General features: G+C 39.2%; 2 protein-coding genes and 1 pseudogene across 3 annotated transcripts; 1 reads left to right on the top strand and 2 right to left on the bottom strand.

The window, feature by feature from the left end:
* Positions 1–3,038: 3,038 nt before the first annotated feature.
* Positions 3,039–44,508, bottom strand: HERC5 (HECT and RLD domain containing E3 ubiquitin protein ligase 5). Its single transcript, XM_081137810.1, has 23 exons — positions 44,172–44,508; positions 41,935–42,055; positions 41,186–41,262; positions 38,412–38,633; positions 37,109–37,200; positions 36,748–36,878; positions 34,338–34,483; positions 33,137–33,213; positions 32,312–32,415; positions 30,794–30,853; positions 29,124–29,217; positions 25,998–26,187; positions 23,897–24,045; positions 19,889–20,002; positions 18,835–18,945; positions 17,123–17,293; positions 14,516–14,659; positions 10,584–10,750; positions 7,140–7,206; positions 5,934–6,004; positions 4,278–4,461; positions 4,093–4,195; positions 3,039–3,315 (listed from the first exon to the last, which is right to left on the bottom strand). Exons 1-23 carry the CDS (start codon positions 44,437–44,439, stop codon positions 3,110–3,112), a joined length of 3,069 nt encoding a protein of 1,022 aa, XP_080993936.1. The 5' UTR covers positions 44,440–44,508; the 3' UTR covers positions 3,039–3,109.
* Positions 44,509–63,765: 19,257 nt separating this feature from the next.
* Positions 63,766–116,478, bottom strand: HERC6 (HECT and RLD domain containing E3 ubiquitin protein ligase family member 6). The gene is made up of 23 exons (XM_081161457.1): positions 116,175–116,478; positions 113,811–113,970; positions 112,205–112,281; positions 108,081–108,308; positions 106,426–106,520; positions 100,939–101,066; positions 99,815–99,951; positions 99,202–99,269; positions 95,564–95,685; positions 94,840–94,899; positions 93,884–93,977; positions 90,820–91,009; positions 87,817–87,971; positions 80,141–80,251; positions 79,705–79,812; positions 75,638–75,781; positions 73,647–73,790; positions 70,481–70,647; positions 69,052–69,118; positions 67,396–67,466; positions 65,883–66,066; positions 65,690–65,792; positions 63,766–64,754 (listed from the first exon to the last, which is right to left on the bottom strand). The coding sequence occupies exons 1-23, from the start codon at positions 116,365–116,367 to the stop codon at positions 64,531–64,533; spliced, it is 3,030 nt and encodes a 1,009-aa protein (XP_081017583.1). The 5' UTR covers positions 116,368–116,478; the 3' UTR covers positions 63,766–64,530.
* LOC308568479 (eukaryotic translation initiation factor 1 pseudogene) lies at positions 102,753–103,092 on the top strand (annotated as a pseudogene). The gene has a single exon. The product of its transcript is annotated as a eukaryotic translation initiation factor 1 pseudogene (transcript).
* Positions 116,479–117,781: the final 1,303 nt, after the last annotated feature.

Genomic DNA, 117,781 nt, shown 5'->3' with positions numbered 1-117,781 from the left:
TCCATTTCAGCTTTTGCAAGTTCAGCATTTTATCATTTTAGAGGAAACTGATAAGTATACCTATGGGGGAGTTCAGTATTAACTCCATCTTCTCACTAATAGAATTCATTTAGCAATCACTTATGTAGTACAAACTGTACACTAGGTAGTTTTAAGCATATTACACATACTCTTATAACCTAAGGGGTAAGGTAGGTAATACTAGCACCACTTTACAGATGAGGAAACTGAAGCACAAAGAGATTAAGTGATTTACCCAGGATAACAGCAATAATTGGACTGAAATTGAAACCATCTGGCAATATGGCTTCAGTCTAGCTTCTTAATCACTCAGTGTTTATTTTGAGCAAACTCATTCTTTATAAGAAAAACAATTAGGAAAAATTCTTGGATTCAAATTCTTATTCAAGGCTGATGCCCTTTTTATTGTTTTCCTAAAGCACGATCCTGTTTTACCTCTATTGTAGCCCTTAACTTTGTACTGTAATTACCTTTTTCTGTCTCCTGCCTAGACAGTAAATTCTTTAACATTTTTAATCTAATACTTAGCACAGAGCAGGCAATAAGCCTGAAACTTCCTGAAAGAGTGAACACATGTCTCTGAGAAGCCTTATAATTTTAGGCAAGTTACTTAACATCTCTGAACTTCATTTTTAAGGCTGGAAATCCTTCAGCTTCTTTTAAACAATTGTGAGGAACAAATTAAATCACACATGAAAGCACTTTGTAAAGAGCTAAGCAATATTGACTACTGGAATGGCAGCACAAGGAACTCTGCAGACCAGTTCCCCAGCGAAACAACCTAACTGGTGAAAATTATAAACAAAACCATGTAGTCTCTGGAAATTGTTCTAAGGGTACAGAGACAAATGAGGAAACATAAGAAAATCTAAAACGCAGTAAGTACATCAGAGTTTGTGGCATTGGAACCACCACTCACATCTCCATCTCTTCCTGGAGTGATTGACTAGCAAATCATCCTAGCTTCCAACCATGAGTGGGGACTCCACTTTACATAGCTCGTGCCACACATTAACCTCACCACCTCCATTTGTTACACTATAAACCCACTGTAAGAATTACTTTTTCACTGTGACTTCCCCATTCATCCTTCCCAATAATTAGCTAGCTTCAAAATGACAGGGGACCTCTTAAGATTATTTCTCTTAGTGTTTGTATCTGCCATCACTGACAGGGATCATCTTTAATCACCTCATAAATAATATCCTTTCTACCAGCTTTCTAAGTTATAATTTCCCACTCTGAAGGAGCAAAAAAGGACTTGTCATGACCTACTCTCTGTCTTCATTTTCTTCCAATCCTGCAAAGTGAGCTTGTAAAGAAGCCTCTCTGAACTTCAGACTGCATCTGTAAGATGAAAAGGATGGTAAATGCTATTGAATTGCTATCTTCTGAATGTGCCACTAGGTGGCACTTTGGGCTAACTGATGGAACCACTGACAGCTAAGCACTGAGGCCTCTCTACCTGCGAAATGCTGAACCAGGTAGCCATAGTCCACAATACCTTAATTCATTCTCATGGCATCTACTACATAGCCATGATAGCTGAAGTGAATCCCAAAGAACAACTAGGGATAAGTGGAATTGAAGACAGGAGGTGAAAGAGATGAGGGTGGGAAGAGAACAGGGTTCCAGACAGAAGAAAAAGCATGTGTGAAAACACAGGAGACTGGCCCATTCAGACAGTTACAAATGACTAGAGTGGAGTAGGCTATTGTATGCAGGGCAATGGTGGGAGGCGTGGCTGGAGCTTACAGGAAGGATTTGGGAGCTGGTCTTTATTGCCTAACTTTTCAAATCACTTAATTTGTGCAGCTGATAAACACTATGGCTCTTCTTTCCAGGAAAAAAAAGAAAAACCATATTGAGAATTACAGGGGGTTTGTATGTTATGGACTCCTGTGGTGGCAAGTGTTCACATTTGCTTCCCAGTACAGTAGCTACCATTCATGTAGTTATTGAACACTTGAAATGTGGCTAGTGTGACTGAGGAACTGAATTTTAAATTTTCCTTAATTTTAATTAAATAGCCACATACTGAATAGCATAGCTCTAAACTGTTTTTCCCACTACTGCCAACAAACCTTATCTATAGCAATGGTTCCCAATTGCACAGTGCACATATGGGAGATTTCCAGTCTCTCAGAACATTCTATTGGAGAGTGCTAGTCTAGATGCAAGACCAGTTGAGAGGTGATTGTTGCAGTGATGGGACAGGACATGATGAGAGCCAGGACATGACCTACAGCATTGACAGTGGGGTTAGAGAGAGCTTTAGAACAGAAATTGTCAGAACATGGCTGGTTGTTGAATGTTAGGGGATGAAGGAGGAGGAAGGGAAGATTGCAGGATTCTGCCTGGAGATATTAGTGGTACCACCCCAAACTACAGAATACAGGAAAAACTATTTTCTCCTTAAACATGTTGAGATTAAGGAGCCAAGGGGCCTGCCTGCAGGTAGTGACACAGACTACATAGAATGGCTGTGGTGCTGGAATATATCAACAGTTCCTGTAGGTCAGCGAGACAGATCTGAGTAGCATCAGCATGGAAGTAGTAACTGAAGCCATGAAGTTGGTAAGTATGTGGAGAGTGAGAAAACAGGACTGCACCAGCATTTTAGGTCAGGGGAGTGTAAGAAAAAGATGCAAAGGAGATGGGAAAGAAGCCCCCAAAAAGAAAGCCACAGTCTAGGGAGTTCATGGCAGTTTTGAGGAGAAAGTTAATGGCTGACATAATTTAAGACAGAAATGGGCAAGTGTCCACTGAAATTTGCAACAGGGAAATCATTTGTGACTTATTCTAGCAGTTTGAGTAGGCGAAGCACCACTTCAGCCCTGGACAGACTGTCCAGTTGTTTATGATAGAAAATAAACTTCTGTCTTATTTAACACACTATGTTTTGGGGTTGCCTTGTTTTAACAGCCTAATCTATATTATAACTCATAGATCTTACATGCAAAAACAGCGATTCCAAAATAAATAGGTAAACATTGAATAGTCAGCAAGACTTTTATGTTAATAAATTTTTTAGTTCATTTTATTTTTGAAATTATTTCAAAAAAGGAATGAAGAGTATGAGGTAGGGTCAGCCAAATCCTCTGCTGCTGTTGATGGCCACTTGAAGCGCTTCTTCCACTCTTTCCATTGTAGAATATTTAGGGAGGTAGAGGGTACGGAAACATGTAAGTGCTCTGATGGGATCTTTCTCATTCACATTTTCAGGGCAGCGAAATGTTATTTTCGTGCTCATTAAACCTTTTACTTGAATTCTGTCGGTTCCTGAAAGAAACACTAAAAAGCAGAATAAAATTGAGTGATCTACTTCACAAATCACCAACACGTATCGAGAGGAAATACTTTTATTCTAAACATTTATTGAGGGTCCACATGCAGAGTCCTACATTAGACTGCAGTGGGAACCACACAGAACTCAGTCTGACACACAGTCACCGCCCTCAAGCAGCTTACAGTCTGGTTCTGGTTAGGAGTACTAGATTATTGTGCAGAAAAAAACAAAAACAATAAATAAAAGGGTGTAAGGCAACCAAACAAGGTGCCATAGAAGCAAGTGCCGCTGAGTTTAAATGCTGTGGGGTTCAGAGCAGGGAGATAGAATCAGGCTGGGTGACTGGGGAGACTTCTGAGAGTTTGGAATTAAGCTGGATTAAGGAGGGAAAGGTTTAGAGAGGCGAAGGAGGTAGGTGAAGGTTCCAGGCGGGGCAAGGAGTTTGGGAGAAAGTCTGGAAGTGAAAGGGTGCAAGGAGCTACGGGACCTGGGTAATTCAATGATGACACAACTACAGAAAGAAGGCTCAATATTTAGCTCGGATGAAGAAAGGAAAAATTTAAAAGCAATAGGCAGTGTTGAAATCACAGGAAAAAACAACTCTATTAATTAACATTTATTTTTTTGATGTGACAACCTGACACAGAGGACATTCAACTGGGCCAGGAGTGACTCTTACACTAAGTATCACTTGTTACAAATGGTGCCTAAGACAAACAAGATTCTCTTATTCCATAAAAATAGACGTAAGATTATAGACCTACCCCTGATGTAATTCTTACCAAGGAATTTCTTCTTTTCCTCCAAAGTCAATTTGTGTAAAGCCTTCCAAAACATCACGATGGTGGGATGTGAACTGTCATATCCTTGTTCATAACATGCAGTCTATGAAAAATGCAAAGGAAAAAAAGTATTCAGGAAACAGAAAAGAAATTTAAATTCAAACTACTTGGCTTTTATGATGTACCTTTTCTAATGTTTCCCAGTCATCATCTGTATTTCCAATAATCACATCCTTTAGTTCTTCAGGATAGAAAATTGCAATAATTCCCTTGTCACACACTTTATAAAATCCTCTTTGAAATTCTTCATAAACTGCCTTTACAGAGATGTTGAAGATGTAATCGACATACTTAGAAACATAGTCTGTCCTTTAATGAAACAAAAAAATGATTTCAGCTTACTGCAATACCCTGAATAAAATGGGAGGGGGGAGAAGGAAGGGGCTAAAGATTAGAGCTGGAACACTTAACAACTGAGTGCTCATCACGCGCCACGGACTGCTACGGGCATTTTTCATATATTATCTAATTTAATCTTCATAATACTCTCTAAGGCAGATTTTTATGGCATTTTAGTGAAGAGGAAACAGACACAGTGAAGTCACATGATTGCTCAGGATCACAAAGTTAAGAGAACTGACACAGATTAGAATAGAAAAACTTTGGAAGAATTAAACCTTGATCTGCTAACAGCCATCTCTGAGAAATGGGCTTGCAAGATGGGGGAAATTTCCTATTTTATTTTAAACTTTTCTGTATTGTCTGAATTTGTCATAGGGAGTAATTAACATTATTTGTGGTTAACACAAATAAAGAAGGGATTTATACTTCTAGCTATGACAGAGTACCTTGTAGCAAATGCTCCCAATAAGAAGAACTAGAAAAAGGCAATATACAAACACATGCAGCTCCAGGCTTCCGAATCTGAGACAAGACTTCACACTCTGGACTAAGAGAGAAGGGAAGCTCAGAAGAACCCAGCATTTTACCTGCAGTTTTCCCCTTTGGGCACATTTGCCAATTCTTTCAGGGATAGGGGCTGTGCAAAAAGTGGTTAAGAGACAAGAGAACCTTACTATATCCATCAATAATAAAATGGATAAATGGGGGTATATTCATAAAATATACCATAAAGCTGGAAATGTTCTATTTCTTGATCTGTGCTCTTATCATTTGTGCACTTCTCTGTACGTTACACTTCAATACAATGCTCTTTAAAATAAAGATTAAAAATTAAAGAAAAATATTTGGTTTAGGCCAGAATGCTCACTAGGTAACTCTTAGCCACTCAGACCAGCTGTCAAGGGGACATTCTATAATCCCACACTCTATTCCTTTAAATTCCATAAGTTGCTGGGAAGTGAAGATACCAGAGTAACATCTAATATTAACAAATACTCTGTGCCTGCTATGGACCAGACACTAATGCAGACTAGCCGAGGTACTGGATGTATAGTGAGTGAGAAAGACGGAGTCCCTGCCATCATGAAGCTCATCAGAGTAGGGGAAACACTGATCAGGAAAGACGCAAATAGATCCTAAAAGCAGGTAAAGTGTGACATGGAAAGAAAAAGTAAAGCATGGTAAGGGGACAGAGAGGAAGGTTGGTGGCATCATTCTAGATAGGAGGATAAGGGAAGGCCTCTTTGAGAAAGTCATTTTCTTCCCTGGAATAGAAACTCCAGGAGACATACACACAACACACAGCAACTATCTACCTTATCAAAAAATTGGCAATGAAAAATTATAGTAACTAAATTATAGTAACTACAAGAAATTTTTAGAGCCTAGTGAAATATAGTGTATAAACAAAACAAATATTTCACTTTTTTTGTACCTACTTGTTAGTCTGGTTGACAATTATGTCACTTCCATTCGGAATTAAGTCTACATCGGTTTTGTCCCAATTCACCTGTAATCACAAATAAACTCAGCACCTCCAAAATACCCTGAACAGTCTATCATCAACAAATACACTTTGAACCATACCACTTTTCCTCAAGAATAGGTAGACATGTACATTTTTGTCACAAAAACTTGTAAGGAATGTACAAATAAAAATTACCACCTTATCATGCAGAATAAGAAATAAATTTAGCCCTAGCCGGTGTGGTTCAGTGGTTAGTGCCGGCCTGTGGACTGAAGGGTAGTGGGTTTGATTCTGGTCAAGGGCATGTACCTCAGTTGCAGGCTCGATCCCTGGCCCTGGTCGGGGAGCATGAGGAAGGCAACCAATCAATGTGTCTCTCTCACACTGATGTTTCTCTCTCTCCCCCTCCCTTACCATCCCTCTAAAAAAATCAATGGAAAAAATATTCTCAGGCGAGGATTAATAAAAAAATTAAAAAATAATAAAAAACTTAAAAAACCCTTGAATTATCTATTTTAACTGATCATACTGAAAATATTAATTGGAAAATGGCCATGTTTCAGTATTCACTTTGTATAGTGTAGACTTAGTGTGGTGGATTTGCAAAATTGGCCATAAATCCCTGCCTCCTGGTATTCCTGCCCCTTTGCACTGTGATTCCTCTCAAGGGGGTGGAGTCTGTTTCTTTAGCCCTTAAGTCTGGATGTGACCTTGTGAAGTACTCTGGCCAATGGTATCTGACAGAAGCGAAAGCATGGAAAGCTTGTGTGTTGGGGCTGGCCTTCTCTGTACTCTGAGACCATCCTATGAAGAAGCCTCAGCTAGCCTGCTGGATGATAAGAGACAGGCTGTCCCAGCTGACACCCCAAACACCAACCAGCCTGCCAACGACCAGGCATTTAGGTAAGGCCACTGTAGACCAACCAGCTCAGCCAAGCTGGCCTTGTCCAGAAACCACAAAATTGTGTTTGTTGTTTTCAGCTGCTAAGTTTAGGTGTTGTCTGTTACACAGTAAAATCTAACTGATACACCCAGCTCATGAAAAATGAGGGGAAAACCCTTTTGCACTAACTTAATTCAGTTTGTTTTTTTATTAAAGAGTGACATGTTTAGGTAAGTACGAAAAGGGTTAATAAGCTTAAATCTGATCTGTAATCTGTTTTTTACTGTTACTTACATTAAAATGGATATAAAATACTTCTTCAAAGTCAGCACTTTCATCATCCAGAAGTATCTGCAAATTCCTAAAGAACAAATAATTTTGTTTAAAAAAAAAAATCATCACCAGATACATCTTGTAAATGACTATTCTGAAGGTGGGAAGTCAGGTATGGTTCACAGCACCTGTTTCTCCGAGTGTTGACAGTCTAAATAGGGCCAAATCTCAACATCTCTAAGTGTGAGGTTAGAAGTTTATCTGTAATTCTCTAGGCTCCCCGCCTGATTCCCACTCTCCTTCTACCACCCTAACTTTCTTTACCTAGTGATTGCAGGTTTCTGTTTAGAAAAGGTTTGATAACATTATTTACTGACACTGAAACTCATTCTAATTGTTGTTACTTTTATTTCAGCTTTGGGACTCTACTTACAGAACAAATAATAGATCTCCTTTTAAATATCTGGTATCACTTAGGAAATCTGTGGAGTGGAAAGAAAGGTCACAGGACCTTCTCTGTGTCTGCTGTCCCAATATCATCAAGCTTCAGACAGACCTGAAATTTGACTACCTTAATTGTTTCCAGGCATCTTTGAGAACAGAGGTTAAATCAGAATGGGAGCAGCCAGTTATTTTGCATTTCTATCTTCTGTCATCCTATGGTACTTTATAAATACATTAAAAATAATGTCTCATATATTATTTACTCCTTACTTCTTTATTCATTTAACAAACATTTATTAAGCACTTAATATGGCAGGCATAGAGGATGTGAAGTTGAGACTAACTCCTTTCTTGCCAATAAACCGAGACCAGTAGGTGAGATATGCTGATGAAAGCCTCACCTACGGTAAGTACTGTGAGAAGCGAGCAGCCAGAAACTATGTAAACGGTACAAGGGTGACTTGGAAGAGCTTGGTTAACTTTCCAAAGGGAAACATGTCCCTGGAGAAAGTCTCCTTTGGGAGATGGTGGAAACAGTTGACACTTTTCCCTACCGGATTTTTTATTATGGTATTGTGATATAAAACAGACCATCTTTTCTTCGTGTTTTTTTGAGGGGGGAGGGAGAATAATGGGAACTTAGCTGACAAAACAGGATTCATCACAATATCTGGCTCATTACCTTCTCATTACATGTCCGTGTATGGCTTATTTATGCGTGGGGTTTATGAAGAATACCTGTGAACCTGCCTCCCAAAACAAGAACTAAAACACTGCTAATACCTTATACCTACCTATGAGATACCTTCTCTATCCCATTTTTCTACCACCTCCAGTATGTGTTACAAATATCTACCAGTTTGAAGAGTGTCTTTTCTCTTTCATTAACGTATCTCTTGATGAACAGAGAACTTCCTTAATATTACTGCAGTTACATTTACCAATCTTTCCTTCACTGTTGGTACTTTTTATGCCTTACTTAAGACATAAGAAGAAATCCCAAAGATGAGAAAGATCTTTGTCCATATTTTCATCATTTTACATTTAAGTCCTTCATCCATGAGGAGTTGACACAATGTATGTCAACATGTATGTCAATATGTATGACATAAGGTATCTGCTCTCATTTCCCCCCAGATGCATTCGTTGAATGGTACTCCTATTCCCACTGATCGAATATGCTACCTCTGACAAAGTTCCACGTGTGCATGGGCCAGTTTCTGGGTTCTCCTGTTCCAGTGGAAAACCTGCACCAATACCATACTGTCCTAATTAATGCGGCTTTCTAATTACTCTTGGTATCTGGTAGGCCAAGTTCCCCATCCTTATTCACCTTCTGAATTATTCCTGGCCCTTTTTCATCCATATAAATTTTAAAATCAGCTTGTCAAGTTTTATAGGAAGCCTGAAGGAATTAAAATTGGAGTTTTACTGAATGTAGAGATCATTGTTTCTCAAAGTGTTGGCCTGACCCACAACTTCTGGGAATCCCTAAGGACTTTACAGGGGGTCCATGAGGTCCAAACTATGTTCACAATAAAACTAAGATGTTACTTGTCTCTTTCACACTCTGTCATGAGTATAGAACAGTTTCCCAGAGGCTCTATTATACCTAATATTTGTGTATTCCTGAATTTAAAACATTTACCACTTTTAATTTCTAATATTGCAAATATTGGCCAATGTAGCCCCAATATAAATAAAAGCTCTTTGGGTCCTCAATAATTTTTGAGTCTTAAGAGCTAAAAGTTTGAGAAACACTAATACAGATTTAATGATCTCTACATTTACTAGACTGTAAATTGCCCATGACTGTATTAAGTTATTAAGCTTCTTAAGTCTTCTTAGGCAATAAGCATTGTTTAGGTAATTTTCAATGTTTTCAGTAAAAAATAAAAACAAATTTATCTTTCCTCCTTTCTAAATCTTTCACTTTCAGTATTTTTCTCCTCCTCTTATTAGTATAATTAATAGTTAGACTCTGGAGCCAGACTGTTTGTGTTCAAATAATGGTTATGTCACTTCGGGACCTGGGGCAGGTTACCTAACCTATCTGTGCCTTAGTTTCTTCATCTGTAAAATGGGGATAATATTAATAGAATCATACTACTGTTCTCATTAAAAAAAAAAGAAATCCCCACAGTCCATTGCATAAATATACGAAAAATATAGAATTCCCTTCTTGAAGAACATTTAGGTAATCCATATATTATGAACTACATAATACAGTGTACTTTGGTATACAGAAATCCTTGCATGGTTGTGTATTTCTGGGTGAAATGTCCAGAGGCAGAATTGCTGGATCAAAGCAGCAAACACATTTTTGATTCTGATAAGCGATGCCACACTGTTCTCTGAATAAGGAGTCAGCAATTTGCACATCCGCTAACAATACCTGAGATTGGAATGAATCTTTTTTACCAAACCCTTGCTAACACCTTATAGCATCACTATTTTCAACCACTGTTACTTTGAAGTGCATATTAGCCTCTCATTTTAATCTGCATTCCATGATCACTACTGAGATTGATCAAGTTTTTTATTTATGTATTATTTCTATTACTTCTTTTGTGGGTTGTCTTCTTGTATACTTTTGTCAGTTTTTCTTATGAATGTGTAGGAACACTCTATACAGCAGGGATAGTAACCCTTTCTATTATATGTTGCCAATATTTTTTGCAAGGTGGTGGGTTGTCTTTTAACTTAAATGTAAGTTTTCATTTTAAAGGCGGTAATATGAAACATTTAAAATAAACATCACTGTAACCTATGCTCTGTCCATGACTGTCTATGCAAATGAAGTTCAAAGATTAATGAAAGCACTGAAGACTAATATAAAAAAAATAAACTTCTTAATTTTAGAAAGTTAAATTATTAATCCAACAATTCTTACCAAAGTTAAAATGGTTTAAAGTACCCAGAATGTACTGTTGGATGTGAAAATATTACTGGTAGAGTATGTTTAAATATTTATCTAAATATATGTTAGGTAGGGCTTGAAAAGGAATTATGTTTACTTACTTTCCCAAAACAGGGCTGAGTTCTTTCAAGTCTTCCAATGATGGTGTTTGGTCCAAAAGTTTCTTAAACAGAGCCAGTGGGAAAGGGATATTTGCAACATTGCCGTTGAAAAGAGTAAGTCCACACAGAACCCCAAAGAAGAAATATCTCTTCTCTTCAAATTTAGGCTGAATAGAGAAAAAAACATCGTAACATATTATGAATTCTTGTCAATACAATGGCATATTTATATTAGGTAAAACTTTTTTCCCCTTTCACAAAATCAAATCAAAACCAAAAAGCTTGATTGTGATAAGCATATTCAGGGTTTATATTCAATCATTAAGTCAATTTACATCCCTGTAATAGTTTTGGTCACTACAAGCATTAACAGCATGGGGGTTGAGGGGATAGGACAGATGTTGTTTAGGGGGGAAAAGACTGCACCAAGTAATAAATAAGTCCTAGTAAATGCACAGTAGTGAATATATACAATATTGGGTTATAATAATCAAATGTGCTGAGACTAGATCTTAATTATTCCAACCACTAAAAAGAAATAATGCTTATGTGATGCAACAGAGGTGCTAATTATCGCCTCAATGGCAACCACATTATAATATATAAATATAAAATCAACACGTGCACCTTAAATTTACAGAATGTTATATGTCATTTATTTCCATAAAAAATACATACATAAAAGCATGAAAAGGAATAGATGCACATTGGGCTCAGTAACGCTTATAAACTAAAGTTTTCACAATTTCCTTTCCTTTTGTCTTCAAGTTCATCAGGAAAAATAGATCTGTGACAAAGAATGAGTGCCTGAGAAAGAGGGTTTCATTTTATCCATACATTCCATAAATGGTCAAAAACATATATTGCTTAATTTCTCCTGTGTGGATGTGAGAATACAGGGAAAGTGGACCCCGCTTTAGAAAAATAATCACCTTTTAATCAATTAATTAATTTTTATCCTCATCTGAGGATTCGTTTTTATTGATTTTAGAGAGAGAGGAAGGGAGAGAGAGATCTTGGTTGCCTCCCATATGCACCCTGACCGGAGATTGAACCTGCAACCTAGGTATGTGCCCTGAAAGGGGATTTGAACCTGCCACCTTTTAGCATACAGGATGAAACTCCAACCAACTGAACCACCTGGCCATGACGATAATCACCTTTTTCCAATTAAAATTTATCTCCACAATTTTTTAAAAAAATTTATCTTCATTGTTGAAACTATTACAGGTGTTCCATTTTCCCCCCCAATGGACCCCCTCCACCTTGCTCCCACCCCCTCCCCAGGCCTTCACCCCATTATTGTCTGTGTCCATGGGTTATGCATATATGCATATAACTTCTTTGGTTAATCTCTTCCCACCCTCCACCCCCCTTCCCTCTTTCCTCTGAAATATGATCGTCTGTTACATGTGTCAATGTCTCTGGATCTATTTAGTTCCTAATTTTCTTTTGTTCATTAGCTTCTTCTTAGAGAAGACCCTTCAACTTTTCCTGTAATGCTGATCTGGTGGTGGTGAACTCCTTTAGCTTGTGCTTATCTGTGAACCTCTTTATCTGACCTTCAGTTCTAAATGATAGCTTTGCTGGGTATGGGTAGAGCAACCTTGTAGTTCCTTGTTTTTCATCACTTTGAATATTTCTTGCCATTCCCTCTGGCCTGCAAGGTTTCTGTTGAGAAATCAGCTGACAGTCATATGGGTGCTCCCTTGTAGGTAACCAACTGCTTTTCTCTTGCTGCTTTTAAGATTCTCTCTTTGTCTTTAACCTTTGGCATTTTAATTATGATGTGTCTTGCTGTGAGCCTCTTTGGGTTCCTCTTGTTTGGGACCCTCTGTGCTTCTTGGACTTGTAAGTCTATTTCTTTCCCCAGGTAGAGTAAGTTTTCTGTCATTATTTTTTCAAATAGGTTTTCAATTCCTTGGTCTCTTTCTTCCCCTTCTGGCACCCCAATAATACAAATGTTGGGCCTCTTGAAGTTGTCCCAGAGACTCCTTCTACTATCTTCATATTTATGGATTCTTTTTGCTCTTCTGGTTGGGTGTTTTTTGTTTCTTCATGTTCCAAATTGCTGCTTTGATTCTCAGCGTCCTCTACTATTGATTCCCTGTAAATTATTCTTCATTTCAGTTCGTGTAGCCTTCATTTCAAATTGGTACTTTATTATGTCATTGATGGTCTCACTTGTTTTTGTAATACACTTACTAATATGGTTGAGCATCTTTATAAACAAAATTCTGAACTCTGTATCTGTTAGCTTGCTTGGTTCTATTTCATTTAGTTCCTCTTCTAGAGATTTCTTCTGTTCTTTCCTTTGTAACATGTTTCTTTGCCTCCACATTTTGGCTGCTTCCAGGCGTTTGTTTCTATGTATTAGGTAGAGCTGCTATGTCTCCTGGAATTTGTAGAGTGGCTTTGTGTAGGAGGTGTCCGGTAGGGTCCAGTGGCTCAGCCTCCCGTCACCTGAGCTGGGCCTTCTAGGTGCTCCCCTGTGTGGGCTGTGTGCACTGTCCTGTTGTAGTTGAGCCTTGGTTGCTGTTGGCGTCCTGGGAGGAATTGACCCCCAGGCCAATCAGCTGTGAGGACCAGCTGCAACCTCAGCCAAAGAGCTGCTGTGCTGGAGACACCCCTATGGAGCAGGATTTACTTCAGTGGGGCTTTGGTGTTCACCAAGTGCGCCCCTTGAGTGTGTCACTCATGGATGTGATAGGGTTGTAATCCAGCGTGGTGGAGTCTGACCACCAGGTGCACTGTCTCTGGGGCCTCCTGGGAGGTGCAAAGTCAGCCTCTGCCAGTGCCTTGCCCAGGGCCACCCAGCATGAGCTACACAGCAAACCGTAGTTGGCTGCTACTTGTGCTGGGTGTGGAGGTGTCCAGGAGAGGCCAAGCTATGAGCCAATGCAGCTGCCGCTAGTGCCAGGCCTGGGGCCGCTTATCAAGCCATATGGGGCCCGCTGCTGCTTGAGAGATTTTAGGAAAGTCCTAAGCATGAGGCTCGAGAGGCCAGTTGCACAGAAAAGCCCCTGGAAATGGCCTGGATAAGCTGCAGGTGGGGAGGGCGGGGCCTCCGGGAATCACGGGGCGGGGCCAAAGGTGCGAGTCAGGTGCTGGCGATTCAAGTATGGCGCCTGCCTGCCGGCTGTGTGGGGAGGATTCACCAAAAGAGCAATGGCCTCTGCCAGCTCCTCTGCCTGGAAGGAAGCTGCCCTCCAGCTCTTGCCCCATTTTAGGCAGGTTAGTTCCCCCCGAGTGTCCCGGGTCCTTTCAGGCTGCTGCCCGGCGCTGGGCTCAGAGGGAGCGTCCGAGTGAGTCCGTGCCGGGCCCTTTAGAGGAGCTGCTGGGGCTCCCGCAGCCTCCGCGACCCTCAGGGACAGTCCCCGCTGGTTTCACAGCCCGGAGTTGTGGGGACGTCTCTTCCCCGCCCTGGAACCCTGGGCTGGGGGCCTGATGTGGGGCTGGGACCCCTCGCTCCTCCGGGAAACCCCCACCGCCGAGATTCCTTCCTGGGTTTAATCCTCGGCACCGGGTGTGGGCCCGCGGCCCCATCTCCGGGATTCAGCCCCGATCCGCCCGCGTCTCTGCCCCTCCTACCTGTCTGGGTGCTTCTTCAGTTCCCTGGTTGTGGGGCTCTGTTCAGCCAGATTTCAGGAGGTTCTGAGCGATGGTGGTTCTGTATTTTAGTTGTAATTTTGATGTGGTTGCACAAAGTGGCAGGTATAGCTGTTACCTACACCGCCATCTTGTTTCCTCCAGCTTGTCCAATACTTACTCACTACTTACTCCATCCTTAACCTCATGGGGCTGATCTGTCTCCACAGTTATATCATTAATTCTTCTCCTAATATAAAACAGACTAGACAACCTAATTTTTTATGGTTATGTGACATACCTTTTCTAGCAGGAAATACCATAAGCAAAAAAAGAAGACTTACTCTAACAGGAAACCACATGTAGGTAGCCTCTTTAGGATACATGAACATCCCATATTCTGGCTGAGTCATCTCTTCAAACAGACAGTGGAAAAACTCTGCCCTGACTCCTCCAAAGTCATGTTCAATTTCTCCACTAAACGAAACCTGAGGAAACAGAGCAAATAATGGATCACTTTCAGGGCTGTGTATTGCTATGTATTAAATCTCGTTTAATAGTAAGAGCTAACATTATTGTACGCCCAAGTATTTGGCAGGCATTATGGTAAGCATCATACTCATATTATCTTATTTAAAATCCTATTAATTCTATGAGGCTTCAAGAATTTAAATTAATTTACCAAGGTTATAAAACAGATAAATGGTGCAGCCTAGGTTTAATGCTATGTCTTTGAAACCTCAGTCTAGTCTTTAACAATAAATTTACCTCAATTGACAACATGGTTACAGTTATAAGGTATGCTAAGTATAATAAAAATAAACATAAAGAAATAAAAAATACTAGGATTTTCAAAAAACTGGAAAGCCAGAGCACACACAAAGTTTTTATTAGCTTGGCTGTTTACTCCTTAAGGAGGAGGTACCAATCCCTCCCCAAGATGATTCTATCATAGCCCATCTTTGCTCCTTCAATTACTCGCTCCATTCCTGCCTTTCCTTCTTGGAATCCTTCACTTCAGTTTACAAATGTGTTAAGTTCTCCCTTATCCTTAAAGAAAAAAACACACTCATCAAGACCATGTTTCCAAAACAGATAATATTGGCTCCTCCTACTCTAGGTTGCCGAATTTCAGAGAACACTGTCACCAACTTCCAAACCCATTTCTCTACTTAAATGCTTTTCTCCAACAGGATCAATCACCTGGGACCCCCAATCCCAGGGACTTGTTCTGATGTATCACCTTGACTTTGCTAACTCACTTTACATTTCTGAGCTCCTCCTCTTTCTTCCCGCTCTTTCCTCCCTTGCTTTCTCTTATGCAGCAGTGTAGGTTTTATTTCTCTCTTCTTTTTCCTGCTGCTTTAATACCAGAAATTTCTTTCTCTCTGCTCTTTCCCCATATCCTAACTTTTCTCTTTAAAACTTCATTTATTACTTGCAGGTATGTAACCTTCATATCTATCCATATTCTCTCCTGATTAACACACACTCATTTCCAAAAGGACTGCTCAACATTTCCATCTGGATGTTCCACCAACACTCCCCAAAAGCTCCTTTTACTCATTTATTTGGATGAATTCCTTTACCATTTTACAGAAATGCAAGTTTCAAAGATCAGTATTTAAAATATTTACAAGACCAGGTGTTATACCTGCCCTTCCCTATCTGCAAGTTCCTTAATCTCACAAAGCCTCTGTTTTCCCACAGATTATTACAAAGATTAAATAACACATGTAAAATGTCCCACACAGTCTGGAAAATGGTAACTGCTCATCGAATGTTACCTAGAATTTAAAAATGGATGAGTGAAATATAAAAGCGGAACTAAAATAGCTGAGTAGACTGGCTGGCTGACAGGTTGGAATCACTGTGAGTTTCTTAGATTTTTAAAAATTATTTGTGTGGCCCGGCCAGGCATGGCTCAGCAGTTGAGCATTGACCTAGGATCCAGGCGATCGGGGTTCGATTCCTGGTCAGGGCACATGCCCGTGTTGCGGGCTCGATCCCCAGTAGGGGGCGTGCAGGAGGCAGCTGATCAACAACTCTTTCATCATTGATGTTTCTATCTCTCTCTCTCCCTCCCTCTCCCTTCCTCGCTCTGAAATCAATAAATATTAAAAACAAAAACAAAAACAAACCTCTAAAAAATATTACCAGACAAATCTTTGTTTTAAGTGGAAGATCTAGGACCTTGTGGTTGGGCCCAAATCCTGGCTCTGATACGTATCAGTTGTGTTACCCTTGAATAAGTTACCTAATAGTCCTGTACCTCAGTTTCCCCATCTGCAAAATGAATGAATAACAGAACCTTCCACATAGTGTTGTTGAAAGGGTTACACAAGTAAGTGTAAATCATTTACAACAGTTACTGGCACAAGGAAAACATTCACTAGATCTACTAGTCATTATTATTATTATTATTTTGTGTCAAATACACACTAGTAAGACAAATTATACGGTTACTAAACCAAAGGTCATTTATAAATGTTCAGAACATGGTAATATCTACAATTATACCCTCAAAAACGACACAGTCAATAAACAGAAAGTTCCCTCTTCCACAGAGGACTCTGGGTCCTGCATGAGAGCAGAAACAAACCCTCAATTCTCCTGTGTCAACACCATCTCACTGGAACCCTTCAAAGGTGGGGACTAGTCAGGCTAGGTCAGGCCTCAGGAGAGACTGGACCTCTTAGGGTTAGAACTAGACTTTCTACCTGACCAGATTGGGGGAGGACAACCATTCCTACTGCTCCTTAGCCCAAGTGTACTGATGAAGTGACTGCACCTATCACCTGAAATTCACAGGTAACTGGGGAATTAGAGGAACTCTAAAGCAGACCCCCTCAGTGGCAAAGGGAGATAATGTCCCCTCTGTAAAGACTAGTTGTTACACTATTTTATATTTTTCTTCTCTCAGCACCAAATTATTGAGAATTATACTTTACCGATAACTCCACCCTTAGATCTTCATTCTCAAATTGATTTAAATGCTTCAAAACATCCTCAATCAAGTGGCTCCTTCTGACCGTTAGATTAAAGGTGGACATCAACACTAAACTGGACTCTCGGTCTTCTACAATTCCAGTGAACTGCAAAAAAGCTCTGAGTTTTCTCCACTAGGAAAACAGAAATGTGTCACTTCATTTCACCATGTGCTCCAAGTAGAAATTTATAAAGTAGGATAAACTGGTTCAGTTTATTATAAATACACATCACAAACATTTATAAAAAGAGCCTTATATACACTACTGGAGGTAAGTTATGCCTTCAGTATTCACCCTCAGAGAGCAGAAGCAACATGGAACCTAAGAAACGGGAGCCAGCCTGGATGAGCAGGAAAATGACCAACAGCAGGCTCCACTGGACTGCTTCAATAAATACAATTATTAATACTTCAGTTACCAAAGCTAATTATAATCACAGGCTAAGAGAATGATTTAAACACTGAAGCAGTGCGCTGAAACATAATATTCTCATTTGAAAAACAAGTTCAGAAGTTTAGAAAAAAGCAGTCTGCAGGAAAAGTTCAGGTATGAGAGACCTCTCTAAAGATATCCTATTCTAGGAAGAGGACCCAGACGAGATTTTAAGTGATAGATAATCTAAGAAATTAAGGGGGGACACACACACACACACACACACACACACACACACACACACACACACAGATACAGAAAGAGATTGTCTACCTGAAACCAAAGAGCAATTTGGGATCATTAAAGTCTGTGGCTCTTAGCAAACAAAGAGAGAAATCAGTTCTATAAAATTATTATTGAAAGCTTGTTTTCAGGAGAAAACAAGAGATAAAGCAAAATAAAATTCTTTTATCTTTTAAATTTTAATTTTTCTTTGTTAAATATTTTATTAATGGTCATACTAGAACTCATAAATCAACTTCCTATTTCATTATGGTAACTGCATTTGTGACAGTATCTACTTGTATGACATATTTGAGTATTACTCATACATATATAGATGCATAGATGACAGTAAAAAATGATGATAAGACCTAACACCCTGGGCACTCACTTTGTGTGGGGCACTGTTCTAAAAGCTATACCTACAGTAACATTTAATCCTTACAAAAAGGTAATGAAGTACATTTCCCAAGGCATTTTGAACTGTCCAATTTTAACTTCAAAAGCACTTTGCTGGATATGTTGACAAACAGAACCAATTCAGCTGATGATAGCTGACTGAAAAGGGATACTTCTTACAAACCTTTATTATGGCACCACCACAGGCATTTATTTAGGTCTGAATTTTAAGAATCCTCGGTCACCTCTATCCCCACTGCTATGTTTTCTTCACTAGATTGGACCTCCTTAGATATAGTGCTAATTCCAGTCAAATCCAAGTCTGCTATGCCTCTTCGAGAGCCATTCAGAAGACTACAGTCATCAACCTCAAGGTCAAAGCTCTACAACTAGCCCAGCTGTCCAAGCTCCATCCTTTACTTCTAAGGCCTCAATATGTCTCAAGGCCAAGCCAACCCAAATTATGGCATTTTCTTGCCTTCTTCATTAGAGTATAAGTGAATGCCACGACCATTAGTTTCACAGTGGGTGGCTCCCCTATCACCCTCCAAATACTGTACACTTAAGAAGGCATTTACCACTTATTTTGTTAATAAAGACAAAGAAATGGACACACATACCTGTATTTTTAAAAGTGAGTCTGCATGTAGTAGTTCAATTTTTGACAGAATATTAAAGACAAATGGAAAACGACTAAATATGACAGGATACTGGATGTCTACTGCATTGGCCTAAAAATGGAAATGAGAATAATTCTGATAAATGAAAGAACAGAGATATCTTACATCTTACCTCATAGACTTAAACCCCTGATGGTTTAAGGTCTCAGTACTTATGGCCAAGACAATTCAAATTGCTAGTCAGTAGTACTTAGGTACATAAAATTCTAAGAAAATGTTTTACATGTACCAATGTAAGGTATTTAGACCTAGTATTTTCAGTGCTCATTGAATTTACCAATTAAATGTAAACTCTGGGCACTTTCCCAACGAGTATGTTCTACTGCAACCCACATTTCTGAAATGTAAATGAGTTCAGATGTATTTGGTAAATAGAGGAATGAAATAACACAGATAGCTGGTTAGCTCATATATTTCTGCCAGGCAAGGGTTGGTGAGCTAGAAGTAGAATTATAACCTTCAGAGAAAAGAAAAAACCCCTCAAGTCAGCTATTGAACTGGCAGCGAAAGCCCTTTAACTGTCTTTTAAGAAAATAGAAAAGGAGTTCTTACCCAAAGGGTACCTTCCCCAAAGTTGCAGCCCTATTCTGCGGGCTCCTGGTGAGTCACCCTGCCTCCTTTGCCCAACTTAAGCAGAGTTTCACTTCCATCTGCATTATCTCAGTACCACCAGTCCTCTAATTAGAGTGTGGATAGAGTTCTACCCTTCGGCTTTTGTGCATTTTTCATGTTTGCATGGCACTCTCCAGAAGATGCTTGTCTGGTAAATCCAAGCTATCTGCCAAGGTAGCAACAACTTTTCTGTTAGTGCTCTGGCTACAAAACTGCATAGGTTTTGAGGGATTGGTCTTGTTTTTCCCATAAGCCCTGCTATTTCTATTGGACAATTTTGCAGAGTGCAAGGATTTTGGAAATTCATGTAGAAAGTTATAGCATAAATGCCTATATTAACTCATTGATGATCAAATTCCCCTCTTAAACATGCCATACTTACTACGTTCATTTCCCAAGAGAACAGTCTATATGCATATCCAAAAAAGTGAAGGTAGTGTGTAAGTTCGTTTACTTGGAAAATATTTTCAGGCAGTTGACATTTAGTCTGGTTTACCTTAAATAAAACACAACCTATGAGAAAGTATCATATGTAAAGACAATTTTGCTTACTGGCTATTAGGTTCTCAGGATAAATGCAAATTAAACACCCTTAATGACCAGAATAAAGTTCTACCCAATTTCTCTACTGCCCAAACCCCACATTTTCCGGAACATAAAGAATGCCTAACATTTAGTAGTAGAAATTGATAATTAGGATGATAAACTTCTAGTTATTTTCAATTCACAAAAAAGTTTTTAAAGGACTTTTTAGTCCAAAGAAAAATACAGTGCAATATAAATCTGAAGTACTCCGGGGCCCAATATTGCATGTCATGTACTTCAGAGCTTAGCAATATACCATTTATAGATGTTCCCTCTGACGAGGCACATATAGAACATTTCCTCCTAAATTGTGGGAGAATTTTCAGCCTTCCATCCTGAGATGACCAGGGTTATTATGAAATACATATGAACACCATGGCACAGTGCTAATCATCAGTCAGTGAAGACACAGATAATGACACTAGGTGCTTTGGACCTCAGTGACCATCAGTATTTGACCTGAATGGGCATAGTTCTGGCCTCAATAACTAGTTCTGAAAAGGTCCTCTAAAAGCCCTCTTTGGCTATGCAAGCTAAGACCATTCTTCTGGAATATTCTTACAGACTCTGGCCCACACCCCAAATGATCCAGCCTCCCAGTACCACCACCCATAGCATGGTGAAGCTGTTTCACCCCTGTAACTATGGTCCTCTGGACCCTGCTGATCTCAGCCTTGCACTGTCAATAGCCTCATGATTGCACAGAAAATGCAAAAGAATCTACAAGCAAATTACTAGATATAATATAAGAATTTAGCAAATTTGCTGGCTATAAATTCAATATGCAAAAATCAATGCATTCCTACAAACCAACAAATAATATAATTTTAAGATAACCGTTTGTAAAATCCTAAGTATATCAACTATCTTGAAATAGACTTGACTAAACATATCCAAGACTTTCATAGTAAAATAACAAAATTTTACTGAAAGACTTTAATGACAAACTAATAAGTGAAAGAAAACAGACACCATGAAGAGTCACATAGTAAAGTTAATTCTCCCCAAATTGAAATATACAGACTCACTGCAACTCCAATCAAATTCGAAGTGAAATCTATGTGTGTGTGGAACCTAAGATGCCAATTCTAAAATTTGTATAGAAGAGCCAAGTGTCAAAAACAGCCAAGATAAACTTTAAGAACAAGGTAGAGGTGCTCTTCTTACCAGATATAAACAACAGAGCTACATAAAATGACCAACAGTACAAAAAAGAGCCCAGAAATGAATCCCACACATAGAAACATGTTTTAGCCCGGCCGGGCGTGGCTCAGCGGTTGAGTGTTGACCTAGGATCCAGGCTATCGGGGTTCGATTCCCTGTCAGGGCACATGCCCAGGTTGTGGGCTCGATCCCCGGTAGGAGGTGTGCAGGAGGCAGCCGATTGAAGACTCTCATCATTGATGTTTCTCTCTCCCTCTCTGAAATCAATAAAAACACATAAAAAGTTTAAAAAAATAAACTGCCAATTGGATTAAACACCAAACTGTGAAAGGCAAAGCTAAAATCAATACTCCCTTTAGACCTGGGCGAGAGTGGTCTCTGCTCTGGGCCCATGATTTAAAGGTCCTTGCTCTAGCCTTACTCCAGCCAACTACCCTCCCACAGGGGCAGTAAGGGGCCTGCAGGGCCAAGGGGACCTGTCTTTGGCAGCCCACACCTCCCCTTCGAGACTGAGCTCCAGCTACCCAGGAACTGTAAGTCTCTGCTCAAATGTCTCCAAGCCAGATTCCAGGACCTGCACAGGTCTCTTCCCCTTCTTGGTCCCTAAAGAGCGGACTGTGTCACAGGTGAGGATACACCTAGACTCCAGGACTACTAAGGAGCAGCTGTTGTGGAAGGTGGGGACGGAACACAGATATAAGAGCTAAGGTGTCCACCTATGGGCACATGGGTCAAAACAAAAATAGGAAAAGGCGGCAGAGGACTTGGGGACGCCTGTCTCAGCCTCCACCTTTACTGCAGAACTCTATAAGGAGACCAAGATTTCTAATCCAAGCCTAAATTGGGTATATTTTGTTTTAGAGTATATTTATTCAGCAGTTAGCTAGATTTCTAACCTTTTAAATATTAGATATGTGTTATATGTGCCTTTGTACTCTTCCTCTGGTCTGGCCATTAGAAAACTATCTGGGGCAGCTTTCAGGGCCAAATGAGGCCCCCTGTTTATTTTTCTAACATCCTGTTGGAACACAGCCAGGCCCCTTCGTTTTCATTCTAAGCGCAGCTTTCACGCTCCCACTGCAGACTGCAGACTGCAACAGCTGCAGCTGCCAGAGACCACACGCCTCACAAAGCCCAAAATATTTACTCTCTGGTCCTTTCCAAAAAGAAACCCTGTTGATCCCTGAGTTAGGTAATAATTTAAAACCTTGCAAGAGAAAAAGTTCAAAGAGAGACAAGGATAAATATTATAAAGAAATGAATCGACAAATTTATCTATATTAAAATTAAGAATGTGAGTTCATAAAAGAGCACCATGAAGTAAAAAGACAAGCTACGAACTAGGATATATCTGCAATACATATTACTGACAAAGGACTAGCTTACAAAATAGAGAACTTCTATAATCAATAAGGAAAAGTAAAACAAATAATTTGAGCAAAAGTCAAGAACTGATACTTTACAGAAAACAAATATTGCAATTATAAACATGAAAATGTACTCTAACGCATTAGAACCATGGGAATACAATTAAAATCATAATTTGGTATCATTTCAGGCTGAAACATTTTCCAAATTCCTGGAACAACAGGAATTCTCATTCTATCTCTCTTTTTAAAATTGATTTTACAGAGAGGGAGGAAGACAGAGAGAGAAAGAGAGAAACATTGATGTGAGAAATATCGATTGGTTGTCTCCTGCATGTGCCCCAACTGGGAATCGAACCAGCCACCTTCTGGTGTATAGGACAACGCCCCAATCTACTGAGCCACACTGGCCAGGGCCTCATTATCTCTTGAAAGGGATTTAAATTAGTCTAAGCACTTTGGAAGGCAGTTTGTAACTACCAATAGAGAAGAACACACACATATCCTACAACCTATCAATTTCAGAATTAGGTATAGAAACTAAAAAACCAACTCTTGATACATGAACACCAAGACATATGTACAGAAATGTTTATAGCAGCATGTTTTCTCATAGAGAACCCCTCCCTCCAAAAAAAGAACTGCAAACAGCACATATATCCATCAGTACTGCGTTGGATAATCATGGAAGAGTCATACAACGGACTGTGATATAGAAGTAAAAATGAATACAGCTGTATTAACGTGGACAAATGTGTAAAACATGTGTAAGGAGCATGTATTCCACTTACATAAATTCAAAAACCGCAAAATTAAACAGCATAATATATACAGGGGGTCCCAAAAAATGTATATGCTTTTTAATAAACACTGCCTTTATAATTCCTCAAAGCGTGTACACATTTTTTGGGACACCCTATATATACAGTAGATAATATATATGTATTCAATATATATATTCATAAAACAATAAAAAGAGTGAGGGGACAGTTAACCTAAAATCCAGGATCATGGCTATCTCCAGGAGGTGAGGGGATGCAATCTGAGAGAAAAATACACAGGCATTTCAAAAGTATTGGAAATGCTTCCTTTTCCAGCATGGGCAGTAGTTCCATCGAGGTCTGTTTTATTAGTTTTCTTCAAACTGTTCATAGATACTATATACACTCCTTCATATGCATGAATTAATTCACAAAAATAAAATTTAAGAAACAGCAATATAAACTTCATGTTTCAAGAGTCTGCTTAAGATTCGGGCCAGTTGAAACCCTTACCCTATGCAGCCTTTTCAACATTTCTAGGAGAGCTAGACAGTTACTCTTAGCACTTTCAGTCCAGCTATGCAGTTGAGCGATGATGGCTCTTTTAAACATCTGGACCAGTTCCATGAAAGCGGATTCCTGCAGAGATGCCCAATATTCCTCTGAGGGATACAAAGGTAAGAAATTGTTAACATGTAATTTCTCTTGGGTTCTTAAAGGTAAAAAGTTGTCCATATTTTCCAAAACTGATAGAATATTTTCTATATACCATAGTTACAAAAACACATTTGTCATACATTTTTCAGAAAATATGATTGCAATTAAAAGTTTAGAATTTAATGTCCTAAAAAAAATTCCTTGACAGTAACAGAACCTCAATCTTTACAATTAATCTGTGAAAAGGCAGGCACTAAATTAGTCACACTTTTATCCAGGTGAAAGCATACTGAAAAACTAGATTAAGGTCCGGCTGGGCGTGGCTCAGCAGTTGAGCATCGACCTAGGATCCAATAGATCGAGGTTTGATTCCCGGTCAGGGCACATGCCCGGGTTGTGGGCTCGATCCCAGTCTGGGGTGTGCAGGAGGCAGCCGATCAATGACTCTCTCATCATTGATATTTCTCTCTCTCTCTCTCTCTTTCTCCCTTCCTCTCTCTGAAATCAATAAAGATATATTTTTTTAAAAAAAGAGGATTACTAAGTCTTTAAAACAAAAAAACAAATTAGATTAAGAACTACTCATGATTGCATGACTCTTCTTTTTGTGCTCCCAGCATGAGTTTTTAACTCTTAAAAAACACCTTTCAGCATTATAAAAAACAAAAAACATTTTAAACTAGCATTTCATCACTTACAATGTTATCTAGATTTAATAAAATAAAAGAATAGACTTCTTTGGGCTGCATATGCTATTTACGTAAAGAAAGAAAAAAAATAAGAAGAAAAGAAATCTTATTATCTAATCAATCTCCTAGAACTAACTTCCAGTGTACTGGAGACACAGGGAAAGGAGGAAACAATCAGACAAATCTAGAGGTGGGACGTTCTCCAGAACAACTGACCTTGATTTAAAAAGAGGAGTCTGGCCTGGCCGGGAGTGGCTCAGTGACTGAACATCAACCTAGGATCCAGGCGATCAGGGTTCGATTCCCGGTCAGGGCACATGCCCGGGTTGCGGGCTCGATCCCCAGTCGGGGCTGTGCAGGAGGCAGCCGATCAATGACTCTCTCATCATTGATGTTTCTCTCTCTCCCTCTCCTTTCCTCTCTCTGAAATCAATAAAGATATATTAAAAAAAAAAAAAAAAGTCTGTACAATACCTTTTGCAAAAATTTGAATATGCCCTGGATATTAGGTAATATTACGGAATTATGGCTAATTTTATTAGGTATGATAATGTCATGATAATGTAGATTTCCATATTGTTATGCGATGCATGATTAAATTTATTATAGGTAAAATGTCATAATGTCTCCAACTTACTTTTAAATAATTCAGCAAAAATAAAATGTAATCTGTACTTAAAGAGAGAGGAAGCACATATGGCAACAGGTTAACTGTTGCTGACTCTCAGGTAGAGGGTATATAGGTAGGGTATTCACTGTACTATTCCTTCAACTTCTGTGTATGAAACTTTTCATAATAAAAAGTTGAGGACAGCTGGGCCGGCGTGGCTCAGCAGTTGAGCATGGACCTAGGATCCAGGAGATCAAGGTTTGATTCCAAGTTAGGGCACATGCCCAGGTTGTAGGCTCGATCCCCAGTAGGGGGTGTGCAGGAAGCAGCCGATCAATGACTCTCTCATCATTGATGTTTCTGTCTCTCTCTCCCCATCTCCCTTCCTATGAAATCAATTAAGATGTGTTAAAAAAAAAAAAAAAAAGGTTGGGGACAAAGGACCTCATGACCAAGCCATACATAGATCATTATAAGAAAAAGGTACTAGAACAATCTATTTTGGAAGAAAAGAGTAATTATTATAGCATCTTTAGAATACGCTAAGAATACAAGATAAAAAACATGAATGTGTTTCTAACTTTTGCCATAACTTTACTAGTCACATCTTTCCACTGAGAATGGTAAAGTATTTTCACATGTAAATCATCAATCTTACCCAGAGCCTCTGAAGATTTATCATTCATTTTACAAATAGCCTCTGCAAATGGAATCACCAGGTTCTGCCAGTTGTTAAAATCATGCATCATGGGACACTCTGGGAGAAGGAAGAATATTTCTAAAGCTTCTTGGTGGGGAGAAAGAAATGGAAGATTTTTGAGCAGATAATCCCTGAGACATGTGGTTATCTGTAGTAAAAGAGGATCAGGGAGAAGACAGTCAAAACACAGCAGGAACTGGGTGCAACTTATTGTAAATAAAATAAAGTATAGAACCTCAAGTTTCATTGCACCATGAAACTGGAATAATCATTTAGTCTTTCTAAAACCCATGTTCATACCCCATCTCACCTAGCCTCCCAATACCTGAGTATAGGTACGTGACAAGTATTGTCTCCATTCAGTTACTAGGGGTGCATGAAGGAGATGAAGAAGAAATCACATGTACAAGAGTTATCCTGGAGGAACAGCGGATTCAGAACTAACAGGCAGCACTCTCAATAATAAATACTACATTGCACCAGGTTCCACTATCACACTTCATTTTTTAAAAGAGGAAGAATGTGTTAGAACCCCAAAAAGCAAAACAGAAATAAAACCCAAAATAAACAAAAAGTAACAACTGCAACAACAAAAACCAACATGGTTTCCTATTATCTTCTCATAGGACTTCATCCCCCACCCTCTGCACCACAAACTCTAGTTTCTAGTCCTTCCAATCTCCTTAGTTTCCCCAATTCAGAATGCAAGCGTTCAGGGGAAAATTCAAATGCAATTCTGAATTTTTATTTGTCATGTGTGCTCAGATAATAAAAATAATTAGTTTAAAACCCCACTAAGACAATAAGCTAGTATTTATGGAATATTTGTCAGCTGCTAAATAATTCACGTGTATTAAACACGTCATTTAATTCTTATAGTTTTTCTATAACATAGATGATATTAACCCCCTTTTATAGATGACAAATCTGTACTTCAGAGAAATTAAGTTACTCAAGGTCACACAGCTAAGTGGGAATCTCTCCTGGATCTTTCAGCCTCCAAACTCCTAGTTCTTAATCATTAAATTATCAGACACTAGCTAAAAGGTAACTCTAAAATGTACACATTTTATAATTATCTTTTTTATATCAAAATATACTGGGCTCCTACGATGTGGTTGTGTTTGGAGTGACATATACCTGACAATTCTATTTAACGACGTGTCCACAGCACACATCCTTCCTATCTCTGTGCCCATCACCAGCCACAGCCCCAAACCTCCCAACCTACTCGGAATATTGCAGTGCTCTCATGCCAGTTACACTGTTTCCTGCACCTGACTTAGTGTACACTTTCCTCACTGCCAGAATGCCCTTCCCCATATAGGCACCTGGAAAACTTCTACATCCCCTGGGCACCTTGTTTTGAGTGCTCTAAGTAAAGGTGACTACCCACTGCCCTAGTAATGACTGAATTCATTCATCCAAAATATTTATTACACACCCACTATGTTCTAAGCTAGGCATCAGGGGAGACAGTGGCTGGAAAAACACACCTAGTCTTCCCATTAATAGCTCCATGAAGGTGTCTGTGTGCTGAACTAAGCCATGACCTAAGGGCAGGGAGCATATCTCTTTCATTGTTTATCAGGAGTCCTCATCACAACGCCCTGCACTTAGCAAATATTCAAATATTTGTTAAATGAATGAATGCCAAGTCTGTGAATCCCTATCACAGAAATCTCAGAACAGAAATATTACAGGTCTTCTGACCCAATTATCCTGTTTGAAATAATGGAAGATCGCTCTATGATTATGAAGTTGCACCTTATGATATTTTTCTGGCACAACTAAGGTATAATTAGCCTTGGTGATGAACTGATCCACCCTCTTTCCTTCACAGATGCAGAAATGGCATTTTTGGTGATCTTTCCATTATGTACTGCAGAGTCCTGATAAAGGTGCATAATTAGGGATCCATTTTACCTCAGATCCCTAAATGGGCCATGGCTGTCAAAGTGAACAGAACTGAACTGTCCATCTTCCACTGAGATGCAGAAATGTGCGTGAGAGAGAACCTGCAGCTGAGATACAGAATGCTGACTGCTGCAGACAGGACAGCAGAGCAGGCGAGGGAGCTGAGGGGAGGGAGAGAGAGGAGAGCAAGACTGGGAGGGAAAGAGAATGAGAGATACAGAAACAGAAGGAAAGAGAAAGGGGGGGAGGGGAGAGAAAGGGGGGAAGGTAGAGTGGGAAAGTAAGGGGGGAAGGGGAGGGGAAGGCAAAGAGAAAAGAAGTGAAGGAGAGACCCAGAAAGAAACACAGAGAGAAGAACACAGTACCACCCCTCGATCAACCAGCACAACAGAATAGGGAAATAAATTTAAAAATGCTGAATTAGCCCGGCCGGGCGTGGCTCAGCGGTTGAGCGTCGACCTAGGATCCAGGCGATCGGGGTTCGATTCCCGGTCAGGGCACATGCCCAGGCTGTCGGCTCGATCAATGACTCTCTCATCATTAATGTTTCTCTCTCTCTCCCTCTCCTTTCCTCTCTCTGAAATCAATAAAGATATATTTAAAAAACAAAAGACCCCCGCTGAATTAAGAACTGCTAAATTGAGAAAGGGAGTGTGTTTGCAACATCTGCAAGTGGGACACCTAAAGACAGTAATGACAGTGCTGAAACAAAGAAGCAACAATCTCAAAAAGAGCAAGAATATTCTAGAACCTTCAGAAAAGGAAGGGCAATGGAAAAAAACAGAGAGGAAGAATCCAGGCGGTCCTAGGTTATGCGGATGTTCCTATCAGAAAAAGTGTGCTCATTTCTATACTTATGTTTAAAATAACTACAAATAAAATGCTCTTATTCTAGTGCCAACCTCAACAAATCCTCTAATCATCTTCCTACAGTCCCGAGTGCGAATACGTGTATGCATGAGCTATTTAGACTATTTTTAACCTCTATGACTACTAATTATCACACCTTATGTGAGCAAACACCTGAGTGCTACTGGAGTTTAATCTGGATATACTACAGGGTCTCAGAGAAATCTCTCAAAACAAAATATTTCTCCTGAAATTTTGAGTTCTTATAAAAAATGTTTTTGTGATCCCCCCTTTCCCAAACAATCTGAAGAATACCACCATGTTAGCAAGCCAGTCCTTCTGGGTTAACTCCTTAAAGGTGTTTCTTGCTTTATTTAAGTCCAAATGAATAAACACTGCTTCTGCAGCTATTCTGTGGAAGAAAGAGAAATTTTTAAAAGAAATGAATAATTTAAATGAAAAAGTACAATTCAAAATTTAATATTTTATTAGAGTACCTATCCAGATGAAAAAATTTTTCTAAAGCTTGCTTTCATTTCAATAAAATTACATTTCCCCCTCAACTTTACAATAACTATAATAATTTGGCTGAATACAAATACAATTAAAAATAGTTGACAACATGATTATTTCTAAAATGCCAACAACATCAAGGCTGCATTAACAATATGTGCTATCTAACTTTAACTCAGATATTATCTTATCTTAAATGAATAATCAATAAATACTTATTTTCCAGTTAAAAAAAACAACCCAGTCACAGAAAAAAGTTTTTCCAGTTTCTGGAAAGAAAAAAAGAGAAGCCATTTCTCCCAGGTACATGAAGTGAAAGTGGGGATCAAAAAAAAGAGGGTTCATGCCCGGCCAGCGTGGCTCAGTGGATGAGAGTTGACTATTAACCAGATCACAGTTAGACTCCTGGTCAGGGCACATGCCTGGGTTGGGGCTCCATCCCTAAGGCAGGGACGTGCAGGAGGCAGCCGATCAATGACGCTCTTGCATCATTGATGTTTCTCTCTCTCTCCCTTTCTCTGAAATCAATAAAAACATATTTAAATAAATAAATACATAAATAGGGTTCAGAGCAGAGCAGTAAACTGTTAGTATTCCAATAAAAAACTACTAATGATGTGTATCTTAAGTCATGAATTACATTTATAGTGAACTCAATATAGTCATTGTTTAAAAATAAATTCTTTGTAAAACTACACATATTTAGTATCTGAAAATAGAAAAATTCTTTCAAATTAAAATTATACAAATATTTAGGAAAAGAAGTATAAAGTTTTTCCTTCATACTATTTAAAAATTCAAAGAAATCTTAGCGTCTTGCAACAAGAAAGTGTTTAAATAAATTAGGGTATGTCCTTCCCAAGGAATACCATGCAGCCATTAAAATGGGGTTATAAAAAATATGAATATGAAAATTGAACAAAATGAAAAATGGACAAATATTAAGTGTAAAGCAATGTATAAAGCAACATATAATACCACTTTTTTGTAAAAGAATATATTTACATAGAAAAAAATACACACAAATGCTACTAGCTATTACTCTTAGGTAGTGGATTATGGGTGATTTTCATTTTGTTGTTGTGTATCTATTTTTGACATTTTCTATAGCACTCATATATTTGCTTTTGTAAAAAATAATTTTTAAAGAGATAAACACATAGTTAATTATCTTACCCTCAAACAAGTTCTTTACAATCTTTCAAATTATTTTTAAAATTGAGATATAATTGACATATAACATAGTAGTTTCAGGTGTATAACATAATGAGTCAGTATAGGTATATGTTACAAAATGAACACCACAATAAGTCTAGTTAGCATCCATCACCACACAGTTACAATTTTTTTTCTTGTGCTAACTTTTAAGATCTCCTCTCTTAGCAACTTTCATATACACAATACAGTATTATCAACCATAGTCACCATGCTGTACACAGTATTTTTAACAGAACTTTATAAATTATATATATTACCTTTCCCTTACAAAACTTCCAGTCAGACAAGCAGGAGACGAAAATATCTCTTTGATTTCCCTATATTAGGAATAAGACAGTGGTTAAAACACATCAGGAGTATGCCTCCTCATCTTAACGATTGTTCTTCACACTTCTCCCTCTCTCTCCAATTTGTTTGCTATTGCTTTGTTTGCTTGCCATCTAAAAGTTGATTCCATTTGCTAAATCTCAAATTTTCAGTGGCTAACATGGGAAATAAAAGGATATATATTCAGAGGAGCCACAGGGAAAGAGGAAAAGGCTTGACATCTTGACTTAGGGTATTTTCTCCGACAAAAAAACACTCTCAACCCACCCAACTTTTCCCAGCCCTATTTATTTCTGTTCCACTGAAGCGTAAACCAAAAAATTACCAGAAATTAATTGGGGTTGGGGGAGTATGCTCAGTTCCATCTTAGTAGTATTGCACAAATAGCTCTTGATCGTTTATGCTCTGCAAATTATGTAACATTTTGTAATTTTTTGTACAAGTACTTTCCAGAATTAGAAAGCCATACCTAAAAATATCTCCAAGGAGGAGATTTTTGCAAAAATGAGTATAATCTTTATAGATGGTAGTTCTTCAACTGTAATAGGAGGTTCCCAGTGAGGGCACATGCCCAGGTTGCGGGCTCGATCAATGACTCTCTCATCATTGATGTTTCTACCTCTCTCTCCCTCTCCTTTCCTCTCTCTGAAATCAATAAAGATATATTTAAAAAAAGAAAAAAAGAAAAAAAAAGTGCTTTTGTGCAGACTTTTGCTTCTGTTTTTTGTTAATCCTTACCCGAGGATATTTTTTCCATTGATTTTCAGAGAGTGGAAGAGGGGGGAGGGGGGAGAGGAAACAAAAAGAGAGAAACAACAATGTGAGAGATTGGTGGCCTCCTGCACAACCCCTGAGTGGGTCAGGGACTGAATCTACAACCCAGGTATATGCCCTATACCGGGAATTGAACCTGAGACCTTTTGGTGCACAAGCCAACGCTCTAACCACTGAGAAAACCAGCCAGGGCTGCTTTTGTGGAGATTACATGCTAGTTGTAACAGTTAATTTTATGTTTCAACTTGGCTACGTAACGGTACCCAGATACTTGGTCAAACATCAATCTAGAGGTTGCTGTAAAGGTATTAGATTAGATTACACTTAAATCAGCAGACTTTGAGTAAAGCAGATTATTCTCCATAATGTGGGTGGGCCTCATCCAATCAGTTGAAGGCCTTAAGAGAAAAAGGTTAAGGTCTCCTGAAAAGAGAAAATTCTGTCCCAGACTGCCTTGGGACTCCAGCTGCAATATCAACTCTTCCCTGGGTCTCCCTGCTGGTCTGCCTTATGAATTTTTTATTTATCAGCGCTCTTAAACATATGAGCTCTGGAGATCTCTAGTTAATGGACCAATTAGTAGAACACAAAATCTTACATCTTTGTATTGTGCAGAACTAGAGAATTGTACAGCTTTAGAGAATTATACAAGCAGTGAGACACATGAGATATACCTTTTTGTGTTTTGCCCCTGCTTTGTCCCCACATCAGCAATCCACCTCTTTACAGTCCCTTCATTCAGTGTAGGAATTTTCCTCCTCAGATTAACATAGGGATTCTGTAAACAAACAAAAAAAGTAAAATATAATAATTTAGACACAACAGAAATAGGTATCCAACTTTTAGGCACATTCTAAGGGTAATGGGTAAAACAGATTTTTAAATATGAATAATATAGCTCCGGGAAATTATAAAGTGAGATTCTACCAAGAAGTAATCAATCATTTCCTGATTGCCAATTTCTTGCCAATTTGAATACAAATTTAGATCCAAAGTAAATTTCTCTGAGTGTGCCAACACTCAGCACTTTATACAGGTATAACTGGATTAAAATGAACAATATCACACAGCTTTGAGGGGAAGGAAAAATCCTGAAATGGCTGTGTGTAGAAGTGGGAGGAACTCCATTTGCCTTGGTGAAGGAGGGTGAGGACATTATTCAAAAGCCTATGAACATCGATCTGTTTTAATACTGGTTGGCAGAACTAGATTAGAATGTCAACCACTGGCTCTCTAGGACCAAATGTCATTGGCAGGGAGCCTCCCAAAGGTAAGAAGAACCTAAAGAAATCTCTCCGATTCAACATTCACCAGGGACGAATCTGATTTTTGTGGGTAAATATTTATGTAGTTTAGACAATAAAGGACCAATGTTTGACCAAATCCCCAAAAGTCAGCTTAGTTACCCAATGACTTTGGAATTCACTGAACTTGGATTCTGGAACTGTTTGTTTTGCTTAACATAAGAAGTTATAGAACATCTAGGGATCTATTTTTACCTCTTTTTTCATCCAGAGCAAAATGCTTTGATTCCCTCCAGCAATTATTATTAACTCCTTTTCTGAGGTATGGCTTTCTGAAAGGGATATACGGAAAGAAAGAGTTTAGAATGTCATTTGATACAAACATGCACACTCTTTAATTTCAGATTCTTTTTAAACTTAGTCCTTTTAGCTTTCTGATAGGCAAAGACTCAACATATTTACTATCTATAAAGCAGAAATCTACATCTACTTCAGGCTCAAGTCTAGTTGGCAAACAGGTGATTCACAAGGTTGATTATGTGCCATCAGTTTAATATACCTAATATAAATGCTTTTATATATAACACAGTCAAACAACTATTTGATTTTCTAACTGTTCCTTGGTGTAATTTGGCTCCTATTACTAAAAAACTATATTCTACAACTCAAGATTTGACCAATGACTACTGGCTGTGAGGAATGTACATAAGTTATTTCAAAAGTCTATGTAAGTTGTTAGAAGAAATCAAATATATGAACTACTTAAGGAAATAACTCTACTGTTCATTTTCCCAGGAGAACTGAGAGAATTCTGGTACTTTAGATCACCACTAAACTTTCAGAAACAGTAACCAAAGTGCTCCAAGGCACTTCTAGAGTAGACGGTTTCAGAGCTCAGGCTCTGAGGTTACACAGGACACACAGTTCAAATTTAGCCAAACCACTTACTGGCTGTGAGACCTCACTAACCCTTCACTCTCGTCTCTGCATCCTACAGTAAAATGGGACTGAGAGTATGCATCTCCCTGAACTATTTAAGGATAGGTGAGGTAACACATACTAAGTGTTCAGCACAGTTACCTCACATACGTCAGCTGCTCTCATTTTGAGGGTTTTACATGGTTATGAGTCAATTTAACCAAGTAAGAAAACCAATCACCATGAAATTAACAGGCCCCCTGCAAACTGGAATCAGAGGCTGCATATGCTTCTGAATCCATATAGTCTACTTTATGTTGTATCATTTTAAAACCACATTAATCTTAATCTGAAGGGATAAAACTAATGGTTATTTTGACTTGATAAATTATACTGGATATTTTAAATTGTTTGTACTTAAAAAATGAAACCAATGTTTAAAGAAACTCCCTTCACAGGTATACATTTCTTTCCTGACCACACTGCAGTTTCTAGACAAAGGTATTCACGCCAATTCCTGTGCTTCTATAGAATTTACCGAATGTGGGTTCTTCATTTGATGGCAATTTCATGGGAAGTGGTATCAGCTGATTATGTGTTCCATGGTTTCCCAGTTGTCCTTCTTTTCCAGAGCCAAAAGAAAAGACCTTCCCCAAATCGGAAACATAGGCAAGTGTGTGCCGCCTATTAAATAAAAGCACATATGGTCAATTCTCAATTATCCACAATGAGAGTTCGCAGCAATGCAATCAACTGCCAAAATTAGGTCACCGAGTGAGTGAAACTAGCTAACCAACTCCCAAATGCATGAAATGAGCTCCCTGGAAACTAAGAAATCATTAATGTGTGGTTGAGATGACTTTGGAACCCCTAAGTCCACTCAAGACCATGATGCTGCACCTTGGCAACTGGTGTTCCCTTCATCAGGAACAAACGTCTCCCTTTGCCTTCTACTCCTTTTTTTAAGCCTTGGCTTGAGAGTCACCATCTCTTGGAAGCCACCTCTGAGCCCCTCCACTCCCTATCCTAGAAAACGGAATTAGGTGATCCTCTGAGTTCCCACTCTATTTCCCAAAGACCTTTATCACACTGATTTTCTTACAACTTTGCTCAACGGTCTCTACCACTATATAGAATCTGGCCTTGCTCAAATGGCAGTCCAGCCTTTGTCCTCAGTGCCCGGGAGGTAACCTCTAAACCCTTAACATTTCCCAAGTGATAGGTGTGCCTTTATTATTCACGGCAAGTCCCTTCACCCAGGTGGCTCATGGAGGGCCCCTCTGGCCGCATGTAAGGCAAACCTACAGGGAGGGAAAGCAGAGGCTGGACTTTGAATTCAACAACCTAGACAATGATTCAATCAATCAGGAATAAGTGATGAAACCTCAATAACAACTTTGGACTTGGGTGAGCTTCGCTGGTTGGCAAAACTCTACACATTGTCATGTATCAGGCTGGGAGGGGGTAACACTGTCAAGGGGAGCAGATGCCTGAAGCTCCTCATTTGGACCCCTCCGAGGCTCTGTCCTATGCATCTCTTCCTTTGGTTTTAATTTGTGTCTTCCTCTTGTAATAAATGTGACCATGAGTATAATAATTTTCAGTGAGTTCTGTGGGTCTTTCCAGTGAATCTTCCTGTGCTAAGAGGGGTTTGCATTAAGACATCTCTAATGTGATGTCTACTCTTGTAACGCATGTTACACAAAGGAATGTGTGTTATGAAAGATCCAATGTGATAATAGTTTCTTTCTTTCAATAATGAGACATTATCGAATGCAGAGAGTTATGCCATCCCAATAATCTGGTCCACCTTAATAATATTCATTTATATAATTTTACTCTGAGGTCACAGAGCCAATTTCTATGGACTAAAAGTAAATAACACCAGTTTTTCATAGCAAAGGATCAGTAAACAAACAAAGGAACTCAATATTCAGTAGAGTCTGAATTTGCTTGTGTTTAGTGAGAGAAAAATAACTGCCCAAAAGAACAGGTGTATCTGGGTGAAAATATTTAATTCCAAGACCCAACATCTCACTGGTGAGAAGTGGCTTAACTGATGGTCAAGGAAGAAAACAATTAGGTGAACCAAGGAGTTTGAGAAAGTTTTTCTACGTTTAAAAAAAAAAAAAAAAAAGCTGTGAAAATAAAACTTCTCAAGGATATTTTGCTCAAACCACCAATGACTTTGTCTTCTACTTTACTGCGATCACTTTGAAAGAATTATGGTAATTAAGTATGATGGCCCCTGAGGGGTTGTGAGAAAGAGTGATTATGATTACATCAATGAATAATCCTTTGTGATTCATGCTTATTTATTTTTTATTGAATACATTGGGGTGACATTGTTAATAAAAGTATATAGGCTTCAGGTGTACAATTCTATTAATACATCATCTGTATATTGTATGTTCACCACTCCAAGTCAAGTCTCCTTCCATCACCATTTATCCCCCTATACCCTCTGCTACCTCCCCGCACCCCTTCCCTCTGGTAATCACCATAATGTCTATGGGGTGCTGGGGTTTTTTTGCTTAACACCTTCACCTTTTTCACCCTGCCCAGCAAACCCCTCACCTCTGACAGCTGCCAGTTTGTTCTCTATCTATGAGTCTGTTTCTATTTTGTTAGTGTATTTTATTTTTCCCCAATAAATGATGACATTTTTCTCAAAGACAAAGTGCATTTGAATAGTTACAATGGTATTTCACTGAAGGGGCTTCAGAAAGTAAATGTATTTGTTCATTTTTTTAAAAATCAACGAAAAGAAATATGTATACTAAATAAAGATTATGATTATCTAATAATGTAAATTAAGCATCTTCACCCATTTGAAAATGTTTAATACTTTTATCTCAATCAATGAAACTGATGGAAATTTTATTAAACTACCTACCTAAACTTATTGTATTGATTTTGTCAGCTTCGATCGACACTTTACAACTTACCTTCCACATGCTATCTGGGTCACTCTTTTCCCAACGAGCTCAGTCACCAAACAGGGCTTTAACTCATTCTGTGTTGAATTGTGACCAAGCTGCCCATATTTTCCAGCACCAAAAGTAAACAGGAGCCCATCCTAAGGAAAGGGAACTTCATATCAGATTCTAGAGAAATACGACGGTGAATAATTATAAAGCACTGTCAAAGCAAAACCCCCAATTATTAGGAAGACGGTCCTAGCTTGTGGAAAACGATGAACCTTTTTCCCTGGGAAACACTAACTGCCCACACCCGAATGTTCTAGTGTTTTTCCCACTGCAAAGTGTTCTTCCAAAATTACAGTCGAGGAGACAAAGGGACACACACCTTAGTGAGCAGGGCAGTGTGAGAGCCACCACAAGCAAGAAATTCAACTTTCTGATTGTCCAGTGCTTCAATAAGGGAAGGAAACTCTTCATCTAGTCAAGGGAAAGAACAGTTGAAGTGACCAAAAGGAAATGCTGAATTTCACACTAGGGCTCTGTGCTATTGGTAAAATACCTGGACTACTTACTTCCTCTCAGCCTAGCAGCAACAGTTCCCAACACATTCTGACAAGAAAGGCTCTGTGTTGGCGTATTTAGGCTGAAGGCTGGGGCAATGGTCAAAGGACCACATCTGGGGGTACTCACCTGTGAAAGTATCAAGCCACTTCCCAGAGCCCATTCTTCTCTTTTTAACTTTAATTGCAGGCCTCATTAACTTTAATTGCAGGATATCTGATATTTCCAATTCCCACTGAGAATTCTTTTTAATGAACATATATATTTTTTTTCTCTTAAATTCTCTACCATGGTCCCCTTGCATCACTCTACCTCTTCTTCCTTTCACGATTATTTTCTTGTCAAGGCACTTAAGAGATTCAGCAAAAATAGTTTAACTGCCCTTTATTCCTTTGCCTCCTTTGAACATTTTTCTAACGTTGACTTATGGATTCTCCTGAGGAATTAGCAGGGGACCACATCAAGGAGAAATGCAGTGTTTGACCAGCAACTTAGGAAATAATATGTACATTACCAGAGTTGATAAATCAACGGAGTCTGTTACACTTGAAAACTCTAACAAGGTGTTTGGGACAATAAGAACCTCTGCCATCTACTTTGTGGAGGTAGTAGTTCAATAATGGGAATTACTGTACATGTTTTATTGCCCACACTTGCATGTGTGTGTACAAATGTAATTAACAGTTCATAGAATATGACTGTATGGGTTTCTAAGATAGAATTTTAGTATCTTTTTGTTATAATTATATTAATAGACACTTAAGTGCACATGTACCTTGAAGATCATTTCATCCAAACTCGTCACTTTACAGAAAATGAAAAAGTCCTAGAGAAAAGCTGTAAGTAACTGGGTCAGGCCCTGCAGTTAACTGTGAAGTGGGAATCACAATCCCGGTGTTCCAATCCCCAGTCTGACACTCTTTCCCTTTTTCCACATGGCCCTGCCATGTGTCTCAGTTCCAGCAAGGACTTCCACACTACGCATGTCTTTTAAACTGATTCTGTCCTGAAGAACAATGAAAAGTGAGGACTTGGACCATTTTTAAAAGGGAGGTCTGTGTTAATTTCATCACTTATCTAACAAATGTATCTGTTGATAATATGAATTTCAAAATATGTTTCCATACTGTCGGTGTGGCCCAGGCCTAGTTGTCCAAAATCATTTCTCCCCCATGAGTAAATGTTTCCGGACATGGATAAAGCCATGCTGTGGGCTTTTCCTGCAGAAATCTGAGCCAAGGGGACTCCTGAGAGGTGCTCCACAATCCGCGGTGTGGGGGTTGAGCCAAGTATTCTTCCAAGTCCAAGCTGGCCGTGTAAGTTCTGTCCCCATGCAAAAAGCTCACCACCTTGACGGAAAGAAAATGCTGTCTCATGATCTTATTAAATTTAAAATGCAGCAGACATTACCCTATAGCATTATATACGCAATTCATGTTACACTATCACAATCTCTTACATTCAAACTGACAGGATTTGTTAGATCCCGTATGTCTGAATCGGAAAAACTAGAAGACTCTTTTTAGCAGTAACAGTGATACTTTCTCACCTCCTATCTCAAAGGGTAGTGTTATGAATTGACTGTTTGTGTCCCTCCCAAAATTCATATCTTGAAATCCTAATCCTCAAAGTGATGATATTAGGGGGTAGGGCCTTTGGGAGGTGATTAGGATTAGATGAGATCATGAGGGTGGGACTAGGGTCCTTATAAAATAGACCCCAGAGAGCTCTCTTACACTCTCCACCATATAAGAAGATGGCCCTTCACCAGACACCAAATCTGTTGGCACCATGAATTACACTTCCAGCATCGAGAGCTGTGTCAAGCCTTTCAAGCCATGCAATTTACGGTATTTTTGTTACAGAAGCAGACAAAGACAGGTAGAACGAGGCTATCTGAACATATTGTAATTAAGTTCAAGAAATACTTATTTTTAAAAACCCACAGGATAAGCCTATGAAAAACAAAAACATTCTACATTTGGATAAAAACCTAAAATTACTCTTTTTCCCTGCCTGTGTCTGAAAGGATATATCAGAGAACTAACGCTTACTTAACACCTCTTTGCAAGATACTGTGCAAGCTCTGGCGGCAGAGCCTCTCCTTCAAACATAATTATCATGGGCCTTGCAGCCGCCAGGAATGTAATGGTGCGCAGGACGCATGCAGTTCCATTTCTGTTTCATCAGCTTCTCTTTCTCCCACGTGTTTTATCAGTAATAAACCCTGAACATCCCTTTTCCCCCACATCACTAGACCCTGGGGTTCTTGATGGTGCAGCGTGTTTGCTTCGTTTTCATATCCTGAACATGGAAGATATTCAAAATGAAATTATTCGTTCCTGAACGGATGAAGTCAAACAATCAGGCACTTTTTTCAATACAAGTTCATTCTCTCAAACTTTCACAGGGCCTTCAGGACAGGTCAAATACTTGATTATTTACTTCCCTTAAATCCTTAAATCCCAGCTTCCATTCCGTTTATGTTTATGTCTATCCTATACATTAAAAAAATGTTCGACTCTGAATTCCTCTCTATCACCCTTCTGTCTTAATTATTCCTCCACGGTCAAGTTTCTTTAGGAAATAATCTGTTACGGTGTCAGATAAGAAATAGGAAATAATAAAGGGCTAGGGAGAATCCCTGAATTCAAAAGGTAATGTTTTGTTGTTGTTGTTGTTGTTTTTTAAATATATCTTTATTGATTTCAGAGAGAGAAAAGGAGAGGGAGAGAGATAGATAGAAACATCAATGATGAGAGAGTCACTGATCGAGCCCACAACCCCGGCATGTGCCCTGACCGGGAATCGAACCCTGATCACCTGGATCCTAGGTCGACGCTTAACCGCTGAGCCATGCCCAGCAGGGCCAAAAGGTAATGTGAAAACACATCAGGGGCCTGCAAACTGGCTACAGAAGCAGAGCCAAGGATTCTGAGCTCCTGCAATGGGAGTTGGAAGAGCGCTGAAAGGGAAGGTTCTAGAAAAGGGTGGCCCATGCTGGTCCTTATTCCAGACAGAATGATTTTGACTATTCAAAATATTTTCATTGTTTCATATTTGAAAAATAAAAACATGAAACTACTGAAATAAATCTCTAGGTCCAAGATGGAGCCGCTCCTGCCTGGGGTGCCATGTCAACCAAATTTTCTTGTTTCTTTAAATGCTCCATTTGGCCAGAAATGCAGTATATCCGTTCAGCCAATCCCCAAACATCAAGCCAACTCTGGGCTTTATACTTATTTCCTTGTTCCTTGACTTTTCTAAATAATGTTAGATTTGCAACCTCAAGCAATCATGCCATTTCCAAGTTTGGTCTTCTAATGCTCTATAAAACTTGCTCTGCCCAAAATTCCTCGGAAGAAGGCTCCACGGCATATGAGGCACTTTTCTCCCCAATTCATGGATCATTTTTCCCTTGAATAAAGGACATCAAACTCATTACTAAACTGTTTTAATTTTGTCATCTGACAGAATGAAAGGTAGGAATAGTAATTATGGAAACCTGAAAATTTTTGTAAGCCCAAGAATTCTCTAATTTTGTATCTCCTTTAAGAATAGTGTTCTCCACCCTGTCTGGTTTTGCTCACTGGTTAGAGCATCGGCCCTTGGACTGAAGGGTCCTGGGTTTGATTTTGGCCAAGGGCATGTGCCTCTCAGCAACCAATCGATGTGTCTCTCTCACATCAATGTTTCTCTCTCTCTCTCCCCCCCTTACACTCTCTGAAAAAGCAATGGAAAAAATATCCTTGGGTGAAGATTTAAAAAAAATGGTACTCCGAACCATATCAAATACAAAACCGTATTTCTGTCCTGTTACAAGGTGAAGCATATACATTCTATTCTATATATACACACATTTATTCCCTCTAAAAAAACAATTAATATTCCAGAAAAGTACCTTTTGAGAGTGCAAGAGAATGATAATCTCCACATGTGATCTGAATTATAGTTTTTTCCTGTAAAATACACTGAGGCCTGATGAAAGAAAATATATTTTATGTCATCACCATATGAATAAAAGTCACATTAATGTTAGAATTATTAACTATATTTAATTAGGATTGAAGCTCAAGAGAAAAATTTATAATTTACTGCTTCACATTCAGTAAATCTAACACTATTATAAAAATACGATATACGTTTTGATTAGTGGTTTAAAAGTAAAATAATGTGCATTATATAATTGTAATAAGATGACTCTAAGACTTTTGCAAACAGTAATTTTATGATGCAGGGATAATACATGATGAAAGTAAGTTCTAATTCACATGATCTACTAGGAGAAAGTATCACAAATCATTCCATTATAATGTATTTTTTTTCCTTGGTTGAAAACTTTTATTCTAGAAATCTAACTTATAAGATTATTATGAGTTAATGAATGTGAAAGTCCAATTTTGGGCTAGGCAGACTAACCAATCATTTCCTTTAAATGTCAAAGCAATACATGATAAGTGCCCTAGGCGACATAAATTGGTTTGTAGTTTACTCATGGGATTCACTGGTCAGTTCTGAATTCATTGTTTACTTAAAATGCCATTATATAAAGCAGGGGACAAGGATCATATAAAGTAATATTTTACTACAAGAATTGATTGTCTTTTAAGTAAAAATTAAATAATTTTTAATTAAAAAAAAGTTTCCTACCTTTCATGTTCTATTCTATAGTTGTACTCAAATGGTTTTCCACCTGAGGATAGAATCAGCATGTGCTCTGCTCCTTGGTCCACGGAATGTATCTTCATTTTTTTCCCCAACTTAATGCACTCTGCAGAGCAAATCCAACCAGGTACTATCATCACTCTGATTATTACCCACTGATTTCATTATAATACACTTAAAACAAGTGGAAAAAATTTTCAACTAGACAACCTTTGACTTGACATGAACTTGTTTTTAAGAAAATTCAAGTACAGAAAGCAGACAAATTGACAATGGATTTTTTTTTAATTTAGTAAAGCACTGATTCATACTTTGTTTTATATTGAATATATCTTTAAAATAGCGAATCAAAATTTGATTCCCGCTTAATAAGTTGATATGGAGAAGCTAAATTTGAAGGGACAGCAATGAAAAAGTCTGTAAGAAAACATAACAATTTTTGGACAACATAACTCATTGTAGCAGCAAATATATTGTATATTCTGAGATACACCCATTCCAAAAACAAACTAAAAAACAATAATAAACCCCTCCTGACTGCTTCACAGAGACACCAAGTCCTATATTCTTGAAATTGTATTTGAGGAACTATTTTAAAGAGGATGCTGTTTAAAATTTTTTTATTGCTTTACTGCATATTTACCCTTTCTAAACGTTAAGAGATTTAAAATTGTCCACTAGTTACCATTTACTCATCTCATTTAGTTTTATCACAAAAATTAAAGTAGGGCACAGTAGATTTGGGACTTTTCACTTTTTAGATCCAACAAAACAGAAAATAGAAACTACTCATGTAAAATCTCCAAGCACAAACCACTTTATATTACAAATGCTAGGAGAATCAAAACCAGTTTGGTAATAAAGAAGAAATGGCTTAAAAAGACTAAGGATTTTTAGAGACTCAGAATTTCAAATCAGTTGAAAAATAGAAGGGTTATTCAAATAGATGGTATTGTGACATCCGGGTGGCCTTCAGGAGAAAACAAACAAATAAATCTATATTCTTTGCCTCACTTCTTAATCTAAATAATAGCCAGACCTATCAAAAATTTTAACTTTAAAAATGAAAGGTTAAAATTTCTATAAAGATGAGTGCATTCAAAAAAACTTGGTGTGGATATAGCTTTCTAACATCACATAAAATCCATAATCATCCTTAAAAGACTGATGACGCAGACTAAAATAACACCAACTGAACTCAAGGTGAGAAAAACATTACAGCCTATACGACCAACAAAGGGCTATTCTTACTTAATATTTACACACCTCTCTCAAATGAGTAAGAAAAACTCACTTTTTAAAGAGACAAATATAAGAACCGGAAGTTCACCAAAAAGGAATGCAAATGTCCAATAGAAAAAAAAGAAAAGATGTTCCACTTCGCTCAAGTGAAAAGCAAAACGAACCAGAAGACCGTTTTGGCCCGGCCAGGCTGGCTCAGAGATTGAGCACCGACCTAGGATCCAGGCGACCAGGGTCCGATCCCCGCCGCCCGCGCCCGGGGCACACGCCTGGGTTGCGGGCAGGATCCCCAGCAGGGGGCGTGCAGGAGGCAGCCAGTCAATGACTCTCATCATTGATGTTTCTCTCTCTCTCTCCCTCTCCTTTCCTCTCTCTGAAATCAATAAAGATATATTTTTAAAAACCCACAAAACACCATTTTCTTCACTCAACAGAGGGGCAACATTTTTAAGAGTAGGGGTGTGGCCATTTGCTTTCCCCCCACCTGTAAAATCGGAGCCACAGTAGGTGACCTAATCCCTATGGAAATCCCCCCCCCCCCGGGGTGTGCAACTGAAAAGCACCCTTTAAACCGCTTGCAAATGTAAGCGGCTGCCGCCGAGAACAAGGTAACTGGGTTCTCCGAAGCCTCACGAAGTCGGAGCAGCTGTTCTAAAAGGGGCAAATGAAAAACTGCGCAGAAACCGATGATGCTGCCCCCCCTCCGCGCGGTTAACCTGCGGGGAGGCCGGTCCCGTCGGACTCGACCCCAGCTGGGCGCAGGATCGAGGGCAGGTCCGGGCTGCCGCAGGCGCGAAGCGCGAAAACCCACCCGGGCCCCGCGCGTTTCTGCGCCACCGCCGACCCCTGCTGTGCGGGTCCACTCGGGAGCTTTGCTCCCGGCTTAGAGAAGGACCGCACGCCCACAACTCTGGCCGCTGAGAGAAGCGCGGGCGCGGGCCGCCCACCTCACCCCCCGGCCCGAGGCGCGCCCCACTCACTCGGCTTCTGCGCTCCGGCGCTCCCCGCGGGCAGCTGGTGCACCTGCACGCACGCCCCGCCGCGCTCCAGCACCGCCAGGCGCCCGCGCGTGCAGCACACCTGGCGCAGGGCCTCGGACCTGCGGGACAGCGCGCTGCGGAGGCCCGGGGCGCTGGGGAAGAGCCAGAGCTGCGCGCCCTGCCGCTGGGCCCGGGGCAGGGGCTTTGCGGGCGGCTGGGGTGGCGGGCGCGCGCCGCCCCGCGACCTCCTCGGCTGCCCCCGTCGCATCGCGGCTCGCCCGGCCACCACAGCCGCACCTCCGCTGTCCCGACCTTCGGGGGAGACGGGAGCCCAGGCCCCCGAGAAGGGAGCGGAGAGAGGGAAACGGCCGAGTCCCGCGCGCTCGTTCCCCGCTCCCGAGCGCACCGCTGGGCGGCGTCGAGGAACCCGGTGGTTTCTCTGCCCAGCCCAGACGCGACTCCCAGAGCCTTGTTTGGGGGCGGAGTCCGACAGTCCCGGGAGAAACGAAACGGAGTATTTTTTTTTATGGGGGCGGAACTGAAAAGGTAAAAAGAAAGGGAAACTGAAACCATTCTAGACTGTCCTAAATAAACAGGGCCACGGCCGGTGATGAGGGTGGAGGACCGAGTAGAGAAAAAGTGCCTCGCTCAGTGGTGGCAGCCTGAACTCCTGGACCAAATGGCCTTAGGAGAAACGCTGCAGTGCCGCTAGGAGGAGCCCTGACACAGCAGGACTTGCGGAGTTTTCCAAACTAAGGTGGTAAATAAAGCTAAGCTTTGCCAACAAAGTTGAAGAGAGAACTGTGCAGTCCAGTCCCTCCGCCCACACCTGGGCCCAAGGCAATATAGTTCTTGCCTTTCCTAGAATGCCCTACAAATGGGATAAAACTTAGGCAAGCTTTTGTGTCTCCCCCCCCCTTTTTTTTTTTGGATTTTGCATAATGCTTTTGAGATTCATCCTGTTGTGTTTTGTTAAAAGTTCTCTTTGTTATAGTTGAGTGGTATTCCATTATATGTATAGACCACAATTTATTCACCATTGAAGAGCATCTCAGTCCTTTACAGTTCTGACTACAATGAATGCAGGTGCCATGAATATGTGAGAGCATAGTAAAAGCTAGGAAAATTCCAGGACCAGAGGAATAGGGAAACTGAGACAGTTGAAGTGCAGTTTGCAGCCACCTGGTAAATCCTATCTTCTCTAAACCAAGGACACTTGGGTAAATGATTTGCAGTTTTCCCCAACCCCAGGGTAAATAGCTTAAATCACCCTACTCCTGGAGACAGAAAACAGAAATCCAATTAGTGCCATTTGCCAACCACAACCAAGGAAAGACAAATTAAGACAATAAACCTCATTTTGGTATATCAGCATAAAGATGATGAATATTCTATTGATCTGCCCCTAAGATCTCCCCTGAACATATTCTGTCAAATTATTAGTTCAGATTATTAAAGTTCTTGATATATGTTATTTGTATCAAGTCTTTTTAAAAAATATATCTTTATTGATTTCAGAGAGAGGAAAGGGAGAGAGAGAGATAGAAATATCAATGATGAGTCATTGATCAGCTGCCTCCAGCACACCCCCAAATGGGAGTCAAGCCCGAAACCCGGGCATGTGCCCTGACCAGGAATCGAACCCCAATCGCCTGGATGCTAGGTCAATGCTCAACCGCTGAGCCACGCCTGGCTGAGTAAGTGTTTTGTTAACTGTTTTGAAATGTTTTCTACCAGCTTGCCTTTTAATTTTTTTAAGATATCTGATTTATTTATTTTTAAATTTATCTTTATTGTTGGAAGTATTAAAGATATCCCCCTTTTTCCCCTCCAGTGATCCCCTCCACCCTGCATCCACGCCCCCGTCACCACACTGTTGTCTGTGTCCATGAGTTATGCATATATGCATATAAGTTCTTTGATTAACCTCTGCCCACCCACTCCCCTAACCCCGCCTTCCCCTGATACTCATCAGTCTGTTCCATGCTTTTGTCTCTGGATCTATTTTGTTCCTCGGTCTATTTTGTTTATTAGATTCCACATATGAGTGAGATCATGTAAAACTGAATCAGGAAGAATCAGAAAACCTGAATAGGCCAATAACAACTGATGAAATTGAAGCAGTAATAAAAAAAAACCCCAGCAAACAAAAGCCCTGGCTTGGATGGCTTCACAGGGGAGCTTTCTAATTCATTAAGTTGTAGGGTTGGATAGTTTACTGAACATTTTTCTTGCTTTTTTGAGGTAGGCCTGTAGTGCTATGAACTTCCCTCTTAGGACTGGTTTCACTGTGTCCCATAGATTTTGGGTTGTTGTGTGTTTATTTTCATTTGTTTCCAGGGATTTTTTTATTTCTTTCTTGATCTTATTGGTAACCCATTCATTATTTAATAACATTCTATTTATTTAGCCTCCATGTGTCTGAATGTTTTTGAGTGTTTTTACTGTAGTTGATTTCTAATTTCATGCCCTTGGTATCTGAGATGATTATTATGATTTCAGTCTTCTTGAACTTGTAGAGACTTGTTTTGTGTCCTAACGTGTGGTCTGTCTTTGAGAATGACCCATGTGCACTTGAGAGGAATGTCTATTCTGCAGCTTTGCGATGAAATGTTCTGTAATTATCAATTAAATCCATCTGATCTAGTGTGTCATTTAGAGTCACTGCTTCTGTGTTGACTTCTTGCCTGGAAGAACTATCCAGTGAAGTAAGTGGGGTGTTAAAGTCCACAACTATGACTGTATTGCTGTTTATCTCTCCCTTAAAGTCCTTAAGGTTATCATTGATAGATCCTTATTTATTTCCATTTTAATTCTTTATGTCTATGTTTCTCTCTCTATTTCTTCTTATTACAGCAGTCCCTTTAACATTCCCTACAATGCTAGTTCGGTGGTGTTAAATTCTTTTAGCCTTTTTTTGTCTGGGAAGCTTTATTTCATCACCTAGTTTGAATGATAGCATTGCTGAATACAGTAGTCTTGGTTTCAGATCCTTGTTTTGCATTACCTTGCATGCCTCATGCCATTCCCTTCTGGCCTGTAGGCATCCTGATGAGAAGTCAGCTGACAACCTTATGGGAGCTCCCTTATAGGTAGCAGCTTCCTTGACTCTTGGTGCCTTTAAGATTCTCTCTTTGTCTTGAATTTTTGGCATTTTAATTATGATGTGTCTGGGCATGGGCCTCTTTGGATTCTTCTTGCTTGGGACTCTCTGTGCCTCCTGAACTTATGTGACTTTTTCCTTCACCAGGTTAGGGAAGTTTTCTGCCATTATTTTATCAAACAGGTTCTCTAACCCTTGCTTACTTTTGACCTCCTCTGGCACTCCTATGATGTGAATATTGTTATGTTTCATGATGTCCTACAGCTCCCTTAGACTGTCGTCCTGTTTTTTAATTGTTTTTTCTTTTTGGATTTCTGAGTGATTTTTTTCTACCCTGTCCTCTAATTCACTGACCTGATCCTCAGCTTCCTCTAATTTGTTGTTTATTCCTTCCAATGTATTCTTTATTTCTGCTATGTCATTCTTCATTTCCTTCATAGTTTCCATATCTTTCTTCATGCTGTTGAGCATCCTTACAATCAGTATTCTGACCTCTATATCTGATAGATTGCTTATCTCCATTTCATTTAGCTCTTTTTCTGGAGACTTCTCTTGTTCTTTCATTTGGGACTTGTTTTTTGTCTCCCCATTTTGGTTGCCAGTTTGTGTTTGTTTCTATGTGTTAGGTAGGCCTGCTAGGACTCTCAGTCTTTTGGAAAGTCTCTGGTGCAGGCCAATATCAGGCGCTATTTGTGACTGGCCTTGAGTACCCTGTTTGGAGCTATCAACAACCCATGGCTTGAGGCTCCCTCTGTTAGGGCTGGGTGTGTTTTGACAGGACCAAGATGCACACCAAAGTCTGCTTTTCCAAGGCCCAGGTCCAGAAGCAGATCAGGCCAAGACTCAAAGCACTCTGAGGTCTGTCTCTGACTGCAGGCTGATTAATCTGATTCTCTTAATGAGCCTCAGGCTGTAGAAACTCCACAGGGTGGGGTGGCTGATTGTTATCAGTCTCTTAATGAGCCTTAAGTTGTAGAAACTTCACTAGGGTAGGGTGAGAGGTTTTCCAGTAGGGTTGGGCAATTGTTTCCCCTTCAGGCAAAAGCTGCTTGGCAGGTAAATGTCTGCCTCTGCTGTACGGGGGAATGACTGCACAGGAATCCAGCGGGGTGCCTTCTGAGCTCTATCTCCAGAGCCACAACCCTAGATTCTCCTGACAGAGCTCCAGTCCACTCTGCCCTCCCTCTGCTGGAGCCCACGGTGATTGGCTGCACACAAAACTTTTTGTGTTGACCCTTTAAGAGGGTGCCTGCATTTCCAGCCATCTCTCCCTGGCAGACAGAAACATAGCCACTTTTCACAGCCAGATGTTATATGGGCACCTTTCTCAGTTCTGCTTCTCTGGGCTGGGAAGCCCAGCCTGGGGTTTAGGCCCCAGAGCCCTCAGTGGGAACCCCCCACAGCTGAGATCTCCCTCTGGACCTTCAGGTGCTGCCTGTGGGAGCCCAGCCAGACCTCTCACTCCTCCACACTTCCTACCAGTCTCTATGTGGTCTCCACTTTTCCTCCTCAGTTATGAGGATGCTCTCCAGCTCATCTTCAGTTTCAGTTGATTATTCAGGATGTTTTTTTTATATTTTAGTTGTAATTCCAGTCTGGTCTCGGGAGATTGTCAGTGTGGCTTCCATTCATTCCACCACCATCTTTAATCCTTGCCTTTTAATTTTATTAAAAGTGTGTTGAAGAGCTCAAGTTTTTAATTTGGATGCAATGGTTTTTCTTTTACATAGTTCATGCCTTTTTTGTCCTACTTAAATCTTTGCTTAACTGAAGGTTACAAAGATTTTCTTAAATAATCTCTTCTACAAGTTTTATAGTTTTAGGTCTTTGTTACATTTCAAATGAATTATTCTTTATTGTGTGAGGCAAGGGTAAAGGTTTATTTTTTTCCCTCATGGATTTTCAATTGTTCCATTGAAAGGCAATTTCAATTGCCTTTCCCCATTGAATTTCCTTTGGCATTTTTGTCCAAATTCTGTTGATCCATATATAATTAGATATATTTCTGAATTTTCTATTGCATTCTATTGATCTACAAGTCTATTTTTACTCCAGTACTGTACTGCCTTGATTACTGTAGATTCTGAGTAAGTCTCAGAATCATTCAAGTGCTTCATCATTGTCCTTCATTGTGGTTTAGGTGCTCTAGGTCCTTTGCATTTTTGTGTATATTTTAGGATCAGTTTATCAATTTCCACAAAATAAGACAGCAGGAATTTTTGAGATTACACCAAATGACATCAATTTAGGAAGGACGGACATGCTAATAATATTGATTGATTCTTTCTGTCCATGTGCATATCTCTTTCCATTAATTTAAAGCTTCTTTAATTTCAGCTATATTTTCTAGTTTTCAGTGTATAGTCGAACATATTTTGCTAAAAAAATTTATCCTTAGGTATTTATTTGTTGTTGATATTGCAAATGATACTTTTAATTTATGATTGTTATGAGTATATATAGAAATACAATTCATTTTTATAATTTGACCTTGAATCCTGATACCTTTTTATTTTTACTTACTAGTTCCAGTCTTTTGTAAATCCCTTAGAATCTTACACAGATGACCAGGTAGTCTCTAAAGAAGATAGTTTTACTCCTTATTTTCCAATCAGTATTCCTTTTCTTTCTTTTTTATTTTTCATTGCCCTATAGTATGGACTAGTACCTCTAGTACAATGTTGAATAGAGGTGAGGAGAGACATCCTTGTCTTGTTCCCAATTTTAGTAGGAAAGCAAAATCTTTCACCAGTAAGTATGAAGTTAGCTGTGTAGGCTCTAACAGATTAAGTTCTCTTCTCGTTCTAGTTTGCTAGTAATTATCATCCATAAATACCTATTGAATTTTGTCAAAAATTTTTTCTGCCTCTATTGAGGTAATTATATGATTGGGTCTTTTTCTATTATGGTAAAATATAATGGATTTTCAAATGCATTTCTGGACTAAACCCCACTTAGTCACAAATTATTACCCTTTTTATATTTTGTTGGATATTTTTGATATGTTACAATTGTATAGAAGATTTTTGTGTCTGTGTTCATGAGAGATATTTATAGTTTTATTTTCTTCCAATGTCTTTATTTGGGTTTGGTATTGGGATAATGCTGGCATCATAGAATTTATTGAGAAGTGTTCCCTCTTTCTCTGTTTTCTGGAAGAGTCTGTAAAGAATGTTTAGTACAGTTTATCCATTTGCATTAGAAAAGGCAATGATGGAACAAAAGGCCTGAAGGATACAACCCGTAAGTCAGGCGTGGGGATCCTTAAGGTTTAAAGATTAACTTTTCCCTTAAAATTCAAAAAGAATACACCTGGGCCTTTATTCCATTTGTTGTAGAATTCAGACATGCCCAAAATAACTCCGAGGGTTTGCTGGGGGCTTATGCTTTTACTGACCACCTCACATTCTGTGTGTCTTTGGTGAATTATTTATCTCTGTTCTGGCTATCCTCAGGTGATTTAGCCCTCATTTCACATTAGCACCCCAATGTGGACTTTGCCCCATAAGCTTTCCTTTCCTAAACTACCACCAATATAAGGCTCTGTGTATGGTTTGGGATAATAGCAGACATTTATTGAATATCTTACAGTTTAAAATTTAATATTAGATAGAAGTAGTCCACAAAATTCATTGGCCATTCCAACCATACTTATATATCTTCTTTAATTCATTCTACAACCATGATATTTAGACATATTTAAGGTTCTTCACATTTCCCCAACTGTAATTAGACAAGAGTTCCTGGTTGGGCTCAACATTTAATCAAAATTATTATATCTGCATTTCTTTTCTTTTTTTAAATTAATTTATTGGGGTGACATTGGTTAATAAGATCATACACATTTCTATCATATATGATCTGTATATTGCATTGTGTTCCCACCACCCAAAGTCAATTATCTTCTGTCACCATATATTTGGCCCCTTTTACCCTTTACTAACCCTTCCACCCCTTTCTTTCCCTCTGGTAACCACCATACAGTTGTCTGTGTCTATGAATTTCAGTTTTATATCCCACATATGAATGAAGTCATATGGTTCTTGGCTTTTTCTGATTTATTTCACTTAGCATAATATCCTCAAGGTCCATCCATGTTGTTGCAAATGGCAGTATTTCATCCTCTCTTATGCCTAAGTAGTATTCCATGGTATATATGTACCACATCATCTTTATCCAATCCTCTATCAAAAAATACTTTGGTAGTCTCCATGTCTTGGCCACCGTGAATAATGCTGCAATGAACATAAGGGTGCTTATATCTTTGCAAATAAATGTTTTCAAATTCTTCAGGTAGATACCTAGAGAGATTGCTGTGTCACATGATAACTTTATTCTTAATTTTTTGAGGAACTGCCATACTTGTTTTCCATAATGGCTGTACCAGTTTACATTCCCACCAACAGTGAATGAGGGTTCCTTTTCTGCACAACCTCTCCAACACTTATCATTTGTCTTGTTGATAATAGCCATTCTAACCGGTGTGAGGTTGTATCTCATTGTAGTTTTGATTTGCATGTCCCTAATAGCTAGTGAAGTTGAACATCTTGTCATATATCTGTTGGCCATTTGTATGTCTTCTTGGGAGAGGTGGTTCATTTATTTGTTTATTTGGTGTGGAGTTTTATGAGTTCTTTAAATATTTTGATATTAACCCATCAGACTCTCGTTTGCAAATATCTCCCATTCAGCTGGTTGCCTTTTTGTTTTGTTGTTGGTTTCTTTTGCTGTGCAGAAGCTTTTTAGTTTGATATAGTCCCATTTATTTATTTTTGCCTTCACTTCCCTTGCCTTTGGGGTCAAATTCATAAAATGTTCTCTATGACAAAGGTACATAAGTTCAGCACCTATGTTTTCTTCTATGTAATTTATTGTTTTAGATCTTATATTTAGATCTTTGATCCATTTTGAATTAATTTTTGTACATGGGCACAAACTGTTCTCTAGCTTCATTCTTTTGCATGTGGCTTTCTAAATTCCCCAGCACCATTTAAGAGGCTTTCTTCTCTCCATTGTATGTTTGTGGTTCTTTGTTGAAAATTATTTGCACATATACATGTGGTTTTATTTCTGGGCTCTGTATTTTGTTTCATTCATCAGTGCATCTGTTTTTCTGCCAATACCATGCTGTTTTGATTATTGTAGCTCTGTAGTATAATTTGAAGACAAGCAGTATCGTGACTCCAGCTTCATTCTCTTTCTCAGGATTGCTTTGGCTATTTGGGGTCTTTTGTGGTTCCATACAAATCTGATGATTTTTTTTTTTATTAAATATATCTTTATTGATTTAGAGAGAGGAATGGACAGGGAGAGAGAGATAGAAACATCAATGATGAGAGAGTCATTGATTGAACCCGCAACCCGGGCATGTGCCCTGACCAGGAATCAAACCCCGACTGCCTAGATCTTAGGTCGACGCTCAACCGCTGAGCCACACCCGGCTGGGCAAATCTGATGGTTTTTTTATTCTATTTCTTTCTTTTTTTTTTTAAAGTTTTATTATTGTTTAAAATATTACAGATGTCCCTTTTTCTCCCCAATGACCCGTTCCACCCCGTTCCTTCCCCCACCCCCCCCCGCCCAGTCCTTCTCCCCACCATTGTCTATGTCCTTGGGTTGTGTATATATGCACATAAATTCTTTGGTTACTCTCTCCCCCTCCACCCACCTGCCCTCTTCCATCCCTCTGACATTCTTCAGTCTCATCTATGCTTCCATGTCATTGAATCATTTCTGTTCATCAGTTTATTAAGTTCTTTAGATTCCATGTATAAGCGAGATCATGTGATATTTGTCTTTCGCTGCCTGGCTTATTTCACTTAGCATAATATTCTCCAGGTCCATCCATACTGTCCCAAAGGGTACGAGATTCTTCTTCTTTACAGCTGCGTAGTATTCCATGGTGTAAATGTCCCACAGCTTTTTTATCCACTCATCTACTGATGGGCACTTGGGCTGTTTCCAGATCTTAGCTATTGTAAACTGTGCTGCTATGAACATCGGGGTACATATATCCTTTCTGATGAATGTTTCAGGGTTCTTAGGATACATTCCTAGGAGTGGAATCACTGGGTCAAACAGCAGCTCCATTTTTAATTTTTTGAGGAAACTCCATACTGTTTTCCATAGTGGTTGCACCAGTCTGCACTCCCACCAGCAGGGCACTAGGGTTCCCCTTTCTCCACACCCTCGCCAGCACATGTTGTTTGTTGATTTATTGATGGCAGCCATTCTGGCAGGTGTGAAGTGATACCTAATTGTGGTTTTAATTTGCATCTCTCTGATAATTAGCAACGTCGAGCATTTTCTCATGTGTCTCTTGGCCATCTGTATGTCCTCTTTGGAGAAGTGTCTATTTAAGTCCTTTGCCCATTTCTTAACTGGGTTGTTTGTCTTTCTCTTGCTGAGTGCTATGAGTTCTTTGTACACTTTGGAAATTAGCCCCTTATCAGATTCATCCTTGGCAAATATGTTTTCCCAGACCGTGGGCTTCCTTTGTATTTTGAGGCTGTTTTCTTTTGCTGTGCAGAAGCTTTTTAGTTTGATGTAGTCCCATATGTTTATTTTTTCCTTTGTTTCTCTTGCCCTAGGAGATGTATCAGTGAAAAGTCCACTACGTGGGATGTCTGTGACTTTACTGCCTATGTTTTCTTCCAGGATTTTTATGGTTTCATGACTTACATTTAAGTCTTTTATCCATTTTGAGTTTATTTTTGTGTATGGTAAAAGTTGGTGGTCTAGTTTCATTCTTTTGCATGTATCTGTCCAATTTTCCCAGCACCATTTATTGAAGAGACTGTCCTTACTCCATTGGATACTCTTGCCTCCTTTGTCAAATATTAACTGACCATAGTGGTGTGGGTCTATTTCTGGGGTCTCTATTCTGTTCCATTGATCTATAAGCCTGTTGTTGTACCAATACCAGGCCGTTTTGATTAGAGTGGCTTTGTAATATAGTTTGAAGTCTGCTAATGTGATCCCTCCCACTCCATTCTTTTTTCTCAAGATGGCTGCAGCTATTCGGTGTCTTTTTTGGTTCCATATAAATTTTCGAAATGTTTGTTCTAGGTCTGTGAAATATGCTGTTGGTATTTTCATAGGAATTGCATTAAATTTATAAATTGCTTTGGGTAGTATAGACATTTTAATGATATTAATTCTCGCAATCCATGAGCATGGTATCTTCTTCCACTTGTTTAAATCTTCCTCTATTTCTTTTTTCAGTGTCACGTAGTTTTCTGAGTACAGGTCTTTTACATCCTTGGTTAAGTTTATTCCTAGGTATCTTATTTTTTTAGTTGCAATGGTAAATGGTATTGCTTTTTTAGTTTCTCTCTCTGAAAGTTCATTGCTGGTGTATAAGAATGCCATTGATTTCCGGATGTTGATTTTGTATCCAGCTACCTTGCCAAATTCGTTTATCAAATGTAGTAGTACTCTGATGGAGTCTTTAGGGTTTTCTATGTACAGTATCATGTCATCTGCCAATAATGACAGTTTTACTTCCTCCTTTCCAATTTGGATACCTTTGATGTTTTCCTCCTGTCTGATGGCTATGGCGAGGACTTCCAGTACTATGTTGAATAAGAGTGGTGAAAGTGGACATCCCTGTCTTGTTCCTGTTTTTAATGGAAATGGTTTTAGTTTTTGCCCATTGAGTATGATGTTGGTTGTAGGTCTGTCATATATGGCCTTTATTATGTTGAGGTATGATCCCTCTATTCCCACTTTGCTGAGAGTTTTTATCAGAAATCGGTGCTGGATTTTGTCGAATGCTTTTTCTGCGTCTATTGATATGATCATATGATTTTTGTCCTTCATTTTGTTTATGTGATGTGTCACATTTATTGATTTGAGGATGTTGTACCAGCCTTGCATCCCCGGAATAAATCCCACTTGGTCATGATGTATGATCTTTTTAATGTATTGCTGGATCCGGTTTGCTAGTATTTTAGTGAGGATTTTAGCATCTATGTTCATCAGGGATATTGGCCTGTAATTTTCTTTCTTTGTAGTATCTTTATCTGGTTTTGGGATTAGGGTGATGCTGGCCTCATAAAAAGAATTTGGGAGTTTTCCCTCCTCTTGAATTTTCTGGAATAGTTTGAATAGAATAGGTGTTAATTCTTCTTTGAATGTTTGGTAAAACTCGCCTGTAAATCCATCTGGTCCAGGACTTTTGTTTGCTGGGAGTTTTTTGATTACTGCTTCAATTTCATTAGTTGTTATCGGCCTATTCAGGTTTTCTGCCTCTTCTTGATTCAGCTTTGGAAGGTTGTATGCTTCTAGGAATTTGTCCATTTCCCCTATGTTGTCCAATTCGTTGGCATACAGTTGCTCATAATATTTTCTTACAATCCTTTGTATTTCTGTTGGATCAGTTGTTATATCGCTTCTTTCATTTCTGATTTTATTTATTTGGGTCCTCTCTCTTTGTTTCTTAGTGAGTCTGGCTAAAGGTGCATCAATCTTATTTACCTTTTCAAAGAACGAGCTCTTGGTTTCATTGATTTTTTTGTATTGTTTCTTTAGTCTCTATGTCATTAATATCTGCTCTGATTTTTATTATTTCCTTCCTTCTACTTCCTCGGGGCTTTTCTTGCTATTCTCATTCTAGTTCTTTTCGTTGTTGTGTTAGATGGTTCATTAGATCTTTTTCTTGTTTCTTGAGATAGGCCTGTAACGATATGAATTTTCCTCTCAAGACTGCTTTCGCCGTGTCCCATAGGTTTTGTTATCTGTTCATTTTCATTACTTTCCATGAAGTGTTTGATTTCTTCCTTGATCTCCTTGGTAATCCATTCATTGTTTAATAACATGCTATTTAGCCTCCATGTGTTTGAATATTTTTGAGTTTTTTTATAGTGGTTGATTTCTAGTTTCATGGCATTGTGATCCGAGAAGATGCTTGATATGATTTCAATCTTCTTATATTTGTAGAGACTTGCCTTGTGCCCTAACATGTGGTCTATTTTTGAGAATGTTCCATGTGCACTTGAGAAGAATATGTATTCTGCTGCTTTGGGGTGAAATGTTCTATAAATGTCAATTAAATCCATTAGGTCTAGTGATTCATTTAAGGTCTGCGTTTCCTTGTTGATTTTTTTGTCTTGATGATCTGTCCAATGCTGACAGTGTGGTGTTAAAGTCCCCCACTATGATTGTGTTGCTGTCAATCTCCCCTTTGAAGTCCCCCAAGAGATTTTTTATATATTTAGGTGCCCCTGTATTGGGTGCATAAATGTTCATAAGGGTGATTTCTTCCTGTTGGATTGATCCCTTTAATATTATGTAGTGACCATCTTTGTCTCTTGTTATGGTCTTTATTTTGAAGTCTGTTTTGCCAGAAATAAGTATTGCTATTCCAGCTTTCTTTTCCTTTCCATTTGCATGGAATATTTTATTCCATCCCTTCACTTTTAGCCTGTGTGAGTCTTTTGCTCTCAGGTGGGTCTCTTGTAGACAGCATATATTTGGGTCCTGTTTTCTTATCCATTCAGCTACCCTTTGTCTTTTGATTGGCCCATTTATTCAATTTACATTTAAAGTTACTGTTGATATCAACTTATTTAATGCCATTTTTCCCCTTTATGCTGATGTACCTTTCTCTCACTATTCATTCTTTTTCTTAAAGCAGTTCTTGCAATGCTGGTTTGGTGGTACTGAACTCTTTTAGCCTTTTTTTGTCTGGGAAGCTCTTTATTCCACCTTCAAATTTAAATGATAGCCTTGCTGCATAGAGCAATCTTGGTTGCATGTTCTTGCTCTTCATTACTTGCAGAACTTCATGCCGCTCCCTTCTGGCCTGAAGAGTCTCTGTTGAGAAATCCACTGTCAGCCTTATGGGGGTTCCCTTGTAGGCCACTGCTTGTCTCTCTCTTGCAGCCCTTAATATTTTCTCTTTGTCCTTGACATTTGCCATTTTAATTATGATGTCTCAGAGTGGGTCTCTTTGGGTCCCTCTTGTTTGGAACCCTCTGTACTTCCTGAACTTGTGTGGATTTTTCCTTCGCCAACCTAGGGAAGTTTTCTATAATTATTTCTTCCACCAAGTTCTCTATCCCTTGCTCTCTTTCCTCCCCCTCTGGCACTCCTATAATGCGAATGTTGTTTTGCCTCATGTTGTCCCAAAGTTCCCTTAGACTGTCCTCATGCTTTTTAAGGGTTTTTTTCTTTTTGCTGCTCTGATTGTGTGATTTTCTCTACTTTGTCTTCTAAGTCACTTATTCTATCCTCTGCTTCATTGAGCCTGCTTCTAATTCCTTCCAGTGCATTCTTGATATCAGATACAGCATTCTTTATCTCTGTCTGAGTTGTATTTATGGTATGTATCTCTTTTTTCATGTTTTCACTAAGGTTCTTGATCTTGTCATCTATAGTCTTCTTAAGTTCCTTGAACAGCTTCATCATCAATACTCTGAACTCCGTTTCTGATAACTTGCTCAACTCCATCTCATCAACGGCTTTTTCTGGCAATGTTTCCTTTTCTTTAATTTGGGGGTTGTTTCTTTGTCTCCCCATTTTAGTAGGTCTTAGTACTTATATCTATATATTAGATATATTTGCTGTGTCCCAGTCTTGTGGTGTGGGATTTTGTCTTGTGGGTCCAGTGGAGCCCAGAGGTGTATGTTGTTGTTAATACTGGTGAAAATTTAGAAAATAATAATAAACTAAAATATAAAAAATAGAGAAGCTACTGGGAGATAACAGAAGCAGAGAAAAGATTCTCAAAGAAGGGCCAGCACAAAATTAAGGGAGAGAATAGGAATAGGATAATAGTTGAAAATGAGAAAACAAAAATACAATAAAGAGAGTAAGAGAAACTAACAATCGGACAGGAAAACTGAAGGGGGCAAAGTGAAAGAATGAAAGAAAAGTAGAAAAAGAAAGAAGAAAAAGAAGAAAAAAGTTATGCCAATGGATTGAGAGGAGAGAGAGATAAAGCCCAGGCAGGCAGGGAGTCTAGTAAGAGATTTGGGGGAAACTATAGAGGAAAGCAGTAAACTTGGTTATAATGATAAAGTCCCAGTCGTTAAGCAGGGATATCAAGAAAGTCTTGATAGTAGAAGCAAGGATAAAACAAAACAAAGCAAATAATGAAAACAAAACCAAAAACAAGCTAAGTAAGACAAAAAAAAAATTTTTTTTTAATTAAAAAAAAAAAAATTAAAAAAGAAAAAAGATTTTTGTAAAATTTAAAAAAGAAGAAAGAACAAATTTTCTCCCCTTTCTCTTCTTCCTAAGGAAAAAAGAGAAAAAATAAACAAACCCACAAACAGAAAACAAACAAAAAAACCCAAAACCAAAAAACCCAAAACCAAACAAAACAAAAAAACAGCAGAGAAAAAGGTAGTCAATCAGGTGCGTTTCTTCTGGGCAACTTATGTTGTCTGAGGGTCACTGTTTTTTGTGATTTCAGTTCTCCTGGGAGGTACTTGTGTATCACCCAATGTGAGGAGCCGTCTAGGTTTGGCTCTGGTGTCCTTAGGTAGATGGTTGATCTGAGGCTCTCCGTGGGTAACCTCCTCTTGTCAGCTATTTTGCAACCTTGTAGTTGCCTGGTCTTGCTCCAGAGTCTTCTGTAGAGTCTTTAGGGTACAGGGTGGCTAGTGTAGTCCAGGGTATCACTCCCCTTAGAGGTGTCACTGTCAGGCGCTCACTCTGCGGGAGTTAGTCTCTGCTCCACCGCCAGCTCCTCAGTCCCTACCCTGTCCTCTGATTCTAGTGCCCCAGGCTCTGTCCTGCTGCAGCTTCAGATTGATTTCAGCCTGTTGCCTTTTCTGTCTGGGCTGTTTCAGCAGCCAGGGCCCAGTGGGTTCGATTCAGAACACATTCTGGTGAGCCCTTTGCCTGCCCAGCCCTCAGCAGGGGTTTTCAGCATTTCCTCCAGTTCCCAAACAACAATCCTCAAGAGTCTTATTCTTGCAGAGTGCTCCTATGAGCTGCTCTCCCTTCCCCCTCAGGACTGTGCCCTGGGGGGTTGTCTGGGGCTTCAGTGAGTTGGGCCCGCCCCTTTCCTGTTGGGGGCGGTGCTCCTGGCTGCGGGAGAGGGTGGCAGGCTCCGCCCCTCCCTGCTCAGCTCTGGTTGGCTGGTCGCACCAGACCCGCCCCTCAGACCGTCTACTGCGCAGACCCCAATGGCAGCCTCCGCTGGTCTGTCTGTACAGTTCCCGCGGGGAAGGTGGGAACCAGTTCCGCAATCAAACTCGCAAAAGTACAAAGCAACCCTCAGGCAGAGAGTCTGCCCTACAAGGTCCCGCCGCCCTTGCTCCAAGGCACCCAGCGGGAGGGGACCCAAAGTCAGTTCCACGCAGCTCTCCACACCGCAAAGCTGGAGCAGCTTCACGAGCCACCACAGGGCCCCTCAGGGCCAGTCACAGATCCCAGCCTCTTGGCACCCGGGAGCTCAGGACGGGAGGGCCCCTCCCCTCCCCCACACCACGCAGATTCAGCGCTTTCTGGGGCTCAACACAGGGAGGAAGAGGGTCCCTGTGTGCGGGTGCTCAGCGCAGTCCTCCGGTCCCTCACTACTTGGGTGCCACAGGCCTTGGGACAGCCTTCCCTATGGTCGGCACCCTGAGCACCAGACGCCCGGTCGCAGCCGCCCCCCGAGTCTTTGTTTCCTAGGAAGGCGCCGTCTCCTCCCGGACTCACCGCTCCCCTGGGTCCCTCTGCCCTGTGCGCGGGGCGCTCCTTCCCCTCTCTCCTCCGGGCGTGGGATCCCCACTTTTGGATGCCGTCCGTGGGGCTTTGCAGCCTCCAAACCTTCAGGCTCGGAGCCCAGCACAGGCTTCAGGGGGACTCCCCCTTCCAAGGGCCCCCTCTCTTACCTGACTCCGTGATGGTTCCTCAGTGCTCCCCACTCACACTTCGTCCACTCAGGTATGTTTCTCTGTTTTTTTTTCAAGCTGGTTATGTAGGACTTTAGGAGGAAATCAAGTCCGTGGCTGGAGCGGGGGCACTGCTGCTTCTCACAGGGCCGCCATCTTCCCTCCTTTAAATGTCTATTCTATTTCTTTAAAAAATGACATCAGGGTGTTGATGGGGATTGCATTAAATCTGTATATTGCTTTGAGTAATATGGCCGTTTTAACTATGTTGATTCTTCTAGTCCATGAACACAGAATATCTTTCCATTTCATTATGTCTTTTTCAATCTCTCTTAATAATGCTTTGTAGTTTTAAGTATATAGGTCCTTCAAATCCTTTGTTTATTACTAGATATTTTATTCCTTTGGCTGCAATTGCAAAAGGAATGTGTGTTTTTTTCTCCATTTCTTTTACTGAAATTTCATTGTGATTATACAAGAAAGCAGTGGAATGTTGCACTTTGATTTTGAATCTTTCAACTTTACTATTTGTTTATTGTTTCTAATAGTTTTTTGGTGGAGTCTTTAGGGTTTTCTATATACAGAATCATGTCATCTGCAAAAAGTGACACTTCTTCCTTCCTAGTTTGGATGCTTTTTATTTCTTTCTCTTGCCTGATTACTCTGGCTAAGACTTCCAGAACTATGTTGAATAAGAGGGGTGAGAGTGGGCATCATTGTCTTGTTCCGATTTTAGAGGAAACACTTTCAGTTTTTTACCAGAGTATGATATTGGCTGAGGGTTTGTCATATATGTCCTTTGTTATGTTAAGGTACTTTTCTTCTACACCCATTTTATTGAATGTTTTAATCATAAATGGATGTTGTATCTTATCAAATGCTTTTTCTGCATCTATTGACAAGATCATATAATCTTATCCTTTGTTTTGTTAATGTGGTGTATTACATTGATTGATTTTCGTATGTTGAACCATGCTCGTGCCCCTTGGAATGAACCCCACTTGATCGTGATATACTTTTTTTAACGTATTATTGTATTTGATTTGTTAGTATTTCATTTAGGATTTTTGAATCTGTATTCATCAGAGATATTGATCTGTAGTTTTCTTTTTTCGTGTTATCCTTGCCAGGTTTTGGTATCAGGGTTATGATGACCTTATAAAATGTGTTAGGAAGTTTTGCCTCTTCTTCAATTTTTTTGGAAGAGTTTGAGAAGGACAGGTATCAAATCTGAACATTTGGTAGAATTCACTGGTGAAGTCATCTGGTCCTGAACTTTTACTTTTTGGGAGGTTTTTCATGGTTGTTTCAACTTCCTTGCTGCTGATCAATTTATTTAGATTTTCCAATTCTTCATGATTCAATCTAGGAAGGTTATACATTTCTAGGAACTAATCCATTTCTTGTAGGTGATTGAATGTGGTGGCATATAGTCTTTCACAGTATTCTAGTATGATCCTTTGTAGATCTGTGATGTCTGTGCTAACTTCTCTTTCATTTCTGATTTTGTTTATATGAGTTTTTTCTTTTTCTCCTTAGTGAGTCTAGCCAGGGTTTGCCAATTTTATTAATCTTTTCAAAGAACCAGCTCTTTTCTGTATAGTCTTTTTGTTCTCTCTTTCATTCAGTTCTGCTCTAATTTTTATTATTTCCTTTCTTCTGCTGACTTTGGGTTATTTTTGTTCTTCTTTTTCTAGTTCTTTAGGATGTGATGTTAAGTTGTTTACTTGGGGTTTCTCTTATTTCTTGAGATAGGCCTTAATGATATAAACTTCCTTCTTATTACTTCTTCCACTGCATCTCAGTAGTTCTGGTATATCATACTGTCATTCTTGTTTGTCTCTATATATCTTTTGATCTCACCTTTTATTTCTTCTTTGACCCAGTCATTTTTTAGTAGTATGTTGTTTAATCTCCACATATTTGTGGGTTTCTTTACTTCCTTTTTGCTGTTGAATTCTAATTTCAAAGCATTGTGGTCAGAGAATATGCTTGGTATAATTTTAATCTTCTTGCATTTGTTGAGGCCAGTAATTGTGACCGAACATATGGTCTACTCTTGAGAATGTTCATGTGCACTGGAGAAGAATGTATAACCTAATGTTCTGAGATGAAACACTCTGTAAATGTCAATTATGTCCATTTGACCTATTATTTCATTTAAGGCTGATATTTCTTTATTGATTTTCTGTTTCAATGATCTATCTAGAGCTGTCAGTAGAGTATTAAAGTCTCCAACTATGATTGTGTTTTTGTCTGTTTCTTCTTTGGTTCTGTTAGTAGTTGCTTTATATATTTGGGTGCTCCCTGATAGGATGTATATATAATGTCCATCTTTGTCTCTTGTTACTTTTGATATCTTGAAATCTGTTTTGTCAGCTATAGGTAGAGCTACACCTGGTTTTCTGTGGATGTTATTTGCTTGGAGAAATCATTTTCCACCCTTTCACTTTGAGTCTAACTTTGTCTTTGCAGCTTAGATGTGTCTCCTGAAGGCAACATATGGTTGGATTTTGTTCTTTTGATCCAATTTGCTACTCTGTGTCTCTTTGTTGGTGAATTCAGTCCATTTATATTTAGAGTAATTACTGATGTATGAGGATTTCCTATAGCCACTTTATCTTTTGTTTCCTGGTAGCTTTGTGCCTCCATTGGTTCTTTTCCTTTGTGTTTCTGTTGTTTTTGTTTGGTGGCATTCCATACTTCTTCCCTCTGTTTCCTCTTTTTTTAAGCTATGTGTCTCAGTTTTTTGTGTGTGTGGTTACCATTAGGTTTATGAAAAAGAAAGTTTCATTACACACAGTAGTCCATTTTCTTTTGAATGCATCTGACCTCCACCCTCCTTTGCAAATCAGATATTTACCCCCTCCCCTTTTATGAATTAAATTTAATGTCACAAATTATCCCTGTTTATGTTGTTTTTGGTCTTACTTGTAGTGTTGTGACCTTTTGTTCTCTGTTTCAGGTAAAATAACCCCCTTGAGTATCTCCTGCAATGGAGGTCTTCTGGTGATAAATTCCCTCAACTTCTGTATGTCAGGAAAAGTCTTTATTTCTCCTTCATGTTTAAATGATAACTCTGATGGATATATATATATATTTAAGGATTTTTAAATTGATTTTTAGATAGAGGAGGAGGGAGAGGGAGAGGGAGAGAGAAATATCAATGTGAGAGCCCAGCATTGATAAGGGGCCTCCAGAATTCCTCCTACCAGAGATTGAGCCCACAAGTGGAGCATGTGCCCTTGATGGGAATTGAAGCAGCAACCTTTTGGTGCATGGCATGATGCCCAACCAACTGAGCCATACTGCCAGGGCTGGGTATGTTATTCTTGGCTGGTAATTTCTCTCAGTAGTTTGAATATTTGGTTCCACTCTCTTCTGGCTTGTAGAGTTCCTGCTGGGAAGTCCGATGTTAACCTGATGGGCTTTCCTTTATAGGTTACTTTCTTCTTTTCCTTCACTGTCGTGGGAATTTTTTCTTCATCATTAATTTTGAGTTTTAATAAAATATGCCTTGGAGAAGACCTCTTTGGGTTGAGGTAATTAGGTGTTCAATTTGCTTCTTGGATTTGAGGATCTAGCTTTTTCCATAGGTTTGGGAAACTGAGTAAGTTCTCCATTCCCTTCCCCATTTAGAATGATTCTTGGAACATGGTATTAAGCATAAGTAATTATTTAATGAATGAATGATCCTTTAACATTTAGATTTTCAAATAAAATTATTCAGCAGTTGGCTAAAATAAAAACTCTGGAGACATTAAAAAATGTAAAATGTACATCTACATGCCTCAAAAATCAAGTTAAATTTACATTTTTGGTTTTCTTTTCAAACATTCATATTTGCAGGCAGTGTTTATTAGATGCACCATACACACATACACACACACACATATATATATACACATATGTTAATCTTCATCCAAGGATATGTTTTTCATTGATTTTTAGAGGGAGTGAAAGGGAGGGGAGGAGGGGGAGAGAGAGAAACTTCCACGTGAGAGAGACACATCAATTGGTTGCCTCCTGCACAAGCCCCAACTGGAGCCAGGGATCAAACCTGCAACCCAGGTTCGTGCCCTTGATTAGGAATCAAACCCGTGACCCTTTGATGCTCAGGCTGATGCTCTAACCACTAAGCAACACCGTCCAGGGCTATTCAGCTTATTTTTAAATGATAATTATTGTTCAGGAAGTAATTCACTAAAAGGCCAATATTCTAATAGCAAGTTTAGGGATTAGAAAATGTTGATTCATTAAAAATATCATCTTGATTCATCACTTTATTGCTTATCTCAACATCTATCTACTAATTCTAATTAAAATCATCAACACTTTGTACTAATTAGACCTAAAGAAGAACATCCAAACTGAAGAATGAGAGAACCTGGGAGTCTGAGGCCTCGCTGAGACTCCCAGGTGACTATTACTGTGTGACCGTAGATGAGACAAATCCTCTGTTGCTGTTGATGGCTACTTGAAGTGCTTCCTCCAGTCTTTCCATTGTAGAATATTTAGGGAGTTCCAGAATATTATGACATACAAGTGATCTTGGGTGATCTCGTTCACTAAAAGTTTCAGGACAGCGAAATGTGATACTCATTTCTTGTAATCCTCTTGTAGTCTGCCTATCATTTCCTGTAAGAAACACTGGAAAGGAATAATCTTTGGTTAAGATAGTCCTTAGAAAGACCAAAATTTAAAATGAAAAGGAAGAAATTAATCACTTCATTCAATAAATATTGAATACTCTTGTGCAGAGAGAATTACCTGGGACTGTGTGGAACATAGAAAAATCATGACATTTGGTCTTTGTCTTCAGTGAGTTCATGGTCTAGTTGGGGGGAAATTCCATGTTGTTGATTCTCAAATAGCACGGGTTTGAACTATGTGGGTCTATTTATATGAAGATATTTTTCAATAAATACCGTAAATGGATTTTCCTTATGATTTTCTTATCATTTTATTCCCTGTAGCTTACTTTATTGTAAGAATACAGTATAACAAAATATGTATTAATCAATTGTTTCTGTTATTAGTAAGGCTTCTGGTCAACAGTAAGCTATTAGTAGTTAAGTTCTGGGGGAGTCAAAAGTTATACACAGACTTTCCTTTGTGTATGTGTCGGGGATCAGCACCCCTAACTCCCAGGTTGTTCAAGGGTCAACAGTACATGAAAAGATAATAGTAAGATACAAGGAAGTTTATTTTAGCTAAACCAAGAAGTATAATATTTATTTTTCAAAAGATATATATTTCCCTGGCCAGCATGGCTCAGTGGTTCAAGTGTTGGCCTGCACACCGCAGGGTCTCAGGTTTGATTCCCGGTCAAGGACACGTACTTGGGTTGTAGGTTTGATCCCTGGCCAAAGTCTGGGCATGTGAGAGAAGCAACCAATTGATGTATCTCTTTCACATTGATGGTTCTGTGTGGTTTTTTTTTCCTCTCTCTCCCCCCTCCCTCTCTCCCTCCCACTCTCTTTAAAAATCAATGAAAAAAAAATCCTCCAGTGAGAATTTAAAAATAAATAAATAAATAAATAAATAAATAAATAAATAAATCCATCTATTACTGTAATACTTACAGAGGAATTTTCTCTTTTCATCCAAAGTTAATTTGTGGAAAGCTTTCCAAAACATCAGAATAGTAGGATGTGATTCATGGTATCCTGAGAGATATTTTGAATTCTTGAGAAAAAAGAGGGAGAAAAACGGGTTTTAGGCGGAATGTATAGATGTCGTTCAGAAGAATTGGGGGCACTTAGTACTATTACCTACCTTTTCAAATTGTTTCCAGTCATAATCAGTATTTCCAACTACTGCTGTCATTAGTTCTTCAGGATGGAAAAGTCTAAGTATCTTCTTGTCACAGACCTCATAAAATCCTCTCTGAAATTCCTCATAAAATGCCTTTATGGAAGTGTTGAAAATGTAATCAACACACTGAGAAACATAGTCATTCCTTGAGGGAAACAAACAAACAAAGGCAAATAATATACTTTATCAGTGACTAAAATATCCTTGACTTTGCCCTTTTTACCATTTCTATTGAGAAAGAAAAGTAAATTACTTCTGCATAGCATACAACCCAGTAGTACCCCAGGATTTAAAAACATCTGATCAGCTAGAAGAAGGAACCTTGGAGAATATAGCAGAAGGATTAAGACTTCGTTTTGTTCCCATTTTCCTAGCTGCAGTTAGGATGATATTTTAAAAACACTAAACTATGTCATTCTCCTGCTTAAAATCTTGCAAAGACTTCTCAAAGGCTGAGCCCAACCTCCACAGCAGGATCAAAAAGCCCTCCATGATCTGACTGTTACCCTACTTTACAGCCTTTTCCCGCTTCCAACTGAATCTCTGGCCTTACTGTCTCTTGAGGTAGGCCACAGCATGCAATGCTTCCTCTTTTGCTGGCAACTTCTATCGCTCATTAGAGTTCAATATGAATATGACTTTCTCAGGGTTGGTCCTCTGTTCCTCTTTCCCTGCACACTTACGTCACTATGTGAAAATTATTTATGCAAAGTCTGTCTTCTCCACTACATGAAGAATTTCCTGATGGCAGGGCTGCTACTGGAGGTATTTCCACCAGATATTCACCAGAAACAGGATAGTCTCCCACCCTTTGAGCATCTTTCCTGGACTATTTGATCTAGATCAGCCCCTCTCTTCCCTCCCCTATAACCAGTGGAGTGCTGGTAAATGTTTAACAACCAGTTTTCCAAAAGGAAACAGAATGCTCATTGGCAGCATTTGCCAATTTCTGTGGTGTAAATATTCCCATCATGGCTGATCTCAAGCTATAAACTCTCAACGTTTTTGAAAATTTAACAATCAGCTCTCATAAGCAGATACCAGCTGACTCCAGCATACCTCCACCTATAACTCTCCAGTCTCTTAATTGGATTTAATTTTCTTCAGAGTACTCATCCTTATCTGACATTCTATTACATAATAATTTATTAATGTATTGTCTTTTTGTCCTGGAATTTAAGCTCCACATTTTGTCTGTCCTTTTCACTGCTATGTCTCCAGCACCTAGAATAAGGTCTGGTACAGAAGAGAGGCTCAAAGATAATTGTTAAATGAGTAACTAGTGAAAAGTGCTACAAAGGAAATATTCAATTCTGACTCTTTTCTCCCCTTCTCTCACCCTGTAACCATTTTATCTTTCTAAAAGATAAAGAGCTAAAATGATCATCTGAGAAGCTAAAATACAGTCATAAAGTGAAGTGATATAAACATTTTATGTCTATTCAAAGCAGACCTTCTAGGTCTCAAAACTTACTTGTTGGTTTGGTCCACAAGTGTAGAGGTCCCATTTGGAATTAAATCAACATCATGTTGGTCCCAATGTAGCTGTAACCAAAATATATTCAGGTAGCAAACATGAATGAAAGCCTGAATAATCAACCATAATGCACTTTTGCCAATATATTCTTCCCTATAAAATTTCAAATAACTGGGAGCTAAATGATTTATGTAGTTCAGCCTTTTAAATATATATAAAAATTTAAAATCTACCCTAGTATATGTTGTAAATTGCTTTTAAGCATACATAGATCCATTTAGTTTACATTGATTGAGTAATTGCTTCTCTTTTCACTTTATTTGAAAGTATACAGACTTAAGGTATAAAATGAGGAGCAGGTAGGGGGAAAGTCTTACAGTACAGAAGTAAAATACCATTTCAAAAAAAGAATCCTATATTTGAGATATTATAATAAAAACTATTTTTAAGAAAAAAGATTAAAGCTAGCTATAACCTGGTGTCCATTAGTACTGTGGAGCCTGAGAAAGAAGACACCTAATAAGAAGGGCTTCTTGCGGCTAAGTTTTTTTTTCTTTTTTTGTTAAGCCTCACCTGAGGATATTTTTCCCATTGATTTTTAGAGAGAGTGGAATGGAGGGAGGGAGGGAAGGGGAGGGAGAGGGGGAGAGGGAGGGAGGGAGGGAGGGAGGGAGGGAGGGAGAGAGGGAGAGAGAGAGAGAGAGAAACATCGATGTGTTTCTCTCACATTGATTGGTTGCTGCACATGCCCAGTCTGGAGCCAGGTCTGCAACCCAGGTCTGTGCCCTTGACCAGGAATCCAACCCATGATCCTTAGGTGTATGTGTGGGCAGGCAATACTCTATCCACTGAGCCACACTGGCCAGGGTATGGCAAAATTTTTAAAAACAGAGTTTAGCAGCAATTTCTACACAGGGGCCTGTCACACAAACTGCACTTATGGGAGAAGCCTGCACTGAACTACCTGCCTCTGCAGTGGACTGCCTGCTTATACTGTGTTTCTGCCAGCTGAGCCAGCCCTTATAAAGAGTTCCGGGAATCCTATTTTCAACCAATAGGACTGAGGCTTTTTCCATCCAATTGGAGTTGTGCAACTATATCCCCATCAACATCTTCACCAACCAATCAGGATAATGCCTTTTGGACCAATCAAACTTTGAGGATTTGAAGTCCTTATTTGCATGAGGATGGATCAATCAGGGACCAGGGGCAGGGACTTCTGTCTAGATAAGCCAGCTCCTCTCTGACTCAGAGAATGTACTTTTCCTTTCCATTGAAGACTGAAGACTGTTTCCCTGGCTGAGCTGAAACACTGAAGATGTTTCACTGGAGCAGAGAGGAGCAGAGCAGACTGGCACAGACCAGAGTGGACTGGCATAGAATGAAGCAGACCAGGGGAGAGCATAGCAGAGTAGCCCCAGCATAAAGCAGGCCCATAGGAAGCTGAACAGACCAGCGAGGAGCAGAGCAGAGCTGTATAGCCACAGAGGGGCCTGGCTCCAGGGCTGCCTCACAGCCATGCTATTTTCACAGCCATACTATATCACAAGTGAGCTGTTTTGCACTGAATCAAGTTTTCTTCACTGCATACCAAATTGGGAATTTCTGTTGGCACTGAATTGGCAGCAATGACCATGGGTTGATAGTACTCACAGAAAAATGTATGTGAAGTGCTTCTCCAATGTCATCAGCCTCATAATTTAGAACTTCTTGCAAACTCCTAATGAAAATTTGAGTTTAAAAATTATATTTATTGATCTCATAACATTTCAAAAGTAATAAGCGTTCACTGGAAAGATTTTGGACACTACAGAAATGTATAAAATGCCATGTAAATTTTCTCTCCTCCACCTTCCCACTCCCTCTTCTGAGAGTTAACCTCTACAGTTTTGATTGGTTGGACCACTGCTAACACAAGACACTGCTTTGTCTTGGTGAAAGTTACAAAAAGAAGCCCCTTCCTATAGGCCAGTGATTCTCAACCAGGGGTGCTTTTGCCTCCCAGGAGACATTTGGAAAAATCTGGAGTCATCTTTGGTTGTCAAAGAGGACGGTTAAAAAACAAACAAACAAATAAACAAAAAACAACTAGAGGAGGGCTGCTACTGGAATCTAATGGGTAGCAACACTATATGCAGCTCAACTTCCTACTATACCCAGGACAGCCTTCCACAACAAAGGATTATCCAGACAAAAATGTAAGGGGGTTCTCAACCCCTGCTCTAGATTGTCAGGGCATACAGTGTAAATCTAGCTAGTTTACTCTTTCACTAACAGTCCATGAGAGGACAATCCTTTTCCCCAATCTGGTTGTCAACTCTGTATGCTATGAAACTTTTAATAGCTGTCAATGGTTGAGCATATTTTCATGTTTTGATTAACAATATATATACAATATGTGATGACTCATATATACAGGGGTTGGCAAAAGTAGGTTTACAGTTATGAGTATGTGAAACAGAGTTTATTATTTATCTATTAATTATTGTATTATTTACTTATATTATTTGTCTTATTACTATAGTTATTATTTCATATCCTTAATTATGCTTTATCTTTTAGGTAATGATGGATGGTAATTTAACCAACTTTTGCCCACCCCTGTATATTTATACATCAGAGATACTAATCATTTGACTATCATATGTTGCCAGTATTTTCCTCATAGGATATAGTTTGCCTTTTAACTTAGAACAAGCATTTTTCAATCCTTAAAAATAAAGTTGATGGCATGCTAATTTATTTAAATAAATTAAATATGATTAAGTACAATTTATTCAAAATAAATATAGCATGCATGATTCTCATTAATATTGTGTACTGTCCAAAGCACCTGTTTCCATCTGGATAAATTCAAGAGAACAGGCTCTGTTTACTGTACTGGTTGATAATCAGAGGAACATTTGGCTTTTCTCCATTTTTGAAGGTTTACTTGATTATAAGTCATGCTAAAATTAAAATTCATCTAAAGAGCACACACTTACTGAAAATGAAGACCTTGTGTGTGTCTGTGTGTGTAACATCATTTATGCCTAAACAACTAAGATTTACTAGATAAAGTCCTGGAAAACCATTTACTTACTTCCCCAAAAGAGGACTGAGTTCTTTTAAATCTTCCAATGATGGCTTTTGGTCCAGAAGTTTCTTAAACAGAGCCAGTGGGAAAGGAATATCAGCAACATTTAAATCATACAAGGAGAGTCCACACAGCATCCCAAAGAGGAGATATTTCTCTTTCTTAAATTTAGGCTGGAAAAGAAGAAGAAAAATCCCCTAATATATTATAATCAATAATCCAATGGGATAACTAGTTTAGTTTAAAAAAAATGTTTTTGGTTCCCTTTTCTAAAAGTCACAAATTGGAAATAAAATGGGCTTCAGGAAAATAAAAACTTCAGGTTCTTACTCAGGCTATAATACAATTCAAAATTTTCCCATAAATTAAAATACAAAGTAAGAGTTCATGATATTAATAAATGAATTTACTTTTTGTTAGTAACAGCATACTTGGAATATAAAAAAATATGCTCACATGGACTTATAAGCTAAGGTTTCCAATATTTAATTTTATAGTCTTTGTCTTCAAATTCATATAGAAAAATGACACTGTGGAAGAAAAGGTGAACTTTATCTACACTTTCAGCAGGCATCAGGTATGTCAGATGTGTGTCAGATAAGTGGTGTCCCTTCGGCAATATAACCCTCAACCTAGGTGTCCTTACAGGGACAAGCATACGGGTCAGGGAAGGTGAGTGATGCTGTTGACTGTGAAGGTGGGTGGAAGAAAGAAGGAAAGAGTCCTGATGATGTTGGCTTCACTCTCCTCTCTACACTGGCCACATCTGGCCAGGCCATCACTACAGCCCAGCCAAGAGATCACCAGCCTGCTGATGCTTTTAAGATTTCTATTCCAGTGCCAGCCTTGCTGTTAGCAGGGGCATGACTCTGGGCCACCCCCTTAATAGTTTGTGCCTCAATCTACTTGCCCTATTTTCTTCTTAGAGTAATTGTGAGGATAAATGTAAAATGCCTTTGAATTTTGAAAATGAGTTAAAAATACAAGTATTCTCCGAAGGTGGCCTCCCCTAGCCTGTTCAGTCTTATTTCCTATATCTGTCATGTGTCCCTGGTTCTAGTTGATTTAGTCTCTTCACTGAGCCATCCATGAATCAGACTTTTGTCTATTTTCTATTCGACAGTGTAGCACAATGCTTAAGAGTAAGAGCTTTGTCCAGTCCTGAATTCATATCCTAGCTTAGTCACTTGCTAGTTGAATGCCCTTAGTTTATTTAATCTCTCTGAGTCCAGTTTATTTATCTGTACAATGGGGACAAATCATCTACCTCACAGCGTTGATGTAAGGTTTCTTTTCCTCCTCTCTGTCCCTCAGTCTTTGATCTATTTTGTCCCTACACTTCAACATCAACCTCAGGTCTCCACTACTCCATTACACTTTCTCCAATCACTTCAGTCCCCCTTGATTACTTTCTCTCTAAATAAAGAACCCCTTAAATTTGGATAGTGCCCTCAAGTTCTCACGGCACTTTCAAACTTGGATGTATGCCTTGTCTTGCTGTATTCTCACAACAGTCCTGTAAAGCAGGCAGAGCAGAAATTATGACAGTCAAGGAAACTGAAAACTCAGAGAAGCTGAGCCCACTATCACTCTGGGCTTCCAATTCTACATCAGTGCTTCCTTCTCACCCTTCTGTGCTCAACTACTATTAAACATAAAGTCAGCAATCCATAATTTAGAAACAACTGCTAAAGTTCCTGGTAGTTTAGTCTTATCACTCCAACCACATATACGAAAAGAGGAAAGGGATTGTGTCGTACACTGATTTGAATCTTCCACAATATTTAATACAACAAACAGTCAATAAATGCTTGTTGATTGACCCATAAAAATCCTACCACTTGTACCCCTTGGCCATTCCTATCTTTTAAAGGTTCATTCTTTCTCAGAAAGATACAAATCGCTTTTCAGTACTTTTCCACACCCATTCATCTTTCTTCCCCTCTTCCCTGTTTCCTGGGTTCGAAACTTCTACTGGGAAGAAATGTATCGGAAAGGGTATCCATAAATTGAGGCTCAACATGATTCTTTTAAGAATTATTCTCTCTGTGTTACTAATAGGGAAACGAAGACAAGTTTTTTGTTACTTTAAGAAAATGTTTACATGTCAAGGATCTTTGTAATAAAATAACGCAGAAATGAAACGCCTTATTAGAATTAGCAATTATCTCTAGGAGTCTATTAATAATTTCTCTCCTAATAGAAGCATTCTAGATTACTATCTCTCAAAGTTTAGGAAACCACCCAAATATCCATCAGAGGTGACTACATAAGCAACATGTAGTACATCCATACAATGGAATGCTACTCGGCAACAAAAGGGAAGGAACTATGGATACATGCAACAACATGCATGAGTCTCAGCATAATTATGCCGAGTGAAAGGGGACAGACACAAAGACTACTTATGATTCCATTTATATAAAATGTTAGGAAATTCAAACTACTCTGTGGTGACAGTTGTTGCCTGGGCATGGGGTAGGGGGCAGCAGGGCCGTAGTTGCAGGAGAGGAGTAGGGCTAGAAAGGGATACGAGGAAACGTTGGGAGATGATGTAGAAGTTCATTATCTTGATTATATATGTACATCAAAACTTATCAAACTGGACAATCTATGTGCTGTTTATGGCATCTCAAGTGTACTTCATTAAAGCTGTTTACAGATATACCATAATGTGCATATGAACTACCTGGGGATCTTATAAAATACATGGGCCTGAGATTCTGCTTTTCACACAGCTCCCAGGAGGTGCTGGAGCTGCTCTGTGGACCATATTTTGAGTAGCAAGGCTCTATATGACCTAATTTTACTTTATTTATTTATTTATTTATTTTATTTATTTTATTTTTTTAAATTCTCACCCAAAGATATTTTTCCATTGCTTTTCAGAGTGGAAGGGGGAGAGAAGAGACATCGATGTGAGAGAGACAACATTGGTGGGATCAGTTGCCTTCCATATGCGCCCGACTGCGCTACAACCTGGAATGGCACCCACAACCTCGGTATGTGCCCTAGGGAACGAAACCCATGACCTCTGGTGCACGGGATGCTTCAACCAACTGAGCCACGCCGGCCAGGGCCGAATTTTACATTATGCATGGTTCTCATGTTGCAGCATATGGTAGACATTTTCTGTTCTGAAAAACCGTAAGAAAATAAGTAAAAGACTTACCCTGACAGGAAACCACATGTAGGAACCCTTTTCAGGATATATGAACATTCCATATTCTGTCTTGGTCATCTCTTCAAATATACAGTGGAAGAACTCAGACTTTACCCCACGACCCACAGAACGAATTTCTTTAATAAATTCAATCTGAGGAAAGAGAACACTCTCAGGATGAAAACATAATCTTGACTGTTATGGAAAATATTCAAACCTCCTGCAGTCACTAAATTTTGATGTTCTTCAATCCTCTGTGCCATTAAATCCCAATTTTTCTATCTTGTTGTCTGTTTTTATTGCATCATTCAGACTTTAAAACTTTGGTTGCAGTCAACAACTATTTGACTTCTCCTGCCCCTCCTCTCATTGGGACTTCTGATAAACAGCCCTCCCAGTAAGCCCGAGCATGGCATCTTTGTAGGAACCATCAGACCAGTCTGCCCACATCCCGTTTGTGGGAAATCAATATGAACTAGACCCTCTTTTCTAAAATCCACCTTTGGGCTTTGTGGCTGAGCACACTCCCAGTTTTCCTCTCTACTCCTCTACTTCCTTTCCTGGCTAATTTCTTTTTATCTTTTTAATATAAGCGTCGCTAAGCTTGACTAAGAGTTCTCTTTTTGCCTGGAAGATCTTACCTATCGCCACTTTGATCAACCGATTCCTTGGCCACAGATTGTCCATCTCCAAGGACCTGCCTCACATTCTATCTGGATAGCCCAATAACAAATTACTCTTACTTCCGATTTTCTTATTTCTGCTCATTTACACTAGCAAGTCTGCCTTCATCGTGGTCAGGACACACTCATAATGGGCCTTGACAACCTTGCCTTGTTCAGAGTCAATCTTTTGATCAGATCTCTCTTGAAGTTTACCTTCTTACCTCTTCGTCATCTCCTGTAGGTAGAATCATTTTCTATTCATTTCCTCATAATCAAGACTTAAAGGAAAAGTAGGTACACAGGGAAACATACAACTAGAAAGCCTGGCTTATAAAATAGTTTCTTTGTGTTCCATTGGAGTCCCACTCTGGGAAATACCTCTCTTCTGTGTGAGTCTCACCGTTCAGGTTCGGGTTTCTTCTCTGAGAACCTGACTCTTCCCCTCATAGCTGATATCAGGAAAATCCACTCTCTCCTGAACAGACTCCAGCTCTAATCTACAGAGTTAGTCATTATTTTATAGCCTCAATAGGGCAAATAATCTGAGGTACCACACAATAAAATTCCTACAGGTGCCCACAAAGGATGAAGTGAAGGATGGCTAGTTGGAACCAATATGGTAGTAAAAGGTCTATAACTAAAAGTAGAGCCAAAATGTAGGAAAGGTATCTGTTCCACCTGCTGCTTGTGAATTGAATGAACAGCCCCAGTTCTTCACCCCTCCTTGACCCATGTCTTTTGCATGTGACTTTGCAGTTCCTCCCATTAAAGAGGTTGAGTATATTTTACAAGCTCTTGATGTAGGTTCAGCCATGTGACTTGCTTTGACTAAAGCAATGTTTGTTGTGTGACTGGGCTGGTTATCTTGTACCTCTGGCACTGCTGTGAGAAGAACACGTCTGCTGGTCCCAGGAAGAAGATGAAAAACATGGGAAGCAGAGCCGAACTGCCCCAGCCAGGCCTAGCCTAGATCAGCTGATCCCTAGCCAACTCCCAAACTTGCAAACACATGCATACAAAATCTGCGAAGCCACCCAGATAAGTTCAACCTCGATCAGCAGAGTTTCAACTGAACTGCAGATAAAATAAATTATTGTTATTTTAAGTCAGTAAGCTTTGGGACGGTTCGTTACAGCCATAGGTGACTACTAGTTAACTCATAATCCCAATGTTCAGTTAAACATTCCATAGCTTTTCTCTGAAGGATAAGTGAGGAATTCTGGAAATCATAAGGCTGATAACTGTAGTTGCAAATGCAGGCTCTTCCTTTGCTACATTACATAAATGTTTCCCTCCCACATTAGTAAAAATGTCTAATGAGACTTTTTACTGTACCACTAATTCTTTCCAAAGGTCAGTGACTTCAGCCTGGCTTAACTGTCGCAGAGCATCTTTAATTAGGTGACTTCGTCTGACTCGAAGTGAAAATATGGGTGGTGGAGGGAGCTTATTCTCTCCTGGCGGAATCATCAGTGACATCTAGAAAAAGAAATATTTTAGGAATCCTCATGGGAATACTAGGAAATATTTAATATTTCAAATAAATCTATTTAGTCTAAAACACAATACTGCCTATCATTGTTATATATACTCAAGGAAAAGAGTATCATATGTACACTATGGAAGAGAAAAGGTGGGAGAATCTGTGAAACTGTGGTACCGGGGATTAATCATTATGGATGTACAGCTAAGTAATTAAAAGCTATCACAGATCACTTATTATATATAGTAAACACGATCCTTAAAGGCAATACTGGTGTGCACCATGCTGAGACCTTCTCCCACCAGTCTTAAGAAGCAGTGTTAGCACAATAATACTCAAGAATATTAGGGCAGTTTAGGAGCTCAGGGACAGTGGGAGATGTAGGAAACAGACTAGAGGAAAGGCTTCAGCAGAGAAAATTCACTCTTCTCCTTCAAATAACTCTTATTTTCCTATGTGTATGGGAAGTTCCTTAAAATATGCCACCAGTGGCCACATTTTGTACCTAGCATTGTTCTGTCACCCCACATAGTACTTCCATTAAGATTTTCTGAGCCCGGCCGGGCGTGGCTCAGCGGTTGAGCGTCGACCTAGGATCCAGGCGATCGGGGTTCGATTCCTCGTCAGGGCACATGCCCCGGTTGCGGGCTCGATCCCCAGTCGGGGGCGTGCAGGAGGCAGCCGATCAATGACTCTCTTATCACTGATGTTTCTCTCTCTCTCTCCCTCTCCTTTCCTCTCTCTGAAATCAATAAAGATATATATAAAAAAAATGATTTTCTGAAAAAAATTCTCAACATGTCCTCACCACTTTAGTTCCCTGATCCTGTTTCTGCTGAACTCCCTTGGATATCAGAAATGTAGTGTTGGAATTACTATCCTTGCTTTGACCTTTAACCCTCCTCTAGGGCTTCTGCTATGTCACAAGGACAATAAAGGAGTATTTAGGACTCATAAACCAACGTCACCAACGCAATAGTAAGACAGGTGGATGATAGCTATCTTATTCTAGGTTTCCAGGCTGGGTGTGGTTGCCCATATTAGCACTCTACAAGCATCTCGGAGAAGTGTGTGCATGTGGCTCTAGGCTTGGGAAAGCCCTGTCCCAGATCTCTGCTACCACTATAGACTGAGAAATTATATGTGATTCCACTAGATTCTTCTGGCTTTTCCCTAAGATCTTTGTGGTAAAGAAGCTCCACATTTGTAGGGAGATGGAACAAGTACCATTTCTAGTCCCTCCTGGTAGTGGGTCATCTCCTCCTATGTCCCAGGAATCTACAACTCTGGGACACTTCAGCAATACTGACTGCTAAGATACATGTCCAGTGGCTCTGAGTGACAGGAGTGGCCAGAAATATCCTGCACTGACTAAAGCAGGGAGAGCTGTATGTGTCCTGTTGTAGGTCCAAGATTCTCTCACCTAACCAAGAATTGGACTTGAAACCTGTATATCTTATTTTCCAATTCCTCTACTCCCATTCTCCATGTATTGGTTTCCCATTTCTACATTTTTGCATTTGAATTAATAATCTAGTTTGGAGCTTACAATTTTTACTATGTCCATCATCCATCTCTCCTCTGGAGGACAGGATTCTGGAGCTTGCTTTGTGACTTCACTCATGACAACTACAACTACGAATTTTCTTGTCCTCAAACATTTCCCAATCCTTCATGATATGTAACGTGCCCAGGTCCACTATCCACTCAACCCTCACTAACAGAGTAGACAGGGTGGACAGAAAATTTCTAAAGAAGAAAATAACGTAGAGGGAAATCTTTGCTTAAAGGAAACTTAAGGGGAAGTTAGATTTGGAAAGAAAAGATTTAATCTATTTTCTCCCATTACCAAGAATGTTAGGAAAATTAAAAAAAAGAAGAAAAAAAAAAGAGGTGGCTGGGAAACAGAAGTGATGAACAAGTCAATCTAATGATAGACACTAATAACGGTAACGGGAAGGAGAGTCCTTAACTATGGAATGCTTTTAGCAGGACACACCTTGCCCTTCCAGGTTGCTTATTATAAACAAACGTGGCATTTATGGATTTGTTAGGCATGGCTCAGTGGAAAATGTCATAAAAGCACTGTAATTAATAGGGAATGAAAAGGAAATGTTTTATTACTGAAATGACTCCTTTTGTACATGTGATATCCCAGACTTTGACATGTTTCACTTAGATGGCCCATATCCTTTGAGTTATTAGTAAAAGTAACGGTATGTTTCTGATTCCTGTGAGTTTAAAGTATAAACATCATAAAAAATAGGTACAAACCTTTCCTGAGGAAGGCCTGAAAAACAAGCCTCAGCAATAAAAAAAATGCTTGGAAACTCGGTAGCATAATGTCTGGGCACAGGGTGAGCATAACTGAGAACTAAGGCTGACGGTGATTAGAGAGACATGTGTTTTGTGGGAATAATACAACTACCAAAAAAAAGGATGGAAGGGAAAGCATAAATGGAAAATGGAATAAATGAATTAAAGAATATCAGCTGGGGTTGTAAATCAAACTCCAAGATTTTTTTTTTTAACCCTCACCCGAGGATACCTTTTTTCCCATTGCTTTTTCAGAGAGAGTGGAAGGGAGAGGGGAGGGGGAGGGAGAGGGAGAGAGAGAGGAAGAGAGAAACACTGATGTGAGAGAGATGTAAAGATTGGCTGCCTCCCACACGGGCCTCAACTGGGGCCGGGGACAGGCCTGCGACTGAGGTACCAGCCCTTGGCCAGAACTGAACCCGGGACCCTTCAGTCCACGGGCTGACTCTCTAATCACCAAGTCAAACCGGCCAGGGCAAGCTCCAAGACTTTTTAAAAAATTGTTATTTATTGATGAGAAAGAGAGAGAGAGAGAGAATGAGAAACACTGATTTGTTGTTCCAAGTACTTATGCATTCATTGGTTGCTCCTTGTATGTGCCCTGACCAGAGATCAAGCCCACAAGCGTGGCATATCGGGACAACCCTCTAAGCAACTGAGCTACCCGGCCAGGGCTCAAGATCTAAGGCACTTAAGCAGATATGAAGATCCAAAGACTAACAACTAAGGACATAGTATAGTCACTAAAACTGGATAGAGGAGAGAAAGAGAGCATTTAGTCAGTTATTTCAGTATTGCTCATAGTATGAAAACAATGGATATTTTCTAAAGAACGTGAGGACTCAGGCATCATATAATAATGAGAAACATAAATTAAAATAAAATTGAAATATCATGGTTAATCCACAGAATTGGAAAAGATCACAAAGCTTGGTAACACTACATTGGTTATAGTGTGAAAGAGGCGTCTCATACATTGCTGATAGTAACATAAATTGGTACAACTTCTATGCACAGAAAAAAGATTAAGCATTATTCTGCCTTTCTATATGGATGATTTTTCAGGGTAGCCAAATAGCCCTGATTGATGAGGAAAAGTTCTTTACAGGATTTAGTTCATAACTTGGAAGACACGATAATATTAGAAATATCGCTATTTTGTACACTTCAACCAAAACAATGGATGGAATTCTTAAGTAAAAGATTGGGAAACATTACAATGGAAACATCATGTGGTCACCAACTGAGCTCACTGATGAATCTCAGCATAAATAAGAGTGAAAGGACCAGAAACAATGCACTGAAGCATGGAGAAGTGAAAAGAAAGTGGGCCTGGGATTTGCTTCCAGATAATTCAGCAAAAATACCACCAACTCAGAGGGAATGGGGGAGTGGAGGATGGGAAGAGAACATCTGTAATACTTTCGACAATAAAGATAAAGAAATAAAAATACTAACAACTACAAAAACAACAAAAGTAATAAATGAAAGTGTGGCAAAATGTTGATGACTGCTAAAACTGTAATGGGGTTGATTACACCATTATCTCTATTTTGTATATGTTTGAAATTTTACTTAATAAAAAAATATAAGGCATACATACCCGCTTTTTCAGAAAGGAATTGGCTTGCCATAATTTCATTTTGGATAGCAAATCAAAGGTAAATGGAAATTCACTGAAAATAACGGGACTGAAGTTTTCTGCAAGTACCTAAGAAACAAACAAAGATAACAGTTTTGATAACAAAAAGAAGATAAAAATTTCATTCCTTTACCTCATTACCTTAAAGTATTTCCCTCTATACTTTCTGGAATCTGTTTTTAAGACTCCAAATTACTTAGAAACAAATTTCTAAGAAAATGCATTTGTTTCGTGAGTGAAAGATATTTAAGTTTTCAATGATGATCTAATTTAGCAAATTCAGCACTGCAGTAAGGATATTTTCAAATATTGATTTGTCAGTGTGATACCTTCATAGCTACTAATGTGTCCCCCTTTAAAGCATGAAAATAGTCAGAAGTGAAAATGTTACTCTTACCATGTTATCTCTCCTGTAGATTCTTTCTGTTTCTTCAAGAAAGTTCAACATATGGGAGAGTTCATTTATGATGAAAGTAGTCTCTGGTAGTTGACAGTTAGCTTTGTTTACCTTAAAGAGAATATGACCTGTGAATATCATTTTCTATCAATAAATGATTTAATCTATTATATGTATGTGGCTATTATATAATCAGGATAGAGCTCTATAAACCCAATGCATTTATCAATGATGTAGATTTTTAAAGTCTATAATTTCTCTAATTTTCACAAATATTATAAAAGACATAAGATGTTAGCAGTGGAGATAGTAAAACAATTTTTAGGGCACAGGTTTACTGGAAATAGTTTCTAGATCTTGAGAATAAAAGCCCCATAAAAATCCAAATTCAGCCCTCTTTCCATTAATTAATGAGTATCAATTTAGTACACACTATTTGCCAGGTGTGCAACAAAACATAAACTAACAATTGTCCTATCATATACATAGCTTACTGTCTAGTATAATAGTCAGCAAACCCTTTCTTAAATCTGGGTAGTAAATATTTTTGAGATTGGGACCACACAGTCTCTGGAGCAACTATTCAACCCTGTAGCACAAAATTGTCATAGACAATATGTAAACAAGTGAGTGTGGATGTGTTTTAATAAGCTGCCCATGGGCATAAACTGCCAACCAGTAATCCGCAGTCTAGTAGGTAAAAACAACAAGCACCCAGGCATCTAGGATACAGTTTCTCATTGGAGGACTTAAGGGGCTCAAGAAGGCCTCTCAGAGAAAGACATGCTGGCAAATCAGTAATCTAAATAAAGCCCCATCAAATCAAATGAATTCAAAAGGTAGAAGGCAGGAAATAAAGACTCTAAAGACATAAATTAAGAAGAGAAAAGCCAGATGTACAGGAGAGAGGATCAACAAATGAAATGGTTGATTCTTGGGTATTTGAAGCAGTGTGGGGGGGGCACCACTCTGTAAAGTACATGATTTTTTAACCACTTGCATGTACATCTGAATCTAATACAGAATAATACTGAACATAACTGTAATTGAAAAAATAATAAATAAATAAAATCTTAAATATTGGTTCTTAAAAGGAACAAACAACAACAAAAACCCCAGCTTCCTGGTAAAACTGATCCAGGAAAAGAAAAAGGCAAGTAAACCAGTATCAGAAATGAAAAGTACACATCACAGAGAGAAGTCCATTACGAAACATCTTAAGTCCTCATAAAGTTTCTCACTTTTTAATCCTTAATTATTTTATGCCAAACATTTCCCTTTTATATATTACTTTAAAAAATATTTGACTTCACATGATTCATATTTGTCTTCTTAAGACTCCAATTGGTCATTCACAACAGCATCAAAACCAATGAAATACTTAGGAATCAATTTAATCAAGCAAGTGAAAGATCTATACACTGAAAACTGTAAGACTTTGATACAAGAAGTTGAAGTAAACACAAGGAAATGGAAAGATATCTTGTGTTCATGGGTTATAAAAACTAATATTGTTAAAATGTCCATACTACATAAAGTCATCTATAGATTTAATGCAATTCCTCTCAAAATTCCAATGGCATTTTTCACATAAGTAGAAAAAAACAATCCTAAAATTTGTTTGAAACCACAAAAGACCCTGAAGAGTCAAAGCAATCCTGAGAAAGAAGAACAAAGCTGGAGGTATCACACCTCCAACTATTCTACAAAGCTACAGTCATCAAAACTGTGTGGTACTGGCATAAAAAAAAGACACATAGAACAACAGAAACGAAAAGAGCCCAGAAATAAATCCCTGCATATTTGACAAGGGAGCCAAGAATACTCAATAAGGAAAGGATAGTTTCTTCAATAAATGCATCTGGGACAACTGGATAACCACAGGCAGAAGACTAAAACTTGACCCCTATCTTACACCACTCAGAAGAATTAGCTCAAAATGGATTAAAGACTTAAACATAAGACCTAAACCCATAAAACTCTTAGAAAAAAACATAGGGGAAAACTCCTTGACATTGATCTTGGAAATTATTTTTTGCATATGAGGCCAAAAGCACAAGCAACAGAGGCAAATTAATGAACTACATCAAACTAAAAAGCCTCAGTAGAGCAAAATAGTCAACAAAATGAAAAGGCAACCTATGGAAGGGGAGAAAATATTTGCAAATCATATCTCTGACAAGGGATTAATATCCAAATTATATACAGAACTCATAAAAATGAGCAAAAAACAATCTGATTATAAAATGAGCATAGGAACTGAATAGATATTTCTATTCAGATGGCCAACAGGGAAATTCAAATCAAAACTACAAGGAGATATCACCTCACACCTGTTAGAATGGCTATCATCAAAATGATGAGGTAACAAGTGTTGGTGAGGATGTGAAGAAAAGGGAACTCCTGTACACTGTTGGTGGGAATGTAAATTGGTGCAGCCACTAGGGAAACAGTACGGAGATTTCTCAAAAAATTAAAAAATAGAATTACCACATGGCCCAGTAATCTCACCTCTGGGTATATACCCAAGGGAAAATAAATCACTATCTCAGAGAGATATATGCACCACCATGTTTATTGCAGCCTTGTTTACAGTAGCCAAGACAGAGAAACAACCTAAGCATCCATGGATGGATGAACAGATAAAGAATATGTGGGACAAATGATGTATATATATATTTATAAATCTATATATATAAATATTGAGCCATGAGAAAGAAAGAAAAATTCTTACATTTGCAACAACATGGACAGACTGTGAGGACATTATGGTAAGTGAGATAAGGCAGAGAGAGAAAGACAAATACTGTATGAATTCAGTTATATATGGAAGCCAAAAAAATTGAATAGAAAGTAAAATGATGGTTGTCAGGGGCTTGGGGGTGAGGGAAATGGGGAGATGTTGGTCAAAGTGTATAATTTTTCAGGTATAAAATGAATAAGTTCTGGGGATCTAATGTACAGCATGCTGATTATAGTCAACTACACTATACTATATCCTTGAAAGTTGCTAAGAGAGATTTTTTTTTAAAAAAATATATCTTTATTGATTTTAGAGATAATAAGGGAGAGGGAGAGAGAGAGATAGAAACATCAATGATGAGAGAGAGTCAATGATTGGCTGCCTCCTGCACACCTCTGCCAGGGAATTGAGCCCACAACCTTGGCATGTGCCCTGACCGGGAATCAAACCACGAGCTCCTGGATCCTAGGTCAATACTCAACCGCTCAGCCATGCTTGACTGGCAAGAGAGTAGATCTTAAGTGTTACCACCACAATAAAGAAATGGTGGAAGATTAAAGATGGTGGCGAACTGAGCGGAAGCTACACTGACACTCTACCAGGACCAAACTGGAATTATAACTAAAATATAGAAAACCCATTCTGAATAATCAACTGAAACTGAAGATGAGCTAGAACGCACCCTTGCAACCAAGGAAGAAAAGTGGAGACCACATAGAGACTTGTAGGAAGTGTGGAGGAGCGAGAGGGCTGGCTGGGCTCCCACAAGCAGCAGCCGAAGGTCCAGAGGGAAATCTCAGCTGTGGGGGTTTCCCACTGAGGGCTCTGGGGCCTAAACCCTAGGCTGGGCTTCCCAGCCAAGAGCACCAGAACTCAGAAAGGTGCCCACATAACATCTAGCTGTGAAAAGCAGCTGGGTATCTGTCTGCCAGGGAGAGATGGCTGGAAATGCAGGCACCCTCTTAAAGGGCCAACACAAAAAGTTTTGTATGCAGCCAATCACCGTGGGCTCCAGCAGAGGGAGGGCAGAGTGACTGGAGCTGTGTGAGGAGAATCTAAGGTTGTGGGCTCTGGAGATAGAGCTCAGAGGGCACCCCTCTGGATTCCTGTGCAGAGTCATCCCCCCATACAGCAGAGGCAGACATTTACCTTCCAAGCAGCTTTTGCCTGAGGGAAAAGCAATTGCTCCACCCTGCTGGGAAACCTCTCACCCTACCCCACTGGAGTTTGTACTGCCTGAGGCTCATTAAGAGACTTAAAACAACAAGCCACCCCACCCTGTGGAGTTTCTATAGCCTAAGGCTTGTTAAGAGACTGACAACACTCAGCCACCACACCCTATGGAGTTTTTACAGCCTGAGGCTCATTAAGAGAATCAGATTAATCAGCCTGCAGCCAGAGACAGACCTCAGAGTGCTTTGAGTCTTGGCCTGATCTGCTTCTGGACCTGGGCCTTGGAAAAGCAGACTTTGGTGTGCATCTTGGTCCTGTCAAAACACACCCAGCCCTAACAGAGGGAGCCTCAAGCCATGGGTTGTTGACAGCTCCAAACAGGGTACTCAAGGCCAGTCACAAATAGTGCCTGATATTGGCCTGCACGAGAGACCTTCCAAAAGACTGAGAGTCCTAGCAGGCCTACCTAACACATAGAAACAAACACTAACAGGCAGCCAAAATGGGGAGACATAAAATAAGGCACAAATGAAAGAACAAGAGAAGTCTCCAGAAAAAGAGCTAAATGAAATGGAGATAAGCAATCTATCAGATATAGAGGTCAGAATACTGATTGTAAGGATGCTCAACAGCATGAAGAAAGATATGGAAACTATGAAGGAAATGAAGAATGACATAGCAGAAATAAAGAATACATTGGAAGGAATAAACAACAGATTAGAGGAAGCTGAGGATCAGGTCAGTGAATTAGAGGACAGGGTAGAAAAAAATCACTCAGAGATCCAAAAAGAAAAAACAAAAAACAGGAGGACAGTCTAAGGGAGCTGTAGGACATCATAAAACACAACAATATTCACATCATAGGAGTGCCAGAGGAGGTCAATAGTAAGCAAGGGTTAGAGAACCTGTTTGATGAAATAATGGCAGAAAACTTCCCTAACCTGGTGAAGGAAAAAGTCACATAAGTTCAGGAGGCACAGAGAGTCCCAAGCAAGAAGAATCCAAAAAGGCCCATGCCCAGACACATCATAATTAAAATGCCAAAAATTCAAGACAAAGAGAGAATCTTAAAGGCACCAAGAGTCAAGGAAGCTGCTACCTATAAGGGAGCTCCCATAAGGTTGTCAACTGACTTCTCATCAGGACGCCTACAGGCCAGAAGGGAATGGCATGAGGCATGCAAGGTAATGCAAAACAAGGATCTGAAACCAAGACTACTGTATTCAGCAATGCTATCATTCAAACTAGGTGATGAAATAAAGCTTCCCAGACAAAAAAAGGCTAAAAGAATTTAACACCACCGAACTAGCATTGTAGGGAATGTTAAAGGGACTGCTGTAATAAGAAATAGAGAGAGAAACATAGACATAAAGAATTAAAATGGAAATAAATAAGGATCTATCAGTGATAACCTTAAGGACTTTAAGGGAGAGATAAACAGCAATACAGTCATAGTTGTGGACTTTAACACCCCACTTACTTCACTGGATAGTTCTTCCAGGCAAGAAGTCAACACAGAAGCAGTGACTCTAAATGACACACTAGATCAGATGGATTTAATTGATAATTACAGAACATTTCATCGCAAAGCTGCAGAATAGACATTCCTCTCAAGTGCACATGGGTCATTCTCAAAGACAGACCACACGTTAGGACACAAAACAAGTCTCTACAAGTTCAAGACGACTGAAATCATAATAATCATCTCAGATACCAAGGGCATGAAATTAGAAATCAACTACAGTAAAAACACTCAAAAACATTCGGACACATGGAGGCTAAATAAATAGAATGTTATTAAATAATGAATGGGTTACCAATAAGATCAAGAAAGAAATAAAAAAATCCCTGGAAACAAAATAAACACACAACAACCCAAAATCTATGGGACACAGTGAAACCAGTCCTAAGAGGGAAGTTCATAGCACTACAGGCCTACCTCAAAAAAGCAAGAAAAATGTTCAGTAAACTATCCAACCCTACAACTTAATGAATTAGAAAGCTCCCCTGTGAAACCATCCAAGCCAGGGCTTTTGTTTGCTGGGAGTTTTTTTTATTACTGCTTCAATTTCATCAGTTGTTATTAGCCTATTCAGGTTTTCTGATTCTTCCTGATTCAGTTTTACATGATCTCACTTATATGTGGAATCTAATAAACAAAATAGACTGAGGAACAAAATAGACTGAGAGACATAGAAGCATGGAAAAGACTGATGAATATCAGGGGAAGGTGGGGGTGGGGGAGTGGGTGGGGAGAGATTAATCAAAGAACTTATAAGCATATATGCATAACCCATGGACACAGACTATAGTGTGGTGAAGCCCTGGGGGGGATGGCAGATTGGGGTGAAGGGGATCCATGGGGGAGAAAAGGGGAGATATCTGTAATATTTTCAACAATAAAGATAAATTAAAAAAAGAAAAAGAAATGGTAATTATGTGAAGTGATGGAGGTGTTAGCTACAGCTATGATGTTAATCATTTTGTAATATGTAAGTGTATCAAATCAACACACGGCACACCTTAAACTTACACAATGTTATATGTCAATTATATATCAATAAAGCTAGAGAAAAGAAAGAAATATACTACTTTATTTTTTTAAATCCTCACCTGAGGATATTTTTTCCATTGCTTTTCAGAGAGTGTAGAAGGGAGTGAGAGAGACAGAGAGAGAGAGAAAGAGAGAGAGAGAGGAAGAAATATTGCATGTAGCCTGCAACTCAGGTACGTGTTCTTGGTCAGAATTGAACCCAGGACCCTTCAGTCTTCGGTCTGAAGCTCTAACCACTGAGCCAAACCGGCCAGGGCAGAAATATACTACTTTAGAAATATCAGTACTACATTGGTACTTTTGAAAAGCACTAACTCTTGCATGTAGTATTTTAAAAGCATCTTATTTTAGCTAATTTTTTTTTAAAAATATGTCTTTATTGATTTCAGAGAGACGAAGGGAGAGGGAGAAAGAGAGATAGAAACATCAATGATGAGAGAATCATTAATCAGCTGCCTAGCCCGCAACCCGGGCATGTGCCCTGACAAGGAATTGAACACCGATCACCTGGATCCTAGGTCGATGCTTAACCGCTGAGCCACGCCCGGCCGGGCTACCTAACTTTTTTAATCCTCATTAGAGAATATATATTTTCCATTGCTTTCATAAGGAAGAGAGAGAGTTTAAGGTGGAGAGAGAGAGTGGAAGGGGGAGGGGGGAGAAACATTGATGTGAAAGAGACATTGATTGGTTGACTCCAGCATGTGCCCCGACTGGGGGCTGGGGGATCAAGCTTGCAAACAAGGTACATGCCCTTGGCCTGAATTGAACCTGGGACCCTTCATTTTGTGGGCCGACGCTCTAACCGCTGAGCAAAATTGGCTAGGGCTGTTAATTGAACAAGGTATCAAGTTAATTCTCTTGTTTTATTTAAAATGCTTTGGCTCCTCCCTACCCCCTAACAATCCTTAAGTTTATTAGCCTCCTAACCTTAAGTTACTTCTAGATTATGCTGTATATTCTAATGAAAATGCTAAATCGCTCTCATATATGAGTAGTGTTTGTGTATCTAATATCTAATATGTAATATATATTCCTCCAGAGTCTCTCCAGTTAGCAAAACAAGCAAAATTTTGAATTTTTAAGGCTGAATAAAATATTTTCTTTCTGTTGAGAAAAACATCAAAACAAGACTCTGATTGGCTGAGACCTAAGAGATTTTGATTTAGTAAGATGGTATATACATTCCTTTAGATGAAACCTTACCTTATACACTTCTTTCATCATTTCTAGAAGGGCTTTAACATTGCAGTTATTTTGGTATGTTTCATCCCAGGATCTCAACTGAGCAACGATGGCTGATTTAAGCATCTGCACCAGTGTGTTGAGAGAAGATTCTTGTAAAGATGCCCAACACTGCTCTGAAGGGTTATAAAATCATCCATGATTAATATATACTCCTCTGCCACCCCCCACAAAACTCCCTCAGTTTCTACTGGGCTCCTTAATATAGACAATATTATAAAATGTCTATTTTATAAAATAGACAATATTTTCCATTTCTGATGGCATAACCCATAAAATATATTTTCTAAGGATAGCATTCTGGACAACATTTATTACTCTCAGAAAAAATCTTTTCTCTGATTAAATATCATTGGAATTAAAAACTCAAAATCAGGATTCTGAAGAAACATGTTGATAGTTCATATTTATGCTTGATTACTTGTTTGTGTGATTTTCAAACTGAAAATTCTATAGGTTATTTATAAACCTATATGAAACCTATATGAAATATAGGTTTATAAATAGGTTTGTATCTGAAAACATACATAGGTGAACACACACACACACACACACACACAATGTCATCAAGGATATTTTCAATCTGTAAAAAATTATATTACCCATGTCTTCAGACTTTATGAACATGGTATATATGGACATATTTTAAAAATTATATTATTAACAACATTTTAATATTTCTGAGGTTATAATCTAGATTGTTGTATCTTTAAAAGACAATTCTCAGAAAACAAACCTATCAAATGTTGAAATCTATTATCAAGCTAATGTCATTAAAATAGTATAACCCAAATGCATGAAAAGCAGCTCAACATGGCAGAAATTCTACAAATGTATCCACATGCACATGAGATTTTTGTATATGATAAAGGTGGCACTGCATATTAGAGGGAATGAAACAGATCATTCAATAAGTGTCTGGGGACAAGTGGAAACTGATCCAGAAAAAAATAAAATTTAATCAAGATAAACTCCATATGGATCAAAGATTTAAACATAAAAATGAAACAAGAATACTTCTGGTAGGAGCATGGGAATTTTTTTGTTTCTTTGTTTGAGTGAGGTAGTCTTTTTGAAGTATGACCCAAACTCAGAAACCATAAAGGAAAATGTCAAATATAGTAGGCTTCATAAAAATGTTTAAAAATAATTATGCATGGCAAAAATATCACAAAGTAAAAACAGTTTTAAAAACCTAAAGAAAAAAAATTTGTAACTAATATTATTGAAAACATTAAGAAAACATTTGTAGCTCATGTTGTTGATAACGGATTAGCTGCCTTAGTAGCTTAAAATCTCCTAAACAACCCGGCCAGGCGTGGCTCAGCGGTTGAGCGTCGACCTGGGATCCAGGCGATTGGGGTTCGGTTCCCGGTCAGGGCACATGCCCGGGTTGCGGGCTCGATCAATGACTCTCTCATCATTGATGTTTCTCTCTCTCTCTCCCTCTCCTTTCCTCTCTCTGAAATCAATAAAGATATATCAAAAAAAAAACAAACCCAAAAACAAAAAATCTCCTAAATAAAAAGAAAATACTGCCCAGCTGGGCGTGACTCAGCGGTTGAGCGTTGACCTAGGATCCGGGAGATCGCAGTTCTATTCAGGTCAGGGCACATGCCCAGGTTGCGGGCTCGATCCCCAGTTGGGGGCATGCAGGAGGCAACTGATCAATGACTCTCTCATCACTGATGTTTCTGTCTCTCTCTCTCCCCCTCTCCCTTCCTTTCTCTGAAATCAATAAAGACATATTTAAAAAGAAAAAAAAAAGAAAAATAGTAACAACAAATGGAAAAAAGGGGAAGAGGGAAAAACTGATAGTTTCCAGAATATGATATACAAATGAACTGAGATATAAGAAAATCAGCACAACCCCATTCATAATGAGAACATTAAAATTAAAAGGTTCTTTTTTTCAGAATGGGAAAGGCCAAAGTTTGAGAACACTGTAGAAAAATGCATGGGCTGATGCTCTCATAGTTGTTGATGAAGTGTAAACTGATACATCCTCTGTCCAGGCTGCCAGTTCGCCCAACTCCAGGGCTGCATTTTACTTACACTACAGTGTGGCTGGTGGCCACTTAAAGTTGGGCAACATGGTGGCCCAGACTTCTTTGGAGGGTCATTTGGCAAAATCTCTCAAAATTTAAAATGCATATACAATTTGACCCAGTAATTTTGCATTCTGGAATTTTCCCTGGCTGTGTAAATTTATATATGTACAAAGAAATGCCGGTTAGCACTGTTATAATAGCAAAAGTTTAGAAACAGCTATTCATAGTATAGTCTCCCAATAGAATACTATTCAGCCATTAAATAGAGTAAGGCAGTTCTATAGGTCCAATAACAGAATGCTCTCCATGATATGCTTTTAAATGGGAAAAAGCAAGTTGCCAAAGAATGTGAATGATTTGCTACCATTAAAAAATGCATTTCTATATGTTTATATGTATCTTTCAAAGGTTACACAAGAAACTATATTCTGTAACTGCTTTCTGAGAGGGAAACCTGGTGGCTTATATTTCACTGTATATATCCTTTGTACCTTTTAAGCTTTGGACCTTGAACACTAGCTTAAAATTGTAAAAGGACATCCTATCATAGTGAATGAAACAAACAGCAAGAACACAAAGCTTAACATTTCTTTTTCGTCACCTCTGGTTAAAATGTCTAAAGTTTTAAAACAACATTAGCAAAAAGTTATAAAGTGGATTTATCTTGACTGGATCCTCTATGGTTATTACTCTAATGTCAAAGCCATGTCCAAGTCTAAGAATTACAAATGCCTTGTGTGATAGCAGTAAAGATTATAATAGCTTTAGGTTTATCTTTTCAATAATTCACATATCATGTACTCAAATATTTGTGTATTTTGAAATCTATCCAAAATTTACTACAACTTCTACTTCAGACGGTGACTCTCTATTGAGAGTTCAAATAAAGTAACATGAAAGTAATCAAACTTACTCAGGACTTGTAAAGATCGGTTACTCATTTTACAAACAGCCTGTGCAAACGGAACCACCAGACTTGCCCAGTTCCTAGAATCATGCATCACAGGACATTGTGGGAGCAGAAGGAAAACTGATAACGCTTCTCGGTGTGGAGAATGACATGGAAGAGCGCTGAGTAGATCATCCCTGAGACATGTAGTTATCTGCAGTTGAAAGAGGATCGGAGAAAGGCCCAGGATAAGTTTTGGGACCAGGGGTTTCACTCCACCACTTCCCAATTGGAATAACCATTTAGTTTTCCTAAAATCTGTTGTTCATCACTCCTTGCATCCCAAATGCCCCTGAAATAGTAAGAGCCATCCTCCCTATTTTATATTGGGGTGCATGAGGAAATAAAAGTGAAATCACATGTGCATGTATGTACTGAGTGACTCGTGGAAGCTGCTCAACTAGAAAGTGACAGAGCAGGGACCCATACCCAGATCTGTCTGATGGCAGAGAAAATGCCACATCTTCACCTCATCAATCCTGTTGCAGCTTCCTCCTGGGTTCACAGAGGGATGGCCTTTTCCAGCCTCCCCTGCAGTTAGGTGGGGCCATGTGACTGAGTTCCAGCTAGTGCAATGTGAGTGAAGGCGATGTGTGATACTTCGAGGCATGGCCCCCTGAATCCCCTCAAATGACCTGACATACTCTCCTTCCTAGTCTGCCAACCAAACACAAAAGATCTCCTGGAGGATTTAAGGGGCCCAGAGCCCAGAAGGAAGGAGCCTGCATCAGTCCTGAATTCACCTGTGCAGAGGTGGGAAGGGCAGCAGGTATGCCACCCCAAATATGCCACTCATTTCGAACTGATGGCAAGTAAGGAAAAAAAGACATAGAACAAGCTTTCTGGTTTCCCTCTATCTACCTGAAAACTGAATATAAAGTCCTTTTGTGAAGGTGTTCTCCTGTCCCCAACTCCCTATACAGGAAGGGGATAAGAGCCTTATCAGCAGAGAGGAGCTGGCACTGAGAAAGAGTCCACACAAACAAACCTTGCTGACTAGCCCCTTTCTACCATTCGCTTCTCCATGTATTTGCCTTCCCACAATTTGGTGCCTCTAGAAGTTCAAAGTCCTTTCCCTTTGTCTTATCACTTCTCTACAAAGTTATTGTGCTTTACTAAGATGCTATATAAGCCCATGTTCTAACCACCCCTTCAAATTTCTCATCACTGAGTGTATATGAAAGATGCACACGTGAATAAACTTCTGCTTGTTTTTCACCTATTAATCTGTCATTTCTCAGTCTTATTTGTAGGGCCCCAGTCAGTGAAACTAAGATGGAGAGAGGGAAAAAGATTCCGCCCCCTACAGGTGCCTCTTATTTGAAACCCTCATGGGACTATGATGTGGGAAAGAAATCTTCATTGTGTCAAGCCACTGAAGTTTAGAAGTTGTTTGTGACGACAGCTAGTGTTATTTATTCTCTTTAGTAGATCTTAGATACTCTTTACTATAGTTCTGCCTCTACGTGGCATACGGGTTAAGAAAGATGATATATGCAACAATAAACTGTAAAGTACTACATATTATTATTATTACATTAATGTCCTTAAAATTTGTTTTCTCAGATGTCCAGAACATGATTTCTGTGGAATGTTAGGAGGTGTATATGGCAAAATAATCACAAAGTCAAATACCTTTGAGAAAAATAAGGTAAAAAAAGCGAGGTTTTTTTTTGGTGTATGACAGAATCTTTGATTTGCTGATGTGCATAATAGTATGTAGTGTTTCCAAAGTTGTTTCACCAAGAACCCTTTCTTTCTTACGGAGCATTCTGTGTAATTAATGTTCTTTGGAACTTACGCTGGGAAAAGCACATCGAATCATCTCCCATCTCACCTAAATAAATTTACTTTTAAAATATACTTGATAACATATACTGTTCTTCTTCATCTTGAAAATAAAAATGTAGTGTCGAACTGCACATTAAGGAACACCCTCCCCCTTTCCCTTCAAATGTAGGAACCTGAAATGGTATAAAGGTGACTTTAAACTGAAGACTTCTGAGATACAGCCGATGCGGAAAGAAGCCTTCAGAGGTTCCCTCATCTGACTAAAGGCTTCCAAGACCCCTCCTCGAGCGGGTGGGGAAGCTTCAACTGCACTTGGATGAGAAACTGCATAAACAAACACTATCACAAGCTGTCACATCTTTCATTTGTCCCCCCAGAAACCCATTTGTCTGCCCTTGAACTCCATTTCTTCCCCATCTCTTTCCCTAGTACGTTGGGATATAAGCCCTCATCCCTAGCTGTTCATGGACTTTTCATTCAAATGCTTCCACATGCATGGGAATAAAACTTGTTTTCTGTGTTCCTGTTAATCTGTCTATTGTCAATTTGCAGGCCCCCAAACACATGAACCTAAATTGGTAGAGGGAAAGTTTTCCTTTCAACACAATAGAGAATTACAAAACATTAAATTGGAATAGACCTTAAAGATGAACTCAACTTATAGGTAAAGAAAATATCCCAAAGAGGATAAGGGATGAATCAGTAGCAGATTGTTCTAAACTAGAGTTAAGATTCATCTCAAAATAGAGATCAGCCTTTTTGGTCTCCCAGTCCAGGATTACCCTGCTTCTCAAACTAATGCTTTTTTCATGTCATGCTAGAGGTTATTTACCTCTCAAGCATTGGTTTTCTCATATTGAAAATAAAAATATTGTCAACTGTAGGAACCCGAAATGGTATAAAGGTGACTTTAAACTGAAGACTTCTGAGATACAGCTGATGCGGAAAGAAGCCGTCAGAGCTTCCCTCATCTGACTAAAGGCTTCCAAGATCCCTCCTCGGGCGGGTGGGGAAGCTTCAACTGCGCTTGGATGAGAAACTGCATAAACAAACACATTTAAGCATTCAAAAAGAAAATAAAAGTCAGCACCTAATACAGTGTCTGGAATATAGCAACGACAAAATGAACACTAGCCCTGCCCCCTCACTCAGTTTCCAACAAAATTAACCTGCAATCATATTGGTTCTCATAGGGAAATTCTATTGCTCTATTTTTCAAGTAAATATTGACTATTACCATATAGGAAATCCATTCCTTTTTTGTTAACTTCTCGAAGGTATCTCTTGCCATTTGTAAGTCCACATCAATGGAATTCGTTTCTCCAGATTCTCTTTGGAGACAAGAAATGCAATAAAACCCACATAAACAAATGGAAAGGAATATTTCTAAACTTCATATATCATTATTTAGTTTTATCTTAGTACATATCAGATATAAACTTTTTTCTTAAAGTTTGCCTCATTTCAAAATAATCCATTTCCTTGGCATAAAAAAACACATGAAATTTACATTTGGCTAAAAAAACATAGGTAACACTTTAGTGTCTCTACAGCAGCTACAAGTTTGGGCTGCAGTAACAGCAAAATTTTATATGCTGTGTCTGAGAACTGATAGCATTTCCCCCCTCTCAGGTTATCTTTTAATGGTTCTTAGTCACAGTACAGAATGAATGAACCTACAAGGAGGGGAAGAAATACAAGACCAAATATTGAACATTTTGCAAAGGAGTTATTTTAACTACTGGGTCAGGACAAGTGTCAAACCATATAAGAGAAAAGTTAGATTTTCCTCTGTAGTAGTGAGACTAAAGATAAGACAAATAGTATCTGTTTTCCTTATTGATCCCACCACAATAAAACTGCCATGTACAGCCTTGGCCTCTAAGTACCAAAGCAATGCGATGGTACTCATAGAAACAAAGATCCAGAAAAACACACCATTCCTTCCAGTCAGAGAACAGAGGAGGGCAGGGTCAGGAAGTAAACACTGTGAATTAGGAATTACAACTTAATAGGGGTCTAATAGAAAATCACTTTACAAAATGGAAGAATTCTGTAACAGCCCATGGAGTTTTCTATGCTGGAGTTTTTGTTCATAAACAAAACTCACAAACTGAAATGACTGACTCAAAAGATTCCATTTAAAAAATTTCCCAGTGTTTTATATGAAAGTAAATCTCATGTAAATATTACCTTTTCTTTAAAAAACTTGCAGTCAGACAAGCAGGAGATGAAAATATCATGTTTATTTCACTGCAAAAACAAGAACATAAGGATTAAGTCCTAATATACTATAAAGCATGCCTACTTTTATCTCATGTCTGAATATATAATTGATGATGTGGAATCATTATTAATGAAAATAATGATTCTTCTAAGAGTCCTCCAAATGCTGGTTATGCGTTATGCATGTGACTGCTGCATCTCACCAACAGCCTGCATAGTTGATTTGATCAGGTCATCTAGACTTACATAAAATCCATCCTTCTGAACACAAACTAGGAGCTCCAGAGAATAAACTATGAAGATATAAAAATCACTCCTGCATCTCATCCTCACCTAAGGGTGCCTGAGATATTGCATATCCTCAATACAGGGTGGGGAAAAAGTAGGTTTAGAGTTGTTTGTATGGAAAATAATACAATATTTAATAAGTAATAATACAAGAATAAACTCTGTTTTGTGAGCTCACAACTATAAACCCACTGTCCCCCCACCCTGTATACCTCTGTTAAGTCGACAATGAATTAGTGAATAAGTGAATGACTTCTTCGAACTAAGAGCCTGCAGAAGAGAATCACGGCTAAAATACAAATGCCTTCACAACAAAGCCAAACCCTCTTTCTTATGACTAGGATAAAATGACCATGGCTTCAAAACCAAATAAAAGTGGTAGATAATTATCGGACAGAGCCACCTCTTAGCCACTTCACGTTCATTACTTCCACTTGTCACTGCCATCCATTGTTCTGTCCTGGACTGGTTGATTCGGCTGATTTCTGGCAAGGTTTTCTTGGAAACATTTGTGGAACTAGTATCCTTCAAAGAAGAAAACTAAAAGAATGATCAGGAAAATACACATACATGCTGAGTAACAGATAACCCAGGAAAGCTTGTGGCACAGGTGGTAGATAGGACCAGCCCTCTTAGGCAATGGGGTTTGGAGAGAGGAGCTGTGGCATCAGACTTGTCTGGTCCAGTTCCTAGCTTTGGCCACTTTGCTTGGTCTGAGCCTTAATTTAACACTTAAAAAATGGGATAACACAAAATATTAAAAACAGGAACTTAGATACCTGTAGGCCAATATTTATTGCAGCATTATTCACAATAGCCAAAAGATGTAAACAACCCATGTCTATCAACAGCATCAACAGATAAATGTATATACATACAATGGAATATTATTCAGCCATGAAAAGGAAGGAAATTCTGATATATGCTATAGCATGGATGAACTTTGAAAACATTATGCTCAGTGAAATATGTCAGATACAAGAGGACAAATATTTTATGATTCCACTTATATTAAGTAGGAAAATTTATACACAAAAAGTGGATTAGGGGTTACCTGAAAATGGGGGTAAGGGGGAATGGAGAGTTAATATTTAATGCTTACAGATTTTCTGTTTGGGGTGATGAAAAAGTTTTGGAGATGGATAGTGGTGATAGTTGCATTCTACAACATTGTGAATGCAATTAATGCCACTGTATTTTCACTCAGAACTGGTTAAAATAGCGAACTTTGTTATATATATATATGCTACCACAATAAAAGAGATAACAATACCCAATACCTACATCCCTGGGATCTTATTAAGATTAAATTTTATTAGGTATACAAAGCTTTGTATTATAGTAGGTACTCAATGAATACTAGTTTCTTTCTCCTCTTTAATAAGCCACAGATTTTTACTTTTATATCAACAGTTTTTAAACTTCAGTGGGCAACCTGGTGATCTTGTTAAAGCATAGATTGCTGGGCCCATCTCCACCATTTCTGATTCAATGGGTCAGGGGTGGAGCTCAAGAATATGCATCTGGTAAGTTCCCAGTTGATGCTGATGCTGCTGGTTTGGGGTCCACACTTTGAGAACCATGGTTCTATACAATACTTGAAACCTAATGGCTCAGCTAGAGGTGTTAGAAATCACTGTCTGGAAAGAAAAATCAGTCTTTAATATAGTCTTCCAAAGACATTAGTGCTCTGTTCCATACTATACCTTGGCCCCCACTGAACTTGTAATGAGTCAGGAAATTTTGCATCACTGTTGTTTAATGCTTAAATAAAGACCTCTTGAAAAAGATGTGTAACCATGACTCCTAAAGTTCCCTCCAGCTTTTTTATCTGAGTCCTGGGTATCCCCTGTAGTTCAGTCATGAAGAAGCTTTTTTTCCTTCCACATCCCAGGAACCTGAGGACAATAAAGTGTTCCCTTCTGGCACCTACTTACCATTCCTCCTACTTTCTACTTCAAAATTCTGACTCCTCTGAAGGGCGTGACATCAGACTGTATCATCGGCCTCCCCTTCTTCTACAATCATCTCCCAATGCTGTAGTCACTACCCTTCAATCACTGAAAACTCCGGCACCTTGCTGACTGTCTTCCTTAGCACCACCATGCCTGTCATAATTCTTCTTGTCATTCTTGGCAACTTCAGAATTAACACAATTTATTCCCCACCTTGATCTCTCAGTTCTTGATCTCATCTCCAATCTTTTCCTCTGCTCCACCTCAGCCACTCATGCCCTGGATCAGGGTTTCTAAACGGATGCTACTGACATTTTGAGTCAGATAATGCTTTGTTGTGAGGAGCCGTTTTGTGCACTGTAGGATGCTCAGCAGCATCCCTGGCCTCTACACACTGGATGGCAGTAGCAACCACCCCCAACATGCAGTTATGGCAATTACTCACTCTCAGGCATCATTACTTTCTCCATATGAACTGGATCACTCTTACTGGCACACAAACATACCTTAATATTACCTCTCTAGGCAATAACAAAACCCTCCCACAGTTCTCTACTTCCCTTCACAACACAAGTCAAGACTTTTCATAGTCATTGTTTCCTTCGGCTCCCCTCCTATTCTCTGTCCACCCCACTAAGTCAGGTTCATCCATTCTCCCCTGAGATGACTCAGTCTTAATGAACAGAGCAAAGACAAACTGTGCTCATCTTTCTTCACCTCTCAGCAGGATGTGACAGCGTTGGCCACTTCCTCTTTCTAGAAAGTTTCTTCTCTTGGCTTGATGGGCCACCCTCCCCTGACTTCCTCCTGCCTCAGAAACTGGCCCTTCTCAGGCTCTTCTTCTGGCTCCTCCTCACTGCCTGACCTTGACATGGAGAGAAGTCTTCAAGACTGGAGTTTGTCCCCCTTCTCTTCTCATTTTCACTTTCTCTCTAGGTGACCTTTCATCCAGGCCCCTGGCTTTAAACACCATCTAGAGTTTGATACCATGTTTACATTCTAGTGCTGACGTCCTCCCTGAGCTCCAGATTCAGAAAACCAACTAAGCTCTGGATCTCCTCTCCAAGGCCATTTCACGATGACCCCACCTCACACACCTGACCTCACTTACATCCCTGGCTCCATCTTAGAGGATTCTTCACCCTTTCCCCCCACGCTCTGTCTGATTGGCTTTCTTTCTGTTTCTCACACAGGTAATCGCATGCGTGTGCCAGGCTTTCTACCTGTGGTTCCTTCCACCTGAAATGCTTTCTCTGGATCTAAGCTGCTCAAATGTCAGAGCCTCTCTGAGGCCTTCCCTGACTGGCATTTCTAAAGAAGCCCACCACAAACAACCCATTTTTGTCTTCTTCACAGCACTTGTCACTCTCTAACAAATCTTATTTATTTTGCATTTCCATGTTTATCATCTGTCCTTCCCTGTAGAGCCCAAACACCATGAATGAGGGCAACGTTATAAGATACAAACAATAGAATCCTTGTATTATCCACTTTCATCCCCAGCACCAAGAGCGGAGCCTGAGACACAGGGGGTGTTTGTTGGCCGACTGAATGGCTACGACAGAGCAGCCAAGTACCATCTCCTGACTATCCCCAGCAACACAGAGACCTTTGCCTCTCACCATTTTCTGTCCCAGGCGACACAGTAAGAGTCTATATGTCAAGTTTAGACACATTCCTGATACTAGAAAAGAGTACAAATTAGGAAAAAACCATATATGCTTTTGTCTTCACACAATGGAGGAAAAGAATGCCACCTAGAGTTGATATGAGCATTAAATGTGTTGATCCACTTGGGTACTCGGATTGGTGTGTAATGCATGAGGTCTACAATTGACATTACTCACTACTGTTATCATTTTTAGAATTCTTACTTAGTAATAAATAGTGGGAAAGCAATGAATTTGGGGTCTCATCTGTTAGAAAGCCAACTGAGGAAGTAAGAATTATGTAATATCTTTGAAAAGCATTCTAAGAGAGGACCCTATTATTTTAGTAAGAAATCTGAATATATACAAATGATGCAATACTCCAAATACCGCTCTGAAGTCCAGAGGAAAAAGGGGATTTTTAAAACAAGCGATACCTGATGAGTTGTCACAAAGTTGGCATATGTTCCAGCAAAAATGTGTTTGACTCGAACATCCGCAAGGTCTAAAAGAAAGTCATAAATCCATGCTTATTGTTTTTATAAGTAAAAAATAAATCTTTTGTTGTAAATCTAACACTAAAACATAGCATTTAAAAAATCTGATTATTACCAAGCTAAATTTACTTATTTATATGCAATTTATATTCTTCTAAATGGATTTTGACTACAAACAGCAGAAAAGATTACTTTTGAACAAGTTATATGTCATGTATTCACTTGGCTGAAAATTTAATTTCTCACACACTTGCGTCATGAAGTCAGGCTGATGTGCTTTAGAAGAGGTTTGATTAAATACATAAAAGGGTATTGCTCTGATGCTTAAGTAACTGATTTGGGATCTTCTTTTGTGTTACCTTAATCTTTAGAAAAGGTTACCAAATACTCCAGGAATTAATGTACAAGAAAAAAATGCATATTGTACAAAAGAAAAAAAACAGTCCTAGAGGAACCATAGTTCTGTGCACTCCTTTGAGAGGAAGCTGAATAATATTTCTCCTCCAGTGTCATCAATTAACCGAAAATCATGAGTTAGTGGGACCATTCATACCAGCATCAGAAATCAGGCAGCTAATGTCCAAGTCTTCTGTCCGGGCCTCTGGATGAGTTGCGTTGCTTGTGCAACTTGATCCATGACCAAAAGACACCACTTGACCAGTGGTGTAGACATATGCAAGGGTGTGATAACTGTAGGAGAGAGAATATATATAATGAAGACCAGGATACTCATGCTTTCTGAGAAAGACGATGTCTCTTATACACACACACAAAACAGATTTCTCTTACACGAAGTATGCAGCTCCCTTATCACCATGTCAGGGTTAGAGGGCACCAAATGATGTGGCTAAACAAATGGTCAGTGAATAGTAACTTACTACTAGCCTTAAAGGGAGAATATTATTGGTAGATCTTTACTATGGTTTTTATCATTTGTGTTTTAAATGCAGGTGTTTTATTTTATGAATTAGGTCGATGATACTCAAAGATTCCTCATAACTAGCTTATGAAAAACTCTGAATATATATGCAAATATACATCATCTACACGCATGAGCATGAGATTACCAAGTACTACTATTTTTGCTCTAAACCCACTTCCTACTCCCCAGCACCTAGTTAGGTGGTTTATACACAGTAAACCTCCAACTAATTCCTATTAAATAAATGAAATACTTAGATGAAAAAGAAGAAAAAAATGGAAAAATTAAACTGTATTTGAAAAAAGTAAATTTCAGAAAAGAAAATGATCTACAAAAGGGATAGTCATATTTTAGAGTTTTAAGTTTTGATAACATTACATATGAGTCTTTTCTTTTAAAAAAAAAAAAAAAAGATTTTAAATTATATTTTAGAGAGAAAGGAAGGGAGAGGGAGAAAGAGAGAGAAACATGGATGAGAGAGGGAAACACTGATTGGCTGCCTCCCACACACCACCTACCAAGGATCACACCACACCTACCTGGGATCGAGCCCAAAATCCAGGAATGTGCCCTGACCAGAAATCGAACCAGCAACCTTTTGGTGCACAGGATGATGCCCAACCAACTGAGCCAAACTGTCCGGGGCCATATGAGTCATTTCCAACTCATAAAATATAACAGTATATATATAATGTTTCTATTCATGCTTAAAAAAGGAAAGAGAAAAGAAAGGAAAAAAAAAAGCTTATTTTTACCTTCCACAATCTATCTGGGAAACCAGGCCACCAATCCTTTCCACCTGTTGTGGACCACTCTTCTTAGCAGTGGGGCTGTGTCCCAGCTGTCCAAAGCTATTATCTCCAAATGTGAACACTTTCCCATTCTGTTCAAAAAAGGAGAAACCAAACTAATCTCAGGTTATAAAAAAAAAGTAACTAAAAAGTTAGATTATGTATCTTAACAGTTATATGAGAGCACTATGTGAAATATAAGCTCTATATAAAGAGGAGAGGTCCTATATTTACTATTTCTAATAGTGAATATAGAGTTAACACATTAAACATAAAATATTATTGGTACTCCCTTAAAAATTAGGCACTTAATATATGTTTATAGAATGAGTGGATGGACAAATTAATTGGTTCAAAAATAACACTAACGTTTAAGTATAGGGTTCCTTTATTTATTTGTGCATTCTTCTCAAAATTATATCCTTTCAAAAGATGATTCTTTTTAAAATTTAGTTTTCAATTACAGTAGATACACAATATTATTTCAGGTGTACAACATAGTGATTAGACATTTACATACCTTACAAAGTGATCACCCCAGTAAGCCTACTACCCATCTGACACCATACATAGTTATTACAATATTATAGACTATATTCCCTATGCTGTACTTTACATCCCTATGACTATTTTTAGAACTGGCAATTATAACTAATTTTATAACTTCTTAATCCCTTCACCTTTTTTACCCAGTCCCCCAACTCCCATCCCCTCTAGCAACCATCAATTTGTTTTCTGTATCTATGAGTTGGTTTCTGCTTTGTTAGCTTATTTTGATTTTTAGATTCCACATATAAATGAAATCACATGGTATTTATCTTTCTCTGTCTGACTTATTTCACTTAACATAATACCCGCTAGGTCCATCCATGTCTTTGCAAATGGTAAGAGTTCACTCTTTTTAATGACCGAGTAATATTCCATTGCATATGTGTACCACATCTTCTTTATCCAGTCATCTATCAATGGGCACTTGGGTTGCTTCCATATCTTGGCTACTGTAAATAATGCTGCAATGAAGATAGGGTGCCTATCTCTTTTCAAATTAGTGTTTTGTATTTCTTTGAATAAATAACTAGAAGTAGGATTGCTGGGTCACATGATAGTTCTATTTTTAATTTTTCGAGGAACCTCCACACTCTTTTCCACAGTGGCTGCACCAATTTACAATCCCATCAACAGTGCACAAGGGTTCCCTTTTCTCCACATTCTCACCAACACTTGTTTGTTGATTTATTGATGATAGCCATTCAAAGGTAATATCACATTGTGGTTTTGAGTTTCCCTGATGATTAGTGATGTTGAGCATCTTTTCATAGGTTTATTGGCAATCTGTATGTCCTCTTTGGGGAAATATCTATTCAGGTCCTCTGCCCATTAATCAGATTGTTTGTTTTCTTGGTATTAAGTTGTATGACTTCATTATGTATTTTGGCTATTAGCCCCTTACCTTTGGCAAATACCTTCACTCATTCAGTAGGCTGTCTTTTCATTTTGTTGTGTGTGTTTTTTTTGCTATGCAAAACCTTTTTAGTTTAATATAGTCCCATTTATTTTTTCTTTTTTTCGCCTTGTCTGAGGAGACATATCCAAAAAAATATTGCTAAGAGCTATGTCAAAGAGTTTACTGTCAGCCCCAATCACTGAGCTGCTGCTGAGGACTCAGCAACCTCCTCCTTCAGTCCCCCTTGTTTCCCAATGCTCTGCTGCCCCTGCCCCCCACTTTCTCCCAAAGTAGCCTTCAGGCCTTTTCTCTGGAGGAAAAGGAATCCTATCATATGTCCACTATCCAGAACCTCAACTTGTCCTACCCCTTTGCTGATGCAAGTAAGGTTCATGATCTGCTTCCTGCTGGCACTGAGGATTATGTCCATGTAAGAATTCAACAGAGAAATGGCAGGAAGACCCTTACTACTCTCCAAGGAATCACTGATGAAGATGATAAAAAGAAACTAGTGAAGGCATGTAAGGAGAAATTTGCCTGCAATGGCACTGTAATTGAGCATCTAGACTATGGATAAGTAATTCAGCTGCGGCGACCAGCGCAAGAACATATGCCAATTCCTTGTAGAGACTGGACTGGCTAAGGGCAACCCACGGAAGGTTCTTGGGTTTTAAGTGCTTTTGGCTCACTAAAGCTTATGTGAGAATTTCCTTGCAATGAGCAGAATTTCCCTTCTATGCCTTGTCACAAGTTTAAAATGTTTTTTATTGATTTGAGAGAGAGAGAAAGAAAGAGAGGAGGGTGAGGGAAAGGGACAGACAGGCATCGATTTGTTGTTCCACTTATTTATGCATTCATTGGTTGATTCTTGTATGTGCTCTGACCAGGGATCGAACCTGAAACCTTGGTGCATCGGGGTGATGCTCTACCCAACTGAGCTACCTGGCCAGGGCCCCTCGTCACAAGTTTAAAAAACTCACAGCTTGTATAATGTAACCAACTGGGGTCTGCTTTTAACTTGGACTAGTGTAGCTCCTTCATGCAATAAATTGAAAAGAGAAAAGAAAAAAAAAAGTTTCTTGTCTGTATTCTTCTAGTAATTTTGTGGTTTCAGGTCTTACATTTAAATCTTTAATCCATTTTGTGTTTATTTTTGTATATAGTGTAAGAAAATGTTCTTGTTTTATTTTTTTGCATGCATCTGCCCAGTTTCCCCACCACCATTTATTGAAGAGACTATCTTTACCCCATCGTACATTCTTGCCTCCTTTGTCATAGATTAACTGACTATATAGGTGCGGGTTTATTTCTGGGCTTTCTATTCTGTTCCATTGATCTATGTGTCTGCTTTTATGCCAGTACCATGCTGTTTTGATTACTATAGCCTTGTAGTATAGTTTGATATCAGGTAGAGTGATACCTCCAACTTTCTTCTTTCTCAAGACTGTTTTGGCTATTTGAAGTAATTTGTGGTACTACATACACTTTAGGGTTATTTGATCTAGTTCTGTAAAAAATGCCATTGGTATTTTGATAGGGGTTGCATTGAATCTGTAGATTGCCTTGCATAGTATGGAAATTTTAACGATGTTAATTCTTCATATCCATTAGCATGATATATCCTTCCATTTATTTGTATCTTCTTCAATGTCTTGTAGTTTTCAGAGTATAGGTCTTTCACTTCTTTGGTTAAAGTTATTCCTAGGGATTTTTTTGGTTCAGTTGTAAATGCAATTGTTTTCTTAATTTCTCTTTCTTATATAGTTCATTATTGGTGTATAAAAATGCAACCAATTTCTGAATATTAATTTTGTATCCTGCTACTTCACTGAACTCATTTAAGTTCTAATAGTTTTTGGGAGGCATCTTTAGGGTTCTCTCTATATAGTATCATATCATCTGCAAATAATGACAGTTTTACTTCTTCTTTTCCAATGTGGATACATTTTATTTATTTTTCTTGTTTTACTTCTGTGGCAAGGACTTGCAGTACTATGTTGAACATAGTACTGGGTGGTAACAGCAGACATCCCTGTCTTGTTCCTGATCTTAATAAAAAAGTTTTCAACTTTTCACCATTGAGTATGTTAGCTGTGGGTTTGTCATATACTGTCTTTATTATGTTGACATATGTTCCCTCTATCCCCACTCTGAGGAGAGTTTTTATCATAAATGGATATTGGATTTTTTTCAAATGCTTTTTCTACATCTATTGATATGATCCTATGATTTTTATACTTCATTTTGTTTATGTGGTGTATCACAGTAATTGATTTGTGGATATTGAACCGACCTTCCATCCCAGGAATAAATCCCACTTGATCATAGGGTATGATCTTTTTAATGTATTGCTGAATTTGGTTTGCTAATATTTTGATGAGGATTTTGCATCTATATTCATCTATATTCATATGATGACCTGTATTTTTCTTTCTTTGTAGTATCTTTGTCTAGTTTTGGTATAAGGGTAATATTGACCTTCCCTCCTTTTCAAATTTTTGGAATAGTTTTAGTAGAAGTATTAATTCTTTCAACATTTGGTACAATTCACCTGTGAAACCATCTGATCCAGGACTTTTGTTTGTTAGGAGCTTTTTTTATTAATGATTTGATTTCGTTAGTTATTATTGGTCTGTTCAGATTTTCTGTTCTTCCTGAATCAGTCCTGGAAGACTGTATGGTTCTAGGAATTTATCCATTTCTTCCAGGCTGCCCAATTTGTTGGCATATAATTGTTCACAGTATTTTCTTATAATCTTGTATTTCTGTGGTGTCATTTGTCACTTCTCTTTCATTTCTGATTTTATTTATTTGAACCCTTTCTCTTTTTTTCTTAATGAGTCCGGTCTATCAATTTTACCTTTTTTCTCTTTTACCTTTCAAAGAACAAGCTCTTGGTTTCATTGATCTTTTCTATTGTTTTTTTGTTTGTTTTTAGTATCTATTTCATTTATTTCTGCTCTTACTCTAATTATTTCCTTCCTTCTACTCACTTTGGGCTTTGTTCTTCTTCTTCTAATTCCTTTAGGTGTAAGGTTAGATTGTTTGAGATTTTTCTTGTTTCTTGAAACAGGTCTGTATTGTTATGAATTTCCCTCTTAGAACTGCTTTGACCATGTCCCATACATTTTGGCTCACTGTGTATTCCTTCTTTTAGATGATTCTTGATTAAAACAACTCTAGCTTTCTCTTGTTAACTAAGAATGATATAATCCAAACATGCTTTTCAAACAAATAGTAAAGATTATTTTAGATATTTAGTCTTTAAATAAACATTTCAACCACACAGTTTTCAAGTCTACAACTTATTGCTATGGAAAAAAAATCCATTACAATGGAATATATTATATGGCCAGTACAAAAAGGGGAGGGAAATATTCAGGAAGTCAGCTCATATCTGTACCAAGCAAGAAGTGGAACAAAGTATGTTCTAGCCTGTAATGTGGGTTATTGAAAACTGTAAAAATTACTTTGTGCCTCTAAAATAATTTTTACCTGTAGAACCACATTATGAATAATTACTAAAAGGATTATCCCCCATTAATCTAATTTAGTAGGTACCTAAAAATATATCCTAGCCTGGCTGGGCGTGGCTCAGCTGTTGAGCATCGACCTAGGATCCAGGAGATCAGGGTTTGATTCCCCGTCAGGGTACAAGCCCGGGTTGAGGGCTCGATCCCCAGTCTGGGGTGTGCAGAAGGCAGCCGACCAATGACTCTCTCATCATTTATGTTTCTATCTCTCTCTCCTTCTCCTTTCCTCTCTCTGAAATCAATATATACTTAAAAAAATAAAATAAATATATCCTAAAGCTAAAATTACCTTTTGTTAGAGGATCTTGAAAATTTCATGGTTTATACTGGGTTACTTCTCCTCTTAAAAGTTTGTACACTGAACAGATATGTTGATATATTGATCCACATCTTGCTTTCAACAGTAATCAGTAACTGCACCTTGTGGTAACATTTGCCTGGGATTTTGAAACACAGCAAGACATTTTGGATTACCTGGGTAAGCACTGCAGTGTGTTCATAACCACAGCTGATATAAATCACATCTAGAATCTTCAGCTTACCAACTGAACGAGGCTTGTGGCTTTCCACTGTTGAAAGAAAGCAGAATTTCTAGAGTATAAGAGGTGGACTCAGATATCAAGAATTTTTATATTTTTATAGTTTTTAATACTTTTATTATCTTATAATTCATTAACATAATTTTTAGAAGTGAATAAATAATCAGAGTTATTATAAAACAAAGGGAAAGCCTTGCTTTGGAAAAGCAAAGCAAAGCAGTGTATTAGCACTTATTTCTGGAAACTATTTAATCTTCTGGAATGCCTAACTTTATTGCCCTGGAAAGCTAAGCTTTAAGAACTTAATCCTAATCATAGTGTCATCATGTTGTATTCATTTCTGTCACACAGTAGGTATTCTGCAAATACGTAATAATAACAGAGAAAATAAAAGAACCTACTTCATGCTGACAGTGTTAAATGAAATTAGACGTGCTCAGCATGGTACTAGCACTAAACAGGTGCTAAAGATATGTTAGCTGAATGTAAAAAATTGAACAGAGGAGGACAGGGTCCATGTGGAAGACTTCACGGTGAGTTTTGTTTAAAGATTGCCAAAGGAACTGGTTGCTTCCACTACTAACAGGCTTCTAATCCAGTGGTTCCTAAACTTTGCTGCACACAGAAGCACCTGTGGGATCTCTGTTAATGACTGATGTCTGGCTTCCATCCCCAGACATTCCGATTTAATTGATATAGGGTCCAACCTGGACATTGGGATTTAAAAAAAATATATTGTATCTTTTTTTATTTCAGAGAAAGGAAGGGAGAGGGGGAGAGAGAGAGATAGAAACATCAATGATGAGAGAGTCATCATTGATCCACTGCCTCCTGCACGCCCCCGACTAGGGATTGAGGCCGCAACCTGGGCATGTGCCCTGACCAGGAATCGGATAGCAACCTCCTGGATCCTAGGTTGATGCTCAACCACTGAGCCACGCGCGGCGAGGCTGGGCATTGGGATTTTTAAATGCTCTTGTGGTAGACAAAATAATGGCCTCCTAAAGATGTCCATGTCCTTTTCCCAGAGCTTGTGAACATGTTAGGGTACCTGTCAGAGGGGAGTTAAGAAAACAGATGGAATTAAAGTTGCTAATCAGTTTACCTTAAGACAGGGAGATCATAAGAGTCCTTTAACTGAAGGAATGGGAGGTAGAAAAATCAAAGTCAGAGTAATGTGACTTGAGAAAGACTTAACCAGCCATTACCAGTTCTGAAGAAGAAAGGCGCAATGAGTAAAGGAATGTAGGTGGTTTCTAGAAGCTGGAAAAGGCAAGAAAATGGCTATAGCCCTAGAGCCTTCAGAAAGGAACACAGCCCTGCTGACACCTTGATTTTAGCCCAGTGAGACCCACATCAGACTTCAGACCACCAGAACAGTAAGATAACAAATCTGTGTTGTTTTAAGCCACTAAGTTTGTGATAATTTGTTACAGCAACCATAAAAAATTAATATAGTCCCCAGGTTATTCTGATGTGCCATAAAGTTTGGGAACCATTGTTCTAACCTCTGAGATTGCCCTTTGCAGAGTTGGTCTTCCAACTGGAAAGAAATAATAATTTACTGCAAGAACAAGACTATCTCCTTACCTGGGACATTTTTCCCACTGAGGGCCAGCTGTCCTGCATTGTTGTTTCCCCAGCCAAATGAAGTCCCAGTGAGAGACAGGGCAAAGCTGTGGGCTCCTCCTGCAGCCACCTGAGCCAGGGGGATCCCCTCCAGGGACTTCACCCTCTGTGGACTGGCTTGGGAGGGGACATCCTTCCCCAGGCCCAGCTGACCTTGGCTGTTCTTTCCCCATGAAAACACTTGGCCATCTACAAAAATAAAGAAGAGGAATTCAGAATTGTACACACATTGGAATACCAAATTCAAATAGAAACTACCACCTTAATTCTAAAAATCTTTGAAGAATAAAACAGGTATAAAGGAGGGTCAAGTATTCTGATTAAAGGAAAGGGGGATGGTCAAGATCGTCTTCAAAAGTCCCTTCCAACAACATCCACTCCTCTTCTCCTTCCAAGTAAAGAAAAACTGTGTTCTTTCAAGTGCTCAGGCCAAAAACCTTGGAGTCATCCTTGACTCCTTTCTTCCTTTTACATCCTCCAATCCAGTAGATCCTAAAGTCTCTACCTTCAGAGTTTATACAGACTCCAACTACTTCTCACCTCCCCAATTGTTAGCATTATTAGCGGCCAAGCGACCATCATTTCTGCCCTGGAAAATTACAACAGCACCTTGCTGGACTCCCAGATTCTACCTTTGCCCCCAGCAAGGTGTTCTCCAAAGAGCAGCCAGAGCGATCTTTTAAAAATATAAGTCAGATAGAACCCTTTAGGAGCTTTCTATCTCACTCAATAATAGACTCACAAGCCCCAGGTCCCCCGTACTTCCCATGACCGCTTCTCAGACCTCATCTGCCCCTTGCTCATGCCTCTCCAGATGCCCTGCTGTTGCTGAGCACACCCCTGGGCATGCCCCCTACCTCATCACCTTTGCTTTTGGATCTTTCTTCTGGATCATGGTCTTAGCATCATGTCTCTTTTCTTCCCTTCCTTTTGGTCTCTGCTCATATGTCACCTGATAAGAGAGAGTTTCCCTGACCTCCTTTATAAATAGAAAGACCCCTTTCCTTCGCCCAAGTACTTGCTTTCTGTCCTTACTCTGACTCACTTTTCTTCACACCCCTTATCCCTATCTGTTATATTACATAACAATTTGTCTCTGTGTTTAAGGTTCTCTTCGCCTTCTTCCCTTCAGAATATATGCTCCATGAAAGCAGGGCCTTAGGTTTGTTCACTGCTATATTCTCTTTGCTGGAAACATTGCAGGCACTTGATAAATACTGTAAAATGATTCCATGCGGGGACAAAAACCAACATTTTATGTTGAATTTGACCAGCAATGGATAATTAATATCAGGTCAAAAATAAAGTTGCTCTAATGCTTAATTAGTTGCCCAGAGAAATGCCAACACATCTCAGATTTTTATGTTATTATATCTAATTTTTATTTTGAACTCTTCTAAGTTATTTCTATCACTGAAAAGAATTTTTGAGAGCACACTGCAAATGTTAAACTCTCATGAAGATGTATGAAAACTCATAGTTCACCATAGCAAATGCGTTGAGTGCTGGGTTCTACACAGTTTTTACATTCGAGACCAATGTAAAGACAAATCAGTACCTAAGGAAATAATTCAAATCATTTCAGTCATTAAAAAGGACCATTTGCGCTCAGCTGGTGTGGTTCAGTGGTTGAGCATCAACCCACAAACCAAGAGGTCACTGGTCCGATTCCCAGTCAGGGCACATGCCCAGATTGGGGGCTCAATCCCCAGAAGAAGGCAGTTGGTCGATGTTTCTCTCTCATCAAAGTTTCTATCTCTCTACCCCTCTTCCCTCCTCTCTCTCTAAAATAAATAAAAACACATTTAAAATAAAATTTAAAAAAGAAGGACCATTTGAAACAATACTGATGCACTTTGAGGACATTGTGCTAAGTGAAATAAGTCAGACAAAGACAAATGCTGTATGATCTCACTTATATGTGCAATTTTTTTTTAAAAAAAAACCCCACTCACAGATACTAAGAACAGATTGGTGGTTGCAGAAGGTTGGGGATAAAATGGGTGAAGGGAGTCAAAAGATACAAACTTCCAGTTATAAAATAAATAAGTCATGGAAATGTAATGTACAGCATAGTGACTAGAGTTAATAATACTGTACTGCATACTTGAAAGTTGTTAAGAGACTAAATCTTAAAAGTTCTCATTATAAGAAAAAAAATTCTGTAGCTATGTATGGTGATGGATGTTAACTAGACTTGTGGTGATTATTTCACAGTGTATACAAATATTAAATCATTATGTTGCACACCTCACACTAAATAATGTATGTCAATTATACCTCAATAAAAATGTACATGTTCTAATTTTAAAACAGAAGAACAAAAGAAAGGAAGGAAAATACACTGTTTATTGTACCCTATCTGCTACAGACTGTAGAGGATAAATTGTGTACCTTCTCTCACTGAATCTCCTAAACAACCTTTAAATTAGGCATCAATATTCCTACAGATGAGAAAATTGACACTCAGCAAAGTAAAACTTGTCTTAGATCGAATAGCTAGAAGAGGTAGATAGAAGGAATCATACTATAGCCATGTGACTGTCTTGGTTACACAGCCTACATGGTACAGTCATTAAGAACTTAGGGTTGGATGTAAACAAGTATAGGTCCAAATCCCACCTCTTCTATTAGTGTGTGAGCCCAAATATCCTCATTTCTGAAATGAGGATGCAGATAATATCTAGCTTCTGTGTTTGTTTTAAAATTTTTTATTGATCTTAGAGGAAGGGAGGGAGAGAGAGGAAGAGAGAGATTGAGGTGAGAGAGAAACATCGATGTGCCCTGACCGGGAATCTACCTTCCACTTTCTGGTGTACTGGACGATGCTCCAGCCAACTGAGCCACATCTGCCAAGGCCCTAGCTTCTGTGTTTTAGGCGATTACCCGAGACAGCACACAGAAAGCACTTAACAGTAGGGGGCACATAGAAGGCAACCAAGAAATGTCGGCTCTCCATGGCGTCTGTGGCACAACTGCAGTTATGCATAAGAAACCACCTGGGGGACACACAAATCCTACATATCTCTTGCAGGGGATCAGAACATGCCACTTTGGGATAAAGATTATTTTGAGCTGAAGGCAACTGAGAATTAATAGATGCAGAAAGAGTTCTCTGCCTTCCTTTTACCCACCCAAAAGCAAGGCATACATTTCCTTTTGTGAAGGCATCCTCTCCTGTACCAGGAATGGGAGAGGGACCATCAGCAGAGATGGAGAGTCAGCACTGACGTGAGGGAGCATAAACAACCCTTAGTAAAATAACCCTCATCTTCCCTTAATTTCCCCCACCTATTTCCAAGTCACTTTCCCACAGTTTCTCTCTTCTAGCCCAAACTTCCTTTCCTTTGTTAAAATGGTATATAACCCCAGAATCTAACCACTTCTTGAGTTTCTCTTCTTTTCTGTGAATTCCCATGCATGGAAATATCAATAAAAAGTATGTGCCTTTTCTCTTAGTAATCTGTCTTATATTTGTAGCCCCCCAGGTACTGAACCTAAGATGGTAAAGGAAAAGTTTTTCCTCCCTGACACTCTCACTGAGAAATGGGTAAAGGATCGAGGATGTTGGTAGAAAAAATGTAGAGGGCCCAGAATTTGGAGACTGCCTCCTCTGGGACCGCATGCGTTAATAAAGGTCTCCTTTCGCCTCAAAAAAAAAAAAAAAGGTAGAGTCACGATTTTGACATCTTGACTTTTCTTTCTTTGATCTAGGTACAAAAGATAACTAGGCTTTTGTCTATATGAGTTTGCCAGTGTAGGCAAGCAATTCAGCATAAGGCGCAAAGTACTGGAAATAAAACCAATACTGAGTTCTGAAAGAGCCAGCCAATCAGGTCATGCATGCAGAGATGGTCTTTATGGCAGTGAAATATAAATTAGGCAATACTTACTTAGAGTATAAGAAGAACAAAGAATATTGAAAAAAATATGAAGAACAAAACATCTTTTGAAATCTGGAGAGTTAAAAACTTCTAAATGCATTAAAATGAACCCCAAAGCATTAAAAATCAACAAGTATCACTTGAATTAAAGAAAATTACTTTTTAAGGACACTTAGGAGATCAAAAAAAAGCCTTTTTTACCTTCTGATAATGCCAGGGAATGGTAGTCTCCACAGGAAACTTGTATTATTCTTACACCATTCAGAGTTTTTATCTTCCTATAATAAAAATGATACGTAAAAAAAAAGATACAAAACCTATTAATTGTTCTTCAGAATGGATCACCTAGTAAACTACAGATATCTAAAACATCCCAGGTATCATGTTTGGTCTAGGAAGACAATTTTATGCCCTTGTATTTCTGTAGAATCTTTTTTCCAAAGCTCTGAACTGTTTTAACATGACATCAACATGTACAAAGGTACAGGGCAGAATCCAAAACAGTACGTAATGTAAAAGTGATTTTTACTGGACCTTTAATGTATTATTTAATACACTAACTTTTATTCTATACTTATTGGTCTAAAAGAAAAATAAATTTCTTCATACACATGTAGCACAGGGCTTTAAAATTTATAGAACACTGTCACCTACATCACCTAATTTAAGCCCCGTGAGACAAACCATTGGGTTGAATTGCCATTTTTGTGGATCAAAACACAACTATCAGCAATTTCACACAGTTGAAACTAGTGGAACTCAAAGAAGTCATATATGTTTCAAGTTGTAGAATTAGACTCAAACCTTGATCTTTCCATTCCAAGTTCAATGGTCACTCCTCCAAGCCACAGCTATTTCTCACATGATTTAATGCCCATGGGAGGCAACATGGTAACTTCCTAGTATTAAAGAGCATGCTTTTGAACATTTCCAAAGTGTGTATAATTCATGAACACAAAATTCAGATTGCTTATCATATCATTTGTCCTAGAAAGCTGTTTGTGAGGATATGATTTCCCCCCCTACATTTTACTAAGTAAAATATTAGGACCCAGTGGCTTATAACAAAAAGTTTATGCTGGGAGAGAAACTTTTCTTTCTCCAATTTGGGTGCAGTGATTGGGGAACTGCAATTAATTGAGAATAAACAGATTAACTGGAGAAAAGACATGGTTTATTTATTTGTACACATGGGAGCTCCCAGTAATAGAAACTGGAATAGCCTGAGTGAAGGTTTATAATATTAACATAATGAAAGCGGGGGGTGGGGGGGTTAGAACTTCGATGGGAGAGTATGGATGTTTCTATTGTTGCTTTTTGTGTGTGTGTGTTTGATGCTGACTGGGCAGTCTGTCTTCACAGCAGCTGAATTCACAGGAAACTCCTTGCCAGAAGGGTTAACGGCAGCTGAATTTTAGGAGGCACTGCTTTAGTCAGATAGGGAAATTCAGATAAGACTGCTTTTCTGCATCTTCAGTAGCTCAAATGTTTTTACTTTAAAATAATATTTATGCCAACTTGGGGGAGGGGGGTGGTGTCCAAGTGGTATAGTCATTCCCAATAGATTAGATTAAGACCGGAGGGTCACATGTTCGAATTTCACCGAGCCCTTCCTCATAGGCTGCTACATAATCACTGGTGTTACAAGTTTTTCTCTGCCTCCTTCCCGCAGCACACTGTAATGGCTGAGGTTAGAGACTGTTTGTTCCCATAGTCATCTTTGTACACTGGCACCTTGCACGGTACCTGGCAGGTGTGACCAAAAAATATTGAATGAATGAATGAATGAGTGAACTGAAACACTTACTTAGGAGTAAAAATTATTTCCTTGAATTCCTCAATCCCCAGCTGGCCTTCAGAATCAGCTCCCCATGCAAACACCCTTCCTTTGGGACAAACAGCCAGGGAGTGCTCCTTTCCACAGCTCACGAAACTGACGCGTAGAGTTTCCAAAGCCTTAATTTGTTCTTTTGGAACAAAAACAAAGCAAAACAAAAACCCAGAGATTATTAATTTAACAGAAAGTTCAAGATAGTACTTTCCTTCAAAAAGAAGGGTCATTTGGATTGCTTGTCTCTTGCAAAAGGCTTTTAAATTAAGGACTAACATCCATGCTAAAGGTGTGAAGGAAATAGCTCAGCAGGTCTTTATGTTAATATAATTGGTATTCAAAAGGGCGGGAATCGTGGAAGAGGGGAACCTGTAGGAACTGTGACACTTGAGCTAATGTTTTTTCTACGATGGTGGTAGCAAACCCCAGCAAAATAAAGGGAGCCGGAGAGGAGGTGGGATTGCCTCCACTCTATTCTTTCGGATCCTCAACCCTGAATAGGGAGAAGAGAGAATTAATCCCTTGCTCAGGAGGAAACAAGCAGGGCGCCTGTCTCATGAGCATGAGAGGCAGACTCCAGGTCTTCTCACAATAGAGTGCGGTAATGTGCCTCTAAGTGGGCCAAATGGCCCCCCAAATGAAACCCTGGTCACATTTCCCTACACGCCAATCTAGCCTGTTTCCCAAAGTGTTGTCTCTGCATTAGCAAAGGTTTGGAGTTAAGTACAGCATTACCAGTGAAGTTTTTGTTATCACACGTTTTCTTTTAAAAAACCTTTGTGATCTTAGCCTTTTCAATGATTTACTTTCAAACTGTGCAACAATTTAAAAATTTCCCAAAGATTCATACACTCACAGAAGTAGAAACTGCTACCACCTTCCTAAAGAACACTTTAGCATTAAGTATCACCTTGCCCCCCTCATTTCCACCTGAAGGGGATCAGGATGTGCCACCCCAAAATATGCCACTTTGGCATAAGGATTATTTTGAGCAGAAGGCAACTGAAAATCCACTGATGCAGGGAGAGTTCTCTTCCCTCCCCTCACCCACCGAACAGCAGAGCATAAATTTTCCTTGTGAAGATGTCCCCCCTCTCCTGCACCAGCAAGAGCGACTCATCACCAGAGATGGCACTGAGATGAGTCTGTATAAACAACCCTTAACTAAAATAACCTTTGTCTTCTATTAGTTTCCCCCATATCTTTCCAAGTCACTTCCCCACAACTGATCATCCCTCAAAGCCCAAACCCCCTATTTTTGTTAAAATTGCATATATGCCCCCCAGTCTCACGACTTCTTGAGTTTCACTTCTTTTCTGTGAACTTCTGTGCACCGAAACTATGGATAAAATTGTACGCTTCTTCTCTTGTGGATCTAAGCTCACAGGTCCTCACAACACGAACTAAGAGGGCAGAGGAAAAGTTTTTTCTCCCAGACACAACACTCGGAATTTATTCTTGGTAAGTAATCAAAAATTTCATCAAAGATTAATCATAATATTATTTATGATTAAATCATAATATTATTTATAAAATAATAATCATAATATTATTTATAAAAGCCCCTAATGAAAAAAAGCCCCCACTAAGTTCCACAAAAGGAGAATAATTTAAGAGCCTGGAACGTTACGCAACAATTTAAAATGTATTTTCAAAAATACATATAAAAAGGCATTAAGTTCATGATATTATGTTTGGTAAAAATGCAATTTACAGAATTATATAAATACTGGGCATACAAAGCTGTATAGTGACATGATTTTATAAAGATTAAATATATAATACCAAAAGTACCCCCCGAACCCAACAAAAAAGTAATGCATTAAAATATTAAGAGTTGTCTTTGGGTGTTGGAATTATAGGCGATTTCTTCTGCTGTGTTTCTACAACAGTTAGTAATTGTAAAAGTGTATATGTATATATATACTATATATATAATGCATAATTTTTAATATATAAATATATAAAAATATATAATATTAAGAAAAAAGACGCCCTAGGATATTTCTGAGGGAGCTACCGGCGTCCAACCCACAAACCACCATTGGAAGCCGCCGCTGCAGAGACTCGCGCAGGCGAGGGCGGGGTGGCAAGGCGGCGGGAGGGCCGGCGGCGCCGGGGCCCCTCGGACGGCTCAGCCCGGCCACGGTTTCTCTTTCAGTTTTTCTCTCCGGGGGAACTGGAAACCGAAACTAGCCGCGGCGCGTCCGGAAAGCGAAACTGCTGGAGCTGCGCTGGGCGGCGCGCAGCCGCGGCCCCGCCTCCCGCGGCGCCGCAGCGCCCAGGCTCCCGGCGCCCCGCGCGCCCGCGCCGCGCCCTCCCCGGGGTCCCCGCGCTCACCCGGCCGGTCGCCCAGCGGCGCGCCCCTCCGGCCCAGCTGGCCGCGGCTGTTGTCCCCGCACGAGTGGACGGTGCCGTCGCTCAGCAGCAGCAGCGAGTGGCGCTCCCCGCTGGCCGCCTGCCGCAGCTCGGCGCCGCCCGCGGGTTCCCGGCGCTGCAGCCTCCGGGCACCGGCGCCCCAGCAGAAGTACATCCCGAACCCGCGCCCCGCGCCCCGCGCCTGCCACCTGCCCAGGTCTGGCTGCTCTGTCTCCCCCGGCTCCCGAGGGCTACTGACGCGAGGTTGGACGGGTCGGCCCCACCCTGGTCCCAGCCTGCCCCGGGACTCGCCCCTGGAGGGCTGCCCTGGCGTCATCGGGACACCTCCCGGCGCGCCCACCGCGGGCTCCCGCGGGAGGGCGGAGGGCGGAGGGCGGGGGCCGAGGAGCGGGAGGGGCCGTCGCGCTCGGCTCCGAGGGCAGAGCGCCTCGATTTACCTCTAGCTGAGCCGCTGGCGCGCTGGGGGACTTCGGGCAAGTGACTTAACCATTCTGTGCCTCACCTACCACGTCTGTGAAATGTGGACCGTAACACAGCGACTCTGATATGTTAGGACAGTTTAACGGAGAATCCTTAACGCGTCCAAATAATTCCTAGAGTGCTCGATAAAAGCCGCTGAGTGCCAACCCCCTGCCAGACTGGTTTCGGCAGTAGAGATGCAGAATCCTGATGGCGCTTCCACTCTCCTTTTTACCAACAGATAAATAAATACTTAGCGTAACGTCAAGTAGCAACATGAAGAAAAATAAAATACTAAAGGGATAGAGGGTGGGGGCAGGAGGAGGATGCTGGCACTAAGGTGATATCCTGGAGGGGGGAAGAGAAGAAACGCTCACATGCAAGATGTCTTGAAAGTCAGAGTCCACAGATTTGCTGATGGATTGGATTTGGGGCTGGTGGGTCAGGAGTCCAGCCTGGTGATAACTGAGATGCTTGGTGTAAAAGAGGCAGTGAGATAAACTGTTCCAGTTGCGCGAGAGGTCGGGTGGAGCCGTGCTACCGGCAGTCCCCAGCGCAGAGGTGATACTTGAAGCCAGGGGGCAGACCGAGAGCACCCAGGTGGTGAGAATGGCCGGCCTGCAACAGAAAACTGGTCCTAGGAGGAAAGCCAAGAGGGCTGGGGTGTGAGAAACAAGGGAAGAATAGGGAATGATCAGCTCCATCAGTTATCAAGCAAGTTGATCTTTAGGTTTGGCAAAATGGAGGTCATTGGTGACTGACATTGTGGGCCACCATCAGCATTACTGTTTTATTTTTACTTTTATAGTATCCATTTATATGCTCTCAGCTCATCTCTCTTTATTACTACATTTTAAATTCTCTCAAGATGAGAAAAAATGTTTTTCCCTCTTAAAAGTGCCTCGGATTCCTCAAAAAATTAAGAATAGAGCTACTATATGACCCAGCAATCCCTCTCTTGGATATATATACCCCCAAAATTAAAAAACATGTATTCGCAAAGATATATGCACCCCTATGTTCATTACAGCATTATTCATAAGCAACATGTAGCCTCCACATCAATCATGTAGAATAAGTATTAGTAGAATACTTATTAATACCTCATT

This window comes from Miniopterus schreibersii (assembly GCF_964146895.1).
Source record: "Miniopterus schreibersii genome assembly, chromosome: 1".
In the NCBI taxonomy this organism is placed as follows: Eukaryota; Metazoa; Chordata; class Mammalia; order Chiroptera; family Miniopteridae; genus Miniopterus; species Miniopterus schreibersii.
The sequence above is the reverse complement of the archived record's forward strand: the minus strand, read 5'-3'. Positions and strand labels throughout refer to the sequence as shown.

Coding starts and splice junctions, on each gene's coding strand:
- HERC5 (XM_081137810.1), bottom strand. CDS start 44,439: ATGCGACGGGGGCAGCCGAGGAGGTCGCGGGGCGGCGCGCGCCCGCCA. Junction 34,484..36,747: donor ACCCAGATAGCATGTGGAAG/GTAAGTTGTAAA, acceptor TTTATTTAATAG/GCGGCACACACTTGCCTATG. Junction 32,416..33,136: donor TGCTCTGGATGAAAAAAGAG/GTAAAAATAGAT, acceptor GTTTGTTTACAG/AATCCCTATGTTAATCTGAG.
- HERC6 (XM_081161457.1), bottom strand. CDS start 116,367: ATGTACTTCTGCTGGGGCGCCGGTGCCCGGAGGCTGCAGCGCCGGGAA. Junction 106,521..108,080: donor CAGTGGGAAAAATGTCCCAG/GTAAGGAGATAG, acceptor TTCTTTCAACAG/TGGAAAGCCACAAGCCTCGT. Junction 79,813..80,140: donor TCTACAGGAGAGATAACATG/GTAAGAGTAACA, acceptor TTTGTTTCTTAG/GTACTTGCAGAAAACTTCAG.